Source organism: Gobio gobio (genome assembly GCF_949357685.1).
Source record: "Gobio gobio genome assembly, chromosome: 24".
NCBI classification, from domain to species: domain Eukaryota; kingdom Metazoa; phylum Chordata; class Actinopteri; order Cypriniformes; family Gobionidae; genus Gobio; species Gobio gobio.
The window spans coordinates 17,176,458-17,320,636 of NC_137120.1; the positions used below are offsets into that span (position 1 = coordinate 17,176,458).

Consider the following 144,179-nt stretch of genomic DNA (forward strand, 5'->3'; position numbering starts at 1 on the left):
CCCTAACCCCGTAGTCAGTACATGTAGTTAAATCATATTACTCAGTAGTTAAATCATATTACTCAGTACTTAAATGACACCTTAAAATAAAGTGTAACCAAATTTGATCAAATTGCAAAACATTGCAGCCCACATAATTGTACATACATTAAAGCTGCTTATTACAGAACACTGATATTTTGGGTTTTCAGGTGAATATATTCAATATGTAAAACTTGATTTGTTATAAAGGGAATTAAAGCTTATCTTATTATCCATGTCCACTTGTCCATGAGCCGTATTAAACAAATATAATATACATTTATTTTTTATCTGTATCTCTAATAATCTCTAATAAATAGTCAACAATCTTAAAATGCAATTTTACATTTTAACCACCATTGTTTTTTGTCTTAAAGTCATGCATGCAAATTACAGGATGTAATGAAGTTATGCTTTTTAAAATAGAACCGCATGTATTCCCAAACGTATTCGTTAACTACCCACTTAACTTTACACTTATGCACAATCACATCAGCTGACAAGCCTACAATACAACAACCTTTTTAATTAAAAACAAACTTGCATCAATAAAAGCACTGAATCTCATGTTCAACATATATATTTTATTGTAATGACTGAATTCTGTCATGTAAAACATCCCCTCAAATGGCCATGATCGGTCAAGTGGAGGAAACAACATAAAAAAAAGGAAAAGAAGTGGGTATTTCGAGTGGGGGACTGCACATGGAGCAGTGCATTCTGGGAACACGCTGAAATCATAACACCACCTGCAAGAAAGAGCAGAGATCAGTGTATTACCAGCACTGAGGTATAACCATTTCTTAGAGCATTTAAAGAGATTTTTTTTTTTTTTCAAAATGGAATCTCTTTATTAAAAGTCCTATTAGAATTAGTATTTTAGAATCTTCACATGGACAATAAAGATTCTAAAAACGTCAAGTAAGTGTTTCTGAAGATTTGCACAGTGTGAAGCAGGCGAGCTTTTCTCATTGCTTACATTCCTCAGGAAGTGAAGGCTTTGAACCGCTTGCGGAGAATAAAAGCCTCTAAAATGTACAAATGGCATACCATCTAAGGCCAAAGAAATCTGGGAATAATGGCCATGGAGCATGAGGGACAGTAGTATACAAGTGTGTGGGTAAAACTATCCCAAGTGTAGGGCTGCACGATTATGACAAAAATCATAATTGTCGATTATTCCCTTGAAATTGTAATAGCGATTATCACAATTAACATTGAATGTTTTGAATAGCTTTAAACAATTGTTTGAAGCAACTAGATAGAACTGTTATCCAAAGAAAGTACACAGCATATGAAAAAGTAATAGCGTTTGCCGTGTGGTTGATGTCCAATGTGACTAGCTGAGCAGAAAATACGTTTCGCTTGCTCCCCTCAAAGTTGTGTTGGATTTTCTCTTTAACAAAGTTTGAGAGGGCCATGTATTACTGTTACAGTAAATATACACTCACCTAAAGGATTATTAGGAACACCTATTAAATTTCTCATTAAAGCTACACTATGTAACTTTTCCGTCCACTAGAGGTCGCCTGTTCAAAACAAAGGCGTAGTTTGATGACGCCACGCTTGAGCGCAGAATCTCGGGACATGTGGTCTTCAGCTCACAGCCGGTGGAAAACAGTCAGGATAGGACTCGGGCAGAAATCATGTTCATGGATGCGATTATTAACATTACTGTAATATGAAGCAGAGCAGCGAGTGTTGTGGAGCTGAGCAAGGCCGCAGGAGCGATTGAAGAGCGGGACTGTTATTATGACACGGTTGCCGGCGGCACTTCCTCTTCTCCAGTGCTGAGTGTGAGGTAACGCAGCTCTGTTTATCGTATTAGATATATCTGAGTGTGTTGAAAAGGAAGTTATGACGTTCGCTCGGCGGCTGCTATGACACTTGTTCACACTGCAGTGAGAGTAAAGTGTTTCACTGAATAAAACCGGAGACCGAGGGTGACGCAGATATGACGCAATCGACAGGCGACTCCCTCACACGCATAGCTCACACGTCCCGGTTCCTTGGTTAAAATAGCAATTTTCTCACGATTTACAAATAGTTGAAAACATTTGGGATATTCTAAGTACTCAACTGAACAAAATATATAACACTGGCCTAGTGGTTTCTGGATGTTTTACTGCAAAAATCCTACATAGTTCACCTTTAATGCAATTATCTAATCAACCAATCACATGGCAGTTGCTTCAATGCATTTAGGGGTGTGGTCCTGGTCAAGACAATCTCCTGAACTCCACACTGAATGTCAGAATGGGAAAGAAAGGTGATTTAAGCAATTTTGAGCGTGGCATGGTTGTTGGTGCCAGACGGGCCGGTCTGAGTATTTCACAATCTGCTCAGTTACTGGGATTTTCACCCACAACCATTTCTAGGGTTTACAAAGAATGGTGTGAAAAGGAAAAAACACACAGTATGCGGCAGTCCTGTGGGCGAAAATGCCTTGTTGATGCTAGAGGTCAGAGGAGAATGGGCCGACTGATTCAAGCTGATAGAAGAGCAACTTTGACTGAAATAAACACTCGTTACAACCGAGGTATGCAGCAAAGCATTTGTGAAGCCACAACACGCACAACCTTGAGGCGGATGGGCTACAACAGCAGAAGACCCCACCGGGTACCACTCATCTCCACTACAAATAGGAAAAAGAGGCTACAATTTGCACGAGCTCACCAAAATTGGACAGTTGAAGACTGGAAAAACCACTGTGCAGGCTGGTGGTGGTGGTGTAATGTTGTGGGGGATGTTTTCTTGACACACTTTAGGCCCCTTAGTGCCAATTGGGCATCGTTTAAATGCCACGGCCTACCTCAGCATTGTTTCTGACCATGTCCATCCCTTTATGACCACCATGTACCCATCCTCTGATGGCTACTTCCAGCAGGATAATGCACAATGTCACAAAGCTCGAATCATTTCAAATTGGTTTCTTGAACATGACAATGAGTTCACTGTACTAAAATGGCCCCCACAGTCACCAGATCTCAACCCAATAGAGCATCTTTGGGATGTGGTGGAACGGGAGCTTCGTGCCCTGGATGTGCATCCCACAAATCTCCATCAACTGCAAGATGCTATCCTATCAATATGGGCCAACATTTCTAAAGAATGCTTTCAGCACCTTGTTGAATCAATGTCACGTAGAATTAAGGCAGTTCTGAAGGCTAAAGGGGGTCAAACACAGTATTAGTATGGTGTTCCTAATTATCCTTTAGGTGAGTGTATATGCTGTGTACACAGCTTTTTAAAACTGGCGGGTGCTGTTTTTTTGCACGCGCTCACTGGTAGGTCCCTACTCTGAAGTAGTCGTGATTCGCCTCTCACAGCGTAACATGCTCCAAACAAACCTCTTAAAAACGTAGAATAATGTAACCACAAGTAATGTAACATTTTTTGTAATCATGGCTTTGAACAATTATGTAATAGTGCCATCCATAATTGTAATCGCAATTAGAAATGTAATTAATTGTGCAGCCCTACCTAAATGTGTTAAACATCTAGGAGGAAGTACCTTTAGGGTGATGTTTCTCACTCATCGATGTACTCAAAGGGTTCTGGGGCCTCGGGCTCTTGTTCTTCCTCCTCAATCTTGGGGCCGTGAGCGGACACAGGCTCCACGAGCTCCTCCTCTTCCTCACTGGTGTCTTTCAAGATGATGATGCCACCTGTGTGTAACTGGGGGGGCGACAATGAGGACGAAGGGGGTTACTAAATTGTGCGACAGCCCAACTATATAACCTGCGGGCAAAAGTAGTTGTCTAGACGTCTCATTTAGTGTAAAATACAGAATGACTTCCTGCTAAAGCACAGATTTGCATTTTTGAAGTCTCTGCAAATCGGCAGTGCTTATTTGGCCATTGTGTTCCCTCTGAAGAGTCTCTCATTTGGCAGCTTGAGGGGTTTTACAGAAACGTAAAGTTTTAAGCATTGACAGCAGGCCCAAATGAAGAGTTAGACTCACAGGTTTGAAGGGCTGGTATCTGCAGTCAGGCATGGTGAGGACCTTGAGCTGGGCGGGCATGGCACGGGCTGGGTTCTCCAACATCTGGAAGTTTGGCTCTGGCTCTTTTTTCTTTTCTTTTTCTTTCTCTTTCTCCTTCTCTTTTTCCTTCTCTTTCTCCTTTTCTTTCTCTTTCTCCTTTTCCTTCTCTTTCTCCTTTTCCTTCTCCTTCTCTTTCTCCTCATCTTTCTTCTCCTTTTCAGCCTCAGCCTGTGTTTCCTGCATTGGAGATAAAGTGGTACATGTCATACTAAAGGTTTCGGGAAGGGCTTTGCAAAGCTCTGGATCTGCTGTCGGACATGCATACATACCACTTCCATCTTTTCCTCCTCCTTCTCTTTCTTCTCCTTTTCCTTCTCCTTCTTCTTGGCTTTAGCCGTGATGGACAGAACAGCGGTGGAAACCTGACAAAAGAACAGCAGGACAAAAGCCATTAAATCTGGAACTGTTTGTTTTTAGTATCAGGTTGAGATTTGTCAAGTCAAGTGTGTGAGTTGATGGTACATCACAGGTAAAACAGACCTTCTCTTTTTCCTTCTCCTTTGGCACTTCCAAGGGTGGAGGGTAGGCAAAGGTGGAGGGTTTGCAGTTGGATCGATACTGCACCTTCGGCATCTGTTAATGGGACAGAACATATTCAATCAAACTCTACTAATATAAATTGCGATCCATGTCTCCTAAGTGCTTTTGTTTGAGAACCAGAAGTTGCTGCCGCTGTACAGGGTCATTTGTGAGGTTCAATGACATTTAGGACACCGTCTATGTAGGCAGCAGCATGAAAGTCCACTAGGGTTTGAACAAAGCTTTATTTCAGAGTTGGTGGGATCAACTTTTCCTACTTTTGACAATGTGCTAACCCAAGGTTGTCCAAACCTCTTCTGGAGGGCCACTAAGTTGCCTTGATCTTCTAGTAATCCTTGATCTTCTAGCTGGTTCAAGTGTTTAATTGGCGTTGGAGCTAAACTTTGTTTGTGGCACTCCAGGAACAGAATTGGACAGCCCTAACCACAAAACCAATGCTCCAACTTCTTCTTGCATTGATTAATGCAGAACTTCAAATCCCCATTTATCCAACTGAGGAGCCAAACCATTAGTGACAAGAGATAAACATACCCTACTACAAGTGTTTCTGTGAGAAATGAGCGAAGTCACCCAAGGATGACGTCACATTTTGCAGTATAGGCTAGGTTACCTTCAGGTCCTTGTTGAGGCCAATGATGGCTGTGGGTATGAAGGCCAGCGACAGGAAGTGAGAGAGCGGGAACCAGAACCAGAACTGTGTGAAGACCAGCAGACCCACCACAGACGGCATGTGTGTGTGGCCTGTGCGAGACTGCAGGGAGATCGTCACGTTACGACCACCTGAGAAGAATCAGAAAGATGGAGTGTCATGCTCTTCAGGAACTCCAGCCTCTTCTCATACAAAGGTGCAGTCACATTAATGACATTTCAGCAAAAAAGTACATTGCTGCTTCATGCATTACGACACCGCTGACACTCACAACTCACTTTCAAACCAAACAACCTTCTGTTGGTCAATGCGGTGAACTTGCCAGACCAATCTGAACATGAGTGAAATTTAAGTGGGGAAATCTTTTGCCCTCACACAAAACTCTTGATCGCGCAATTACCTATTGAAATGACTGGATTTCACCCATTAAATTTCTTCAAGCATGTTAAATGTGACCACTCCTTAAGTGGCGGTTCTGGCCTTGAATAAGTGACATTGTGGAGCAGACTTTATACTGATATTTAAATTAAAAGTGCCCCTATTGTGCCATTTTAAAGTTTCCTACTTTTGTTTTGGAGTCTCCAACAACAGGATTACATGCATCAAAAACACTTTCATTTTCTCATAATATACATTGCACATCACCACAATGTTAAATGATTCTCAAACGGCTCGATGGATGAATCCGCTCTGATTGGCCATACGACCCAGTCTGTTGTGATTGGTCTACCGCGTACAGCGCACGTCGGAAACAAACACCCATTACCATAACTGAACTTCAGCTCCGGAGGCTTCCTCAATCCTTCCTCAGATTGTACACACCGTGAAGACAGTAACGATTTTACCATATCAAACCGAGTGCGAGTCTGATGATGAAACTTTTTCAAGAACGAGTTATTCAACCCAAACCTCTATTGCAAGGACTTGAGCAGGACATTTCTCAGTGATAAGCAACTCCTTTTGAGGTTCATTATGAGATGTTGCAGCTGTAATTCGTCAATATCAGCATTTACAAGTGTGTGTCCATCAACAAACCCATGTGTATATTTCGGATGTATTGCGGTGCATGGGCGGGAACTGTATCAATAACAGTGCTTTGTTGAGCCTTATCTTAAAAAACCCAAGACTGGACCAATATGATTTAAACAATTATCGGCCAATTTCAAAACTTCCTGCCTTGTCTAAGGTACTTGAACATTTTTTTGTTGAAACAGCTATCCACCTTCTTAATAAAAAAACATTTTAGATAAATTCCAGTCGGGTTTTAGGTGGACACAGTACAGAATCAGCCCTTAAAAGGCCATTTTAAGGGTTGTTTATGATCATCTTTTGAATACGGATGCAGATAAATATGCAGCATTAATCTGATTAGATTTGTCAGCAGCCTTTGACACCTTTGATTATCTGATCCTTCTGACTCGTCTAACACAATCCGGGTATGGCCTTAAAATTGTTGCTTCTTATTTGGAAAGTAGATCTTTTTCAGTGAAGATTGGTAACTTTATCTGCTTCAGCACCTATCACCTGTGGGGTACCACAAGGCTCCATTCTGGGTCCAGTCCTGTTCTCCCTGTACATGCTCCCCTTTGGGGGTGATTTTTAAGTAGTATGGTATTATCTCCTTAAGTGTCTGGAGGAAGTGAAGTTGTGGATGGCTGGAAATCTTGTTCAATTGAATAAATAAAACTGAGGTTATTATTTTTGGTCGCTCAGCTTGCAGTCAGATGGTAAACGATAACTTAGGCGCATGGGAGGTGCACTTGCATGATCAAGTAAAGAACTTGGGGGTCATTTTAGACCCATTCCTCATATTTGATCGACAGATAAAGACGGTGGTTCGCAATTGCTTTTTTTTTTTTATCTAAGGACAATTGCCAAACTGAAACCAATTCTTCCAGCCAGGGACCTGTAAAAATTTTTCCATGCCTATGTTTTTTCCTTTCTAGACTATTGTAGTGCTCTTTATGTTGGGACTTGCCATAAACATGTTGCTCGCTTGCAGCTTGTACAAAATGCTGCTGCACGGTTGTTAAAGAATGCAAAAAAATCAGATCATGTTACTCCCCTACTGTCTCTTTTGGTTGGCTACCAGTACAATTTAGGATACAGTACAAGATTCTGATATATGGTTTTTAAAGCACTTCACAGAATGGCGCCTGAATACCTAGCTGAGCTTAAGCCCCACAGTCCAAGCGTGACACTAAGATCTTTGAATAGGTTTCTTTTAACCCTCCCTCATGCATGTCTCAAATTGAAGGGAGATCGTGCTTTTGGAATAATCTACCACTGGATGTTAGATCTTCCTTGACTTTAAATGTCTTTAAGGGTCGCTTAAGATCGTATTTGTTCTCTCTGGCATTTTAATCCTTGTTGCCACTATATGGATGTTTTATGTTTTGTTGTTTCTTTTAATTCTCCATTGTATTGTACAGCACCTTGGAATTACTGTGTAGCCTGTAAGGTGCAATATAAATAAATAAATGAAACAAACGCATACGTTAGCCCAGCACTAACGTGAATGACTGATGTAACATTAAAGTTTGTAAAACAAATCTTGCTCCATCCTTTCGCTTTCCTCAAAGTAGTAAGAATGACAGAAGATCTGCATTAACAGACACCATTTTAGGTAATAGTGGCACACAGCTGATTAGCATAAGTATTTCAGTAAGACAGTAATAACGTCAGTTAGCCGGAAACTTACACAATATAAAACTCAAAACTACACATTTTGGACACCCAGTAGAAAATATATACATCAATAATTATTCATATCTACAGGTTGCGATTCTGAGGAGCTGGACCAAATAAACTGAGTACTGTCAAGAGCAATTGTTTTTCGAGTCCCGCGTTGAACTTAGAAGCAGTCATCAGTAAAATAACGTGTTTGAGGGCGGGACAAGTTCTTTGTGGGCGGACAACGTACAACATAGGCCGGCATTATGCAAAAGTCTTGTGACGTAGAACCATAACGCAGTGGGATTCGAATTACAGACGAATCGTATAGGCGGTTCAGAGTCTATTATTTCTTTTGCGAGACAGTAACTATTTATCGTGCACTTTCGACTTTACAGCTTTGCAGAACGTTTACATTCACAACCAGCTTTATTATACACTGCATGAAAGGGAATATTCGAAAAAACATAATAGGGGCACTTAAAAGGTCCAGCTAAACAGGACTATACTCTTGGAGTCTTGATTTGTATTACACTATATTTAAACTTTGCAAAGGTCACAAATGTGAGGCTAAAAGGAGAAGGGCATAGGTGTGCACTGGTGATATCTTTATTAACAACAGGCGTTTCAAATGTCCTTTCCTGTTGAGGTGTACGGCACAGAGTTGATACAGAATCGGGCTGTTAATACGAGATGTCGTAAAGGTCAAGGTCAAAGACGACTCCACCCTCAAACTGTCTGATGAGCAGACAATAACGGGAGTGAAGGATGAGTGCCAGGACGGAAAGAGGTGTGGACACGTCCATAACAATGCACTTTTAAAGAAGATAAATGGGGAGAGGAGGGGTAAAGGATCGATTTGGCTTAGAATGAAAGGCATCGCAGACAATAGCATACTTTAGACACAGCCCGTTAATTTATTAGACTGCAAGCTTCCTGTTGGCATCTACTGTAATTGCGTAGAGAAATTATGGCCTGTATTGTTTATTTTGACTGCAGTGACTTACATAATTTGCGACAACTAAAAATCCAAGTGTTCAAACTCCTGGCAGAGCCAGGCCATGAATCAAGCCAGACTAAGAAAGACTTAAAAATGCAATGTCTGTTGAAATTATGACCCCCGATGACAATTTTCAATTAGCTTTAAGAGCTCTCGGTAGTCTGTAGCGGTTACACTCATGGAATTTGTTCTAAAACCTAGTGAGCTGCCTATATAGGAAGCCTTTTAAGGCATCACAGGCATGTCCTTGGCACGAAGACTGTTCCAAAAATCAAGCTAGAATATCAACAAAAATGTTATATTCTATTATGCAATAGTTGTTTATGCTCTCTATTTTTATGCTTATTATAATTTTATTATTATACTGTGGCATTAGATAAGCAACATGCTAATGTCAAATTTCAATATTTGTGTGCTTTGTTAGCTTGTTAAGCAAGTGTGAAGGTGCGTAGGTGGTGAGTGGACGGTAGTGCGCGTTGAATGCACGAGTACATTTCGCTTGGCGTTGTGCAGGGCATTTTTTTTACTTTCCACATGGCTCCGCATCGACGTCTCATCTAAATAGGTTGCTTATATTTACAGAATGAGCCAACAATAGCTTAAGCCGTTTGAACAAAAAGGTCCATGTTTAATGAAAAAAAGTTCACGAAACTAAATGAAAAGGTTTAGTGAAATTAGCAAAACTTTAATAGAGCATTGATTTAGTTGTATACATGTTCTCATATCCATATATTTTGTTCTAATGACAAGTAGTGATCTCAAGGTTTTCTGGGTTTTACACAAATCTTTCGTAGTCTGGTTTTGGTAAAGTTTGTACCTTACTTCTCACCACTGTTTCCTGATGGTTTATAGAACAATTACTCCGAGTCGCCCTCTGTCGTTTCAAAGAATAGTACAACGGCGAGCGCGTCAAGTATAAACGCCTCGTCCGTTTGGGTAGGAGCGCACACGCAGTTAGCGTAGGCTTGCGCTGCGGATCCAGGCGAAGGTATAAACAAGGCTTAATGCCACAATATTTCAATGAGCATAACATACACTAATCAAAGTGTATTGAAATCCAACAAGTTGGTTCTGGGTGCTTTCCATGATGACCACTATTTAGTAGCACATGGAGTTGCTGCTAGGCCTGTCATGATAACTACATTGTTTTGGGATATATCGTCCCAGAAATAATTGCGATAAACGATATTATTGTCGTTTAATCGCAACCCTATTATTGTCGTTTATCCTAACCCTAACCCTTATTGTTAAGACTATTTTATGCCACTGAATGTATAATCCTAATATAACAGCATAATAATGCAAGTAGACCTACACGCTTTCAAATGACCTTTTAATTCTTTAGATCATGGAAATTAAGTGTAAAAAATATATTATCCTAAATAAAATTTAATAAATAGTAAATAAACATTTTCCCTTGTGAAACAGCTTTCTGCATAGACATTTATATGTGCACCATAACAGGGGATTGCAGCTTTGAAATCGAATCCATTTGGGCTTATTCTTCCAAACTGTCAGTAGTTGTCAGGAAAACACTATAACGCCTCAAATGGCGCCTTTTTTCACCTGTCGTATAACCACTCTGTATATGAAGGAACAGCCCGAGAACCACTTTCGCCTCCGTCACGGAAAACATACAAGATGACAGCACAATCACATAAAATGTTGGTGACATTCATTATCATGTAAACATTATGGGTGGTACAGTGCATCACAAAAAATTATTGAGATCATGTAGATATATGTAGAATGTAGAATGTTCCAATTCAGTCACTTACGAGGTCCTATTCAAGTTAGGATAATGCCTAAGAAGGCAGCTGCCAATGTATGTTTAGACAGGAAGGCAGCTCACTAGATTTACTTTTTGTTAGACAGTGTTTTTAAAACAAGCTATTTAATAAGTTGTAGGAAAGCTCAGGCTGTATGTTGTGGTATGGCTCATGTATTTAAATGAAGTGTTTGGGGCATGGACCCCTGACTGAATCCCTAAATCCCCAATTTATTCGCTGCAGTCCCAACTGTGACAGATCATTAGGATGCAACAGCATCCCAGCATGTCCTAATTCACTTACCGTGGGCAAAAACAACACTCCATGTGAAATATTCTCCGGAATCTGTGCTAATCTGAATTGGGGTTGGTATACAAGCTGATATTTGGGAAGCTAGGGGCAAGAGCATCTTGAAGGTCAATATATCCTTTCAATATTAATAGGCAAGCACCCTTGGGATTGAGTGAATGATTGCTTGTAGTGGCATGAAGACGTGGTGCTATCTGGTTTTTAATGCCACATTCTTGTCACGATCCTATCAGTACTTTATCTCGCAGCCTTAAAGGGACTTACCTGCCTTGACATGCATGCAAAGGTGTGTTTTCACCCTGGCATTTTGCACCAACCATCGAGTTATTTTGAGACTTTATAAAGCACATTAACCCAGAAAGTAAAAATGAAGAATTGACAAATCTCTACATAATTTTGACACTGACCTGCATCCAGGATGCCCTGAGCCAGAATGGCCCCAAATTTGGCCATCACATCATCATGCTTGTCATTGATCACCTTTGAGTAGAGCTGCCGAAACTGGTTCACCTATGGAAACAAAGAGGCGATGTAGAGCCTTTTCGCTGATATATACAACTTCTGTAGATGGACTACAATCTTTGAGAAATTAAAACTGACCATATTTAATTTCTGGCTCTGGTCTTATGTTACATTCATGACTTGTTATCATTAATTAAAAGATGGTATCTCAAGGATGCGATAAGCTTCTATTGCAATGCTCAATATCAACATGGATTCAAGTGCGAAATTACTTTTACGTCGTAAAATATTGAAGACAGAGGCATACACACAGTTAACTGAAGTCTGTTGTAATTCATAATCTGCGTTCTTTCCCCAAATTTTAAGGCCATGCACATAAAACGTGGCTAGCGTGAATCAAAGTGCGCCCGTAAGGGATATTTAACAAACGATTGCCATTAATACAACTCCAGCTCTTTATTACACCATAAAACAGGGATTTCAAATCAATTTTACTTTCATGTGGCCATAAAATTTGCAGCCCAGTAATAACCATGTGGTAAAATTTAAAGAAAATCACCCCAAGAAACAAGCAAATGTACCGTGACTACACAACCACACTGTAGAAATGATTAGACGAAGTCTGATATTATAAAAGGCCAATATTTATGGCTTTAGGTGCATACTAGAATCTATAATAAACAGTAAAATGACAGACTATAGTTCATTTTCATTGTGTGTAGTCTCCGAATCCCTCCCGATAATTTTGTAGCTTTGTCACATTTTGCTCATTTATATAGATTACATTTACTAATCCCACGAGCCAAATAATTAACCCCAGCAACCCAAAAATCTCACACTCCCCTTACCTTTGGACAGGTGACCTCCGACTGTTGGATCATGATCAGAGCAGAGGCGATCAGAGCACCCTGTCTGACGTAATTCACCGGGTCATTGGTCATGGGCTCCAGGAGATTGATTGCTTCCTGTTGAAGGAAATCATGGAAAGCATATTAAATATGCTTATGGAAAAACAGCAGCATATCCTGACACAGCATGCTGAATGGTTAAACCTAAGCCACAAATTCATCAGATTCCCAAGTATCTAATCATCTTTGAGAATTTGTGGTATCATAATATGGTAACCTGAAAATATAGAAGTGAAGTAGGCATATTCAGATACACAAATCACAGAGAAAGAAAGGCCCAGCATGCACTTTCCATCCCTTTATCTCAGAATGGTTCAGTTGGGTTTGTTTAAGAGGGGTATTTAGTGTCACATTTGATCTTCAGGCCGAAAGTCAAACCATGTTACAGCAAGCACTTTTTGAATTACGACTGCATTCGAAAATAGCAAATTTGGCTCATAGATAACTAAAAGCTAAAGTAACATTACACCACATACAGTATCCCATCGTTATACATATTTGTGCAATTGCATCAGAAGTTGTTTGGAACGATTCACCCAAAATAAAGCACTCATTACCTGCAGCCCAAGGCAGACGGAGCCGAAAAAGGATTGAAACAACTCCACTGGGCATTTTGTGTCGGCAGAAATTATAAATTATATCGCAGTAAAAAGAACCAGGTGTATAAATTACAGACTCGAAGCAGAATTTGTGACCCATTTAAAAGGTCTGACAGATTTGAAAGCGTGGGAGAACTTGGCTCATAGGCCAGCCCGATTTCCTAGCATCACCACAAAATCGCCAATGACTGTATTTGGGCACCTGAGAGGGATTTAGATTAGAGTTATTAGCCTATAAGGTTAAGTGGTCAAGAACAATCTTCAGATTCCATTTTCCAGCTCACCCAACGAGGGATGCGAGTGGTAAAAGGCAAGAACATTATCCAAGGTATACGTTTGAATCTTCTCTCCACTCAAGTGGTAAATGTGCCATCTGTGACTCTTCCACTGGTAATGCAATTAGTCGCAGAACCAACCTGAGCGTATACGAGACCCAATAACATCACCCAGGATTGTTGTAAGATAGTTCAAACATCTCTCTTGGGTCCCAGCTGGCTCACAGACTTAAGAACTTTTTTTTAGCTGTCTAACCTTTAAGTCACATCAGACCTCCAGACTGTGAATAAAATGGTCACAAATGCAACAACAACAAAAATTGTGATGGCTTAAAAAGTTTGTATGCATCTTTAGGATTATGTACAGTGGCTCAGTAGTGCACAACACAACAAAACTTAAAAACAATGAATTGGCTATTTCGTTGTGTCCCGGCTTGCTTCCATTGTGTCGTGGCTTGTTTCCATTGTGTTGTTTAAATTCCGTTGTGTCGTGGCTCGATTCTCGTGTTGTGGCTTGCTTCTGTTGTGTCGTGCTGATTTCGCCATGTTGTGGCTTGTTTCTATTGTGTTGTTTAAATTTTGTTGTGTTATGGCTAGTTTCCGTTGGGTCATGGCTTGCTTCAGCAGGGTCGTGGCTTGTTTCCATTGTGATGTGCCGATTTCGCCGTGTTGTGGCTCGTGACCATTGTGTTTAAATGTAATGTTGTTGTGGCGATTCCGTAGTGTTGTGACGATTTTGTCGCGCTGTGGCCAAATTTTGTTTCATTGTGGTGCGTAGGGCTGTAATCTCCCAGTCGATTAGTCGATTATTGGTCGATACGTTCTGGCTCGACCAAAATTTTGATTGGTCGATTTTTTTCAGCGTTCATTTCATTAGTTTTTGCCGCGTTCATTTCATCAGTTTTGCTGCGCCGCGTTCATTTAATCAGGTGGAAAGCACTAATTGCTAATGGGGGTGTTTTCAGAGCAGCCCTGTTTCACAGGTATCAGTCTGCCTTCAGAACACCCCCATTGTTTCCACTTCTTTTGGATTGGCCCAACCAACTGACGAAGAGAAGTCTCTCGCCGGTCCTTTGTTTTTCATTCCCGCTGGCTCAAACGCACACCCATAGCGGTAAACTTGAGGAACGCCCATCAACATACACATGAGGGGAAGCGTCACAACACCACGCTTCAGTCGTGCCGCAAAAGTGGATCTGTACTGTCCGTTTTGCCGCGTTCATTTAATCAGTTTTGCCGCGCCGCGTTCATTTCAACAGGTGGAAAGCACTAATTGCTAATGGGGGTGTTTTCAGAGCAGCCCTGTTTCACAGGTAACCGTCTGCCTTCAGAACACCCCCATTGTTTTCACTTTTGGATTAGCCCAACCCACTGGAGAAGAGAGACAGATTGAAGAAGGCTAGTTTTCTGTAACTTATATTATTTATTTAATTGTGAGAGCGTTTTTTCTGCTCTTGATCTGGCTTGTTTAATAAATATTCATTTTTTATTAAAGTGGACGTGCCTTTTGTGTTTAAGAGTAAAAGCTTTAAGTTAATAGTCTATTCGTGTCTCAGCCGCGAAGCTGAGCTCAGCTGAGCTCCTAACGTTCGAGCTGCACAGAGCGGCTGAAATTATACTGTCTGTCAGTTATTATAATACATATGACAAAAACAATTGTCTAAATTATGTTGCATATTCCTCAAAAGTTCTTGTGATGATATCTAGTTGACAATAGTACTATATTTTGGGAAGTCATGGGCTATGATATTGCGCAGGTGCACTTGATGCGACGCTGTCAGAGCCACAGACTCGTGTGTCAGACTCATTTCAGTGCAAAATAATCAGCTCAAAAACTATTTAATATACTGCAAATAGCCTACTAGTTTTTTATGTTTATTTATAATTAATTTATGCAGACAACAAGGCTACCAAGTACTGCGCACAGTCCGCAGCTAATTAATTTAACTTTTTTTTTTCTAACGTCATTTTTAGTCGATTTTTAGTCGAAAATTTCAGGACTTCAGTCGACCAAGATTTTCTTTGGTTGATTACAGCCCTAGTGGTGCGTTACCATTGTGTTTCAATTGTCAAATTTGTGGCTTGATTTCGTTGTGTTGTGGCGTGATTTCATCTTGTTGTGGCTTGTTACCATTTTGATTACATTTCGTCATGTTGTGGTGATTGAGTTGTGTTGTGGCTTGTTACCATTGTGTTTAAAATTTCATCAGGTTGTGATTTCGTCGTGTTGTGGCTTGTTTCCGTCGTGGTGTGGCAACATTCCACCGTGTTGTGGCTTGATTTCATCATGTCATGGCTAGTTACCATTGTGTTTAAAGTTCGTTGTTTTGTGGCGATTTCGTCGTGTTGTGGCGATTTCGTCGTGTTGTGGCTTGATTCCGTCGTGTTGTGGCTTGATTTCACCATGTTGTGGCAAGATTTCGTCATGATGTGGCTTGTGACCATTGTGTTTAAATGTAATGTTGTTGTGGCGATTCCGTAGCGTTGTGGCGATTTCGTCGCGTTGTGGCCCAATTTCGTTGCATTGTGGTGCGTTATCATTGTTTCAATTGTCAAATTTGTGACGATTTCGTCGTGTTGTGGCTTGATTTCGTTGTGTTGTGGCATGATTTCATCATGTTGTGGCATGTTACCATTGTGTTTAAATTTCGTTGTTTTGTGGCGCTTTCGTCGTGTTGTGGCGATTTCGTCGTGTTGTGGCTTGATTTCATTATGTTGTGGCTTGATTCCGTCGTGTTGTGGCTTGATTTCATCATGTTGTGGCTTGATTCCGTCGTGTTGTGGCTTGATTTCACCATGTTGTGGCACGATTTCGTCATGTTGTGGCTTGTTACCATTATGTTTAAATTTCGTTGTGTTGTAGCATAATTTCATCATGTTGTGGCACGATTTCGTCATGTTGTGACTTGTTTCCTTCGTGTTGTGGCGCAATTTCATCATGTGGCACAATTTCATCGTGTTGTGGCTTGTTACCATTGTGTTTAAATTCCGTCATGTTGTGGTGATTTTGTTGTGGCCTCATTAAGCTACTTCAACGAAACCGACTGTAAGAGTACAGAGACAGTACCTTGTTACCAGTGCCAGCACAGCAGATGCCCAGAGCCATTGCAGCGCCGCAGCGGACGTGGGGATTGTAGCTCTCAGACAGCAGGGAAACCACACTGGGACATTGTTCTGGAGTCCTGTAGACACAAATATAATAAAAAACACTTGAATGAAAGACCATCAATTTTTCAAACCGGTTTATTTTCTCTGACAGTAATACTTCGGGATCGGGTGCAGGAATGCAAGGCTTTAGTTCTTTGTTCAAAGTTTATGCAAAGGAACTATTAAACTGGTGCACAGGCTGTGTCAAATTGTCGTCCGCTACACAAACGAAGCTAACTCAATAAAACAGTGCAGGGCGGTTATTTCGGTTTCCATTAAATCAAGTATATTTGAAGAATACATGTGTGGTTACAATGAAAAAGACAAAATTGACTTTCCTGTTTTTGTACAAACCTTGGAGCTTCCATTGGTTAAACTACAGTCAAGCTACACTTAGCTATACAACAAGGTAAAAATAACCAATCATGTGATTTTCACAATTCTGCAGTCCGATACAGTCTCATGCTGCATGACAAAAATCACACTATTTGCCTACACATGTCATTTTAGAGAAAATAAATGCCATATTTCCCCCACCCTCCAGTTTTATTTATGTTTTTGTCCTTGAAACATTTCCTGCTTGAGTATGTAAAGCTCCTGTTTAAGTCTTCACTGATGGTATATAGCCTGAAGCCCTAAATGTCAATTTCGGAATAAAATAATCAAATAATAGCTTCTTTTTCCTCATTAAATCCTCAGAGACTCCATTATGACAACACTCACATAACAAAGTCAGTGAAAGAGGAAACTTGTATTAAAGACAATTAGCTGTGCTCATTTACACAAACTATTTTAATTTACAAAAAAACAAATACAATTATAATTTAAGCAATCATCTTAGGGGGGCACCGATAGAAATTCTTTGTGCCAATAACTGAATTGCCAATATTATAAATGTATACTGCTATATACTTGAATGGCCAATATTATAAATGTATACTGCTATATACTTGTATAACTTGAGTGAAATCAAGCATCATAAAACAGCACAAATGAAAGAGGAGTAGCTTTATTTTCTATCATCTTGGCTGACACTAGTATGCTAACAGATATATTATGCAATATTGGGTTAGTTTAAGGTATATTGACAATTAAAGGTCAGTTAAGTTAAGAAAAATCTCATCTGTAATCAATCTGCAAAACCCTTTCCGTGGGAAGCTAATCCACAGTTAAAGACTTGCATATGAATGTCAACTAGCAATAAAAAAGGATTTGGCTTAATCTTTCATCAGGCTGGAATTAACGTGTTGTGCTAGATATCAAGGGTTCTGCCAAACTTGGCAGGCTGGGAAATACAGTTTCAATGTTGATGAAGTTGGGAACCTTCTGTACAAATACAAATCTTAGCCATGGTCTTATGCCTATTCACGAACATTTAGTTCATCTAATCCTGACTAGTCATTTGGGCTTGGAAGCTTCAGTCTCAGATTCAGACGGAAGCTTTATTTGTTTACAAAAGGTTTTCGCTCAGAGATCTAGATTTGCCTTCAATATGTTGTGGTATTTATTAATAACCACTTGCCAATTCGATTTTTTTTTTAAAGTGGCACCATCAAGTGGGTTTGAAGAGGAATCGGCATCAAGAGGAAAAGAAGCTCAAATGTGCATGTGACGTGCGAGAGCCAATGAGGTCTGTTTAAGCACATCACATGCATGTTTAAACTTCTGTGTTCCGCATATTTGTCGCGCATGTTTGTAACAAATCACTCAAAAAAGTCAAAGTTGCGTCTCACTTCAGACTTGACTGACAGACTGGCATTCTGACACCACGAACTTCATGCTTTCTAACTTTAAATCCACTTTTTGCTGCAATTACTCTGCTTAAATTAATATCAGTAGTCCCGTAACTTTATTAGTTAGGCTAGTAGTTTTTGCTGTGGCATTAAAGCAGTGTTGGGTGTAAGAAATTAAATGACTCTACTTTTTCAAGAGAAAAGTCATTAAATTAAAGTAAGGGATAATTTTCTGTAATTTAATCAGTTACTTCGGATGTAATTGCATTTAATACTTTATAGAATATAGAACTATTATATATAAAACAATAGTGGATTTAACATTAAAATTTTACCTGTAATGTTAAAATTTATGTTTTAAATGTTTATATATAATGTATTATACAGAGTACCAGTCAAAAGTTTGGAAACATTATTTTTAATGTTTTTGAAAAGTCTCTTCTACTCATCAACCCTGCATTTATTTGATCAAAAATACAGAAAACAATATTGTGAAATATTAGAATTCAAAATTATGGTTTTCGATTTTAATATACTTTAAAAAATAATTTATTTGTGTGATCAAAGCTAGATTTCCAGCATTACTCCAGTCTTCAAAGTCGCATGATCCTTCAGATATAATTTTAATATGATGATTTATAATCAATTTTGGAAACGGTTTGCTGTTTGATATTTTTGTTTAGCCTGTGATACTATTTTCAAGATTCTTTGATGAATAAAAGTTAAAAATAACAGCATTTATTTAAAATAGTAAAGATTTATATTGTTAGAAAAGATTCCTATCACTTTTTATCTATTTAACACATCCCTGCTGAATCAAAGTATTAAATTAATTATTTAAAAGTATCAAAAAAGAAAAACATGACTGAACCCAAACTTGTGTTTTGTATACTTTGTATCTTGTTACAAAAGATTTCTATTTTAAATAAATGCTGTTTATTTTTTTAAGTTTAATTCAAAGAATCCTGAAAAAAGTATCACAGATTATGAAAAAAAATATTAAGCAGCAACCTGTTCCAACATTGATAATAAATCATCATATTAAAATGATTTCTGAAGGATTATGTGACACTGAAGTCTGGAGTAATGATGCTGAAAACTCACCTTTGATCACAGGAATAAATTACACTTTAAAACTATATTAAAACATTATTTTACATTGTAATAATATTTTACAATATTACATCTGCATTTGTGATCAAATAAATGCAGGCTTGATGAGCATAACATCAAAAACATTAAAAATTGACTGGTACTGTATATATAAAATTCCTTCATAAAGAACTGCTTTGTCTTACTTGGCAAACACAATCAGCCTTAACAGACTATTAAATCTTCAGCTAAAAGCTCCCTCCTCAATTTGTTTTGTCTGATTTAAGTTTTTTCTTGTTAACTTTTATAAACAAAAGCCAAAGCATGACACACTCCAGAAGTCGGAGGCGTACATGGTTCAAGAGTTTCTCTTTGCCAGACGTGATCCAACGCACCAGCAAAATGAACAAACAAAAGGGAGTTCCGCTGAAAAAAATAAAGTAGTTCTTGACTAGTTTATCATCAAAGCATAAAATTCAGGTTTTATGAGCTGTTATTCTTTTGCCTTTAAACAAGCAATTAAAGACATTTTTTGCATTAACTTTACACACACACACAAAATACAAAGATCTTAACTTTTTGATCTAATGGCTTAAACCATTCAGATGTCTTCAAAAATCAATTTTGAGCATCAATGCGGATGCATGAATTTCAAAAGAAATATATTGTTTTTGAAGTGGGCAAAATGGAGCTGAAAATGAACACAAAGCAGCCAACAAGTGTTAATGCACACATACAAAGTAATGGCAACATATGTTTTCCCATTAACTCAAAAGTAATTAACCAATTTCAGCTTAATTTTTTTATTACACAAGTTTAACTCCATTTTAAGTCAGTTTAATAAAATATAAAGAGCTGAACAAATTTTGAAAGTCTAAGTTGAAGTAGTTGGAATTTCTCTACCATGCAGAAACTCATTTAATGGTTTAAATAAAAGAATCCCAGGATGCACGTTATTTAAACAGTTTTATGGTCACTACATAATTCTCATACTTACATTTAAGCCATTTTCAAAATGATGACTTTACTTTTAGTCATAAGCAGTAGGTGTGTTTGATTGGTAGTGTGTGCAACATACACACATACTTAGGACGTTTTCTGTTGTTGCTTTCAATAACCAGTTTCAACCTCCAACTTCCTCCAAGGTGAGAAAGGTCATTTAATGCAGAAGTCCTCAATCGCTCTTAAAATACGACAGATCACCCATTGAACCAACTCCTTAGTATTCACAAGGTGTTAAGGACAATCCCGCCCAATATGGACAGAGACCTGAAGAATATTAGCTTGGGCGTTTCAAGGTTCAAGTATGGAGGTCAATACTCAATGGGCTTTAGATTTTTTTTCTTCTAAAAAATGCAACGCAATTTTTGACAAATTATGAAAAGCAAGCAGCTGGGATGTGCAAAACCACTTTTTAAAATGGTCTAGTTGACTACACAGGGATAAAATAATAAGCTAGTCACACTGCGGTATAAGACTATGAATGACAAATATAAATAACAGCTCCGCTGCATTGAAGAAAATGACCCCCCAGGATCACCGGACCCACCCCGGAGTTGACACATTCATCTGTTTCTCCAGGTTTAACTCGTGAGAGAGGGAGAGAGAGAGAGGGAGGGAGAAGCAGAGCAATTCAGTAAACAGAGACACAATGAGAGAGGAAGGGTTAGAGGACGTATGGAAGTTTTAGACCGGGGATCACGATAGGTGATGCGGAGAAGATCTGGGGATTCGTCCAGCTCCTCAAGAACGAGGAAATTCCTCAGCATGAAACCGAAAACCGAGATGATATCTGGATCTTTTCCCACAAAGAATTTGGACAACCTAATGTTTTGTTTGTACTTTTTTTGGGTGTGCATATAAAAAGGCAATAAGTCACAATCTGAGGGACGTTTTGTGCACTTGCTTCACTTGCTTAAAAGATAAATACAACAATGAATAATACGGAATTAAGATAGTGAATAGAGGAAACCCAGTGTTGAGTTCAAGGTAAGTAGCAGAAATCATATTCACAATTTTTCTTCTCCATAATGGGAAAAATGTAATCTATTTAAAAAAGTGTTAAATTTAGAATATAGTTAAGTATTGTAAATGTTTATGGGTGAATTCTGAAAAAAAGTAAATTTCAAACAGTGAATAGAGTTTGAAAGGGAAAATATAAGAGTCTACTTTCACACAACTTCTAAAATCAAATCTAACTTTAAGGTACATGTTCTACAAGTTTATATTTTATTTGTATAACTTAATATATAACAGAAAACAGATTGTAATATACAAGATAAATAACATTACACAACATTTGTTTGTCTGCATTTCATAATACACATTACATAATGTTATGCCAGAAGGAACCATTTCTAAATTATAATGCAATTATGAAACCCTAATTATTCTGAAAACATGAGCATTGTTTATGAAGTCATCTGCCTCGACTGATTGAGCTAGATAGGAAAACAAATGACTCCATATGGTCAACATTCACAGATCATTACTGATAGCTACTTCCTTGCTTAATTACAAACATGGTCTGGAACACGTACTGCTAACCACATGACAAGAATATTGTATTTATTATGTGTCGGTTCGAGACAGATAATGTGTTTTTTTTTTTTACTGTTTAAATGTTTATATTTCCAGGAGTGTAAAAGCACAGAGACCGAACAAAGATGGGCAATACCTCGTCTACCATGTGACTCTGGTTCCATCTGGAGATAATAATTTGGAGGGGAATACTTTGGAAACTTAATAAATTGGATTTTTGCAAGAAAACAGAAGTGCATCAATTGAATTGAACACCACCACCCTCTGATCGGAGGGAGTCTGTGACAATGCTGGACGAGCCCACGGAAAAAACAAAAGCTCAATTTTACGAAGCAGAATGGATAACCAAACAGGGAACGAGGAACCCCTCCGTTGGGCTGCACTGCTCATTCTTCTGGTCATCTTTCCCACCATTGGTGGAAACATCCTGGTCATTCTGGCAGTGTCACTGGAGAGAAAACTCCAGAATGCGACTAACTTCTTCCTGATGTCTCTGGCTGTGGCCGATCTACTGGTGGGATTGCTAGTGATGCCCATTGCTCTAGTGACTGTGCTTTTCCGTAAGTAATCTTAACTTTGATTGTAGAACTTAATGGCAAATTCTTGGCGGTTCCATAAGGGTTGTATGACAGTGCAAGTTCAAACCCAGACTTTTTTTGTATATCCTGCAGTGAAACTAGTTTCTCAGTGTAACACTAAAACCATATTAAACAGAATGATAAAGACCATGTTTCATTTCCTGACAGTCATAAAAACATGTCTCGCAACTTTCAAACTATACAACATCTGCCAAGCTTCTACTACTGTCATTCTTATGCCAGCTTGTCTTTCAGTTCCAATGCCAGAACACTCCAGTCGGTCCATTATTCTTCATTAAATGGATTTGATGACATTTATTACTTCATTTGCCGCACCTGGTCTTCACACATTAAAGCTTAAGGTGAACCAGAACTTTGCTGGCTTGATCGCAATTCGGGATAGTTTGCCCAAAAATTCTTGTCAACAAATCTGAATGACTTGTGTCTATGAGACAAAAGAATTTAACGTTTTTTGTCCATAGAAAGAAAGTCAAAGTGGTCCAAATTTTAGAACGATATACAGTCAAACCAAAATTTATTCAGACACCTTCAAAATTCTCACATCACAGTTTGTTCGCTATAGTTTAGAAAATGGTAATAAAATATGACGGAATCAGAGTTTAACTGTCAGAACAAATTTATCTTGATAATGTAATTTACCTTTGATAGAAAGGGATGTAATGGATTACAATCAACCAATCAGCTGATAAATTTAAGTACACAATTAGATAATACAAATTTAGGTCAACCAATGACCAAGCAATGCTTCATTTTGTTCAGTCTGTGCTGTGAAATTCACATTAGCAATTAAAGAAAAAACACTGAAGCAAAACATGGTCAGGTCAAAGTGTCTGAATAATTTGTCTCCCAAATTGATAACAAATTCCACTGTATGAAGAATTTTTGGGTATAATATGTCAGTATACTTTATTTTGCTATCCTCACTTACATAAATTAACTATAGTGTCCAGCACCCACTTATGGGTGTTTGAATCATATTTGGCTTGACTATAGGTCAAAAAATATGGCAGAAATTTCATTTTTTGCATGAACTATCCCTTTAACTCCAGTCATCTGTCAGTCAAACACTTTGTATGAGAGGTTGGGGAGGAAACAGAACCCAAAACATAAAGATAAAGAGGCTTTCATTTGATGAAACATGTTCCTTTGAGGTTTCAGTAGTTGAGTTAAACCAAAGCTTGAAGACATGACAAAATTGAGGAGTCCCCAAGGACCATAAGGATAGGAAAAGGAGCAATAGGACAATTTCTAAAGGTGTTTCACACAAAGAGAACCATGTGTGAATGCAGAAGTAAAGAAAAAGACCAAGCCAAACAGCTGAAGCTTACCAGAAGTCATGCACACTGACAGGCAATTAAGTTGAATTACCTTAGGGTACAATAATACATTGTGTTTGAGTGCAACAACTTATTGACCAAGACAGCAGAAAAAGACAGCGGTAACTCTAGACGTTAATTCTCAAGATAATAACTTGCGATTAAATGTAATCATACAAATAAAAGTAACCTTTACCAATTGGAGTAACTTAAAGGTTTCAGTCCTGAGGAGATGTGCTCGCTCAAACAGTAAAACCAATGTTCTACCAAAAGGCACCACATTCACATCTGTGGACCAGGTGAAGACAGGAACTGAAGTTAAAGCCATTAAAAAAGCAACGACTGAACACTGTGAAAATCTACACAGCGCTTGATAAAGGGCTAAAAAACAAGAGCCTATCCTTGAGAGCACACCACAAATGTATTCCTTTGAAAAAGAGAGAAATATTTACACGAGGAAGTTGAGACTTGGCAGTGCAAACCTAAAGTGTGGTAGAGCAGAGCGTCTCTTTATTTAGCTTTCAAGAAGAGAGGACACACTTACCTGACAGTCTATATGGGAACTAGGGCCGGACGATGTAGAGAATAATATGTCCAAGTAGATTTTGTAGGGAACATAACATTTTTTGAATATTGTGAATATTGCAATAATTTTATGCATTATTAATTTAAGTTTCCTAAAGACTAGGGCTGCCCCCAACTAAACAGTTTACTAGTTGACTAGTAGTCATTTCACTTAAGCTAATAGTCAACTAAATTGCACTATTATAATATTTCATTCATTACTTAACTGTATACTGTGGTGTGGGTGTAATATATATATATGTAATATATATATATATATATATATATATATATATATATATATATATATATATATATATATATATATATATATATATATATATATATATATATATATTTTATGTAAGGAGTAATTGACGACGGGCCATTCAATTATTAGAATGATAATAGACTCCGCTTCGCGTCGTGACCGCATCACCACCTCGGGTGTGCATTATCATTCTAATAATTGAACGGCCCGAAGTCAATTATTCCGCTTATACTACGGTTACCACACCTCAAGACATCGATCCGATTATATATTTAATGGGATTCGTCCGGTTTTTGTACTTAAATCGCTATTGTGAGTAGGACTATTTCTTCCGCGTCTCATCCAACAGCTCTTTTGCTAGTTCCGAAACGTCATTTTAAAGCTGTTAACGAAGGCTTGAGCCGTTGATAGCATTCTACTGCAGTTATTAATAAAGTTATTAGAAAGAGAATGAGAGCGAGAGAGAGCGAGATAGAGCGAGAGAAAAAGAGCGAGAGAAAAAGAGCGCTTGTGTGAATTAGGCTATCTCTGTGCGTCTCTAAACAGCGCTGTTATTACCTCGCTAGTGAAAAAATGTCACGTGTAGCCTTTAAGTTGCTCCACTATATAGGCTAACTGATCAAATCGTCAGGGCAGCGCTGACACCTTTTTGTGCAAACTGTAGTGCGTGTGCGAGCATGTGTGATTTCAGTAATGAGACAGAAAAGCTTCCCTTTGTTGTTTTTCATCTGGACTGTCTAATACTGCTGCCGCCCAGTTTTTGAACGTGTTATATTCACTGTAAAAATTAAGATTTACTTTAGGAAAATCGTCTGTCATATTGTTGTTTTTTAGTCCTGTAATTTCCGTTATTACAGTTAACTATGCAAAGTGATATGGAACTGTAATGCGGTCAAGAGAGCTGCCTGGAACTACGTTCTCTGTGCATCTCCCAGAAAATAATTGCACACCTCAGAACGTTCATCAGCCAATCAGATTCAAGCATTCAACGGCCCCGTAGTATAAATATATGTAATGTGTAACGTAATATATGTAACATTGCTAGCTTGTTCTGCATTACAGCGCATGCATTTCCACTTATAGACAGAAATAATTTGAGAGTATTTGTGTTTGAATTGGAATTGGTTCATTTAAAAGTAGACATTTTAAGCTTTTTATAGACACAGAATATGCCTGAGAGGCAAGTCTATGCTTGTATGAGTATGTTTCGGTTCATTTTTGTGATTGAGATGTAGAAAGCTCATTGTTTGTTTTCTTTATTTAAAATACATTTATTTAAGTTATTTTCACTGTTGTCAGGAACAAATGCAAGTGATCTCCGCATGAACGTTTGGATACGTGTCAAATAATAGCACACATTTCTCTGTTAACGTTAGAGCGAGCGGCCATGTAAAGAGGCTAAATGTTACGCTACCACTCGCATGTTTCAAATGATAAGCCATATTTGAGGTCAGTGAATGATAGACAAACATTTGGATTTCCTGCCCGACACATGTACCAGCCGTTAACCATCTGTCTGTGACGGACTGCGTGATTTGCCACTTCCTGTGGAGTTTTTTTCTGCAACTAACCGACTGAAATATGGTTGAATAACCCTCTTCTAGTTGACTAATGTTTAGTCGACTATTAGGGGGCAGCCCTGCTAATGATAGTATCAAGATTCGACAAAACTGATTCAATGGTTTGCTAGAGCCATCCCCCAGTTTACAGGAGTTTTTATGTGGTAGTGTTTTACATATTAAAGTGTTTTGGAGCATAGAACTCTGGTAAAATGTTTAATTTATTGTTATTTTAGCACATAATTTAACATGTAATTGTTTTTATTAATGTAGTTATTAGGGTGTTGTCACAATAGCTACATTTTTAATGTTGATTGTCGATAAATGTAGTCATGTATGAAGCATAGCTCAAACAGAAGCCACTATCAAACATTATCATGTCATGAAAATTCACCTTTTTTAAGTACGTAATAGATTGTTTATCACACGATTTTTCGTCCACGAAACTTCATACCACATGGTAGAACTCCTCATTCTAAGCAACTTTGCCTCTAGGACCGCCGCTGTCAATCGAATCGTTCGGAGATTGGAAAAAAATCAACTTGTGCGAAATAGTGCTAGGTTTTTGGCTCATCCATAAACTTTAAAAACCATATATTTCCTATAGTGAAATTTCCTGTATTGGCTGTAAATTGTGTTTTCCATCTATGATCGCGATCGTTACAGGCTTGCCAATTAAAACATAATACCTTTTTACAAATGTGCTTAAAAGGCCTTAAAGTGCTTGAACCCTGATAATTGCTGCTCACAGCTATATTTAGATTTGAATCCTTTGCGCAACAATAGCCATTTGGTTAAAAGAGGTTTATGCCGAAAAATACAGAATAGTAATGCATGTTATACATTTGTTTTCAATTCAGATCCAAAGCAACTGGGAAAACATGCTAGATTCAGAAAGCTGCCCAGCTGGCAATAATGTACCCTCAAAGGAGCTTCTACGAAGGTCTGTTTAATAAAGAGGGGTGATCTAGTCTAATGCCAGTTTTCAACATCTGGTTAAGGGCTATCCAAACCGTGGAGGTCTGCTAATAAACCACAAGTTTGGAGATACACTGTAGTTTAGGTCCATCCAAGCAAAAAAATGTTTGAAAATGTATACCCAAAAGAGCTTTTGCGAAATGCAGCGTTGTTCAACTCATCCAGGTTTATTAGTAGTTTTATAGTTAACTTTAAGAATGTTACTAAATTTAGCAGCTCTTTATCACTTCTTGTCACGAGGGTAATATGGCATGAGTTTATTTAAAGACAAACTGAAAAACTGGCAACATGAAAACAATCGTATTTAAAGGCTTTAGACAATATCATCTGTAAGTGCAATGGGATGAAGATCAACTCAATTATCCACCATTTCATGTCTGTCAGTGAGGAAAATAAACAGCATCACTGAAGAGCTTGATAATAGGCCAAAAGCCCCCGAGAGTTTAATCCCATGAACTGTTTTTTGTTAAACTCAAGCTTGTATCAATTTATTTAATAATGTTAAGATCCACTAAATGCAAGATGAGATGCAAAGGCTGTGATACATTTAAAATAATGCATTTCTAATGTTCATGTCCAAACATTTTAAACAAATGAAAACCAGTCTGTGTCATCCATAAACAACGGTCATCTAAAAGTATTGGCAAAAACATTTTGTATTGTCATAATAACAAAAAAACTATTCAAATGACTAGTAGCACTACATCTGTGATGTAAAATAATCATAATAATATTAGGCTTATTCTGCATGGGTGACTGAAGAGAAAAAAGCAGTCAATACTACTTTTGAAACTTTGAGAGAGCAGGTTAGGGCTGGATGTCTCCAGAAACACAACATAGCTTTTGTCAAGTTATGCATGAAATGGTGTTGAGATGAGAAGTGTTTGTGTTATATAGTCAAGTCAAGTCAACTTTATGTCTATAGCGCTTTTCACAACACGGATTGCTTCAAAGCAGCTTAACAGTGATGATAGGAAATTCTTTTTGTTTTATATGAAAAGCTAAAGTAAGTTTTTTAATTATTAATTTCTGTTGTAAAAACTGATTTCAAAATGTAAAAACACATGTAAAAATATATTGCACAAAATGAAAACAATAATTTAAATATTATTATTATTATTATTATTATTATTATTATAAGTGTGAATCAAAAAAAAAATGCATTAAAAAAGAAAACACGAGTTCATCTCTTAAATGTCTTAGTGTGTGTTTTGGGCATAATTTAGACTTTTTTTCTCTCATAATTAGGACTTTTAAATCATAATTTAGATTTCTAAGTCATCATTTTTAAAGTCCTAATTTCAACTGTTCATCTCACTGATTTAGCATGGCATATTTTTTACTTTTAATCTAATAATGAGGACTTTTAAAATCATATCTTCAACATGTTATCTCTTAATTATGACTATGATAATTGAAATTAACTGATCAGTTATATAGTTGAATATTTAGTGTCCCCAATATAACAAAAGTGCTTTATATTCTCTTCATATTTCAGACTCCAGATGGCCCCTTGCAGACTTCCTGTGCCCTATCTGGCTGTTTCTGGATGTCTTGTTCTCAACTGCATCCATCATGCACCTGTGCGCCATCTCCCTCGACCGCTACATAGCGATCAAGAAACCAATCCAGCACAGCCAGTTCAAGTCCAGAGCTAAAGCGTTGGCTAAAATCGCACTTGTCTGGCTAATCTCTATAGGTATGTCAAAATGCAAGCTGAAAAGACACCGACTTACATATTACATGGAATCCAGATCAGTTTTTTGTTTTACAACATGTATGAATGCATCATTTATGAACAATTACAAATACTTCTTTAAATACCTATTCATATCTACTTTAAAACAAAAGAAAATGTAGGGAATTGCATTAATGCAATTGCCACAACTTTCTCTCAGAAGAAGAGGCGGCTTATGCGGTTTCAAATGGGAACAAGCTCAAATCTAGAGTTTCATTACCTACATTTAATAAAATGTAAAACTATAGCTTTATACAAACTGTGGCGAAACCCAGTCCTTATTCTTCACACGATCAATGATCTCAACACTCGTTGTCTCTGGAAAAATCGCATATGCATAAATTTCCTTTATCGCATGTCACTGGCAGACCAGCAAACTTCCATTTATACAAGCAATATTGGCTTGTGGGGGTGAAATGAAAGTAAACACCTCGAAATTTCTGCTTGTTAACATCAGTACAGACGATTATTTGGATGTGTTGTTTGAACAAGCTCAACGCATGGTTCTGGAATCATGAAGCTGTCTCACCACCATGAAAGGCAGGCCATGTGCTTTGTCACTTCAACACTGACCATGAACAACATCCCTGTGTACTCCTGGGAACAATTTCACAAATCTCACATTTGACAAAGCAGTCTTACTGAGAAAAAACAGGAGCTCATGGTTATGGATACTTCATGTAAAAGTCCAAGATTATTATTATTATTACAAGCTATTATTAGTAATAACTGGCAATTTTATAATTTTTTACACAATATCAAGAGAGGCATCTCATGCTGTTTCTGATTGTACTGCCCTATGAGTTTTGCATTTAAAAGGGGACCTATTATGCCCCTTTTTATGTAAAATAAGTCTCAGGTGTCTCCAGAATGTGCCTAAACGTTCAGCTCAAAATACCACACAGATCATTTATTATACCATGTTGTAAATGCCTATTTTTGAGTGGAAGGAAAAACATGCTGTTTTTGAGCATGTCTCTTTAAATGCAAATGAGCTGCTGATCCGCCCCTGCTTATGATTTATGGGGATTAAAAAAGAGGAGTAGGTGGATTTTTACCATTATAGACCACACTGGCGACACAAATTTATGTTCAAACATGTAAAAGAGAATTTTGCATAATAGGTCCCCTTTAAAAAAGAGGGTTGTTCTGAGACCAGTGTTCTGCTTCATAAGTCACATTAGTTGTTTTTAGAGCACAGTCTATGTGAACATCTCTTAAGAAACTAATCAGATGAACACCACACAAGCTGAACCGTTCAAGGCTTCTGCAAAACCAGTTAATCAACTAGTTGTTCTGGCAAACCAATTAAACTTTTTTTTTAAACAAAAATGTATCTGCCAAAGCACAAAATTATTTGGTGAGAAGGAGCTTACATAGGGAATGATTGACTATGCAATAACCAAGTCCAGGGGTGTCCAATCTTGCTCAACCTTGCCAGTGTTGTAGTCGAGACCAGCTCATTCAGGTCTGAGCCCAGGCCGAAACCAGAGTGGGTTGAATCATGTCATGACAGAGACCAAAAGAGTCGAGTGCAAGTCAAGACAGAGACTTGAAGAGGGTCTGAACATTTCAGACAATGTAAATATGCTTTTCTTGAGCTGAATGAAGTGAATTCAACCTCCTCCAACACACCTGCCTAGAAGTTTCAAGTAATCCCAAAGGCCATGATTAGGTGTTTATTTCAACTGGCTTGATCATTTTAATGTTTTATTTAAACCTATTCTCTCAAATTAACAATTATTCTTTCTTCATCAGGTATTGCAATACCTATTCCAATCAAAGGGCTACAAGTCTTCGATCATCCAAACAACGTCACCTTCAACAGCAACCACACCTGTTTGTTATCACCAGAGGGCTTTGGGGACTTCAAGGTGTATGGGTCTTTGACGGCTTTCTTTATACCCCTTACAATTATGATGATCATCTACTTGCTGACAATCCAAGTACTGCGCAAGAAGGCCGATCTTTTGAGATCGGGAGCTACAAGGCCCACCATTTCCACTGTCTTCCAGCAGGAATTTCCAGCTCTCTCTTCACCTGAGAAAGTGGCCATTGCAAATGGAATAAAAAGGGAGCGAACACAGAACTCAGTGGATGAGTTTCCTCTACGTAGGATGTCCACCATAGGGAGGAGGTCCATGCAGAACTTAACCAATGAACAAAGGGCATCAAAGGTTCTGGGAATTGTATTCATGTTGTTTGTTGTGATGTGGTGTCCTTTCTTCATTACTAACGTGACCTCTGTACTCTGTCAAGGGTGCAACAGTAATCTAGTGGAGCAATTGTTGGATATCTTTCAATGGGTGGGATATGTTTCATCGGGGATCAACCCTCTGGTTTATACGCTGTTCAATAGGACGTTCAGGCAGGCCTTTAGGCGCTACATCACCTGTAACTACAGACCAGTGAGGACTCCAAAACTGCAACGGAGAAGCAGAATTTCTTTTCGTTCATCAGTGACTGAAAACTCAAAACGGTTTATGAAACATGGTATGAAAAACGGCATCAGCCCTGTAAGCTATCAAAGTCCTCTCCGGCGTCGACCCACGCATCTGCAGACCTCTGCAAACATCACGCTAGACGCGTTGCTCCTGCCAGAGAATGAAGACTGCAAACCTGACGAACTCGTAAGCCACGTGTAGTATATCTGACACACTTCAGACAAGACTAGAGACGTGCCATTGTGTTTCAGTGGCATAAAAAAAAAGACAAGTCCTCATGGGAACCAATAAGATATGGTCAAAAAGAAGTTCAACAAGGCCATTTAAAGTTGTCATGGGTTTGTTCTGCATTGCAGCCAATACAATACTCCATCTTAAAGCCTTGGCTTGGGGGATATATTGGCACATAAGATGAATGTTTAAGAACGACAACACAGCTTTTGCGTGTGAAAATAATGGGCAGCTTAATAATTGGTGGTACTGTGAAAATAAACAGTACTTGGGGACAAGAGAGGAACATCCCAAATTTGGTTGACAGGGTCTACAATGTGAAGCCAAAAATAAGACACCTTCTTGAGAAATATAAGCACAAGTAGTTCGTTTAAGTCACACCTCCACTTACCTTCTGTATACAAGGAAAAATAAACGCCTTACCGAATTTTGGCAGGGCTTCTTTATTTCTGTAGACTGTTCTTGAATCAAAAATAAGTGCTTTTGTAAATGTATGAAAGAATTATCTGTAGATACTGACATTTTTCATGATTCTTGGAAGTATTGCCAAATAAACCTTTTCTCCAGACAAATAGCAGACATTATGGTTTCATTGTGAATTATAAAAATAATTTTTCTTGCATACTGAATATGCAAAACTAAGAAAGACAGAGTTGAGCTAATGTAGCAGTCCAGTCATTTACGCCTTCATCACCCGGGTGTTGATAGTGCGTGAGCCAGCCCATTCCTGAACAGCACACATTGCTATTACAAAGATAACGGTGTGTGTTTGTGTGCGTGTGTGCAAATATAGAGTTCTTGAATGGACAAATTCACACAAAAAATATGTCAACATGCCCGTCTTGACGAGTAATCCTAGGACACATTGTAGGATATGTCTTAAGTAAAACGTAAACAGTGGAGAAAGACTTGTGTTCATGTGTAACAGTGTGTACTGAATCCATGCATTATTTCTTAAAGGGAAAGAAGCCTTTTGTTTTGTCTGTGTTTTTAAACAACAAATGACAAAGAAATATCTCACAGATCTTCACGGAATAGATTTTGTAACTTCAATAATGATTAATCTTTATTTAATTTATACAGTGAAGATTATAATATGCAATGTTATTTTATATTTGATTACTTTATTATATTTCTGTACCTAAAAACTACTGTTATACCTGAAAACCAGGTTTGCATCTTTGCTCTATTGTATGCATTTGCGCTGTTGCTTGAGTTCGAACCATACTGAAACAGTGACCCTAAAACTGTGATAAAAACCGAACCTTGAGTTTACCTAATGTTTACCGTTTATAATTGCACACACACACACAAAAAAACATCCATCTATGATGAAAGGGGTAAAAAAGGTGACAAGTTTGCACCCCTGATGATGCCACTAAAAACATTCAACATGTTCCACGGTTATATTCTCATAGTGAGAATATTCTACTTGCATTTGTAGCAAGAGATCCATCAACACCCACAAAACTGTTTAGCGTGATTTGGATGTGCAAGAGTTTGCAGGATAGACGACAGAAATCTGTTGAATTGCTGCAGATCTAAACACAGGAAGGATTCACATAGTATTTTTTGTTTAACTGACAGTTGATCATGGGAATATCGCATGGCCTTTTTAGGGCTTAAAATAGTACACCAGTTCTACTTGGCCCAGAACCCTAGAGGCGTCTGAGGGGGAACTTACTGCCACCAATAAAAAAGACGATGCAAAATAAAAAAAAAATAGATGTATATGGGATCTACCATATGTCTAAAGGTGTAACATGATCAAAATATGTGCTTGAGAAAAAAAATAGTTGGGATCTATGCTAATTAAAAAGGTATTTTTGTCTTGAAAGTACTGATACATTTAGATCGATCAATGATCAATGCTGCCTAGCTGACTATTTCAAGAATTCAGAATTCATCGACGTTCAGATGTTTTGAATGGAAGAACGTGTATTAGTGTGTAGTGGACATGACCCCCAAACTAATTAAACAGAGCTTTTAAGATTGACTACCTGACTTTGAAAACATGCATTTCAAACATGCATTTCTCTATTATAAATGAGGACCCATTTATGGTTGAATTACTGCTTAAGAATATGGCAGAATTCTGTTGATCTGAAGACAGACTCAATGCAGAAACACTAAGTAGGAGCAAAGGAGGACAGCAAAATGTGGGCACACTCTCACTGACAAATCAAGTGCCACAGGCCCCGATAGGAGGAAGTGATCGATCTCGTAATGGGATCACAATCAACTGCCGGCAGCAAGCACTTCAGCAGACACTCCAAACACATTTGGAAAGCGCAGCAGAGGAATGGGCGGAATCTCGTCTGTGTATACATTAAGGGCTGATACATCAGTTACTGGCAAGCATTCTGAGAGCGGCTCATCCCAACACTCGTCTGTTTATAATGGAGCGCAGGACGAGACGACAGGGAGCGCTGGTGACAGAAAAGACAGGTGAGGATAGACAGCACCATACCTGAACATGATGAATCCGATGGACTCGACAGCAGCCCTCCGAACATCATCGTTCACGTCACTCACCTGGCAGGAAGAGGGGTGAGACATCAAACAAGTGCATTCGGACAAAATATTAAACTCACTAATCTTAAAGAGAAAGAAAAAAAAAAAAGAAAAAAAAAATCGATGTCATAATTAACTAAACACATTAATTTGGTTTGATAGGATATTGCCAAATTTAATGATTAATTATCAGGTTCTCACATTTCAAAATTCCAACCTGTTAGTCTTTTTGTCCTCATGCAAGCAAACGCTCAATCCCTTACTGAGCAACGGCTAAATTTAGCTCTGTTTGGCATGCAGGTTATTTTCTTGCCATTGTATAAACAATCAAGTGATAAAGTTGAAGGGCCTGAGCTTTACCAGAGCCTAAATCTAAAAGAAATACTTAAATTACAACACTAGCATATTCATTAGAGGTGGGCGATATACCGGTAGACACGATTAACCGGTAGAGGTTTTGGACTGCCGTCTCTACCGCGGTTACGTTCATGCAATGTTTCTGTGCTGTGCAGACACGAAAGCTTATCGTTTACGTGCGTTTTTAAGCATTGCAGTTTAAAAACAAGTTATTTTAAAGCGTTGAAGCAAAATTAGTTAACTAATTTCAGTACATGCGCGCTCTCTCTCTGCTCATAAAGTGCATGAGAACTGAACGGAGTGCTTTTTGCCACTTAATTGAGCTTGAACAGTTAAATACCCATACAAAGACTAGGGGTGGGAATCACAAGGTACCTCACGATACGATACACGGCTCACAATACCGGTAATATTGCGACACAGCAATTCTGCGATAATCAATATATTGCTAGACAACTCTATGATGATACATCACAATATCTGTCTATGAAAACAAAATCCCAGTGAAAAGGTTAAGTGCAGGTTTTCCAGACTTAAAGGAACACGCCGACTTTTTGGGACTTTAGCTTATTCACCGTATCCCCCAGAGTTAGTCCATACATACCATTCTTAAGAGTATTAAAAACATTCAGACACTACAATCAAAAAAAAGAACATGACTGCTCAATAGAGTGTGAACCGAACGAAAGCCGTAACACAAACGCAGCAGGAGTCAGATTCCATTCATCACGAGAGCTGACAAACAAGATGATTGCAGAAGATTTGGTTTCAAAGCGAAATGTTGCCCCCGATACAACGATATATTGTCCTGTCTATATTTTGCCCCACCACTAGTAAAGACTGCATTGTTTTTTATACATTTGATTAATTTATACATTTTATGTAGCATTTCTAGTGCTTGAGGTTTTTCAGGTAGGCTATATGTCTTTGAACTAAAAAGAAAAACTACAATAGAACAGTTTACTTGTCTTCAGTAAGCTTGAGAGTTTTTAGGCTAGTATTAGTTTTTTGAATGATATTGAAAAATGGTGACAAGAATTATGAAATGTTAATGGTATCAAAAATTGATATCAAACTTAAAGCAAAAATTACTCATATCGTGATTTAAGATTTTGGTCATATTGCCCAGCCCTAATTTTCATGTTTTAAAGTTACAGAGAACAGGAAACGGAAACACTACAAGCTCTTTTGATGCAAGTACAACAGTGTATGGAAATGTCGCCACCTGCAGGAAATGCAGGAGAGACATCTTAAGTTTTACTTTAATTACTTGAAATCTTTAAACCATATGAAACATGTCCTAAATAAATATCATATACCTAAATATGTTTTTTTTTATGAAAACAAATTCTCAAAATACTGACTTGTTTGGTAATATCTAATTAAGATATTCTCAGATCACACATTTCAGAATAAGTTTACTGATTTTCAAAAGGTTTTGGTTGTCTAATAATACTTATTCTTTGTAATATTTGCTAGTGTAGACTCACAGCCACGTGTAGCAGTCGTCGGATGGCTTTGTTGTTCCCAGAGCCGCAGTATGCCATGGCCACTGTGTACATTCCCGAACGGCGCAGGATGGGGTCCTGTCAGGACAGTGAGATAAAACAGAAGCTCAATGTGCTGCCTGCACGCAAGACCAGAACCCTTAGACATCAGCGAGCTGCACAGTTAACATATTCACAGAATAAACATAGCTTTCTGGAAACAGTTAAGTCTACAAAGAATGCATTCTGCCTGGGAGAGACGGAATTAGCATGGAAGGACATCAAAAAATAATCTAGAAAATGGTGTTATGAACCATTACATTTGTATGAAAAATGAAGGTACTGCCCTTAAGTTCTTGATTTTATTATAGTTTTTAGAAAACCTCCCAGCAAAAATCAAGCATCAAAAAAGTTACAATAAATTTAAAACAGTGCTCACCTTATCTCTGCATAGACTTTCAATTAGAGCATCGGCCTCTTCCATTCTTCCGTACATCACCATGGCGATGCCAACAGCCAATCCGCGCAAGATCTTCTCATGCTGGGTCTCCTGAGCGTAACCCACCATGTCCTCTATTGCCTGGGCCGACTTTGAGCCCAACATCACCAGCCCCAGAGCAAGACCAGCCGCCTCTCCTGTGACAACACCAGTTAACAACATGACAGTGAGCTTAACCTTGAAATATACACCGATCAGGCATAACATTATGAAGTGAATAACACTGATTATCTCTTCATCACGGCACCTGTTAGTGGGTGGGATAAATTAGGCAGCAAGTGGAAATTTTGTCCTCAAGAAACAGGAAAAATGGGCAAGCGTAAGAATTTGAGCGAGTTTGACAAGGGCCAAATTGTGATGGCTAGACGACTGGGTCAGAGCATCACCAAAGCTGCAGCTCTTGTGGGGTGTTCCCGGTCTGCAGTGGTCAGTATCTATCAGAAGTGGTACAAGGAAGGAACAGTGGTGAACCGGCGACAGGGTCATGGGTGGCCAAGGCTCATTGATGCACGTGGGGAGCAAAGGCTGGCCCGTGTGGTCCGATCAAACAGATGAGCTACTGTAGCGCAAATTGCTCAAGAAGTTAATGCTGGTTCTTATAGAAAGGTGTCAGAATACACAGTGCATCTCAGATTGTTGTGTATGGGGCTGCATAGCCGCAGACCAGTCAGGGTGCACATGCTGACCCGTCCACCGCCGAAAGCGCCAACAGTGGTTACATGAGCATCAGAACTGGACCACAGAGCAATGGAAGAAAGTGGCCTGGACTGATGAATCACATTTTCTTTTACATCACGTGGATGGCTGGGTGCATATCTAATAATATTTTAAGCTGGGTTGTATAAGATTTTAGAATATTTTACATGCCTGTTACTGCATCATCTTGATAAAGGTTTGATTTGAGCAGATCGTAGACGTCTTGACGAGCAGTGCCCAGGGCAGCTAACCCCAGCCCCAGAGCGCCACCATGACGGACAATCTGCAAAGAATAAATATGGAGAATTAGTCCTGCTTTTTGGAGTCGAAGTGCTGCAAAACTTTATTTGAATGTGATTATGCACTTACATCATTACTGGCACTCTTGAGCTGGCTCAGAAGGTAGTCGATGATATCCCCTCCGTGATTAGCATGGATCAGCCCAAGGGCATACAGCCCTCCCCCTTCCTGATAGGCTGATCCAGGTGAGGTGTCTTTGGGCAGGTAAGTTGCCATTAACTGTAGTGCTTCCTTTTCATGACCCTGGACACAAAAGCAAGTACATTTAACAATGAAAATAAAAAAGATATCATTCAATCAATCAAAGATATGATTTTAACAATAAGAAAAAAATATTTCAGGCAGTTTCCACAAATAGTACTAGACACCCACTTCCTGCTATGCTGGAATGACCCTTGTTTTGTAATGGCAGAGAGTGCATGTGAAATGTGAAACGCAGTACAACATTGTAATTCAAATAGCAGTAGTACAAGCTCTTGACTGGTGGAAAGCAAATGAAAAGTGCTTATTCCTGGGACGTCAGTGCTATTTGAGAGGGTGTTTTCTGCCGCGAGTCTAATGTGGCGTTCACACCGGATGCGATTTGTGCGAAGGTGGACGCGTGTACATTTTGAGTTTACTCGCGTGAATCGCGCGTGACATTCACTGCACAACAGACGCGAATTCGCGTCATGGGCGGGGTTTCCGCCAGCGGCTCGTCTCGTTGAGAAATGGCTGACATGGGCTGTGTTTACATGTCTTTTTTTTGTTAAAATCTACTGTTAATGTGTGACAAAACGTAGTTTTAAGACTTTTTCAGTCGATAATGTAGTTGTTTAAAGCTCAAATCTGTGGTTTATTTATATAAAGAGTGCCTATTTGAACATTTTATCTGTGAGCTCCAGCAGACAGCGGCGGTCAGCGCTCGTCAAAGCCGGCGAGGGCAACCTTTCCTCGGCCAGTCCTTCTGCCGTCTGCCGCTGGCTCTGATGTCTCTGTGGTGTGTCTCGAGCTATAATTCGTCTTGTAACGGCCGATCTTTGGTCTCATGGATCTATAATTTGTTCCCTGGCAAATCGTTTAGGCTGAAGGCAAAGATAAGTTTCATTACTTTATATTTTTAGGCTATAACTGTACGTTGCAGTTGTAACGTTAGCCTACTAGCACTGACTTTGAATGTTTGGCTGCATTGTTTGCTTTATTTCATGTATAGCTTGTTATACATTACTTATACTTTTGTATTATTGATCATACATAAACTTGCATTTAACAAAAAGAGACTGGGTTGTGTTTGATGTCATTTAATGTTATCACAGTGATAATCATATTGTCTGAACCGCTACTAGAGCAAGCTCCTGATTGGTTAACGCGGCGCGAAATATCCGGCAAAGTTCAGATTTTTCAACTTGAGCGATTCCCGCGAATCGCGCGTTCAAAAGGCTCAATTCGCGTCCTTCGCGCCGCCTCAATCGCGCGTATCGCGCCGCAGAATGCCATTTCGTGTCTCTGCATTGACTTAACACGCGTCCGGTGTGAACGCACCATAACTGTCAACAGGCTGCACACTCCAGACTAACCCCATATCACGCAGACATGTTACTTGTTACACTGTGGGGATTGAGGTAGGCCTGCTATTTTTATTTGACGAAAAAAACGTATGTCGCGTCCCAATTCGCATACTATCCGTCCTAAATAGTATTCGAGAACAGAATTAGTATGTCCCATATCGTAGTATGTTGAAAAGAGTATTCCAAAGATACCCGGATGGTCTACTATTTCCAGTCAGAATTCAAAGTGCAGATCGACGCACACTCTAACGGCTGATATTGCCCACAACCCATTGCGATTTGGACGCAGATTCGATTAGAACTACAAACGCGGATAAAAAGTGTTAAAAAAACATGACGGATGTGCGAGTCCGACGGTTAAGTACAAAGGTTTAGATACAGGGGTTTGAGTGATCAATTATGAGTATTTAACCTGACGAAAAGATATTTATTAAAAGTTATCCATATTACATTTCACCTGCAGCAGCATTCGTGACGACTGTAAACAATAACACAGAACTGGATGCGTCGCTGACTTTGTGGTCCTTTTTAGCAGCTGTTGTGCAGTTAAACGCTGTATTGTATAATACTGCTGCTGCCTACATGCGCAAGAGGCAACTGTTTACACTTGTACGCGCATGCCCAGTGTGCATGAACGGTCATGTGACATGCGTTTTCGGTCATGCCGTTTAGTTTCTGAAACGCAATGGAAATGGCAGTGTAGACAAGGATCAAAACGCACCAGCATAAACGGCGCCTGAAACAAATCTAAAACAAACAAACAGAAATCCAAAACAGCAGAAATCTGAAACGGACAGAAATCTAAAGCAAACAAACAGAACAAAAATATACAACAAACTAATACGAAACAGACAGAAATCTAAAGCAAACAACAATAAACCGAACAAAAATATATATCAAACAAACAAATCTAAAACAGACTAATTGATAACTAAACTGTTGCCTATTTGTGGAAAGTGCCTGGATCTTATGGTAATGTTCACCTTGTGAATGACGCCAAGACTTGCTGTTGCTGTGAATTTGGCCCAATTAGTTGCTCTCGCCAGCCACTCCAAATTCTCTCTGTAAAATAAAAAGGTGACAATTCTCATCTCGGTCTTCTTGTTATCTACATAAAGAGGCCATGCTTCCGATTGGTGAGCCTGTGAATGTGCTTTACCGTAGAAACTGGTCACTTGTTGTTCCCGTGTGCATGAATGAGTTTGCTATGACCGTCGCCGTGTGACACACCGAATTTCGCACCGCATCCTGAAATGAATCAGGAATAAAACTGTTTAGCTTAGAAGTATACCAACATCTGGGATTTGATTCATGCTAAAAATGATACCAGCTGACGTCAAAGATCATTAGAGTCTTAAATACGTTCAAGAAGTTCCTCACCTTTGTGTTTTTGAGTATCATCAGGTCTGTGTTGTTGTTTCGTATGAGGAACTGAAGGTGCAGCTCAATGGCCATTTCACCACTTAGTATTTTGATCATTTTTGAGTTCTGGTCTTTTGGCTCGTCCTTCTATTTTAAACACATAAAATTTTTTTTAAAAAACATACACTTTTTATACAAGCGTAATATCTGATGAGTTAATAGACTTGAAGTGAAGACTCACCACATCCGCAGCCTTTCCAGCAGGAGAGCTTCCAGCTTTGTCTTCCGTCTCCATTGCATCACTGAAATAAGCACATATTCATTATATGTTCTATGTCAACTTTACTGTGGAAAATACAGCACATTTCAGACTTTCTAATTAAATATCCTGAGACTGAACCCATAATCAAAAAAAAGTAGGGATGCATGATATTGGACTTCTGCCGATATCTGATATGCCGATATTTTTCAACTAATTTTGGCCGATGCACGTTTATTTTTTCCCTTTGTTTGGAAACAAAACAATTTTGAGCAAAAACTTTTTTTTTTCTCATTCTGGTTTCAAATTTCTGAGGTATCCTTACTAAATGTATACTTGTTAAAGATAAATAAATGTTAAAAAAGTTATTTTTATAATAAGAGTATATTAAAAACTCTGAAAATAATAATAATGTCAGTAATTTTTCACCCCTGACAGATGCAGTTGTAACCTAAATATCTTTTTTTTGTGATTTAACGTTTGTGCACATGAAGTGGGGGTGACATGACATCAGTTGATGCTGTCTTTAGCTTCAAACTAAAATTCTACATTATTTTAGAGTACAATAGTATTTAATATGTTGGTTGCAGTTGTGAGTTAATAAACATGTAACTGGTTGAGTAAAATAGGCACATAATATTATAATATAGAAATACTGATTGACAGGGTATCTGCAGGTTTCACCAAGTCAAATTTAAGACTTTTTAAGACCATTATGAATTAAATTTAAGACCTATATAACGCAAGAAAAAAAAAATCACAAAATGACTTGCAAAGCAAAGTATTAGTAAACTTGCACTTCCTCATAGCTCAATCCCATCAGGATTAATATACAAACACACTAGCGGTCAAAAGTTTGACAACGGTAAGACTTTTTAATGTTTTTACAGAAGTCTCTTCTGCTCACCAATGCTGCATTTATGTTATTAAAAATACAAAAAATCTGTAATATTGTGACAGTTCTGTTGTGACTTTTCTCTATGTGAATATATAGTAAAGTGTAATTTATTCATGTGATCAAAGCTGAATTTATCATCATTACTCCAGTCTTCAGTGTCACATGCCCCTTCACTAATCATTCTCATATGAGGATTTGATGATCAACAAACATTTTTGATTATTATCAGTGTTGAAAGTGTAAAACATTTTTTTTAGGATTCTTTGATGAATAGAAAGTTCTAAAGAACAGCATTTATCTGAAATAGAAAGTAAAAAAAAAGGTTTTTGAATGATTATGTGACTCTAAAGTCTGGAGTAATGATGCTGAAAATTCAGCTTTGAATCACAGAAATAAACTGCATATTCAAATATAAAAAAAGTTAATAAATGCAGCCTTGGTAAGCAGAAGAGACTTCTTTAAATACCATTCTCAAACTTTTGACCGGTAGAGTGAGAGTGTGAGTGTGTGTGTCTGCATGTATGTGTATTTATATATATATATATATATATATATATATATATATATAACAAATTTTCTGAAATGTTCATGTTTTTTGTGTTTATTTTTCATAATTAGGATGCCACATTTACCATATCATTATGTCAGATGCACTATAGTCACACATGGCAATAAAACAAACAAAATGCATGAATCTTGTTTGACAATAGGACAAATAAGTACAACTTAAATATACAGATACAAACAGTCCTTTTAGTTTAGGTAGGCTACTGTTTGTTTTTCCCCGTTGTTGTTGTTTGATTAATATTAACGACTCGGCCAGGAGCGGGTATAGGCTAGGCTATATTGGGTTGCTTTCACTTTAAGACCTACAGTAATGAACACATTCGGTAGTACACTCGCGCGAGCGCTGACAGGCGGCAAACGCGTGCACAGAATCCGCAGCCAGTCTGACATCGGTCCGTGTGGCAGTAGCGAATCAGTTCGGGGTTTACATCGCTTTTTTAGTGCTATCGGGAATATCATACTTTTATTTGGTCATTATGCGAGATGGCAGGTAAGAAAGATTCGCCTTCGCTTTCACGATCGCGTGAACTGGAAGAACTGGAGAACTGAAGCTGAAGAATAAAATCTGTTTGATGTGTCTGTGGTACAATCCAAAAGAGACTCGTGCCAATAACATGAAAGCTGATTGGCTGCTATATAAGATGCATGCTGGTCTCATTTGTAGTTGTAAAATTGCAAACTATAGTTGGACTAGCGAAAGAACGAACTACAACACACACACACACTAAAGCGCTGCCGGAGCATTTCAATGAGCAAGAGGTAGCGTTACATGGACGTAGGAAAATTAAGACCCGTTTAAAATTATTTAAGACCTTGAACTCAATACTTCAGCGAATTTAAGACTTTTTAAGGCCTAAAATTTTGATTTAGAAATTTAAAGACATTTAAGACTTTTTAAGATCCCGCGGGTACCCTGATTGATATATCCCTCAATTAAATCGTATCGCAGAACTTTTTGAGGTAAATATTTTATCACTGGCTATGAGAATCGATATCGTATCGGATTGTGATGAACCGTCCGATTTACACCCCTAGCATTTTACCTTTAAAGCACAATAATAAATCAGTGGTGCGAGTGCTTTTGGTATGAGCGCGAAAACTGCAGGAATTAGTCAAATTGTGTGCAATACAAGCACTATTCAACCGGAGCGAGTGAGTGAGAACGCACAGCTGGTATCGGTGTATCGATACTGCAGAAAAGTAATATAGGAACCGTAAATATCTGTATATTTGGCAACACTTTTTCGCACATCTATCATTTTGCTTCAGAATTCATTATTCAAACAGAACAGGTAACCTCAATCTCCCACCTGTCTTTATCTTGGGTGGGCACAGTGCCCGTGTTGGTGGAGCCGGGCACAGCGGGGATGGGTGTGCCTACGGTCCGCAAGTTCTGAATGACCGAGGACAGGAACTGCTGGCTGGCGCTCTCATACAGGTCAAAGCAGATCTGATAGGCCATCAGGAGGTTGTCCTCCTTCACCAGCTTCTCCAAAATATCACTCACAGCTTGAGGGTCGTCCAGGAAAATCAGACACTATGATGAAAAAGAAAGATGTTAGAGAGGAATCTCTGAAGGCACAATGAAGCTGAAGTGCGCTCAAGACAGGTCACCTGGCAGACGTTAATGAAGTCAGGCTTCTCCAGGTTCATGTACAGCTTGACGAGAACTCGGAGAACTTCGTTACGAAACTTCTTGTTCTGCATGAGGGACATGCAGATCTTCAGGCTGTAGGCCAGCAAACCACCAATGTCATTCTGTAGGAAAAACAAAACATGAAAAACTACTGTCATTGAGGTTGACATCACATCCACAAGCTCATTAAAATATGACTAACATCTATCCACAACATTTTAAAATACATTGCGGAAAAAAAAAAAAGTCATACATTGTCCACAAATGTGGTGCAACAAACATACAGGTAAAACATTATAAAAAAATTTATTTCTATATTAATAAAGCATGACATTTGGGGGAGAGTTTTACCTTTTATATGCCCGAATATCTTTAAATCTTGGAAATAATAATTTAGATGTGTACACTAGGTTGGCAAGATATTATAAAAAACAACATTCATTGCAATATTTTGTTTTTTCTGTGATATAAATTGAAAAAATACAGGATTTTCACCAGATGACTTGGAACAGCTATACTTGGAAAGAATGAATCATTTTGTAAAAAGAATAATATTATCAAAAATTTGAAAAAATACTTTTTACTCTGAAGACTTGCCTAAAAGGCTAAATTATGTTAGGGCTAAACGATTTAGGGAAAGCTTCACTTTAATATATACATATAATTATTTTTATTTTATTTTTTTGTAGTCTTTCAACTTCAATATTTCACCTTTAATTCAATTTGATATTTGATATTTTTTGTAAATATTCAAACTTTTTCTAGCAATTTATAAGTAAAAATCTAAATCATTTCTAGCATTTTTTATTTAATTCCACTTGAGCTTTCATAGGCCACATTGCCACTGTTTTTGACCAATTCAATATGAGTAAAATTTTTTACAATGAATTTACTGTGATTATGAACTAAAAAGATTAAATAAATTAAGAAATATATTGCAATATTATTGTACTTAATACAAAATTATGCAACTTAAACGATATTCTTAACATCTTAACAATAAAAATAAAAAAAATGTACAAATTAAAAATAGTAAAAGGTAACCTTTTATATTGATTTAAACTTTTATTTTGACGGGTTGCACTGCTGGTTTCAGCGTGAAGCTTGGCACTGTGTTAATTTACATGCACGCAGCTCATGATATCAAGTGTGTAAAACGCCACGCTTCACTCTGAAACCAGCAGTGCATATATTTATCTGATTAAATTGCATCCTGTGCAATTTGACAATACCAAGCCAAATTGTAATATCGATTTTATTTCTATACATCACAAACTCTGCACACTTCACTATGAAACGATGAGCTCAACGACACAATGAACCAGCAATATTAATATCAAGATTCTGCAGATAAATCACATACAGACTCCAGGATGGTTTTCTCAAAGATGTCCAGGCGTCTGGTCTCCAGCGCGATGCCAATGGCTTGTTTGTACTTATGATCCCCAAGGCAGCGCTGGAACATCTTATTGACAATTCCCTCCAGACGAGGATCGATGCTTTTCTTCTCCTCATCCTCCGGCAGCTCGGCATTCTCAACACGGAGTTTGGTGTAATGATCGATACACTTGGCTGATGGGGGAAAGAACATATACTCACTTTTTGATCAAAAGAACAGTAATATTGTGAATTACAACTCTTTGAATATATTAGTGTCATAATCTTCAGTGTCACATGATCCTTCAGAAATCATTCTAGTATGCTGATTTAATGCTCAAGAAACATTTAATATGATGAGTATTATCAATGTTGAAAACAGTTCAAAACAACAGCGTTGATCAATTTAATGCACCCTCGCTGAATAAAAGCATTCATTCCTTTTAAAACATCTGGTCACTTACCAATAATGGTCTCCACATACTCAGAATCGTCAGTGACGTTGAAGAGATCTCCAGCACCCAGCGCGTAGTTTAAAGACTCGTCAAACGCACCGAGGTGGTAAAAGACTTTAGACGCCACCAGTGCAGCAAACTCTCTGCTCCGAAACGTCTCATCCTCATACAGGACCTCGCTGAAAGAGACCAAACACATTTCATTAGCATCAAAAACACTCAATAATATCTTCATTTACAGCCATTTCATTACAAACCTGCATGATCTTTTTTTCCAATCAACACAAAAGAAGAAAACTGAACTATAAAATAATATGATTTCATACTAAGGACAATAGCAGCTCGGCCATTGTTCATCATTTATCCGTACGCGTTCCATAAAAGAAAAAACCTCAAACTAAGGGTTTCTATTCAATATGGAAAAAAAACATAGAATAAGAATTATCATTATTATCCATATTTTATAATATATATTAGTGGTGGTTAAAGAGATTCCCCCTTCCATATATAAAGTGCTTTGAGTGCAGAGAAAAGTGCTATGTAAATAATAAATTTAATAAAATAATAATAATAATAATAATAATAATAATAATAATAATAATAATAGTAATAGTATATTATTTTACACAACAAAAGTAAAATTACAATAATATATTTATGCATTCACATGGGACATACTTTTCAGATTCAAATTATTTAAAAGAAAAAACAATACTATTGCAATAATACTATTGTTATGTAATAAATATTGTTAGCATTGTAATTATTTTATTTTATTATTTAAATGACTTAAAATCAATAAAGAAATATTACTATTGCAATAGGTCCTATTTCACTGAAAAATAAACCTTCCATTGAATTAATATAATAATTATATTTAAAATCAAAAATACTATCGTAGTGTAAAATACAAAATGAGTATTTAATTAGTAGTATAATAATAATATAAAAACAAGTATTATTGTTGATATTATTTTACACAACATTAAAATTACATTAATTTTTTTTCTCTCCTGAAATCTGACATTTTTCCATATTTATAATGCCTTCAAAAATGAGCAACGGTCAGCGCTACTTACATTTTGTCGACTGATTCTGAAATCTCAGCCCAAAAGTCATTGACGATTGAGTTTAGTTTGTGTAGAGCGAACTCCTTAAAAAGAAGAATAATATTGTTAATAACATGTAGGTCCATGTAATAAGCATGTATGTATTTGTTTGAGCACATGTACCTTGAGCTGTGGCTCATCTTCATCCAGGAGGGAAATGATACCAGCTACAAAACCGAAAAGTGTCCATTAGTACAGATTAAACAGATTCCCTGTCTGTCAATCATCTCCCTTTCTATCATCTATCGGTGTTATACGGCTAACGTTTAGTGACAGTGACATGACAGACCTGATAAATAACCTCAGACATACGTTAATCACACAACTAACACACATGGCTTCTTGATCATAACTATACAGTCAAAACAACTCAGTCATAAGTCTGAGATAAAAAGAGAAATTAATTATGATGTAGTCAGTCATTATTATGAGATGAGACAAAATGATGATGTAGTGTCATAATGAGATAAGTCAAAATATGATGTACTCGGTCATAATTAGATAAATTTGAAATTGAAATACTAAGTCATAATTATGAGAAGTCGAAATACGATGTACTCAATCATAATCAGGGCTTGACATAACGCTTCTCTGCTTGTCTGGGACAAGTGGATTTTTTTGAAGGGGCAAGTGAAAGAATTTTAATTGCACGACCGGACAAGTATCCGGAATTAAACATCAATAACAAAAAAAATAACTGGAATCATCAAACCGTGAGAATTATTCAGATTTTATTGCATAGTGTAAGTGGTGATTGATAGTGAATAATAATATATAATATATAAATGCACTGACGGTAACAAGGTTGTGCTGTTGAGGCTCTCGTAGCCTCTCGAGGAGAAATGGAAACATATGAGCGCAGCTCAAAGAAACTCAGTAACATACTTCGGTTTTTATATTTATAACATACGATACAGTTAAGCAACATCACACGACCAAGAGTGCTGAATACCATCACGAGTCACGACTGAAAAATGATGATTTCATATGACAGTTCAATAAACAAGTAATTCATATTAAGTTACTGCAATATTTACAAGACTGTTTTTGTTCTGTTTCAGCAGAAAATATCGTTCCAAACAAAGATCACAGCAGTCATGTTTCATTACTGAATAATTCAGCGTTTTGAACAAATCAGTTGAGTCCAAAGATTCAATGACCAATTCATAAACGACTCTTTCCTGAACGAATGAGCCGTCTGAGCAAATCGACTCAATGACTCACTCATTAGGACGGTCACCTGCCGCCGCCTACTGGCGGTTTAGTTTCGTGTTTAAAAGTATTATTCAATATTTCTTATCTGTATATTCAAAAAATATTTATAAACAATCTCATAATATTATTTAATGCAGTTGTAATTTTTCAGTGGAAATTATTTAATTTGATTGGTAACAGCCCTATAGTGTCTTATTCTAATTGAATGTATTGATCAAATTTAAGAATATAAAATGACAGCTGAAGCACAGCCTATATTTATTAAGATTAGGGGGAAAATGGCCTTTATAAAAGGTAAAAGTATCGCAAATTTGCAGATTTAAATATGTCAAAGCTAATTGAACACTGGTGAGAATATTGCTTCAGAATAAATTATATTTACAACAAACGCCGCACAAGCAAATGTTTTACTTGGACAAGTGAATAACAGATTTACTTGTCCGAAGGACAATCACGTGGACAGGCTTAGAGGGATAGTTCACCCAAAAATGAAAATTAGCCCATCATTTACTCACCCCGAAGTCATCCTAGGTGTATATGACATTCTTCTTTCAGACGAATAAAATCGGAGTTATATTACAAAAGTCCAGGCCAATCCAAGCATTAGAATTAGAAGACCGACCGCCTTCCATGGAAGTGTTGAAAGTGAAACTCAAGATGCGTACGTGACGTCATGACCAGCGTACCTGGTCGCGTTAAGGCCTATACACACCGGGACGAATATCGCACGCGCTTATCGCCAGCGTTTTTCGTGACGTTTTTCGACGCGTCTTGAGTGTTCACACCCAAGCGATTTCCACTGGCGATGCGCCGAGTGAACGTGCACATTCAGTAGATGCGCTCCCGGTACACAAGGTGGTGCTGCGGCACTTTACGCTTCTGACACTCGCTTCTCACACAGAAAAAGAAGAGGAGAGACAGTATTTACGTGCTTGCCAAAACCACAGATATATTATGTCTATGGCAAAACCATTCACACACTTTTTGCTAACTGGCAAGCAGCATTAGCAGACCATCTTCTTCTTTGTCTACTTACTACTTCTTCTTCGTATCAATGTGTGCTCGGCAAGACCGATTTTGTGCTTGAGCGCCACCCAGTCGTGTTGTACTGTCACTTCAGCAGCTCCAGGCACGTGAACAAAAGCGCTGATCTCATTGGTCGGCCAGTTTTTAATGCGCCGCGTCAAAATACAAAAACGAACCCGAGGCGTTTTTTTAAAAATGACGCTTTTACGCCTGGCATTTTACGCGTCAGTGTGAACACTCACATTGGCGCCCATTGTTTAGTCACGAGGCGTTAATCGTCGGCGATAAACGCGCGCGAAAATCGTCCCGGTGTGAACAGGCCTTTAGTCTTTCGATCGGCAGGGGAACTTTCGACAATTTTTCCATAAATTGAACAGGGGAGGCGGTCGGTCGAAAGTTTACTTGATAAAGTTTTAAATATGGATATTTTTCTTACACAAACGCAACAATTCGCTTCAGAAGGCCTTTATTAACACCCCAGAGCAGCGTGGAGCACGTTATTTGATGGGTGGATGCACTTTTGGACTTCAAAAAAAGAGCAACTATGAATCCAATTCTAATGCTTGGATTACCTTGGACTTTTGTAATATAACTCAGATTTTATTTGTCTGATAGAAGAATGTCATATACACCTAGGATGACTTGAGGGTGAGTATATTATGGGCTAATTTTCATTTTTGGGTGAATTATCCCTTTAATGTCGAGCCCTGATAATGATGAGATAAAGTCAAAATACGATGTACTCAGCCATAATTATGAGACAAACATCGAAATATGATGTATTCAGTCATAATTACGGGATAAAAGGGCGAAATATGATGTACTCAGCCATAATTATAAGATAAAAACTCGAAAAATGTTGTATTCAGCCATAATTACAGGATAAAAAGTCGAAATATGATGTTTTCAGTCATAATTACGGGATAAAATGGTGAAAATTATGTATTAGGTCATAATTATGAGATAAAAAGTCGAAATATGATGTACTCAATATAAATTAAAAAAATCTGTTATACGGCTAACGTTTAGCAACAGTGACATGACAGATCTGCTAACTTACATAACCTCAGACACACGTTATAATAACAACTAACACACACACGGCTTATTGATCATAACAATACAGTCAAAACAATGTTGAGGCACATACGTTATAACTGATCAACCTTTCAAAAACCACACTATTTTATCGATGTAAACAAACCACAGCAGTGAAAATGGCACGAGGAATGACATTAATACACACGTAAACTATCATCAAAGCATTTAAGCGTTAAAGTAGTGCATAAAGCACACATATAAGCGCAGATATATTAGCATTCGACAAAAATAGAGTTATAAAGCTCGCTGCGCGTCTGCGGTGTGTTAGCCGTTAGCTGTGTGACTCAGCTAAATCAAACGCGCTGTTTCTCGTTCAGTCGCATTCACTCACCGGCTGAAGTGATCATGTCTGTCTGCGACTGTCACCGGATCTCCTCCAGCACAATGATTTAATCACACAAACAGTAATAAGAAGAATAAAGTCTATCGGACTCTCAATGAAACAGTGTGAGCGATCAACTGCTATTACAGCACAAACTCATCCGACAATGAGCGGCTCTGCCGGACACACCGAGAACTGTGCCTGAGAATATATATAATTTAGTTAAAAAATCACACGCTGAAGAATACATAAAAGTGGCAATAAGAAAATATTATACAACTGTTCTTTTATGGGTAGTATCAATTATTTTCAAATAAATATATTAGATGTGTAGGGAATGTAGTAAGTCAATGTTTCCAGACAGGCTTTGCAGCAGTCACCCCGGCAGTGGCTCTTCTTCTCTGATGTTCAGTGAGGGGATGTGAAGCTGTGGCTCGTCATGCCACTCCGTGGTCCAAGATGGATATATAAATATGACTGTCATAATTTAGATATATCAAAATATCATAATTATGATTAACAAAAGCATGTTTTGTTGTGAAATGTGGTGAAAATGGGCCCCAATTTGTAACAATTAAAAAAATGCCATATTATTATAAATAGTATTGTTTTAACCAATTTGTGCCCAAATTTTTCTGAATGGTTTCATGCATATAGTCATGTTAATAGTGTCCTATGTGAACATGTTCTGCATTTATTTTCCCCAGGTTTTAGTTTTTTTTTCTTGAAAATTGTATTTGAATGTGTGGCAACTATAGTTGCCGGTGGGCAAATATGTTGTATGCTGCCCTTTCAATGTCAAATTTGACTAGGAGGTGAACATTTGGCATCTAACTCAAAATAACTGTTTTCAACAGATCAATCTTTATTCATAAACACATTTATTGTGTATAAAAGTCGAAGAACATTCGATGTAAGCTGCATCTATCTTATAATCTGTTGAATATTAAAATACAACAAACAACAAATACATTTGTCTTTGCTCCTCCATGAACTGCCACCTTAATGTGGTGGAGGGGTTTGAGTACCCGAATGACCCTAGGAGCTACGTTGTCTGGGGCTATATGCCCCTGGTAGGGTCTCCCAAGGCAAACAGGTCCTAGGTGACGGGTCAGACTAAGAACAGTTCAAAAACCCCTTATGAAGAAAACAAAAACAAGGACCGTGACGTCGCCCGGTACGGCGCAGCCGGGGCCCCACCCTGGAGCCAGGCCTGGGGTTGGGGCTCGTATGCGAGCGCCTGGTGGCCGGGCCTTCCCCCACGGGGTCCGGCCGGGCTCAGCCCAAAGGAGCGACGTGGGGACACCTTCCCGTGGGCTCACCACTCACGGGAGGGACCGTAAGGGGCCGGTGCAAAGCGAATCGGGCAACAGTCGAAGGCGGGGGCCTAGACGACCCGATCCCTGGACACGGAAACTGGCTCTTGGGACATGGAATGTCACCTCGCTGGCGGGGAAAGAGCCTGAGATTGTGCGTGAGGTTGAGAGGTTCCGACTAGAGATAGTCGGAATCACCTCCACGCACGGCTTGGGCTCTGGAACCACACTCCTCGAGAGGGGATGGACTCTTCACCACTCTGGAGTTGCCCATGGTGAGAGGCGGCGGGCTGGTGTGGGTTTGCTTATAGCCCCCCAGCTCTGCCGCCATGTGTTGGAGTTTACCCCGGTGAACGAGAGGGTCGTTTCCCTGCGGCTTCGGCTCGGGGATAGGTCTCTCAATGTTGTGTGTGCCTACGGGCCAAACAGCAGTGCAGAGTACCCGGCCTTCTTGGTGTCCCTGGGAGGGGTGCTGGAGAGTGCTCCGACTGGGGACTCCGTCGTTCTACTGGGGGACTTCAACGCCCACGTGGGCAATGACAGTGAAACCTGGAGGGGCGTGATTGGGAGGAACGGCCCCCCTGATCTGAACCAGAGTGGTGTTCAGTTATTGGACTTCTGTACTAGTTACAGTTTGTCCATAACGAACACCATGTTCAAGCATAAGGGTGTCCATCAGTGCACATGGCACCAGGACACCCTAGGTCGTAGGTCAATGATCGACTTTGTGGTCGTTTCATCTGACCTGCGGCCGTATGTCTTGGACACTCGGGTGAAGAGAGGGGCGGAGCTGTCAACTGATCACCACCTGGTGGTGAGTTGGATCTGATGGCGGGGAGGAAGCTGGATAGACTCGGTAGACCCAAACATACTGTGAGGATCTGCTGGGAACGTTTGGCCGAAGTAAGGGATGCCGTCAAGCTGAAGAAGGAGTCCTATCGGGCCTGGCTGGCTTGTGGGACTCCTGAGGCAGCTGACAGGTACCGGCAGGCTAAACGGACTGCAGCCCGGGTGGTTGTGGAGGCAAAAACTCGGGCCTGGGAGGAGTTCGGTGAGGCCATGGAAAAGGACTATCGGCTGGCCTCGAAGAGATTCTGGCAAACCGTCCGGCGCCTCAGGAGGGGGAAGCAGTGCCCTACCAACGCTGTTTACAGTGGCGATGGGCGGCTGTTGACCTCGACTGGGGATGTTGTCGGACGGTGGAAGGAATACTTCGAGGATCTCCTCAATCCCGCCGTCACGTCTTCCATTGAGGAAGCAGAGGGTGGAGGCTCAGAGGAGGACTCGTCCATCACCCAAGCTGAAGTCACCGAGGTGGTCAAGAAACTCCTCGGTGGCAAGGCACCGTGGGTGGATGAGATCCGCCCTGAGTACCTCAAGTCTCTGGATGTTGTGGGGCTGTCTTGGCTGACACGCCTCTGCAGCATCGCGTGGCGGTCGGGGACAGTGCCTCTGGGATGGCAAACCGGGGTGGTGGTCCCTCTTTTTAAGAAGGGGGACCGGAGGGTGTGTTCCAACTATAGGGGGATCACACTTCTCAGCCTCCCCGGGAAAGTCTATGCCAGGGTACTGGAGAGGAGAATTCGGCCGATAGTAGAACCTCGGATTCAGGAGGAACAGTGTGGTTTTCGTCCTGGTCGTGGAACACTGGACCAGCTCCATACCCTCTACAGGGTGCTGGAGGGTTCATGGGAGTTTGCCCAACCAGTCCACATTTGTTTTGTGGATTTGGAGAAGGCATTCGACTGTGTCCCTCGCGGTGTCCTGTGGAGGGTGCTGGGGGAATATGGGGTCCGGGGTCCTTTGCTGAGGGCTGTCCGGTCCCTGTATGACCGAAGCAGGAGTTTGGTCCGCATTGCCGGCAGTAAGTCAGACTTGTTCCCAGTGCATGTTGGACTCCGGCAGGGCTGCCCTTTGTCGCCGGCTCTGTTCATAATTTTTATGGACAGAATTTCTAGGCGCAGCCAAGGGCCGGAGGGTGTCAGGTTTGGGGACCACACGGTTTCGTCTCTGCTCTTTGCGGATGACGTTGTCGTATTGGCCCCTTTTAACCCGGACCTTCAGCATGCACTGGGACGGTTTGCAGCAGAGTGTGAAGCGGCTGGGATGGGGATCAGCACCTCCAAATCCGAGGCCATGGTCCTCAGTCGGAAAAGGGTGGCTTGCCCACTTCAGGTTGGTGGAGAGTTCCTGCCCCAAGTGGAGGAGTTCAAGTATCTAGGGGTCTTGTTCACGAGTGAGGGGAGGATGGAACGGGAGATTGACAGACGGATCGGTGCAGCTTCTGCAGTAATGCGGTCGATGTACCGGTCTGTCGTGGTGAAGAAAGAGCTAAGCCGTAAGGCGAAGCTCTCGATTTACCGGTCAATCTACGTTCCTACTCTCACCTATGGTCATGAGCTTTGGGTCATGACTGAAAGGACAAGATCCCGGATACAGGCGGCCGAAATGAGCTTTCTCCGCAGGGTGGCTGGGCGCTCCCTTAGAGATAGGGTGAGAAGCTCAGTCACTCGGGAGGAACTCGGAGTAGAGCCGCTGCTCCTCCACATCGAGAGGGGACAGCTGAGGTGGCTCGGGCATCTGTTCCGGATGCCTCCTGAACGCCTTCCCGGGAAGGTGTTTCGGGCATCTCCAACCGGGAGGAGGCCCCGGGGAAGACCAAGGACACGCTGGAGGGACTATGTCTCCCGGCTGGCCTTGGAACGCCTCGGTGTCCCCCCGGAAGAGCTAGAGGAAGTGTCTAGGGAGAGGGAAGTCTTGGCATCTCTGCTTAGACTGCTGCCCCCGCGACCCGGCCCCGGATAAGCGGAAGAAGATGGATGGATACATGGACATTTGTCTTAAAGTGGTGGAACATAGTGCAGAACAAAGTGCAGCCATTAAGTTGCCCTAACAGGGCATTGTGTATCAAAAAGTTAAATGAAAATAAATTAATATAATGACGAAAAAATTACATCTATATAACAAAAATAAATAAATAAACAAATAGTCCCATAGTATTCAATGGCGGACTGTAGTAGGTGATTTCATATAATAATGTAAATGTAAAGTCATTACTTGTCTGAATTTCCACATTATAATGGAATCGTAAGCTACTAGTCATAAAAAGAATTAGGGTCCTTGACCGATTACAATGAAACGTATCCATTCCAAACTGGATGAAGCGTCCTCAATATTTTGGCCCTTACAAGACATAATATCATAAAATATGATATTTTTCCCTATCGAATTAAGGTCTACTGTACTGTAGAGATGTCAGTTAAAGTTAAGTTATGTTTTAGGTGGGATATTATGAAAGCAAAAAGCACTAAAGACCAAAAATCTTGATTTATTAACCTGTTAACACAGTATACCCCATTTCCCCATTATACTTACAAGGCATTTGCCCACTGGCAACTATAGTTGCCGCTTGGACTTTTGACTAAGTGTACAAAAAACAATAGATCTGTTGTAAGAATTATTTTGTTTGGATGATTCTAGAGACCTTCATGATTATGTAGATATATTTTTGTCAACAAAAAATACTTATTAATAACATGAAAATAACCTTTGTTTTGGAGGGTTTGCCTTCATTATGCTTCCTGGAAGTAGGGGTAGGAAGTTGGCAGTCTCATGTGACAGGAAGGAAGTTAATACCTTTTTTTTCTCTCTTGAAATCCTTTATTTGGTTCTTTTCTTGCATGTCATTAAAAAACATGGATACTATCTAGAAAAATACTTACAAAAGGAAAATTAAAACTATACACTGCGGCAACTATAGTTGCCGGTGGGCTAAAATGGGTTAACTCGAAAGAGTCTATGTTAGCCCATTTCCACCACATTAGAAAAAAGTAATGTGTGGGGAAATCTTAATTATGACATACAAAGTCATACAAAGTTGAAATTTAATGTACTAAGTCATCATAGTTATGAGATAAAAGTTGATATTATGAGATTAAAAATTATGAGATGAATTTGAAATTGAGATATTTAGTCATAATTATGAGATAAAAATAAATAATGTATTGTCAAAATTAATTCAATTCAATTCAATTCAAATTTATTTGTATAGCGCTTTTCACAATACACATTGTTTCAAAGCAGCTTTACAGAAAGTGCATTTCATAGATGTACAGTAAAAATGTTAGAAAGACAATGTTAAAGAATAATGTTCGAAAAAGTTAATCAATCGTGTATTAATTTAGGCCATAACAACGCTGGCGTTGAGTCGTCTCTTCACAGGCGTGGAGTCGTCTCATCACAGGTGTCGGGGCATCCGAAGTCTCCATGAGAGGCTGGATACAAACTGGAGCTGATGAACTATTTACCTCGGGACTAGTGTCCCGAGATAACAACAGAAAAGCAGATGGGAAATGATTAGCGTAGCTGCTGTTCAGAATATTATATTAATGCTTTTGATCCGATTTAACTGTAGTATAAAAAGATAATTATAATGTGAATGCTTGGCTAAAGAGATGCGTCTTTAATCTAGTTTTAAACTGGGACAGCGAGTCTGAACCTCGAACAATATCAGGAAGACTATTCCAGAGTTTAGGAGCTAAATGTGAAAAAGCCCTCCCTCCTTTAGTGGACTTAGATATCCTAGGAATGACCAGAAGCCTAGAGTTTAGTGATCTTAAAGAGCGCGATGGATTGTAGGGCGATAGAAGATCCGTTAGATACACTGGAGCTAAACCATTTAGGGCTTTATAGGTTAGTAGCAATAGTTTGTAATTGATACGGAACTTCACAGGTAACCAGTGTAGAGATGATAAAATTGGTGTTATATGATCATATTTTCTTGACCTAGTAAGAACTCTAGCAGCCGCGTTTTGGACTAACTGTAGTTTGTTTATTGAGGATGCAGGACAACCAGCTAATAAAGCATTACAGTAATCTAATCTCGAGGTCATGAATGCATGAACTAACTTTTCTGCATCAGAAATAGATAGCATGTTACGTAGCTTAGCAATGTTTCTAAGATGGAAAAATGCCGTTCTTGTAACATATGAAATATGATTTTCGAATGTCAGGTTGCGGTCTAATATAACACCCAGGTCTTTTACTGTAGTGGATACAGTGACAGGACACAGAGCCGGCTCTCCCTATAAGCGAACTAAGCGGCTGCTTAGGGCCCCGCCGCCACTAGGGGGCCCCCTAACTACAGATTGCACTCGCCAGCGTCGCCGCAGTTTATCACGCAAGACGTTCAATTCGCGTCATTCGCACCGCGCGAAAAGCGCCTTCCGCGCCGCGGGACCTCTAGACGCGCGTCAACGCGCCTTTCCATTGACTTAACATTGAAATCAAATCACTCGCGCCAGACACTCTATTTGCGTTTGGTGTGAACGCAGCATAACGTTAGCTGTCCGTCAGTTATGCTGAATCAACATTGCTTGCGCTATGGTCCAGCCGTCGCCCCCAGCTCTGGGCTACAGAACGCGGAGAGACAGACCCACCTCCTTTGAATGTATTTTCTTTTTAACAGTTAACGTTACATGACCTACACTAGTTCTGGGAAAGAAAAAAACGAAAAATCTTTGTCTCAATAGACGCTTATTACAATAAAAAATAGTTTAAGAACATTCGAGAGAAAGAAAGTAATAGGAAGAGAAAGAGCAATCATTTGACAGTCAAAATCAAAATGAAGTTTAAAATAAAGCGGTTAAATACAAGCTTTTTCTTATGGTCTTAATTGAATAGGCAATTAAAGATTATTAATAAATATTAATCTATATAGCCTACTATTATGAAATATTTTATATATTGTTAAGCTAAATCGCCCAGACCATTTAAACCTAAAGAAAACACAGTGTCCTCTCTGAAACATTTTTGAATGATGATCGATACAAGACACCTAAAAGCAAAATGGATTTGTGGTAAATTTTCGTAAAGAACACTGTAAAAAAAATCAGGTCCCCAATTGAAAATTTTCTAGTGAGCAATCACATCTAAATTTTTCAGTTGGCCAAATTGAATTAATGTGAATTGATGCATTTTAATTCAATTAAAATTCAAGAAATTAAATTTGGCCAACTGAAAATTTTAGATGTGATCGCTCACTAGAAAATTTTCAATTGGGCACTTGATTTTTTTTTACAGTGAATGTATTACTGTATGTAATCATAAAAGGTAAAAAAAGATCTCACTCCATGCTGTGAAGGTTTAAAATATGAACAGTAGCCTATGTAAGAGTTAATCAACCAATAATTAAATAATATAATTTAACATTGGATTTCTTTTAATTTACCCTTAACATAATTGTAAAAAACTAAATGTCACTTTCTCAGGAGGAGCCATTCTTAAATATTTTGGTGGTCGTGGAGAAAAATTTCATGAGGCTGACACAAGTAAATATTTCCCACTGCCTTTCTTTTGAATAGTTTTGTGCTCAACTTCAACATAGCTGATTTTCCTCTTGCCAATAAAAAATTTAGTTTTATAATCATAATTCACTGTTGTCTAATTGTACTTTAATATTAATTTAAAATTAATGTGTTTTATCTACTCTGCATACTGTATTTATTATTAATTATATTATAATCTCAACAGCTGGAGGAGGTGACTCTACTGCTGCTTCAGTAGAGCATAGCGAGCCGCATACCACTATGGCTAATGTTGTAAGTTAGCTATATATTGTTAATGCTAAATTATTAATATTTATTTGTTTACAACAAATTGACCTTAAATTTGCAAATCTATAATCTTTACTTTTACTGTTTCAGTGAGTGTACTTTAATAAGCAGTAAAATAATTGTAGGCAATCATGTTAAAAGATATACAGATGAAATATGTAAGTGTTAGATTGTATACAGTTGCTGGTTTGCAGTGCAATACTCCATTATTCACTGCAAGGCAGGGCCCCAAAATTATCCTGCTTAGGGCCCCCAGATTTACAGAGCCGGCCCTGACAGGACATCCTTCCAAGGTAAAATTGTAGAATAAATGTAAAATGTAGAATGTAAAATTAAGATAAAAAGGTTAAAATTATGATGTATTCAGTCATAATTATGAGGTAAAAAGATGAAATTATGAGATAAACTTGATATTAAGATACTTAAATTAAGTCATAACTAACCCTCTATGGGATGAATTATGTTCTAACCATGAAATATGTTTTCAAATAAGTTTTTATTACATGAAATAGCTTCAATAATACAAACCAAAAAAGGAAAAATTATCAAAAGACTATAGTTTTTAGAGAAAATTATGATTTTTCTTTTCTATTTAAATGTACATTTCTTTTAGAAATTGATAGATTTATATAATTGGGACTCATGGAAACCAGAAATAAGTATATCCCTATCATTGAATCCCTATTGTTCCCTATAATTTGGCTAACTCATCCTCACTCTCAGCACTCTGCACTCTTCCTATTCCTATTGCACTTCCCTTAAAATATTGCTGTATTCATTTTCTGAAAATACTAAATAATTGTGTTAGTTATTCATAAATAAAACTATACTACAATAAACACTTTAAATAAGTAAATAACTGCAATCATATTATTGATGCTACTATCTCTATAAAACTAATCCCAATGGGGAAATACATTACTGTGGTACAGCGTTGCCATATGGAAACATTGATATTTTCTCAATTTACAGTAAACTGTTAGACAAAGTTGATTTGTGCATAAAAATATCTAATTTACATACAAAGATGCAGCAAAAAGATCCCCCTTGAGAAGAGATGTTCAGAAATGAGGTTAATAGTGTGATTTCTGGAGCACTGGAACAGGCATTCAAACGTCATTTGACTTAAAAACTGCACATCATTGGCTACCTTAAGGCCTGCCCTTTAATTCCCAATAGTTCAATTTAATGGGTTTTTTTTCGTTCTGAATAACAAGGAAATGAGTAGAAATTAATTGTTGCCATATGGCAACGCTGTTCCAGAGATATAAAGAGATTAAGAGATAAAAAGATGAAATTATGAGATAAATTTGAAATTAAGATACTAAGTCATAATTATGAGATAAAAAGATCTAATTATGAGATACATTTGAAATTAAGATACCAAGTCATAGTTATGAGATAAAAAGATGAAATTATGAGATAACTTTGAAATTAAGATACTAATTCATAATCATGAGATAAAAAGACTAAATTATAAGATACATTTGAAATTAAGATACTAAAGGCCTGTACACACCGGGACGAATATCGCGCGCGCTTATCGCCAGTGTTTTTCGTGACGTTTTTTCGGCGCGTCTTGAGTGTTCACACCCAAGCGATTTTCACTGGCGATGCGCAGAGTGAACGTGTACATTCAGTAGATGCGCTCCCGGTACACAAGGTGGTGCTGCGGCACTTTACGCTTCTGACAATCGCTTGTCACACAGAAGAAGAAGAGAGACAGCATTTACGTGCTTGCCAAAACCACAGATATATTATGTCTATGGCCAAAACCATTCACACACTTTTTGCTAACTGGCAGGCAGCATTGGCAGCTCATCTTCTTCTTTGTCTACTTACTAGGCGTTTTTTTTTTTAAATGACGCTTTTACGCCTGACGTTTTGCGCATCGGTGTGCACACTCACATTGGCGCCCTTTGTTTAGTCACAAGGCATTAAATGTCGGCGATAAACGCGCGCGAAAATCGTCCCGGTGTGAACAGGCCTTCAAGCCGCGTTTCCACCGAAGGAACTAGAAACTTTGGGGTGGTACTCGGTGTGTTTCGACCGCAGGAACCAGGGTCTAAATTAAGTTCCGGGTAAATATTTACCCCTCCAAACGGCCCTGCTCCCGAGGTAGTACTTTTTCAAAGTTCGGGAACTTTCGGGGGTGGGACTTGGGCGCTGAACATGCTGATTGGTTGAACTCACGTAGCATTTTATTTCAACCGGCATTTTTAAAAGTCTTTTGCGAAGTTCGTTCTGCGTTCAGTAAATATCAGTCTTGCTCTTTCTGTCCGTTGGCACACGTTTGTCTCAGCAATCGCACGGTCAATGTACGTAATAGCTGATAATAACATACGTTGTCTTATTTTAAATCTAGCTTTACGAGCTTTCAGAATACGCTTCAGTATCAGTGCTCGTCTCTTTTCCGCAGTTTTGTTAATTACCTCTTTAGTAAACCAATACATAACCAGCAAAAGCAGCGCTGCTTGCATATCCTCCATACTTGGTTGCAGACAGTGTCGCGCAAAAATGATTACTGTCCATCGCTGACTGGGATTAGCAGTCGATCGCAGTCCTACATCACCGGACTAATTTGCCTAATCTTCACGGTACTTCAGACCGGAGTGGAAATGCAGACAGTAGCAGGTCTGGGGGAAAAAAAGTTCCTGTAAAAAAAGTTCCTGGTACAAATTGTTCCTGGTAATTTCGGTGGAAACGGGGCTTAAGTCATAATCATGAGATAAAAAGACTAAATGAGATAAATTTGAAATTAAGATACTAAGTCATAATCATGAGATAAAAAGACTAAATTATGAGATACATTTGAAATTAAGATACTAATTCATAATCATGAGATAAAAAATACTAAATTATGAGATAAATTTGAAATTTAAGATACTAAGTCATAATTATGAGATAAAAAGATGAAATTATGAGATACATTTGAAATTAAGATACTAAATCATAATTATGAGATGAATTTGAAATTAAGATACGAAGTCATAATTATGAGATAAAATGATGAAATTATGAGATGAATTTGAAATTAAGATACGAATTCATAACCAGGAGATAAAAAATACTAAATTATGAGATAAATTAGAAATTTAAGATACTAAGTCATAATTATGAGATAAAAAGATGAAATTATGAGATACATTTGAAATTAAGATACTAAGTCATGATTATGAGATAAAAAGATGAAATTATGAGATGAATTTGAAATTAAGATACAAAGTCATAATTATGAGATAAAATGATGAAATTATGAGATGAATTTGAAATTAAGATACAAATTCATAATCAGGAGATAAAAAATACTAAATTATGAGATAAATTAGAAATTTAAGATACTAAGTCATAATTATGAGATAAAAAGATGAAATTATGAGATACATTTGAAATTAAGATACTAAGTCATAATTATGAGATAAAAAGATGAAATTATGAGATGAATTTGAAATTAAGATACAAAGTCATAATTATGAGATAAAAAGATGAAATTATGAGATGAATTTGAAATTAAGATACAAAGTCATAATTATGAGATAAAATGATGAAATTATGAGATCAATTTTAAATTAAGATACTAAGTCATAATCATGAGATAAAAAGATGAAATTATGAGATACATTTTAAATTGAGATACTTAGTCATAATTATGAGATAAAAAGATGCAATAATGAGATAAATTTGAAATTAAGATATCAAGTCACAATTATGAGAAACAGTCGGAATTGTGACTTTCTATGTCATAATTGACTTTTTGTCATTTACAAAATGATGATAAAAAAAAATTGGCATTAAAGTGAAGTTGTGCTGGTCTTTTCTTCTCTATTGTGCCATATATCTGAGTGAAGCGCTTCTCAAACAAGAACAAATGTAGGGCGGGGCTTGATTTTGTCTGTGGGGAATTGATTGGATGGTTGTGGTTTGCTATTGGGTTTGCTATTATCTCATGTGAGTGACAGGTTGCCCCGCTCCACATCAATAAACTAGAGAAGAGGAAGGGGAAGTCATTTCGATTAAAGAAATTGAAGAAACAAACAAGAATTGTCCATTTTGATTTCATGGTGACTTTTATTTTTCATATATTCAACATTATGGCTTATGTACTGGAATAGTTATGAACAGCTACAATTAATGTCCTTAGTTCAGAATCACATGAGGGAATAGTGCAAAACTTACTGACAATGCAATAAAGTGTTTCTTTTATTTAAACTAAAAGCAATTAATACATGACAGTCATTCACAGTGTTCAGCTTTGGATTATTTATTACTAATAAACTCTATCTGCTACTGTGACAGTAGTGAGATTTCCTTCATCATGAGTAATGCTGTAGCAGCCGTTTGTTGCCTTCATCTCTCGACTGGGAAGTTATAGTGCAAGAATATATGACCTGAGTGGAACACAGACAAGTAGTTCGAGGCTTGAGTTTCAACCGCCTCAATCTGTGTGCATACCCCGTCCGGCGTCATTTTGCAGTGTGCTGCGTCTGCAGGGGAATTCCTTCTTCACTTGTATTTGGATTGGCTGCGAGAGCAAAGATTGCACAATTAATCAATAGTGAAAAAACTGGTTTGAAACCAAATGCAAGTGAATGTCATACCTTGCTGCAAACCGTTGGTGTTGAAGTCAGCTGGTCCTCTGTGTCGCTTCCTGAAGATTCCTGGTAAACATTTCAGGGGCCCGAACAAACTGCTTTTACTGCCGGCGCTGCTTTCTGCAACATAAAGAGCCATTGAGAGAGGACTCATTAAAAGCTTTCTTTCTTTCTTTGGTTCTTCTTGGGGCCTCCATTCATTATAATTCCCCAAACCATGTGACTCGTGAACCGAGGAGTTGTGACCTACATTGGCGGTACAAAAAAACAAACATTTTTGCTAATTATGGATATTATGGAAATTCTAGATGTGCAGCACACTAAGAGTTTGAGACTATGATGCCACAAAATACAGTCTAGATAGACGGCTCACTGTATTTTTAGCCTATTATGCTGCCAAAAATGCTGTCTAGTTAGGAAGCTTCAGTCAGATTTGAGTTTGTTTTAGAGATCCTTTAATTATGGTAAATGGACTGCATTTATATATCGCTTTCAACAGACCCATGGCCATCCAAAGCGATTTACATATTGCCTCGCATTCACCCATTCATACACTGACGGCGGTGTCGGGAGCAGCTGGGGTTAGGTGTCTTGCTCATGGACACCTCGACACTTAGTCAGGTGGAACCAGGGATTGAACCACCAACCTTCCGGTTTGTAGAACACCTACATGAACCACTGAGCCACTGCCGCCCCTTAAAGGGGTCATGAATTGAGAAATCAACTTTTCATTCAGCCTTTGATATATAAAAATTAATCGTGATATAAGAATATCCTGTAAGTTTTGGAGATGAAAACTTCCTTGAGCGTCCAAACGCTCGACCGCAGAATATGCCAACCCTTGACGTCATCGTGTGGTGAAACGCAGCCTCAACCGCGCCCACCAACTCGTGGAGCTAAACGGATCGCGTTACCGAGCAATAAACATGCCGAAGATAGCAAGATATTGCGCTGTGCCTGGTTGTGGAAGAACACAGTCGGTGCATAAGCTTCCTTTCGGATTCTAATAATGTGTGGTTGAACTTTATTTTTAATGAAGTTCCAGCTCACGTGCGTAAGCCATTGCGCGTTTGTTCGCTTCATTTCACCGCGGAATCGTTTGTAAACGAGAAACAGGTTGAGACTGGATTTGCAGACATATTGAGATTAAAACACAATGCTGTGCCTTCTACACTCACCTAAAGGATTATTAGGAACACCATACTAATACTGTGTTTGACCCCCTTTCGCCTTCAGAACTGCCTTAATTCTATGTGGCATTGATTCAACAAGGTGCTGAAAGCATTCTTTAGAAATGTTGGCCCATATTGATAGGATAGCATCTTGCAGTTGATGGAGATTTGTGGGATGCACATCCAGGGCACGAAGCTCCCGTTCCACCACATCCCAAAGATGCTCTATTGGGTTGAGATCTGGTGACTGTGGGGGCCATTTTAGTACAGTGAACTCATTGTCATGTTCAAGAAACCAATTTGAAATGATTCGAGCTTTGTGACGTGTTGCATTATCCTGCTGGAAGTAGCCATCAGAGGATGGGTACATGGTGGTCATAAAGGGATGGACATGGTCAGAAACAATGCTCAGGTAGGCCGTGGCATTTAAATGATGCCCAATTGGCACTAAGGGGCCTAAAGTGTGCCAAGAAAACAACCCCCACACCATTACACCACCACCACCAGCCTGCACAGTGGTAACAAGGCATGATGTATCCATGTTCTCATTCTGTTTACGCCAAATTCTGACACTACCATCTGAATGTCTCAACAGAAATTGAGACTCATCAGACCAGGCAACATTTTTCCAGTCTTCAACTGACCAATTTGGGTGAGCTTGTGCAAATTGTAGCCTCTTTTTCCTATTTGTAGTGGAGATGAGTGGTACCCGGTGGGGTCTTCTGCTGTTGTAGCCCATCCGCCTCAAGGTTGTGCGTGTTGTGGCTTCACAAATGCTTTGCTGCATACCTCGGTTGTAACGAGTGGTTATTTCAGTCAAAGTTGCTCTTCTATCAGCTTGAATCAGTCGGCCCATTCTCCTCTGACCTCTAGCATCAACAAGGCATTTTCGCCCACATGACTGCCGCATACTGGATGTTCTTCCCTTTTCACACCATTCTTTGTAAACCCTAGAAATGGTTGTGCGTGAAAATCCCAGTAACTGAGCAGATTGTGAAATACTCAGACCGGCCCGTCTGGCACCAACAACCATGCCACGCTCAAAATTGCTTAAATCACCTTTCTTTCCCATTCTGACATTCAGTTTGGAGTTCAGGGGGCGTATTACAGAAACATCTTAACTTTAGAATCCTATCTTATCTGTTTGGTAACCATGGCAATTTCAATTAGGACCTCATTTAGGACAAAAGCTATTACAGAATTACTTTTCTTAAGTGCATAATCTTATTTTAACTATGGATAGGAAACGGGTATTACAGAAGCATCCTAACTCAACAAAAAGTCCTAAAAGCTGTCTTAACTTTAGGACAACCCCACTGGTGTCCTAACTTCAAACCTTTTTGAAATCCAACGGTAAAAATCACAGTACAAAAATCCTTTTTCGAGAGAGCATTACATTTATTAAATATATAAGATGAAGAGCAGCGATGTTTGATGGTGGAGATACTTTTGGAGGACCCAGAGGATGTGCTGCGCTTTGATAAAATGCTGGTAAATAAATACAGACTCCCACGACACACGATTTCGCAGTTAGTTGAATTGCAACCAACATTACTGAGGCCAACTGGCCGTCACGGAGCATTACCGGTCGTTCTTAACTGGCATAAGTTGGTTTGACACTGGACGACGTTCAATATTCGCAAATTTAAGGACCGTCTCTAAAGTTACATATGACATTGATCCCTACACATTTCTAACTTCAATAGCATTTGAACGGAATATGTAAAATATGTACATCATACCTGACACCTAGGTGAACACTTTACAGTTGATACTGTAAGTCCTTCCTTTCAAATGCTATTGAAGTTAGAAATGTATATACTAATGTCTTATGTAACTTTAGAGACGGTCCCTAAATTGGCGCATATCGAACGTAATAACGTCAAACCAACTTTATGCCAGACAGTTCATTCAAGTTAGTTCAAGTGACTAATGCCTTATAAGTTTATTTTTGTTTTTTTGCAAAAGGCGAGCTTATCAAAATGTAAATCTCTGTCGCACTGAAATTAAAAAAACGTCGTTGTTTCTCTGTTTTAATTTTAGGTTTACCTCAGAAGCAGTTTGCGTGTTGTTGGTTGCTTGGTAACAGAACTGACAGTTGATTACCGAACTCGATGGAGCGGTTTAAGATTTCCTAACTACAGATAAGATGAGATTTTGTAAGATAGGATAAGAATCCTAAATCAAGTTAATATTTTCTTCTGTAATACGAAATTGTGAAAAATCTAAAATTAATTGATCATATCTTAAGTTAAGACCCAAGATAGAACGTTTCTGTAATACGCCCCCAGGAGATTGTCTTGACCAGGACCACACCCCTAAATGCATTGAAGCAACTGCCATGTGATTGGTTGATTAGATAATTGCATTAATGAGAAATTGAACAGGTGTTCCTAATAATCCTTTAGGTGAGTGTATATTGGATCCGACAGGAATGGTGCTAAATCAATGGTTCCACATTTTTCTTATTTTGTTTGAATATAATTTTATATAGTATATTATATTCCCCCACCTCTCTTAATGCATCGTTTTTCCTTGCATCAGTGAACGTTTGAACCTTCTTTAATAGTTGTGTTTGAGTCCCTCAATGTGAAAAGATGGATCTCAAAATCATACAGTCCCTGCTGGAAAGGGTTCAAATATGCAAAAGATGCTGGAAAACTGAAGAATTTGCAGGAGCTGAAGGATTTTTCTGAAGAACATTGGGCAGTTTAACTGCTCAGGACAAACAAAAGACTCAAGAACAACCATCACAAAAAAAACAAACAAAAAAAACAGCCGTGGATCATCGAGGGAACGACACTCAGTATTGAGAATTAATGGTTCATAATTCACAAATAATTTTGTCTTGTGGACTATATGTAAATATTTTTTATGTAAAATATCTTATTCAGGACAGTACTAAATAAAAAAATAACATGCATTTTGTATGATCTCTCTTATTTTGTTAAAATTATTCACATTTTCACAGATTCTGCAAGTGGTTCACATGCTTTTTCTTGCAACTGTATAGAGATAACTGAAGTGAGTGAGCTGAGTGAAGCTATCAAGAACGCTGCTGTTCCATTAGCAGAGTACTGTACTGGACTTGTGCCCTCCCATCCTTCGTTCTCCTGAGTCGAACTTGCCAAGTTTAAACTACCAAGGATGCAAGTCACAAGTTCGCGTACTTGGTATTGAGAAACGGCCTCTGTCTTAGTCATTGAATCATTGATTCAATTGATTTGTTCAAAAAGCTGATTCATTCAGTAAGGAAACACCTCAGTGTGTTGCTCAGAGACGCAATTACAGTCCTTAGGCTTTGAACTATTTGAACTCTAAAATTTAAGTCACTTAATATTAAATTCTTGTTTAGAAAACATTTATAAAATCAATATCACATGAGAAAAACTGCACTCTTTGTGTAACAATATTAAATTATATAAATATAGAGTAAATCATGTAGTGAAAGTGCGCACTGTAAATGCGCACCCGCACTAGTCTAATCTACAAGACTTCATCACGTAGTGTATGCATGCACTCTCTATTATCGCAGTTGATACATATCGCACACCCCTACCTGGGGGCAATCAAAACATTTTGGCTTCACTTTTCAGGACTTGTGCGGCACACTTAGTCCTAGACTTCTGGGGGCAAAACTTTGTCTAAAACCTGTCAGTGCGTTCATAAAAAGTACAAAATGACCCTCAACACCTTAATCTGTTCTTTCAGAGCAGTTTCACTGTCAACAAACAACAGTGAGTTGAAATGTTCAGTAAAAAAAAAAAATTAAATACAAAAAAAATGATGGGACAAATACAACAGAAAAAAAAGATATGAACGAAATAAGCAATTTAGCCTACTACTAATACCAATAGCTTACTATGCAGAATTTAAGTAATCAAAAGTTAAAAAAAAAACTACTATTATTATTATCCCTCTTCCTCATGCTCCAACCTCTTTGTCATTTATGATTAAATTATTATTATTACTATCATCACTTATTATTATCAAAAATATTAGTTTTTTACTTTTGTTATGTCTGTTTTGCATCTCTAGATGTTCCTTTGTTTATATGCTTCCACTCCCACACACACACACAAATCATGTTGGCTGTAAATAGTATCTTTGTTTGAATAATAAAAATGACAATAAAATCAAAAACTGCAGTCTTCACTGTATGAATAAAATATACACTCATTTGCTCTAATTTTGTTGTTGTTGTTTAACATTAAATGACAGAGAGAGCAGGAGGTTAATTAGGCTGCTGTCAACCCAAAGTATACTTAGTTTTTTTACGTGTACATGAGCGTACGCACAGCACAGCCTTGCAAAGTATACTTTTTTGACTCGTACACATGCATAGTTTTGAGCAATCTCTCACCATGAGTTACAACCAAACATGCCACACAAGTCCTGAAAAGTGAAGCCAAAGAGTCTTGATCGCCTCCAGATGGCTGGTCCCAGTATAGCCCAGAACCAATAAACACTGACGTGATGTACAGGAGCATCGCAAGCTTTGACGCCTCTTGCGGATAGGGCTGAGCAACAAACTCAAACCCCTCTTCTCTAATATCGAAATCCTCCGCCATTTCTCTTTACAAATTTCCGTTTTAGACCAATTCATGACCGGGGTTTTGTTTTGTTTTGCTCCATCCTCTGCGCTTCTGCGTTCATAAATACGCATGCGTCAAGGGTTACTCTTTTAGCGCAAGTCGACTTGCGTACTGCTGACCGCCGGAAGCTTGTTACTTTAGTCTATAAAGTTTTAAATATGGATATTTATACACAAATGCACCACTTCACTTCAGAAGGCCTTTATTAACCCCCCGGAGCCATGTGGAACAGTTATATGATGGATAGATGCACTTTTATGGACTTCAAAAATGACCCAACAAGTCACTGCCATCATAAAGCTTGGAAGAGCCAGGACTTTTTAAAGACGAATTTCAGACGAATAAAAATTATATTAAAGGGTTAGTTCACCCAAAAATGAAAATTCTGTCATTAATTACTCACCCTCATGTCGTTCGACACCCGTAAGACCTCCGTTCATATTCGGAACACAAATGAAGATATTTTTGTTGAAAGCTGATGGCTGAGAAAGGCTTCAGATAGGCCTCCATTGGCATTCAGTACATTTACACTCCCAAGACGCATAAAAGGCACTTAAAACGTCGTTACAAAGTCCATCTCACCACAGTGACTCTACAATAATTTTTCGATGCGACGACAATAGTTTTTGTGCGCAAAAAAAAAAAAAAATCTAAATAACACCTTTATCCAACTTATTATTGTCTTCCGTGTATGCCTCCACGGCGCATGCGCGAGAATATGACGCAGATCCGGCGTTCGGACACATGACCCAGAAGCGATTTGTTTACAAGCAGAGGAAGACGCGCGTGTCTGAGCTGTTGAATTCTACATTGATCGTGCTTTAGGTCTCGGCGTAGTTCTCAAAATGGGGCTTAAGTGTGCATTTCATGGATTCCCGAACGCTGGCGCTACGTCATATTCTCGCGCATGCGCCGTGGAGGCACACACGGAAGACAATAACAAAAAAATACGTTTAATTACAGGTTAACTCACTTCATATAATCAGTCGAGCTGATGGTGCTTCTTATCACAGAATGTCAATCAGCACTGAATACTTTATTATTATGAAAATACCCGTGAAGGCTTGAAGAACTCAAATACAAATACACCATCTCGCGATTACGATTACAAAAATGATGACTTCTCTGAGGAAAATGTGGAGTTTCTGCTCGAGGGCGCCGTCTAGCTTCCAGTAAGAATTCAACTTTTGTGAAGAAAATAAGAAAAATAATACTTCTAAATAAATGTATCTGACGATCCTTTAATGTACAAGAGTTATAATCCCCACAGTGGATACATAAGAGTGGGTGCTCATATTTCATATTAAAGACATCGACTTTAAGAAATTGATATCACAGATGAAAAGCACAGATTTTTATAATAATTTTTTTACAATAAATTCTTAGTGCTTTATAATGATTTTTAGTCATAAGCTGTCTGCATATTAACAGGTAACCCATAATTTTTGGTAAAAATAAGTTTTCTGTAAAATATAAATATTAATATTATTATTATTATTATACTGTTATATTTATTCTTAAATACTATTAAAATTGTAATAATGAAAATGTTTTTGTAATAGTAATATTTCTTATTTTTATTTAGCAATAATAATCATAATTATTATTAATCATAATATATATATATATAAACACTAAATGTTATATACACACACACACTTTTCATTTGTAAAAAAAATAATAATAATAAATCACAATCGCAATTTTAACCAGAATAATCGCAAATAGATATTTTACCCAAATCATGCAGCCCTAATTATAATATACTTTATTATTATGAAAATACCCGAGAAGGCTTGAAGAACTCAAATACACCATATATTGTCGCAGTCTTCATGTTTAATCAAAGTGTTTCTATCTTCTTTTTATTCAGCTACAGTGTTAGCTTCACATTAGGGACTTCCTGAAAACGTCATTATGTCACTTCTCTCCGAGGCTTAGAAACTCAACCGTTATAGCATAGATTTGTCTACCTTTAAAGTAACTACAAACCACAGCTTCATAATTAATAGAGACGGTATGACTAATTTACAATCACTCTCATTAATGCATTCAATGTAGGCCTACTGTGCTAATTTAGCTGCATCTGATGTACAACAAACAGAAATCTGTAAGAAATGTTAAGACTCATAGACAATAACTGCTGAAAGTGAGTTTCCTTCAAGTATTTTAAAATCACAAAGAAATGCACTCTCATTGGAAAACATATTTACAGTACAAACCTTATCAGTGAACTATGAGGGCAAAAAAAAAAAAGAAGACGGAAAAAAAAGAGCAAAATAATCGTCCATTAATCGTAATCGAGGAAATTTTTTTAATTAATCAAGATTTTGATTTTAGGTCAAATCGTTCCAGCCCTAATTTTTAGTCATAATAGTCTTTAAAATATATATTTTATTATTTTGTTACATTTATTCTTAATACTCTTTTTTTTTTACTTTTAATACTGAAAATATTATTGTAATAGTAACATTTCTTACTTTGTTAAATATTAACAATATTAAATATTTTGTTATTATATATATATATATATATATATATATATATATATATATATATATATATATATATATAACAAAATATTTAATATTGTGATTAATCTTTTGACAGCCCTAATATATATATATATATTAGGGCTGTCAAAAGATTAATCGCGATTAATCACATCCAAAATAAAAGTTTGTGTTTACATAATATATTTGTGTGTACTCTGTATAATTATTATGTATATATAAATACAAACACATTCATGTATATATTTAAGAAATATTTGCATGTATATACATTTATATAATATATACATGTTTTATATATAAATATAATACATTTTTCTTAAATATATACATGCTTGTGTGTGTTTTTATATATAAATAATAATTATACACAGTACACACACATATATTATGTAAACACAAACTTTTATTTTGGATGAGATTAATCGCGATTAATCTTTTGACAGCCCTTATATATATATATATATATATATATATATATATATATATATATATATATATATATATATATATATATATATATATATATATATATATATATATATATATATATATATATATATATATATATATATATATATCTCAATTCAACCATATTAATCGCAATTAGATATTTTCCCCAAATCGTGCAGCCCTAATCCTGCTCTTTGCGGCCGAACGAAGTTTCTCTGCGGAACTCAAAACATTTGCAAGACTATTTTTTTTCTCCCCCACCACATCCCTTTAGGGCTCCGTATGAAACTGAACAGAGTGAATGTCTAACCTGCCGACATTGAGGACTTCACAGCCCGGGAGGTGTTCCACCCGATCTCCTGCAACACATCCGGGGACTGAGTGACGTACCGGCCGGTCCATATGGCCTGCGGGGGGTGATTAATAAACACTGATCGCAGTGATCGATCCAATAAGTCCACTGACCGGTTCTCTTGCTGATCGCAGTCACCGTGGACGAGCCCAACCAGAGCCGGACGGAGCGCGTTCCTCTTTAAACGCGCTCTCACGTCCTTCAGGATCTCCCTCAAACACACTCCGTTCTCTTTATCACACACATACTCGTGTCTGAAGATGAATATGATCACGGAGCCTGTGATGGCTCTCTGTTTGCAGCTGATGTCTCTGCTCGAACTCACGGTTTTATTCAGGAGTGGATCCGGTTTCTCGCTCTTTGTGCATGAACTCTGTTCGGATCGCTCGGGACTGCAGACTTTTGTTTGGATCTTGATTTCGCCATTACAAGCGGGGATGATTTCCTCACGCTCCCCGTTATTAAACACATCAGCGATGAAGTCCTGTAAAACACCGGTGTCTCCTTCAGGTCCATTAACTGCGCTGATTAAATGAATGTTGCTTTTTCCACCGATTTGATGCAGAATTCGCTGGAATGGATCATCACATTCGCTTTCAGAAGCCATTGGCAATGTAACTCGTGTATGTTTGTAGCATAAGACAAGAAAAACTTAATTAAAAAACTTATTCAACAACATTTTCCATGAAGAACTCGCAGAAATCACTGCGAAGGTGGACGCCTCCGCCTCATGTGTCGGTGGGTTGACAGCTCGCCGTCAAGGTGGAAGCCGCTTCTTCTGATTGGCTTAGCAAATATATAGGCGGGGTTTGTTTACACTTGATTGACAAGCTCGCCGTGAAGGAGGAAGGGGTGCTTTTTTTTTTCTAATTATTATACTTTAATACACTTTATTACAATAGTAATTTACATTCAAACAGGAACTATAAATCCCAGAATAAGAGGGCTATCAAAATCATATTTATATATATATATATATATATATATATATATATATATATATATATATATATATATATATATATATATATATATATATATATATATATATATATATATATATATATATAAGCATTCAACTTACTTACTTACTTTACTTTACTTTGTTTAGTTTTACAGGGACAATGCACGATTGATAGTAATTGCACCAGAGTTAGCTAGCAGCTAGTTTACTCATAATACTTATGTTTAAGTATTTAATATGTTTTAATGTCTAAGTTAATACTTGTTTAAAACAATCACTTTAGCAAAGTTGGCAATATTTTCTGTTTATTTTGGTAAATAATTTTTTTTTTCAATAAATATAGGCTACTGTCATTAAAATATGTCAATATATTTGAATATTTGAATACAATTATTTAAAAAAGTAAAGATTATGAAAACATTGAAGGAGTTCCCATAATAATTTAATATAGATTTTCAGTACACTCTAAAAAAAAAAAAAGGTTCTATATTGCACCAAAAATGGTTCTTGGCTCGTAATCATAGGTGAACCTTTTTTAGTGCTATATAGCACCAATTTTGGTGCTTCAGTGGTTCTTCAGCGGTTCTTCAGAGGTTCTTCACCGGTTCTTTGACTAAGGTGCTATATAGCACCTCTGAAGAACCGCTGAAGTACCACTGAAGCACCAAAATTGGTGCTATATAGCACTAAAAAAGGTTCCCCTATGATTACGAGCCTTTTTTTTTAGAGTGTAGTAACAATAAATTATATTTTATTATATATGATTGAAATCGTTTTTAATTTTTCTTTTAAATATGATGGTTTCATGTGATTATCTCTAAGGTGGACACCCAACTTAATATATTATATTTACCATCTGAATCTAACCATGTCATGTTGACAAATGGAAAAGTCTGCCAGATATTTATGATCATGTTAATTATTGTGTCTTTCACCCCAACAGCATACTTTTACATATTCTTCCGTTTTTGAAAAACTCTTGCTTTAATTACCTTTGAACAAAACTGAAAATCATTAACAAGACCTTTGTCCCAAAATGTGTTCATTCATTTTATTGATTTTCATGTGCTACTTAAATCTACAACATAAAAAAACAACCATCAAATAATAGATCAAATTTGTGAAGAATCAACACGGTCACGGCCAGTGTTGGGGGTAACGCATTACAAGTAACTTGAGTTACGTAATAATTTATACTTTTCCCAAGTAACTAGTAAAGTAACGCATTACTTTTCAAATTGACAACTAAATATCTGAGTTACTTTTTCACATTAATTTGACTGACAGCTCTCCTGCCCCCATGTTGAGAAAAATAAGTGCAGAGGCGTTGTGTGTAAACATGATGGTTATTATAGTTCCAGACTAAATGTGAGCATTTATTTATCTCACTTGCACAATAAAGATTCTGTCCTCCTCAAAATGAATAAAATCAGTCAAATGCAAAATCAGAGTACTATGCAAACCTCCAAGAATTAAATGTTAAATAAAACAAATATTTGTATGCATAATCTACCTTTATATTTAATTTACCAATGTCTTGCTGCTGACCTTTGATGATGAAAATTACTAGATTTTTTGTTTTTATTGGTAAAACTTTTTTCTCCTGCATCCTATTCTACCATTATCCAGAATGACAGCAGAGCTGCGCCCTCTACTGTTCATGCGTGAATTAGCATTTTTACCTCAGCCTGGGGCTTATTATTTCAATTTTGGTATGAAGAGGTCTTTACCGTTGCACAAAAATAAAACTTTTTTGTTATAAACAAAAACAAAAACAAGCCCAGCCCAGGTGAGAAAAAGTAACGCAAAAGTAACTTAACGCATTACTTTTCTTAAAAAGTAACTAAGTAACTCAATTAGTTACTTTTTAAGGGAGTAACGCAATATTGTAATGCATTACTTTTCAAAGTAACTTTCCCCAACACTGATCACGTCACGGATCAGACAAATTTCCACATGCATCTTGAAAAGTGCTTTGGCAAGTTTTTGTGCCATCTAGTGGTTTAGAGGAGAATAAAGTAAAATGCGCCTTTTACCCCAGTGCCCTATATTATTTTTCATTATTCAGTTGATTTTTTTTCATTCATTAAAAACATATAAAATGTCAAAGTTAGCTATCAAGACCCCCATTAAAAAGGATTCCTATTTGAACAGTTCCCCTCAGATTATTTTTCAATAAATAACTAGCTTTGTAATTAATGATAAACTGAAGTCTTGGGTAAACAGGCCTCCCGACCTTTAACCAGCCAGGACTATTTGCAGTCTACCTCATTGCAAAGGATGATAACATTACTGAAATCAGTCTATGTGCTTGATCATTGTACATTTTCTGCCATTTAATCTGACATGTAACATCATGCTTACTGCACTATCGATGTCTAATGCATTAAAACATATACTAAATCTCTTGGTGATTTTAATAAAAGTATTTATTCACTATTTAACTGCTCAATAAAGCTGCTGTAAGGAGTTATAATAATAAATTATATAGTATTAACGGGAGTTCTAATCAGCCATATGGCATTTATGGCTCAGGGAATTAACTCTGAAAAAAAAACACAGTTCAATTCAAAGAATACATTTTATTTGCTATAATGTTTGTAAATTTTATTAAATATTCAATCTAAAAATACAGAAAATGTTAATACATACATTTAAGTGTAGTTTCACTGATCATCTTGCCCTCTACATGTTTGATGTGTGATTAGAGAGCTTTGAGGGTTTTCAGTAAATAAAAAAGTATTGTATTACTTCCAACATTTCACAGGTTCCCTCACAAAAGAATGATCAATTTATTGCTAGAAATTTGTATTTTTCATCACAAAAGTGTGTTCGCAAAGTATTTTGTTTGTTATTTTCTTTTCTGTAGAAGAAAATATGCAACAAGCTATAAATGAATAAACGCTTTGGCTGGAAAGCAATGACTTGATGCAGAACTTTTTGGTTTACAGTTTGGTTTGTAGTTTTCAACTTTGTGACTAATCAATAAACCATAACATCAAATAATTTTATTATTAAAAACTTTCGCATTAAACAATGTTCGAAAATCAACACCAATGACACTTTTAAATGCATTACATGGGAAAAAATAAATATCAAATATCATAATCATACTCATAAAATATTTTCAATAATATAGCTGGAAATATTTTTTTTTTCCATATTTGACTGTGAATTGTGGCAGTTGTGTTTTTGAAACTCGATCCACTAGTTTTTATAAGTCAGACCAGATTTGCATGGCTAAAATATGTTGTAAATCAGGAAGATTAACTTACTAACTTACCTCAGATTTTCAGTATGAGATAACATCATGTAAGGCCCATCAATCATTTTTGGTATAACTGACACGTTGTTTGGTTATTTAAGATGAGATGAAAAGTTTCATGCATTATAATAGATAGGCGTTCTGTTTTCATCCCCAATCTTTCTTGATAATCTTAAAATAGAAAAGATCTGGGCTGTGTTTCCCAAAAGCATCATATGCCTAAGTGGATCGTATTGCCACCAATGGTAAAATCAACTCAGCTCACAACTAGTTTGAGAAACACAGCCCTGGGCGAAGCATTTGGCATAAAGAGAACAATTCTTTGCCAACTCTTTGAGTCCATTCTAAGACAAAGATGATGTTTAAACCAGCTTAAAGTTATTTTAAGTTTATTTGAGATTAGCGATTTAAAGCAGACTCAAACTCCAGTCCAAACTGATTTATTTCAATCGTTTTTGAACAAGTAAAGGTGAGGAAAACTGATAACTGATACTTCTTATCTGATCTTCTCATAACAGCTTCTTGAACTTTCCTCATTACTGATTCTGGTTAATCAACTTGACATGTGGCAAGTAGTTTCACAAGCATTTAAACAATGAGAAGCATTAACTTGATAGGTTCAGATTGTTATCAAGTGTGACTTCTCGACATAAACTAACTTCCTCCTAACAGATAAATGTAAATGCCCACATCTGGGGTACGTTTTAGGGTTGAGATTAGATTTAAAATAATATTAGGTAACAACAATGTGTTGGTCAGAGTATATAATCACCAGATAAATTGTTTTTCATACATTTATAATTTATTTAAAATATATCACATAACTTATAAATAAGCTTCAGATTTTCCAATTGCATATTAAAAAGTAAGATTAGGATCAAATGAATAATGCAGAATGACAGTATTGGAGGCACTAATAGAAACTGAATGGGGAAAAATGCAACAAAATGGCAGCTGGAGAAAAGGTTTTATTGACATTTCACATATGTTTTAGAAACATATAGGAGCCTTATGAAATGTATGTAGCAAGATTATGCTTGGTCAGTGCTTCAATGCACCATATTACTACGAAAAGGCAGGCAGTTTTTTTAAATTCACTTTAGCAACAGAAAATAAATCAACATTTACAAGATTGCACATCTTTGAGATGTTGCATAGAGTTTAATTAACCACACTCAAGGGAGCCAAAGTTAAATTATTTCCACACAACATTAAATATTATGCAACACAGCTCAAATTATTTTTTGAGTTCAGAATGAAAAGTGCAAGACAAAAAAAAGACAAGAATTCCTTGTAATTACAGTTAAATGGTTCAGTTGGTTACACACTGAAAATATGTCTATAAAAAGTAAATACAATTTTTTGAACAACAAAAACCTGTTTGATCTGTACAGTGCCGACTTCATTTTATGTAGACAAAAGTTTTCCCATGTCAGATCCTTAGGCCAACAATTTTCTTGGTTTCTTCAAAGTAATCCTGATGGTTCCATTAATATTTGCTTGAAAGTGCTTGGCCAACTGAAATGAAAATGGACAATTTTATATGCATGTGGGGAACAGCACATTCCAGGCCCCAGTTTTATGGCAGGGCCCCTGTCTTACTGCATCAGTGGAGAAACCTTTGCTACATTTCGATTGGATCTTGGTGGCAGTGGCGAAGCTACGATGGGCCTCACAACTCCATTTGAGCTTGATTTTGGTCAAATGTTAATACTATGGTGAAAAATGTAAGTTTCTGACCATATAACGTTAGATTCATACATTCATGTAGGTTATTTGTCTACAATTTGTGTGGCCGAGTCTGTAGCCATTTTCAAAAAACACCTAAAGACACATCTCTTCCAGCAGCACCTGACCAATCAAGAATAGCACTTATCATTCTATTCATTTTCTGTCTGTCTAATTTATTTATAAAAAATAAAATAAAAACTGTCCTGTGTGTGAGACTTGTTACAGCACTTGCATTCTGTTGCCCTTGACTGTTCTAGTTGCTTCTTTTGCTCTCATTTGTAAGTCGCTTTGGATCAAAGCGTCTGCTAAATTACTAAATGTAAATGTTATTTCTTATTTGCACTTTTGTAACTTTGAACTTGAAACTGTGCTGCGTTTATTTCTGATAATTTGGCATGTTGTTTTCATACTCAATATGATTTGCCACCCTGTTTTATGAAGGCCCACAATGTTTTATGAAGGCCCACCCGTTTGAACATTTCTGGCCTCGCCCCTGCTTGGTGGCGTCACAGTGGCTGCTATAAATGAGCGCACGACGAAGAAGATTTCAGAATCACAGTCTTTAATAAATCCACGCAGGGGCAACAGGAGAAAAGGCAAGCACATCCATTAACACCAATGACACCAGACAAACAACAGAACCAAACCGGGAGTCTAAGGCCCTGTCTACACGGAGACGCGTTTAGCTGTATACGTAAAAATTTGGTATCGTATTAACGTTTCGTCCACACGGATCCGGTGTTTTGGGAGCCTGAAACCGATATTTTTCGGTTAATAAGTAAAACTGACACCCTTGCATTTTCGTGTGTACAGTCAATCCGTATATTTTGTGAAACGGTGATGTCATCACATCACGTCCTGCATGGGTAAAGACTAGAAGGGATACAACTACAGGCACTGGGCATGCGCACATCAATATTGCGTAATTTCATTACTGTATTTGCGTTATTGTAAGAGTATGTTTAGTGTTGGGGTAGGTGTAGACGTTAATAAAACACAATCTGGTGAGTAGCAAATTTATTTATTGTTATTTTATCGTGAGATTTTGCCTCACTTCCTACCATTGCTGTACCCCTTCTAGCCACAACTCTTCATCTCCGTTTTTAGTGTATGACCATGCATGTATACTACATCGTTTTTAGTCGGTTTCAGTGGTTCCGAGTGTACGCGGATATTTCTTGAGACGAGGGGAAAAAAAAGATTGGATAGGGAAAGCTCTGGATTTGTGTGGATGTGGAACTAATGGGATAATTAATGGGCAACAGGTGAACAGAATACATCAAAGGAACAAACTGAAACACACTCAGAAACTGGAACAGAAGAGGGAGATTGGGAAAAACAATCCGGGGCAAACAGTCCATGGGGGAGTGGAGGGAGAAACCAGGAGCAGATGGGGCTAGATGGTGACCCAGGCCACAGCCAGTGCAATGTCTAAGGAGAGTCTTATGAAATGTCTGGCTGAGATGGAGCCGAGGAGACTGCAGGTCTGGAGGGCCAAGGCAGGGATTCGGAAGACCGCAGTGGAGCAAGTGCGACGAGGACAACTGTGGAGCCGGAGGGAAGGTGCCTGATGAAGCTGAAGGGGTGGAGGGCAGAGGTGCAACCGGCAGCCAGGAATCCCATGGTGGAACCAGGACAACGTCTAACCAAGGCGAAGACGGGTGGACGAGGGAGCCTGCTGGAATGACGGGCCACGGTGGAGCTGAGGGAGCTTTGAGCTAAGGTGTACCCGATGGGTCTGAGGACCAAGGTGGAGTCCAGGGCTCTGTGGCTGGAGGAAGAGACGGGGGATCCTCATGCTGAGGCAAAGGATTTGGCTGTCTCTGGGAGAGGAGGCGGGAGAGGAAGGCTGGGAGGGAGCACAGATGACATGGGGCTGGGCGGAACCAGCGAGGATACTAGAGATTTAGGGCTGGGAGGAACCAGCGGGGAAACTGGAGATCCAGGGCTGGGAGGAACCAGTGGTGAAACTGGAGATTCAGGGCTGAGAGGAACCAGTGGGGAAACTGGAGATTAAGGGCTGGGAGGAACCAGAGGGGAAACTGGAGATTCAAGGCTGGGCGGAACCAGTGGGCAAGGGAGATTCATGGGTATCACATCCTCAACTAAATCCATAAAACCTCTAGTGTCCAGTCTTAGCTCATTCATGGTAGCCGGAAAGTGGGCAGGGCATTCATGAGAGTCCTCAAGCTCCACTAATACTCCCACGGGGACAGGCGTTGTTGGCGACTCACGCACCTGGTCAGACGTGTCGATGGGCACAGGCTGCAGGGTGGTATTCGGCTCGGTTTGGGTCACTGACACTTCTCCGTGGCAGGCTCAGGCTCCACATCTGCGATGGATTTCAGCTTCAGCTGTCTGGTTGGGCGATGGCTGACCGCAAACATTAACACTTTAGGTCTGGTGTTCTGTCACGTGTGGCTGCTATAAATGAGCGCACGGCAAAGGAGAATTCAGAATCACAATCTTAAAAATATATTCACGCAGGGGAAACCATGGACAAAAGGCAAACACATCCACTAAAGCTGGGCATACACTGTGCGATTTCTGTGCGATTTGAGCAAGGTTACCTACTCACACTGTACGAGTAGATCGCATGCGATGTAAAGCCAAAGCTCACGATTTATGTGCTCACACTGTGCGGTCCGATCGTCGAGCGCGACTTGTCTGCTCACACTGTACGAGTGAAATATGCGCGAAAAAAACTATAATAGAGAGATAGCCTATCAAATGCATCAGCTATCGATATCAAGAGCATTTAGCATTTACAATTAATATATATAAATGAACATTATTATTAGGGTAGGCCTACTTTTATTATTAAATTGATATTACATTTAATTTGCCCCTGCGCTAATTTTATAACGCATCAATGCATAACCGATACTCTGCATAATAAAAGAATAGATAGATTAGCTTACTCCTCATTATTTAAATACATTTTGCTCAATTAAACAAGGAATTATAGGCCTATAATTAAAATGATTATCAGTCTATAATATGTCAGAACACTGCAATAATATCAGTATTATCAGAAATTAGGAGCAGCTTTATTTTAAAAACAACTTGTTTAACACGAAATGGGACTATACTTATCTTCTAATTTGTTTCACAATATGGGAGAAATATTAAGAATATAAATTAAGACAGTTATAGGCTACGTTATCAGCATATGTTAAAGAAGATGTATCTTGTCTCTGTGAGAATATGCGGCGAAAGCTCGTCAGATTTTACTTTCACTTCCACCGACTTTCGCGCACATTGCGTTTTTGCGTGATAATCACTGACTCGCCTTCATGATTTAAAACCAAAAGAAAAAAAATCTATATTGCACCGTGACATTCTTTTCTTTTGTCAAATGATGGACAATGGTTCACATTTTTCCCATGATAATAAAATTAAGTAAATATTAAATAATAGTAAATAAAATGATTTGTGAAAGTAAAAGAAGTAAATTAATGTTCAATGTTTAATCTATAAAAGAGGCACTGATAGGCTAAACACGGTGGTTTGAACGTCTTAGATTATCCATTTTACAACATGAACTGGAGGCAAGCAACAGTTTGCTAAATTGCTGCTATTTGAAAACTGCCTACATAACTTAAAGATCTCCATCTTTTCGTTTTCTTTCTTGCTGCATTAAAGATGAAATGGTTCAACTTCTGCTTTCGCGCAGGCGCAGTGATGAGAAATAGAGCAATTAGTTCAAAGCTCTGCTTCAGCTGTGCAATAACCTCACGAGGAGCGACTGACATGATTTCTGACATGCCAGAAATTCATTCGACCATCCGATTGCTGATAGGGAGAGGTTTATTGCGTCTCGTTTCCCCCTGTACACTGCACAAACAGCTCACGACAAACGACGCACGATAAAGCTGAAAATCGTCCCGACCCAAAAAAGAGTCAGAATTCGGCTCGAAATCGGACGAAAATCACACAGTGTATGCCCAGCTTAACAGTGATGACACCAGAAAAAGAACAGAACAAAATAGGGAGTCTAAATACACAGAGGAACTAATGAGACAATTATTGGGCAACAGATGAACGAAATACATCAATCAAAGGAACCAACTGAGGCCCTGTCCACACAAACAGCTTTTCTATGCGGTTTGGCCATTCGTCCACAAGCAAACTTAGTATCCGGTCACTGAAACCAAACTTTTTTGAAAACTCCTGCCAGGGTGAAGATTTTTAGAAACTCTGAAGATTTTTAGAAACTAAACAACAGTGAAACTGTTGGCCAACATGGCTTTACGGTTAGGGATATATTGCCACCTGTTGGTTTGGCGTGCTCTTGACCAGGGCCGTGCAGAGAGTTCTTCAGGGGCAGGGGCTCAAATGTAAAAAAGGGGCAATATGATATAATATATATATATATATATATATATATATATATATATATATATATATATATATATATATATATATATATATATATATATATATATATATATATATATATATATATATATATATATATATATATTGTATATGCTCATCAAGCCTGCATTTCTTTTAATCAAAAATACAGAAAAAACAATATTGTGAAATATTATTACATTATGTTCTTTTTAACTTTTTTTTAATCAAAGAATCTTGAAAAGAGTATCACAGTTTCCATCATTGACCTTAAATCCTTATATTAGAATGATTTTTGAATGATCATGTGACACTGAAGAGTGGAGTAATGATGCTGAAAATCCAGCTGTGATCACAGGAATAAATTATATTTAAAATTATTTTAAAATAGAAAACCATTATTTTAATATTTCACAATATTGCTGTTTTTTATCTAATAAATGCAGGCTTGATGAACATAAGTGACTTCTTTCATAATGCTTTGTAATATTCAAATAAATGGTAATATAATAGTCCTTTCACGTAACCATTTCGCCAGCCTACACTTCACATAATAGGCCTGTAGGTGCCGGTGGCACTTGAGTTTTGTTTACTTTGATAGTTTCATGAAATGGTAAACGGTGTATCAATATACATAAATACAAGTGAATTTAACACTACTTACCATTAATGCGACTTTTGCTGCTGCATGGTTTTGTGCAGATTTGTTTGTTGTCAGTTAAAATCCATTTTGTCAGTGATGCAATTTATAAAATGAGACAAACCGCAGGAAATCGTTCCACAAACGTTAGTTCGTCTGTCCATGTAATTTTCAACCGATTTATGAATAAGAACAGAAAATTACCGCTCCACTTCACATCGCCCAATGGAATTTGAACTTGCTTAGCCAGATCACGATTGGTTGGTGTATATACATGACAAACGGGCATTGGTGAATTGTGTAATACTTTAAAATATGCTCGAGCACTCAAAGCCCCCCCCCCCTTGCACGTGCCTGCTCTTGACAGCATGTCATAGCATGTTTTTGTGTTTTCATGTGGATGCGATTGTTTTTTTAAACTGAGGAGGAAAAATTCAGTTTATAAAAACACCCGTGTACGTGTGGACTAGGCCTGAAACACACTAGGAAACTGGGTCAACATGACAAAACTGAAGATAAACCTGACAGGTTGACTAGTACAAACAAATGTCCAACACCATCAGATAAGAATGCTAGGACAACTGACAGACACTTGAAGAGCGGGAAGGAAAGGACTTTGGTTCTCATTGATTCACAGGCAGTTTCTGCCCTGCACCCAACTTGAGACTAATCCCTAAGGTTTAAGCAAACCGCCATTCTTTAAGACTTTTTTGAAGCAAGAGCAGTGGCTAAATCAAAGGGAGGTCATATGATCCATCCAATCAATTCACAACTATGTTTGGAAACCTTAAAACTGATGTAAACTACACACCATTTCATACTAGTTCTGAGAAATAAGTATTCTCAGTGACAGCTATTTGTAAGTGCAAAATTTTACACACATTCAGCTGTTAATGTACAAATTAATGCATGCATGATAGTTTGCTCTATTCACATCTTGTTTGGACTCTTTTTGTTTAAAACATTGCCAAAGGTATTCTAGTCGTGGTTTGGAAAATAAGTAATGCATTGATTGAACTTTAAAGACACTGTTCTACCTGTGTGCTTTAGATCACTGTTTCCCAACCCTGTTCCTGGAGGCACACCAGCACTACACATTTCCCAAGTCTTCCTAATCAAACACACTTGATTCAACTCATAAGGTTGGTAGTTGAGTCTCTAATCCCAGAAATAGAAAGACATCAAAAACAGCTGAATTTGTGTAAGATGTTGCACTACAAATAGCTGTCACTGAGAATACTTATTTCTCTGAATAAGTATGAAATGGATGTGTCACGGTTCATGGATTCACTGACTCTTTCTGTGTGTTGTGTGGGTGTGGCCGCTGATTAACACTGATCATATTGTCAACGCCAGCTGCAACTGATCAGTCTTGTCTATTTATACTCATGTCTTTCGTCTTGTGGTTGTCAGATCGTTGTTTGGATTACTCGACGTTGTGTCTTGTCTACTGACTTCTGAGTTGCCATGTCGCTGTGTCACCTTGTCCTCGTGTTGGATTGGGCTTGGGGTTTTTTTTTCCACAGAAAAGACCTCATCCTCCACTTTCCTCCCAGTAAGACTACAATGGGCAACCCGGTCTCACAACTGTCAAGCCTTACTGGACTCAAGAACAGATGGTAACTTCATGGACTTAACCTTCGCTCATAAGTTTCAGATTCCCATTACATCACTCACTCAAAAGATTTCTTTCCACACTCTCAATGGCAAAGAACTTCCTAACATCTGTTGTTTCTACTTATGGACTCTCCACTGGCACCCATAGTCCTCGGTCATTCCCGGCTGGGGCAACATAATCCCAGGGTTGACTGGGGCCACAGTTCTGTTTTGGCCTGGAGCAATCAGTGTTATACCTCTTGTCTTGTGTCTGCATGTTCGTCTGTGTCTGGTTCTGTGTTACAGGATGAGTCTGTGAATTTGTCCAACGTGCCCGTAGAGTACCTTGACCTCAAGGAAGTGTTTGGTAAGTCCAGTGCTGCTTCTCTTGTTCTGCATCGTCCCTTTGACTGTGCTATAGATCCCCTACCAGGTAAGTCTCCGCCCAAGGGCAAGTTATACTCTGTAATAAACAGCACATTCCAGGGCCCAGTTTATGGCCGGGCCACTCTCTGTCCATAACAGTGGACAAAGGTTTGCTACATTTTGATTTGATCTTGGTAGACTGACACAAACAAACTGTTCAACGCCATCAGATAAAGATACTAGGACAACAGCCAGACACCTCTTAGAGGGCAATAAGAAGAACTCTTGTACCAAGCGCAGGAAGGACAAGACATCTCATTGGTCCACATAAAGTTTCTGCCCTTCGCCCAAATCCCAAGTGTCCTGGTCTATGACTGCCATAAAAATTCCACAGGACCTTAGCAGTAGTGGGTGAAACAAAGACCACAATGATCCATCTAAATCCATTCATAACAATGTTTGGAAACCTTAAGACTGATGCAAAACTACACACATCCATTTTATACTTATTCAGAGAAATAAGTATTCTCAGTGACAGCTATTTGTAATGCAATATCTTACACAGAATCAGCTGTTAATGAACAAATGAATCAACAGTTCAATCTTTTCCCATCAGGATTGGTTTCTATTTGTTTAGAATATTGCCAAGGGTATTCTGATGGTGGTTTGGAAAGTGAGAAATGCATTGGTAAACTTTAAAGACACTTTAAAGACTTCTAACTGTACAGCATGCAAATGAGTTCCAAAGGAGAAAGGAGGGTGGGCCACACGGTGTGCCCCCTCTGATGCCAGCAGCCAATCACAACACTGGAATGGAGAAGCGCCAAATTGCAATCTCCTATTTGGAAAAGGATAAAGGTACCCTTTTAACAGACACACCTTGTTCTGAGTTTCTCCTTGAGAGAGACAAACAGTTCACCAAGTTCTGAGTCTCCCCAGCAAGGATGAGATTATAACAGTTCAACAAATTCTGAGTCTCCCCAGCAAGGATGAGATAATAACAGTTCAACAAGTTCTGAGTCTGTCCGGCGAGGATGAGACTGTGACAGAGCAACCAAGTTCTGAGCCTCTGGTTAATCTAGAGAGACAACAAAAGAACCAAGGATCTGAGTCTACAGCTTGTGAGGCAGCAACAGATACGACCACGTTCTGAGCCTCCAGCCTGTGAGGAAAGAGACATTAACAACCACTACGTTCAGAGTTTTAGTCCAGCGAGACGACTCCAGCACGTCCCGAGTCTCCATGCTAGAGAGACCAAAGCGGATTGACCAAGTCCTGAGTGTCTGACCCACAGAGTCAGAAAACAAACAGAGACATTTGCAACAAGGTTAAGCTCAGGAGAGCAAACCTTCACTTCGAGGTTCCTTCGTCTGCGTGTTCCAGATTAAGGACCTTCTGCACCTACTTCAGGGCCTCATCTGCGTGTTCCAGATTTTAGGACCCTTTGGTGCTCCAGGAGATCAGCATCCCACAGATCTTCGTGTTCAAGACTGTTGAAATGGATTCCAGCTCCTTTCCCACTGCATTGTCACCCAGCACAACCAGTGGAAGAAGTCACCTCCATCTTACTCAACCAAGTGGAACGTAAATATCACTTAACCAAACCTCTTTCCAGAAACCTTGGCATTGTTGTATATTATCAGTACATGATTTTCTAATTTACATTAGAGGTAATTTAACTGATGCTAGTTAATAACAAATAATCTTTCGTTATTTGTTTGATGCATAATAAGGTTCTTCACCTTAGTTTCAGAGAAACAACAGTTTATCTTTCCATAAGATAACACAACTCTTCCTTAGCCACACTCAACTTAATCACATGTATTTTATGTATCTTATGCACTTTATTCCTTTATCATTCATTGTATTCACTTAGTAGTTGTGTTAGTTATTCTTGTTTATCTTTTGTTAATAAAATCTATTTTATTACAATTGTGTCTTACGTGTGCTGATAATACAGAAGAGGCTCTACAAGATAGAAATCTCACCAATCGTTCAGATAAATCAGCTGACCAACTCTCCCCGCTTTACATTCAATCTAAAATGATTGAACCGCCTCCTGTTTGGAGTGTTCTCATAGGGCCAAGGTAAAAGACCTTGACTAGTGTCCCAAAATAAGAGAGGGGGAAGGTGGTCATCTGATGTACTCATAGCCACACTTTAAGTGACGTGTGATCCAAAATCACAACGTCAGCGGTGACGTGAGTACCAATCACTACCTTACTTAACGTCCTTGGATGGACGAAGGTAAAATCACTACATAATTGGCATCCCTGGGTGGGCCCAAAAGTGAAATGATTACAACTCCCTTTCTGCTCCAGAAAGGGAGGTCATGGAGAAATGCATTTTTGAGTCTCTAGCAACTGGATTCATCCACCCTTCCTCTTCTCCAGCGGGGAGGGGTTCTTTTTTGTGGGGAAGAAGGCTGGTTCTCTGCGACCATGTATTGATTACAGAGGGTTGAACAACATCACAGTAAATAATACATACCCTTTGCCGTTGATGTATTCAGCCTTCGAGCAGTTGCAGGGAGCATCTGTCTTCACAAAATTGGATTGACGCAATGCTTATCATTTGGTTCGCATAAGGGAGGGAGATAAGTGGAAGACAGCGTTGAACACCCCCAGGGGTCATTTTGAATATTTGGTCATGCCCTTCAGTCTGTCCAACTCCCTGGCGGTTTTCCAGGCACTCGTCAATGACATGCTAAGAGATGTGGTAGACCAGTTCATACACGTCTACCTGGATGACATATTGATTTTTTTTCCTCTTCTCCCCAGGAACACGCTCAGCACGTCAGACTAGTGCTTCAGAGGTTGCTAGAGAATGGGCTTTTTGTCAAGGCGGAGAAATGTGCTTTTCATGCACAGTCTGTTCCTTTCCTAGGTTACATCATCTCGTCTGAGGGAGTGTGCATGGATACTGACAAGGTTAAAGCTGTGATGGATTGGAACTCATTGTTTCCACTCTTTGTTTCCACACTCACACGGGAGATTGAATCGAAAGTCAAAATGTCCTTAGAAGGGGTAACGCCTCCGCCCGGTTGCCCACCGAATCGGTTGTTTGTGCCAGAGGAATTATGGTCAGATGTTATTCGACGGGGTCATTGTTTCAACGTAGCATGTCATCCAGGAGTAAACCGTACCAATTTTTTGGTAAATCAATGATTCTGGTGGAAATTAATGGCTCGCAACATTTGCAGTTTTGTTTTGGCTTGCTCGGTTTGTGCCACTGGTAAGACTTCCAATCGACCCCCAGATGGGTTACTCCAACCTCTGTCCCTTAGAGACCCCGGTCCCATATAACACTAGATTTTATCACCGCCCTCCCAAGGCAAGACGGTTGTTTTCACTGTATTGGACCGGTTTTCGAAGGCAGCACATTTTATGCCCTTGCCTAAATTACCATCCGCCATGGAGACAGCAGTGACTGTCGTAGATCACGTCTTTCGCTTACATGGCCTCCCGATGGATGTGGTTTCCGACAGGGGGACCCAATTTGTGTCCAAATTTTGCCAAGAATTTTGTAGATTACTGGGAGCGACGGTCAGTCTGTCTTCTGGGTTCTATCCCCAAAGCAATGGCCAAACCGAGAGAGTCAACTAAGATTTGGAAAGAGTATTGCAATGTTTGGTATCCAAGAATCCTTCCTCCCGGAGTCAGCAACTCTCAATGGTTGAGTACGCACATAACGTGTTACCAGTGTCATCCACGGTCCTCTCTCTGTTTGAGTGTAGCTTAGGTTACCAGCCACCAATTTTTCCAAGTCTGGAATCTGAAGTCGCGGTCCCCTCCGTCCACGCTTTCGTCCAGAGGTGCCGTCACACCTGGAACAGAGCCTGTTAGCCTGTTAGACAAAAAGTGTGGCTTTCTACCATGAATATTCCGCTTCGATTCGTTTGTAATAAGTTAGCTCCCAAATTTATCGACCCGTTCACTGACCCCAAAGTTCTTAGTTCGGTGGCAGTCTGACTAAAACTTCCTGCTACGTACAGGAGAATTCACCGTCTTTCACGTTTCTAAATTTAAATCTGTGTTTCATTCACAAATGAATCCGCCGGCCCCGTTTCCCCCCCGCCGCAACTCGTAGACGGGGAACCTACGTATTCGGTCAATCATATTCTGGACTCAAGACGTGGATTTCAGTACCTGGTGGACTGGGAAAGTTATGGTCCAGAGGAGAGAAGTTGGGTACCTGCTAGAGACTTTCTGGATCATTCTCTTATTGACGATTACAATCAACAGGTAAGTTCTTCTCGGAGTGCCAGGAGGCACGGTTCATGGATTCACTGACTCTCTGTGTGTGTGTGTGTGTGTGTGTGTGTGTGCGTGTGTGTTGTGTAGGTGTGGCCGCTGATTACCACTGATCAGATTGTCAACGCCAGCTGAAACTGATCAGCCTTGTCTATTTATACTCATGTCTTTTGTCTTGTGGTTGACAGATCGTTTTTTCGATAACCCGACATTGTGTCTTGTCTACTGACTTCTGAGTTGCCATATCCTCGTGTTGGATTGGAAGTTCCTGCTTCTTCTGCATTTTTTTTGCCTTGGATATTATTTGTCTGGAGATCTGTGGTTCGCGCCTGGGTTAGTGTGGATTCTGTTCTCTGCTACTTCCACCCATTGAACGTTCCCTGTGCAACCCAGATTGACTGCCTGCACTATACTTTTGGACCTGCTTATCTCACTTTGTGGTTAATAAACCTATTTGGTACTCGCAATTGTATCCTCTGCTTATTTGTTAGTGACAGGATGTGTGTAGTTTACATCAGTTTTAAAGGGGTGGTAAACCACGATTTCACTATTCTAACTTTAGCTAGCGTGTAATGTTGCTGCTTGAGCATAAACAACATCTGCAAAGTTACAACGTTCAAAGTTTAAAGCAAAGGGAGATATTTGCTTTTAAAGAAATCAGTTTCTAAGAACTACAGCAAACGGCCAGTAGGCGACTACACACATTCCTCCAGGGCTTGCTGACATCACCAGGCTCAATATTTACATAAACCCCTCCTCCGAGAATATTAAATAAGGGGGGGGGGGGGTGAGGCCATTTTGTATCGCGGCGCTGTTGTGGTATAGTTAGGCTGGAGTGTTGTTGCCGCGATGCCGAGGAAACGCTGTTATTTTCATCCGGATTGCAGGTCTGGGGTACTTGCTCTGTTCAGCCTTCATAGGGACGGGGGTGCGTTGCAGAGCGTTTAACATACAGCATGTTATATGCACGTGTGTTTGAGTCAGCGGGGAATCAGGCGCGCGCAGGGCTCCCTGCAGAGGAGATCTAACATCTAAGCACATCTAACAGAGGAGAACATCCACCGTCTTCGCGATTTCAATGCCAGATTTGCACAACGTCAGCTGCGTGAAAAAAACACTGCCGGTGCGTGGATGCAGGACGCGCGCGCTGCACATTTCACGGAGGACAACACAAACTTCCACAAACTTCGCGAGTTCAATACAGGATATGCACAGCGGCTTGTCCTGAAAGCTGGATTTACAAACAGAAGCTGTTCACGGGCCACAACCTGTAAGTCTGATTTATTTTTCATCGATGTGTTTTCCTGTAATAGGTTAATTGTACGTTGTAGCAAGGAAGTAAACAGATGACAGCGCTGTTCTGCAAACCAGTCTGTTAAATGCTTATTCATACTTAACGATATCCGACGAACATCTAACGTTACAAACACTAACGTTAAAATCTCAACAGCGAACCTGGCATTAGTGTAAATGATTCTTTGATTAGAGCTTTTATGTATTGTTTATCTTCAGGCATGCTAAACATGGTTCTGTGTGTGATTTGGCTAACTTACTAAAGTCAGTGCTTAGTGTTCGTTTTGGGTTAACGTTAGTTCTTGCGACAGATATTTGGCTATAATCGTTCTAAAAATACAAAAGTTAAAGTGCCATTCAGTAGCGATCACTATAGATCCGCAGTCTTTACTCTTGAGGACTGAACAGGTTCTGCTCGATCATCTTCACTCAAATGTTCTGGGTCTGATTCGAGCTCATATGGTTTTATTGACGCCGTTGTTTCTAATACTGAACAGCCTCCGGTAAGGGGCGTGACGTTTCCGACGTGCACTGCGGTTAGCGAATCAGAACACACTGGGCCAGCTAACCAATCAGAGCCCACTGCGTATTTTTGAGGGACTGGCTTCATACAACCCGGAAAGCATCAGACCGTTTTACAAAGAGGGACAGAGCAGTGTAGAATAAAGGTCAAATATATGACAAATAAGGCAATTTTTTTTAAAACGAAGCATGAACACATGTTACAGTGCACCCCACAAACACAGCCAAGCCTTCAAAAGAATGTGTTTTACCACCCCTTTAAGGCTTATCTGATGGTGTCCAATGTTGGAGCTTGATATCAAACAAACATTGGGTTTAGATGTCAACTCGATTTTAATTTTCAACCAAAATTTCCAACTTCTTCCTGATGTTACATTGACATCCAGTGCCCGCTGGGGTAATGTCAATGTGTTATTCAATGAAAGGGGATTAAGTCAGAATTGTCTCACATAGCCAAATCTATAGCCTCAAATATACACTAAATTGCCAAAAGTTTTGGGACGCCTGCCTTTGCATGCACATGAACGTATCACATCCCAATTCTTTGTCTGAATCTGAATGTGTTTAATATTGAGTTGGCCCACCCTTTGCAGCTATAACAGCTTCAACTCAAGGCTTTCCACAAGGAGTAGGAGTGAGTTAATGGGAACTTTCGACCATTCTTCTAGAAGCGCATTTGTGAGGTCAGGCACTAATGTTGGACAAAAAGGCCTGGCTCATAGTCTCCGCTCTAATTCATCCCAAAGGTGTTCTATCAGGTGGAGGTCAGGACTCTGTGCAGGCCAGTCAAGTTCCTCCACACCAAACTCACTCATTCATGTCTTTATGGACCTTGCTTCGTTCACTGGCACACAGTCATCCCCAAACTGTTCCCACAGTTGGGAACATGAAATTGTCCAAAATGTCTTGGTATGCTGAAGCATTAAGAGTTTCTTTCACTGGAACTAAGGTGCCAAGCCCAACCCCTGAAAAACAGCCCCAAACCATAATCCCCCCTCCACCAAACTTTACACTTGGCACAATGCAGTCAGGCAAGTACCATTCTCCTGGCAACCGCCAAATCCAAGACTCGTCCATTGGATTGTCAGACAGAGAAGAGTGATTGGTCACTCCAGAGAACACGTCTCCACTGCTCTAGAGTCCAGTGGCGGCTTGCTTTACACCACTGCATCCCATGCTTTGCATTGCACTGGTGATGGAAGGCTTGGATGCAGCTGCTCGGCCATGGAAACCCATTCCACGAAGCTCTCTATGCACTGTTATTGAGCTAATCTAAAGGTCACACAAAGTTTGGAGATCTGTAGCTATTGACTCTGCAGAAAGTTGGAGACTTCTGTGCACTATGTGCCTCAGCATGCGCTGACCCCGCTCTGATTTTACGTGGCCTACCACTTCGTGGATGAGTTGCTGTTGTTCCCAATTGCTTCCACTTTGCTTTAATACCACTAATAGTTGACCGTGGAATATTTAGTAGTGAGGAATTTTCATGAATGGACTTATTGCACAGGTAGCAACCTATCACGGTACCAAACTTGAATTCACTGAGCTCCTGAGAGCGACCCATTCTTTCACAAATGTTTGTAGAAGCGTCTGCATGCCTAGGTGCTTGATTTTATACACCTTTGGCTATGGAAGTGATTGGAATACCTGAATTCAATGATTTGGAGGTGTGTCCCAATACTTTGTACTTTATACTTTGTACAAGTTTGTACTTTATAATCAAACTATCTTAACAATGTAATTTTACCTCACGTTCGAAATGCCAGTGAATTGCAGAACTGGTGTAAACATATCCACATCTTTATGATCAGATGCTTTCTTATCTGCTCTCTCACCCCTCTCATTTTTCGATGTGTTTATTTTGTTATTGAGAGGAAAGCTTGCAGCACATATTACACGTTTCTAAACGTCGCTCTCAGCAGCGTGTATGGTGTCTGGATGTTTGTTAACAGTATATCACTACAAAGGTATTTCCAACTTCTTTTTACTTCTAACCAAAAACGAAAAAGACTGTGACTATATTGGGGCATTGAATCACGTTCAGTCTCTTGTAAATTACGTGTGCAGGAGTGCGAGCATGAACAATAAGTTGCTGGCTGTAAAAGCCACTGGTGTCGCTAATAACAAGGGTTACCTATTTAGGCAGTATTTGGTAGCCATGATTATTACTCAGACTGAATAATTAATCCAGCTAAGATTGGTCTATACACTAGAAAGCATCTATTCAGAGTAGTTTCTCTTGTTCGCAGAAATCCAGCAAATGTTGATTGTCAATATTTAAGCATATAATCTTTTTACTGTCTTGGAATTTAAAGAAAAGTAACAAACAAACACATTTTAGACTAGTAGCTTCAGGTTATTCTACTCTAAGCCAACTCTTTCTCAAACGTGAATAGTTCTGTTTTTAACTCAACAGTTCAACAGTAAGTTCATTCTTAAAATTAGATTAAAAAAAAGAGTTAAAAGACCAAATATTAGCTTACCTTTTCAATATATGTAATGATCTCATCATTGCTCAGCTCAACAAAGGATCTCATTTTTAAAGTTGCATAAGCAAATGCTGTAATATCTATAAAATTCAAATTCACATTAGATTCATATCAGCATAGGTAAATAACATTTTAATAAGAAATAGGGTAGTGGGTAATGAGTAAAAATTGCATGAACAGATCAAATGAAGTTAGCTTACTTCGGGGGGGAACATCTGGAGATAAAGATGTAGTCTGACTTGCTGGTTGAAGCGTTTCAGTTGTAGTTTCAGATGTAGTTGGTTCAGAAGTGGATGCTGACGTGGTTGATTTCTCCTTTAGCGTTGTAGTTGGTTCAGAGGTAGCTGCAAACGAAGTTGATATCTCTGTTAGCGTTGTAGTTGTAGTTTCAGTTGTAGTTCGTTCCGATGTAGATGCTGACATAGTTGATGTTTCTGGTTCATTTGTAGTTGTAGTTTTAGGTGTAGTTGGTTCAGATGTAGATGCTGACGTAGTTGATGTTTCTGGTTCATTTGTAGTTGTAGTTTTAGTTGTAGTTGGATCAGATGTAGATGCTGACGTTGTTGATGTTTCTGGTTCAATTGTAGTTGTAGTTTCAATTGTAGTTGGTACCGATGGAGATGCTGACGTAGTTGATGTTTCTGATTCATTTGTAGTTGTAGTTTTAGTTTTAGTTGTAGTTGGTTCAGATCTAGATGCTGGTGTAGTTAATGTGTCCGTTAGCATTGTAGTTGTAGTTTCAGTTGTAGTTGGTTCAGATGTAGATGCTGACGTAGTTGATGTTTCTGGTTCAATTGTAGTTGTAGTTTCAGCTGTAGTTGGTTCAGATGTACATGCTGACGTAGTTAATGTTTCTAGTTCATTTGTAGTTGTAGTTTCAGTTGTAGTTGGTTCCGATGTAGATGCTGACGTAGTTGATGTTTCTGGTTCATTTGTAGTTTTAGTTTCAGTTGTAGTAAGTTCAGATGTCGATGCTGTCTTAGTTAATGTTTCTGGTTCATTTGTAGTTTCAGTTGTAGTTGGTTCAGATGTAGATGCTGACGTAGTTGATGTTTCTGGTTCATTTGTAGTTGTAGTTTCAGTTGTAATTGGTTCAGACGTAGATGCTGACGTAGTTAATGTTTCTGGTTCATTTGTAGCTGTAGTTTCAGTTGTACTTGGTTCAGATGTAGATTCTGACGTAGTTGATGTCTCTGTTAGCATTGTAGTTTCAGTTGTAGTTGGTTCAGATGTAGATGCTGATGTAGTTAATGTTTCTGGTTCATTTTTATTTGTAGTTTGTTCAGATGTAGATTCTGACGTAGTTGATGTCTCCGTTAGCATTGTAGTTTCGGTTGTTGTTGGTTCTGATGTAGAGGCTGACATACTTAATATTTCTGGTTCATTTGTAGTTGTAGTTTCAGTTGTAGTTGGTTCAGATGTAGATGCTGACGTAGTTAATGTTTCTGGTTCATTTGTAGTTGTAGTTTCAGCTGTAGTTGGTTCAGATGTAGATGCTGATGTAGTTAATGTTTCTGGTTCATTTTTATTTGTAGTTTGTTCAGATGTAGATTCTGACGTAGTTGATGTCTCCGTTAGCATTGTAGTTTCGGTTGTTGTTGGTTCTGATGTAGAGGCTGACATACTTAATATTTCTGGTTCATTTGTAGTTGTAGTTTCAGTTGTAGTTGGTTCAGATGTAGATGCTGACGTAGGTAATGTTTCTGGTTCATTTGTAGTTGTAGTTTCAGTTGTAGTTGGTTCAGATGTAGATGCTGACGTAGTTGATGTGTCCGTTAGCGATGTAGTTTCAGTTGTAGTTTGTTCAGATGTAGATGCTGACGTACTTAATGTTTCTGGTTCATTTGTAGTTGTAATTTCAGTTGTAGTTTGTTCAGATGTAGATGCTGACGTAGTTGATGTCTCCGTTAGCGTTGTAGTTTCAGTTGTTGTTGGTTCAGATGTAGATGCTGACGTACTTAATGTTTCTGGTTCATTTGTAGTTGTAGTTTCAGTTGTAGTTGGTTCAGAAGTAGATGCTGACGTAGTTGATGTTTCCTGAAGCGTTGTAGTTATAGTTTCAGTTGTAGTTGGTTCAGATGTAGATGCTGACGGAGTTGATGTTTCTGGTTCATTTGTAGTTGTAGTTTCAGTTGTTGTTGGTTCAGATGTAGATGTGGACGTACTTAATGTTTCTGGTTCATTTGTAGTTTCAGTTGCAGTTTGTTCAGATGTAGATGCTGACATAGCTGTTGTTTCGGTTAGTGTTGTAGTTTCAGTTATAGTTGGTTCAGAGGTAGATGCTAACGTAGTTGATATCTCTGTTAGCATTGTAGTTGTAGTTTCAGTTGTAGTTGGTTCAGATGTAGATGCTGACGTAGTTAATGTTTCTGTTTCATTTGTAGTTGTAGTTTCAGTTAAGGTTGATTCAGATGTAGATGCTGACGTAGTTGTTGTTTCGGTTAGCGTTGTAGTTTCAGTTGTAGTTTGTTCAGATGTAGATGCTGACAAAGTTGTCGTTTCGGTTAGCGTTGTAGTTTCAGTTGTTGTTTGTTCAGATGTAGATGCTGATGTAGTAAATGTTTCTGGTTCATTTGTAGTTGTAGTTTCAGTTGTAGTTGGTTCAGATGTAGATGCTGACGTAGTTGTTTCCATAAGCGTTGTAGTTTCAGTTTTAGTTGGTTCAGATGTGGATGCTGACATAGTTGATGTCTCCGTTTGCATTGTAGTTGTAGTTCCAGTTGTAGTTGGTTCAGATGTAGATGCTGAGGTAGTTACTGTTTCTGGTTCAGTTGTAGATGTGGTTTCAGTTGTAGTTTGTTCAGATGTAGATGCTGACATAGTTGTTGTTTCGGTTAGCGTTGTAGTTTCAGTTGTAGTTGGTTCAGATGTAGATTCTGACGTAGTTGATGTTTCTGGTTCATTTGTAGTTGTAGTTTCAGTTGTAGTTGTTTCAGATGTAGATGCTGACGTAGTGTATGTTTCTGGTTCATTTGTAGTTGGTTCAGATGTAGATGATGACGTAGTTAATGTCTCCGGTTCAGTTGTGGTTGTAGTTTCAGGTGTAGTTTGTTCAGATATAGATGCTGACGTAGTTGATGTTTCTGGTTCATTTGTAGTTGTAGTTGGTTCAGATGTAGATGCTGACGTAGTTAATGTCTCTGTTAGCGTTGTAGTTTCAGTTGTAGTTGGTTCAGATGTAGATGCTGACGTAGTTGATGTCTCCGTTAGCGTTGTAGTTTCAGTAGTTGTTGGCTCAGATGTAGATGCTGCCGTACTTAATGTTTCTGGTTCATTTGTGGTTGTAGTTTCAGTTGTAGTTGGTTCAGATGTAGATGCTGACGTAGTTGATGTTTCTGGTTCATTTGTAGTTGGTTCATATGTAAATGCTGACGTAGTTAATGTTTCCGGTTCAGTTGTGGTTGTAGTTTCAGTTGTAGTTGGTTCAGATGTAGATGCTGACGTAGTTGATGTTTCTGGTTCATTTGTAGTTGGTTCAGATGTAGATGCTGACGTAGTTAATGTTTCCGGTTCAATTGTAGTTGTAGTTTCAGTTGTAGTTTGTTCAGATGTAGATGCTGAAGCAGTTGATGTTTCTGGTTCATTTGTAGTTGTAGTTGGTTCAGATGTAGATTCTGACGTAGTTGATGTTTCTGGTTCATTTGAAGAGTTTCGTTGCAAAACGAGATATATCCATTTTGAGAAATGTTGGTTATTTGACATTATTATTTAAGACATCAACAGTCAAGTTCATTCACAATTTTTTGTACATTAAACTATTACTTGAGCTCAGTGAAGGCCGGGACACAATATTCTTCAAATCCAGGATATTTTTTATTTAATTTTATGTCCATAAATAAGTCAAAAACCATGCCAAAATGCAACATATTTATCTTAACATTGTCAAACATCTTAAATTGGTTAAAAAAACAATACATCATAAATATATGGAATAGTATATACAAAGATTGATTAATAATAATAAGATTCCGAGTTAGTTTTGGTCAGAACATACACAACATAACGTTTTTTTTTTTTTTTTTTTTTGCAAAACGCTATATATCCACCTTATAATCTACTACGTAATACCATTAAGAAAAGCTAGTGAATCAATGTTTTGTGTGTGTGTGTGTGTGTGTGTGTGTGTGTGTGTGTGTGTGTGTGTGTGTGTGTGTGTGTGTGTGTGTGTGTGTGTGTGTGTGTGTGTGTGTGTGTGTGTGTCGGCATGACAGACCAACATTACTCGCAGTCGCACGATGACAACAATTAATCTTTGGATGTTTTCCCTCCCCTGAATGCCTTGCCCGTTTGTCTTCTCCCTTTGATGATTTTCTTAAGATGCCTTCCTCTTTCTCCCAACAGCAGCTGGAATGACCGGCTCCAATCCGTCATCGAAATCCATAACGTTAGCTTGACTCTGAAGCTTTGATTCTCTGACTGACAGACAGCTGTTGATCAGTGACTTAGCCTACGTGACTGACAGCTCGCCTACAGTATAAACTGGTAAACGTTTTTTAGTTAGCCTATTGAATCCTCTTTTTAAAAATATGTTTTTTGTTTTGATATTATCGTTAAATCACTGAGCAAACTCGGAGCACTTCACCGGCGGTGACTCTCTCCTCGCGTGACATCCTGAGCTCGTGCAGCGTCCTAAACGTTCTATATCGCACTTTGTAAAGAAACTGGGCTGGCGGATATCGCGTTTTGTGAAAAAATACATTTTGTAGTTGGCTTAAAATGTACATTTTCAAATCTTATTAATGGCAGCAATTCACACATAGATTAAGGTACATCTAAACAGTGATTTCCAATAATAAAATCCAAATGTCAAAAAATGGCGTTTATCGCGTTTTGCAACCAAACTCTTCATTTGTAGTTGTAGTTTCAGTTGTAGTTGGTTCAGATGTAGATGCTGAAGCAGTTGATGTTTCTGGTTCATTTGTAGTTGTAGTTGGTTCAGATGTAGATTCTGACGTAGTTGAGGTTTCTGGTTCATTTGTAGTTGTAGTTTCAGTTGTTGTTGGCTCAGATGTAGATGCTGCCGTACTTAATGTTTCTGGTTCATTTGTAGTTGTAGTTGTAGTTTCAGTAGTAGTTGGTTTAGATGTAGATGCTGACGTAGTTGATGTTTCTGGTTCATTTGTAGTTGGTTCAGATGTAGATGCTGACATAGTTGATGTTTCTGGTTCATTTGTAGTTGGTTCAGATGTAGATGCTGACGTAGTTAATGTTTCCGGTTCAGTTGTAGTTGTAGTTTCAGTTATAGTTTGTTCAGATGTAGATGCTGACGTAGTTGATGTTTCTGGTTCATTTGTAGTTGTAGTTGGTTCAGAGGTAGATGCTAAAGTAGTATATATCTCTGTTAGCATTGTAGTTGTAGTTTCAGTTGTAGTTGGTTCAGATGTAGTTGCTGACGTAGTTGATGTTTCTGGTTCATTTGTAGTTGTAGTTTCAGTTGTAGTTGGTTCAGATGTAGATGCTGACGTAGTTAATGTTTCTCTTTCATTTGTAGTTGTAGTTTCAGTTAAGGTTGGTTCAGATGTAGATGCTGACGTAGTTGTTGTTTCGGTTAGCGTTGTGGTTTCAGTTGTAGTTTGTTCAGATGTAGATGCTGACGTAGTTAATATTTCTGGTTCATTTGAAGTTGTAGTTTCAGTTGTAGTTGGTTCAGATGTAGATGCTGACATAGTTGATGTTTCCATAAGCGTTGTAGTTTCAGTTTCAGTTGTTGTTGGTTCAGATGTAGATGCTGATGTAGTTGATGTCTCTGTTAGCGTTGTAGTTCTAGTTTCAGTTGTAGTTGGTTCAGATGTAGATTCTGACGTAGTTGAAATTTCCGTTAGCATTGTAGTTGTAGTTTCAGTTGTAATTGTTTCAGCTGTAGATGCTGACATAGTTGTTGTTTCGGTTAGCGTTGTAGTTTCAGTTGTAGTTGGTTCAGATGTAGATTCTGACGTAGTTGATGTTTCTGGTTCATTTGTAGTTGTAGTTTCAGTTGTAGTTGGTTCAGATGTAGATGCGGACGTAGTTGATGTTTCTGGTTCATTTGTAGTTGTAGTTTCAGTTGTAGTTGTAGTTGGTTCAGATGTAGATCCTGACGTAGTTGATGTTTCTGGTTCAGTTGTAGTTGTAGTTTCAGTTGTTGTTGGTTCAGATGTAGATGCTGACGTAGTTGATGTTTCTGGTTCATTTGTAGTTGTAGTTGGTTCAGATGTAGATGCTGACGTAGTTGATGTTTCTGGTTCATTTGTAGTTGTAGTTGGTTCAGATGTAGATGCTGACGTAGTTAATGTTTCTGGTTCAGTTGTAGTTTCAGTTGTAGTTTGTTCAGATGTAGATGCTGACGTAGTTGATGTCTCCGTTAGCGTTGTAGTTTCAGTTGTAGTTGGTTCAGATGTAGATGCTGACGTAGTTAATGTTTCTGGTTCATTTGTAGTTGTAGTTTCAGTTGTAGTTGATTCAGATGTAGATGCTGACGTAGCTGATGTCTCCGTTAGCGGTGTAGTTTCAGTTGTAGTTTGTTCAGATGTAGATGCTGACGAAGTTAATATTTCTGGTTCATTTGTAGTTGTGACTTCAGTTGGTGTAGGTTCTGCCATTGTTGTTGGAGCAGATTCGGTTGCTGATGTAGTTTCATTAGTTGTTGTTTGTACAGCTGGTGATGTAAAATAAATAAACAACAACAACAAAGCTTTAGAAGATAAAATAAAATAAAAGCATTTTGGACAGCAGACAATAGTGACTTATAGTGGGAAAATAGCAGAAATGGAAATTATATTTATATGACCTATAATTGAATTGTTGAACTCTGTTTAAACATGGTTTTAAATTAATTAAATGCATTGGTGATCATTCTAACCAACCCCTCACAAGTATAATTTTCGGTGTAATTAGGGACCAAGCACCAATGGTGCAAGGACCTTCTTGGAATTGCTCTGTTTATTCTTCTTCTTATTTTTCTTCTCCAAAATGAGTGGGATTTTTGAGGGCCTAAAAAAGCTTGATAAATCACAAAACATGCAATTTATTGTACATCTATTTTTTTTTATTTATTTATTTTTTTACATCAAATTTACATCTGATATGGGTTTCAGAATCAGGTTTGGCAAAATGGCTCTATAGAGCCACCTACAAAATTTCAACGAAGTGCCCCTCCCGCTATGTTTCACATACGTGTATGAAATTTGGTAATTCATGTAATATCCCATTACCTACAAAAAAGTATCTTGGAGCGAAGTCCTAAACGTCCTTTGCCATTTTCAGGCGTCATAATTTAACAAACACCTACAGTTTTAATCAGGATCATCTTCAAATTTGGTGAGTGTAATCGTAAGGCCTTTGCGATGCTAAATTGCTAAGATCTTGAGTTTTCGTCAAAGGGCATGTCCATGGCGGCCTGACAAAGTTAGATGATGAAACAGGAAGTTGCTGTAACTAGGCAAACAATGTCCAATCTGTCCCAAACTTCACATGTTTGATAAGAGTTCTGTCCTGAACACATGTCCATGCCCATATTCAGTTATAGTCTTAGCACCACCTGCTGCGAACAGGAAGTGACATGTTTAACGGATGTTAAATGTTATGGACTCCTAGCAACATATTAAAATGTGTCAGCAAGTGTTAAATAGGCTAGCAACATGCTAGAAACATGTTAAAACATGCTAGCAACACTTAGCTAAGTGCTAAAGCAAGTTATTAATTAATTGAAACAGGAAGTTGCTGTAACTCAGGCATGCAATGTCCAATCTGCCCCAAACTCATGTAACATGATAGAAACCTGCTAAAACACGCAAGCAACACTTAGCTAAGTGCTAAAACATGCTATTAATGCCATGGAACAGGAAGTTGTTGTAACTCAAACATGCAATATCCAATCCAAAACTTCACATGTTTGATAAGAGTCCTGGCCTAAACACATCTACATGCCAAAATTGTGTTAAAGTCATAGCGCCACCAGCTGGCATTAGGAAGTGTGGCAAATACAAATGACTTTAACATAGCCCTCCTATATTTACCTTTAAATTAATTTTGCCTACCGTGCTCTGTTTTCCTGAAGCCACTGAATGGTGGCAACACCGGTGAAAGGGCCCTTTCATCACTGCTTGCAGCTTTAATATTCAGTTGTGACTGAAGGATAGTGCCACTTAAAAATCAGGCATGAGCGCCTCCTTAACGTCACTTGCCTTGAGCAGTTAATGAAATTATATATATATATATATATATATATATATATATATATATATATATATTAGTCAGTGAACGGAGAGAGGACCCAAATGCAAAGGTGCTGAACAGAAATGTTTATTCAGTCACAAAAGGAACTTAGGCAGACTGCCGATCACAGGAAAGGGTGATGCAGATCTGGAGCATAACACAGGCAACAAACAATGACAGTCCTTGGAAACAGGCCGGTCACAGAGCTCGCAACGGGAAGGCAGTGGCGAGCGAATCAGCCCCAGTCAAAGCACTCAGCACCACAGACAGCGTCCAGATGGTTACTCACGTACAGCAGGAAACTGGACAGGAACACAGGTGAGACCAACACGACAACACAGGTCGATTCGAAAAGATAGACAGGGCAAACGAGAGACGTGAACTAGAGCGAAAAGCATACAATAATAATCCGGCAAAGAAGCCACAAACAGAAGGCACTAAATAGCCAGAAAGATCAATGAAAAGAGGAACAGGTGCGTCTCAATCAGAGAGCGCGCTGATTGCGATAGCAAACAGGAGGGAAGGAGAAGAGAGCCAAACCCAACTCATGACATTATATATATTATGTATGACATCATAAAGGGCAGGATTGCTTGTATGGGCACTTCTCCTGGATGAGCGCACAAACACACACACACATCAACCAGAACGAGAGCAAGAGCGTGCCCATCAACGAGCTTTGTTCGGGTTACGGGAGTCGTCGGCAGCGCTGGCATTTTGTTTTATATATATAAAAAATGCCATGATGTGTGTGTGTGTGTGTGTGTGTGTGTGTGTATGTGCGCGCTCTTGTCTTTTTTGCTCCATCCATTCCAGAAACAGGACCCAGATAGCATGTAATCATTGAAACAATGTTGAGTCGAATTGCATTGAAATAATGTTACAAAGAGATGTTGCTTTAGTATCACTCTTGCACCCAATGTTGAGATTTCAACCCCAAATCATAATATAATTTAATCAACCTAATGGAGTGATGTTGGTTCAGTATCACGTTTGCACCCGCATTTAATGTTGAATCTATGGTGAACAAATAAATAAATGGTGATGCTATTGAATCAACATTACACTATGATTGATACTACATTACTGCTGTTGAATCAATATTGAAATGAACAAAAATAATCAATGGTAATGTTGTTTAATCAACGTTATATTATGATGGATTCTGCATCATTGCTGTTGAATCAACACTGAAATTAACAAAAATAAACTTGGTAATATTGTTTGATCAATGTTACAATGTGATGTTGATTCTAAGTCACTATTGTTGGAACTGAAAATACAACTGAAATGGAATGACAACATAAAACAATGTTGCCATCGGATATATAATGTTAATGTTGAAAAAACCTTAATATTTCAACTACACTTCAATTGAGCGTCAACAAAATTCCTGATTATTTCAAAGTTTGGGGGAAACCTTTTCAAATATAAATGACACCTTCCCAGCAGTTGAGTCAATTTATTTGATTTAAAACTGCTTGAAAATCATGCAAATCCCTGTCTCCACCTATGTGTGCTGTCGACTTTCATCAAAATTTTAATGCTGATCCAACATACTTTAAAACTTGAAATTTCTATCTCAACCAAAATGATGGTTTGGATCAAAACTCAACATTGCATCACTAGCCGCGTTTCCATTACCCTTCAAAATGCGCAAATTGAAATTGCTCATTGAAAATATGCCCAATGGAAACTTGCTAATTTCGCAAAACCTCCCATATATCACAAAAAAGTTTTTACGCTCGCATGAGGTGGTTTTTCAGGCAATTTGAAAAAGGAAATTTTTGCAAAACTGCAATTCAAATAGTTATTTCGCATTTACAGGTCACCTGGCATATGTAAAAGTAGATCATGCGGTATGTTTGGACGAAAGACGAGACGATTAAACTCATAAACAACAATAGAATTAGAGAAATACTGGATTCTAAACAAAAATGAAATGCCATAAATGATCATGAAGACCTTGAAGCAGATATGAGGGAGAAACACCCAGAAACACGTCATGCGTGCCGCTCCCAAAGGGGCTTGGATAACACGCCTACGTCTCCTTCCATTAATAATAATGGCCAGTGCTGTGGCTGGGATATACTGTACATAAACCCTAGACTGGGTAAACCCAGCCTGATCTTCCGGCGATTTGATTTCGCCCTGCAGCTCAGTCAGGAAACCTGTACATTAATTTCTACTACTTCGGTTACACTTTTGCGGGAACCAATCACAGACTGGCGTATCCACCTGGCGCACTATTGGTTGAAGGACTATCCAATTGCATACAGAGTCATTTGAATTATGCTCGTTGATCACGCCTCTTGATGTCTGATTGGTTGAAGGACTATCCAATTGCGTACAGAGTCATTTAATTTATGCTTGTTTATCACGCCTCTTGTGCAGTAGAAAATACATAGCAGACTCCCCAGACCAATGTTCAATCTTAAATCGAGCTTGGTCTGGTGATAGCCAGACAACATAAGACAAATATACGTGGCATACTTTTTGGAATTACTTATCGGGAGAAGAAAAAAATAAGTTTTTGTTGCATGACATCGGTTAATGGAAATGCTGTCATTTCGCAATCGTTTTTTTATCGGCATTTAGAAAATATTGCAAACGTTTTGCACAGATCTGTAATGGAAACGCGGCTAATATCACCATGAGGGGACCATAATGGGAGGCACTCATAGAAACCGAATGGGAAAAAACATTCAAAATGGCACCTGGTGAAAAAGGTAAAAAAATTGCTAATCATCTTCAAATTGATAACATTGTTGTCAGATTATTCAGAGATTTCACATATTTTATTGAAACACATGGAAGGAGCGTTATGCAATTTATGTAGATTTATGCATTTTCAAAAGTGCATTTGATTAGGCTTGGTCAGTGCTCCAACAAAAAAATCTTAAATCAACATTTAGTAGATTATCTAGCTAGTTTAAAATGAAAGTGACTCAATCTGACCTTCCAGAGCTGTTTTTAAATAATCACATTGAAGTGAGCAGAAGTTAAAAAACCACACAATATTTACATATTACACAAACTCGCTCATCCATGTCTTTAAATTGCTTTGTGCACTGGTGTGCAGTCATGTTGAAACCGAAAGGTGCCAAACTGTTCCCACAAAGTTGGGAGCATGAAATTGTCACAAAGGAATGGTATGCTGAAGCATTAAGAGTTCCTTTCACTGGAACTAACAAGCCCACACATAATCCCCCCTCCACCAAACTTTACACTCGGCACAATGCAGTCAGGCAAGTACCGTTCTCCTGGCAACTGCCAAGCCCAGACTCATCCATCGGATTGCCAGACAGAGAAGCGTGATTCGTCACTCCAGAGAACACGTCTCCAGTGCTCTAGAGTCCAGTGGCGGCTTGCTTTACACCACTGCATCCCACACTTTGCATTGCACTTGGTGATGTAAGGCTTGGATGCAGCTGCTCGGCCAAAGAAACCCATTCCATGAAGTTCTCTATGCACTGTTATTGAGCTAATCTGAAGGCCACACAAAGTTTGGAAGTCTGTAGCTGTTGACTCTGCAGAAAGTTGGCGACTTCTGTGCACTGTTCGCCTCAGCATGCGCTGACCCTGCTCTGTGATTTTATGTGGCCTACCACTTCGTGGCTGAGTTGCTGTTGTTCCCAATTGCTTCCACTTTGTTATAATACCACTAACAGTTGAGCGTGGAATATTTAGTAGTGAGGAAATTTCCCTAATGGACTTTATTGCACAGGTGGCAACCTATCACGGTACCACGCTTGAATTCACTGAGCTCCTGAGAGCGCTTATGTCATTGCAATTCAGGCTAAATCACCCCTCTGCAAATCATTTGAGACTTGTGGTCGGCCGGCACTTCTATGCCCTGGATTTGGATTTGGCTATCCAGCATACCAATAAGGGTCGCCACCAATGAGCCACTCTGACAAAAGCCCTGTTGTTAGTGATGGAGCTGTTCCGTTTAGGGTCGAGTCTACCTTTACAGCTGACACTCTGAAATGTGAACGTCACCTCATCGTAGTCATTCGCGACATTCTTGCTGCTAGTCTTTTAATTGATGGCGAGAGGCAGGAAACATTGCAGGATGGGTATTGTACACCTATATATCCATCAAGATGATTGACAAGTTCGCTCCATGAGCTTATTGTGGCTTTATTTGTAACCGTTGAGACACAGCCGTCACTCCTGCTGTTAAATTATATACTACATTCGTATTAAATGCAGCAAATTCAAACACGCTCCCTCTCTGGATCTCCCAGCGCTGTCTAGAGGTTAACTGCTTCAATTACGCAATTGCGCAACATTTTAAGATGAAGAGGGACTCTTTTGGTTTTCAACCGTTGACTAATGTTGATAACTAATGTGCTCACTCACAGAAAGAAGACACTATTGCTATTATAGCACATTTCCTGTTATGAATTATAATACCACTTGGTCTGTTGGGTCGGATTGCTTTCACACATCAAGCGAACCATCCCAGAGTTTGTTTGCAATTGGACTGAGACCACCTCGTTCATGCGGTCTCGGAGCGATTGTTTTGGTGCGGATCAGAGTGCGATTGCTGTGTTCACATATGCCTAAACGAACTGAAAGGGAGAAAACGCACCAAGTTCCTAAACAAACGCTCAGGTGTGAAATCACCCTTATAGTAGCAGATAATCTAATACCATTGGTCAAAATGGATGATGATGGACGGAAATAAACAATTTTGATACATAAATCTTATCTGTCACGAATGGGTATAAGCCATCTGAGGAGCTTTGTAAGGTGTTGTGTGCGAGCTTCTGCCTAGGATGGCTGATAGGAAGTGAAGTGCAGGTATTTCTCAAGGTCCTGATTTACTGTTCTGTTGGAAACCCGAAGAAAGACTAACAGAAAAGCCTATTAGAGAGCAGAACCTTTCAATAATGAGACATGAACTGGGGACCCCGATCAGAAACAATGTCAACTGGAAATCTATGGATTCTAACTACAATTTGGAGAACAATGTCAGATGTTTCTTTGACAGAAGGAAGTTTAAGTAAAGCAATGAAGTGTGTAGCTTTAGAAAAACGGTCTACCACCCCCAGGATAAACGTGTTACCTCCAGACAATGGCAAGCCACTTATGAAGTCCATGGAGATATGGGACCAGGGACATTGTGGGATGGGCAGGGGTGTAGGAGACCAAGCTCTGGGCACAAACTCGCACAAATGATCAGACATCTCTTGTAGTCTTTGGCTACCAAAACCGTCTTTGAATAAAGTCTGAGGTTTTTTTCACCCCCAACATTGTCCAGCAATGTTGGAGGCATGACCCTATTGAAGGACCACAGATCTTGCTTCCTAGGGAACAAGAAAGCATCCGGTTTGGATAGGTGTGCCCTTTATGGCCTCAAGGATAGTATCTTCAATGGATCGGCAAATGGGTGCCAAAATGCAGTCTCTCTCAATCACTGTGTATTAAACTTTTATTAGTCATATATTGCATGATTTACATTCATAATTTATTTAAAAAGGCTTTTTTAAATTCCGTTTTACCGCACCTGTTACTGATATGTGCTATATTAAATCTCGGATATAAATATTATGTCATAAAATATCTTAATACTAATTTTAGATATTTTTAGGTATTTCTTTTTACCAAAGACTGTAAGGAATTGTGCAGTCTTTATAGCCTTTAGGAATATTGTTATTTGAACAATTATTCATGCAATTTCTACCAAAGTCAAATTCCAAAATTCTTTTTTGTTTTTGTTTTACTTTATTACACGCTAAACTTCAATACTATAGAGTATTATTTTGTTGTCAGCGTTGTTTGCAACAACAAAGAAAAAAAAGCAGGATCTAATTGCAGCAGTTTTAGATTTTATTAAACACAAACTCAAAACAAAACACTCAGGATAATAGAATGACCAGGAACAGAACAACCAACTTAATCCGACGAGAACAGACCATGAACTGGGAGAAACATGGAGTTTAAATACACAACCAAACCAATTCACGAAATGAACAAGTGCAACTGATAATCAAATCAATGAAAAAATAAAAAACAGAGATCAAAACTCACCCAAAACAGAAACAAACACAGATCACCCGTAACAATAAATACAAGAATAAGATTGTTTTAGAAATGGCTTGTGTTATTCTTTGATGTGCATAGTTTACTTTACATTTACAGAAAAAGTATGACTCAACATAATATGATTTATTGACTAAACACAGCATTTTATTACATTTCACTCTTCAGATAAATAAGTACAAATATATATGCAAATCTACAGAATTCAGATTGTTCTCAGAATTTTTATTCCGTTATAACTGATGAACTAATGGTGATTGTATTATTTTTTTGTACGCTTGACCAAACAATACATTTATTATTCATAAATGACAAATATATATACGTATATACTTTTATTATTAAATAATAATACAATTAATAATAATAATAAATGTTAGGTTGTCAGTACAAATAGACCTCTTACCTGTTGGTATTGATCTATCAATCAGTAAAGCCAATCCAGCATATAAAATAAATCGATACATCCTTCAAAATATTGCTACTAAACCTAACGCAAGAAAAATAACCTCCGAGAAACAACCTAACATGAATAACGCTTACTTAATGACTGGTCATCTTAAATGGAAACTTTGTGAGGACTGATATGTTTTGACATCAGACTAATCCTGTCCTTAAACTCCACCTATTATTTTATACTAATATAACAGGTTCTCAGTGTGGGTTACCAGAGATCAATACGATTTTATTTTTAATTAAACTAATAATTTATATCAACAGAAATTTCAAATATTAGATAGATTCACCCAATTAAATTACTGTCTTAAAAATAGCAAATAACTGATGTACTGTTGTAATTGCACTGATACTTTCACATTGTAAATTTTTTTTTTTCTTGTATGATAGCCTACACTCTTAAAAATAAAGTTTGTTTATTGGCATTCCATGAAGAACCTTTAACATCCATTCCACAAAAGAGGTTCTTTTAGGAACCCAAAATTGTTCTATGGCATCGTTGCAAAACTTTATTTTTTATAAGTGTATCTTTATCAGGTTCAATAAAAGAAATGTATGCAATTATTATTAAGGAAAGCCTCATTAGTCAGGCCAGATTCATAATGATTTTACTAGACCTTTTAAAGTTAGCAAATTAAATTAAATAGGCCTACATTTTTTTTAAATTAATGTGTCATAAATGAATGAAAACTTTAATAGTTCATGATAGTTATTGCATTAACCAATGTTAACAAATTGAACTTTATTTTAAAGTGTTCATAAACTGTTCAGATTCTAGTTGAAGTGAAGAAACCTGTATTTCTACTGTTTAATATCGCCATTGTTTTGTTTAAATAACAAATATGAATTCTATAAATAGAATTCTGGGTCCTTGAATTCCAGAAGCAGAGGCGACCTTTGCATAGACCTACGTACATAGGACAGCATAATGACCAGGCCATGAGTGCAAAGAAATGAAAATGATAGAACAGGGGTTAGATAAGTGATTTAATACATTATGAATATAGGCTACATCAAGAGAAAATGTTTTACACTTTGGCTACTCCGATTTTGACGTTTAGAAAGTGCTGCAAAAGCTCTGACAAGTTTATCGTTGTTTACGTTGTGTTCAGTTGATATCTAGGCAAGTGCAGAAGTTATCCTGAATGCATAAAAATGTTCAATGGCTCATACAATGTCAGCAGTGCCATGCTGTCAGCCTGTCGTTATCTGTAGGTGTAGAATGTGTTTGATTATAAACAAGCTCTTCGTGGTTACTAGCAAGTATAGCATTGTTCTTAGAAGATAGAAGATTGTTTCCAGTGACTAAATGCTCCTGACTAACACCTAAACATCAAAACAAAGAATGCAAAAGAATGCTACACGGGGTGTGGATTCCTTATTTTGGTGCTCTTTGGATATCAGGGATAGTACAACTCAAAAAATTTAAGAATTTCTAAGGCACTCGGGTAATGTAGAAAGAATTAAAAAGCCTTTCATATATAATGGCAGTATTCATTTAAAAACAGGTGACAAATACACCTACGCGTTACGACGTCAAGCCTTTATCAGGGTGTGAGTATCAAACACAAACACAAGCTCATTAAGAGCAGTAGTTAATTAGTATTAACCACTAAACATTGTACTACTCCTAAAATATATGGATTTTTTATGGGACCCAGAATTTTTTTATTTTATTTAGTATTTTAAATTCAATCATAAGAAACAAATGAAAAACAAAAACATTTTTGAAAAATTATATTTTATTCGTGTTATGATATGTCCTCTGCAGTTGACACCAGGACTCAGTTGGTTAAAAAATAAAATTACATGAAATTGCATGTATAGGCAAAAACAATGGGATTTATTTTTAACTCACCAATACATTTGTAGGTTTATTTCATTTTTATTTTTTTTAAACAAACTTTGTTTAAAGATGATTCTGAACTATGTTATGAAAGTGTTACATAATGCATTGACATCCAATTTTACTTTAAGAATATATGTGGGTAAAATGGCCATACTTGGATTTTCCCATTCAATACAATGTATCAATACACTGCATCTAATTTGCATAATGTGTTCTTGGTGTAACAAGTAATGAAAATAGAAGTGTAATAATGGGAGTAATAATTGGCAACATTTTCATAATAATATCCAATATTTCATAGGAATATTGATATGTTATTTCTTTCCCTATTCACTTGTTGTGTCTCCAAAATGCCTGATAAACATGATTTAAGTCCTGGCGTCCACTACAGTGGACATTTATGAAATCAATGCCAGAAAGTCATATTTTGATTCGAAACCCCATTACATTTTCGTGAGATGTTGATTTATAACAAGCATTTTGAAAATTCATCTAATTTAAATTATAATAATTACAAAATATGATCATATTTCCATAAGAGTGTTTAACATTAATGTCAGCCGTTTTAAAGACCAAGAAGAAGTTGTTGTCCTGGTGAAACCTCCAAACATTTGGTATCTCTGCAAAGCCCCGAATGTGCTCTTTACAGGACATCCAGACATTGAAAAACACAATTAAAACTGTGACATGCATGATGTCAAAGAAATTCACTATAATATAATGTTCACTACAGTGCACAACAGTCTATTCCTGGGTCCCAGGAGGATATAACTCCCAATTTTATAAATCTGAAATATTTCATTATAATATCCTTTAAAAATGTACTGAAATAAGAATAAGATGGAGTTGTAGTTATAGTTGCTCTGTCTGCTGCCTTGGATATCACAGCTCAAAATAGTAGTAAAAGATCATGGGAGCTTATTTACAATTAATTTTATCGTCATAAGAGTTCCTAGCCACGAGTTTTAGCTCAAATACTATTTACAAAACTCTTAAGAGCAAATTTACTAAGGAACTCTTAATAGTAGAGTAAGGTGTAGCCGATCTCATTGCTATCGATGATGTCACGTTTTATGAGAGATTTCTCTTTTAAATCGCACACAGTGATTGGTAGAGAAGTGTAGCAGTCAGAAAGAGAAATATATGTGCCAAGGATTGCGCAATCACGTCGTAAAGGTCACGGTAGCCCTTCGAATCGTTTTGAAACTGCTAGGGCTGCAACAACTAATCGATAAAATCGATGATGAAAATCATCGATAACGATTCTCATTATCGATTAGTCGGGTCTGCTCTCTGTACGCAAAGCTTCCACCAGTCGCGCCAAATTACAGAACGAATAACACACTTTTTATGGACAAAATGTCATCTAGAAATGTGGAGTGGAAACGGTACGTGATCCAAGTGCCCAAAACATGAGAATTGTTTATTTTAAGCTTCAAGCGAAGCGTTTACCATACATGCTATTTGACAGATGTGTGTGCGTCTGCGTCCTCAGCGCAAAACGTTCATTTTACAGGTTTTATCCACTGATCTATATAGAGAACAGCAGTTATATCCTCATCTGTAAATGTTACTAATTCACACGACTCAGAAACATGCAATTCCCAGCTGCAGGACAAAGACTGATCGAAGGTTAAAACAAACATAGATCTTATATACAGGCCAGGCACAGCTGATCTCACTGAACTAACAATGAATGAACAGGGAGTCAAGAGGAGTTGAGTATTGCGTTCCCTGCTTCCCTCTGCTGGACAAGGTGTGGTGTGACAGGCAAAAAAGGTTTCCTGATGAAACAGGACAGATGGGCTGCATCTGAAATAGCATATTTCCCTACTATATAGTAGGCGAAAAACTGTTTGTGACGAGTTGTATGTCTGAATTCACAGTAGTACCTTTTTTTTTTTTTTTAACCCAGCATTTTTTTGAGTGTACCATATAGTGTATGTCGTCAGTTAAGTATGTGTATGAAAAAGTATTTTTATATGTTTTTAAATATGTTTTTATATGTTTTTGACTGAATTAAATGCTAAAATAAATCACAAACAAACACATTTAGACAAACAACAAACCGTGGCCAAGGCTCATCGATGCACAAGGTCAGCGAAGGCTATCCCGTTTGGTCCGAACCAACAGAAGGTCTACTGTCACACAAAATTTTAGTGATGGTTATCGGAGGAATTTGTCACAAAATGCAGTGGATCACAGTCTGCGAATATGGCTGTGTAGCCACATACTAATCAGACTTGATGACCCCTGTCCACTGGCGAAAGTGCCTACAATGGGCAGAACTGTCAGAACTGGACCTTGGAGCAGGGGAAGAAGGTTGCCTTGTCCAATGAGTCCTGTTTTCTTTTACATCACTTGGAGGGCTGTCACTTGGGTCCTGCATGGGCAACCCAAATGGGTCCCAGAGAAATGTATCCATTGGCTCTACATGGGCCCCATGTATTTTAGCTCAGGGGCACTTGATGGGTCCATAGTGGACTCTAAGTGGGGCCCATTAAGATGTTCATTATGGGCTCACTTGGGTCCTATATGAGTGCCAAGGTGAACTACACATAAAAACCTTAAGGGGTCCACATGAGTGATACCACTGGACCCACAAATGGCCCCTATATGTTTTTTTGTGTGTGTGTGTGTTTTTATACAATTATGGTAGTTACCCTTAATTGTATAAACCAAATCAGCTGCAATAAAAAAAGAGTAATTATAGACAATAGCCCAAATGTGGCCCATATGGGACCCTATAATAAACAATAATGGGCAACCTAACCAGGACCCACAACTTTAACCAAGCTGGGGCCCACATTCAGCTCATTAAAGTTCCCACTCAGAAACCATGCCCAGATGACACCCATAACACCCAGATATAACCCATGTGGGCCCCACATGAACATGTTGGCTGGGCCATTTACCTGGGGAAATGATGGCACCAGCATGCACTATGGGACAATGACAAGTCGGTGGAGGGAGTATGATGCTCTGGACAATGTTCTGCTGGGAAACCCTGGGTCCCACCATTCATGTGGATGTAAATCTGATTTGTGCCACCTACATTAACATTGTTGCCGACCAGGTACACCCCTTCATTAAATGGTGATCCCTGGTGAAAGTGGCCTTTTTCAGCAGGATAATGCACCCTAAATGCACCATTAATAAAGAACTGTTCTTTGCCGACTGCCTTTGTCAGTCCCATGGCCTGTGCAGCGACATACACTGATGAGGTGGAGGATTGCAGCAGGTTTATACTTCAGTGCTCTCAGATGCAACCCCGGCGTGTATCTCCAGCGATTATCACCAGCAATCATTCTCCAGCATCTTCCTCTCCCCTGTGTCTCCTGTTTACTCGTGCAAATAACCAAACCCTCTTACTTACCATCCCAGAAGAGGTGTGTGCATCCAACCTGCCATCCGTCACCCCTCCGTGATCTCCTGTTTCTGTAAGATAAGGAAAGTCGTCATTACTAAGCCATTCTCATTTTACTAAGTATCTTTGAAATGCCTACTTACCTTATCACCGATCTGCTCAGTTGCTGTCATTAAAGCTACACTGTGTGATATTTTCCCCCATCTAGTGGTGAAAAGGTATATGACCATCCAGTGAATTTTAGTTTCTGTTCCTCTCAATTCCGATTTCGTTTTAACTCCTACGGTGGGCGATTTAGTCCAAGATTAACTTGGCTTCCAGTTCGACCTTGTCCACATTCGACATGGTGCCATCGAGTGTTAAAACGCGAAAGGCGAAGCTTGAATTCACGGGTATGTCCCTCTTTGGCTAATGTACTTTCAAGATGGAGGGGCAACATGGCGACCCGCATTCAAACACCTTACCCGTATGTATTTTCAATGGCATATTATAAACTTACGAGAATACTTTATTACTTGAAAGAAGTAAATATACATTAATGAGCACATATTTTTGAAAGAACTAAGTGTTTTTAGCTAAGAATATACTAAAAAAGTTACACAGTGTAGCTTTAAAGCTCTTCATTGACTGTTTATATCTGTCTACATTCCATGACAAATACTAATATTTTGAAATGTTTGTGTGTATTTGACCATTTTGTCCCACACAGAAAACTACCTGTCAATGTGTGAATACTAAATATGAGTTCTCTTTTGCGGCATATTGCACTTTTAATAACTCTTTTTTTAACATCAAGCACGTCCAACGCTTTATTACTCATTCGTTCATGTTTCTTAATCGCTCTAATGTGTCAATGACTCTTGACCACTAAAAGCTGCACATATATGCATATGTGCTATATAAACGATATAGAAAAAAGTTAAATCAATAGAGCTCCAGAGGTCACGTGACCCATTCTGTTTACGACGCCATTTTGGCAGGCAGGAACATCCGGCGCCAGCATGAGTTTCTTTGATTCAAAAGACATAGACTTGTACATAGCAAAACTTAATAGATTAAACATTACAGATCCTTATAATGCCCCCCGGGGTGCTTTTCACGTGTATCGATAAAAGAACAGATAACTTGTTATATTTTCCTGTCAGGACACCTGTTGCACCAGCTGTACAATAGTGCAAGTGACAACTAGCCTAGTTTTGACATAAATGGGCACTAAATTACAACTTATACACTACAAAATATTTTTGCGTTACACCATTAAACTTATTTGAAGCTTAAATCTACGTATAAACTAAATATTTACGGAAGCCTCCGATCAGGAGTAACATTAAAGGGATAGTTTGATAGAACATTTTATGTTTATCTGCTTACCCCCAGGACATCCAAGATATGGGTGACTTTGTTTCTTCAGTAGAACACAAATGAAGATTTTTAACTCCAACCGTTGCTGTGTGAGAGGTGTATAATGCATGTGAATGGGGGGAACCGATCGTTTCGTGTCTTAAGACATCAATGTGTCGTCATTAGCCGCAGGGTTTAATTTGAAGTTGTCTGGATGTTTTTTTTACTCTCATAGTATTTGACCCCATTCACATGCATTGTATGAATGAGAGACTGCAACGGTTGGAGTTAAAAATCTTCATTTGTGTTCTACTGTAGAAACGAAGACACCTATATCTTGGATGCCCTGGGGGTAAGCAGATAAATGTCAAATTTTCGTTTTTGGTTGAGCTATCCCTTTAACAGATATAATAGCAGGCAGACTGAACTGCATCAATACGCTCTTGTTTTACATGACATACTTCAATTCTTTACACGTATATGATAATGCTGACATATAGGCCTACATGCGCTGACATTTTCAGAGAGAAAACGTTATATGTAAGCGGATAACACAAACCCTTCCAAAACAGTGCGCCGCTGTGCGCATCTGTTCCATAGGTCCGTGTTGTGTCAAATAAAATCAATAAATGTCATTTCTTATTTTTTTGTTTCAGTATTTATTTATTGATCCTTAACTTAGTTTCAAATAGCCTACAGTTTCTGAATGTTATTTATTTATAAAAGCACTTATGTTATTCATGATTAAGTATCGTATTTAATGGGAACTTATTTTTATCATGTGAGGCAAAAGTAGTTAAGAATGAAGAATAAACTGAAATTCGCGGCCTTTTAACAATTTACTACGATAAAATTATTTCCCCATTGCTTTCCCCCGCCTGTTCTGGCATCCTGGCGCACATCAGCTGTCCATCATGTTGAAATAGTACGGTTTAAACAGTCTGGTTTTAAATAATTTTATAGATACCAATGCTACAGCCGCTCTAGCGCTCCCTGATTGCCTGCCAAAATGGCGGAATTTAGGCTCCGTGACGTTAACATCCAGAGCTCTATTCCATGATATATATCATATCACTTAGCAGTAATGCTAAACACATTTGACTAGCTAGTTGATAAAACCAACAACCAATTAACTAACTGGCTCATGCTCACACTTTCCATATATGGTGCGTGTCTCACTGTATCATTACGTCATCATTTTGTATCCTTTACGTAAAGTTTTAGCCTGGTCGCAATTCACTGCCATGGAGGAGCGCATGTAGGAGTTTTTTTTATTTTATATCTGCTTTTGAGGTCCGAAAAAGATAGAAGGACATAGGGCATTGGAAAAACAGCAGGGTGAGTAAAATATGGTTTTATTTTAATTTCAGGGTGAACTATCCCTCTGAGATAATTGTAAACAGATTTCTGTAGTTCAAACCAAGGGGTTAATCCTACACCCGGAAAGCATACCTTCCATAGGGGCGGCCATTGCTAACCAAGCCATCACCTGCTGTTAGCATCCCATTGACTCCCATTCATTTTGGCATCACTTTGACAGCGAATAACTTTACATCTGAGGCGTTTAAAGACTCCATTAGACCATTGTTTATTTCTTAAGAAACACTACAATGTATAAAAGGCTCCATTACCTTGTATCTTACACTATTGCTCCGTAGAAGCCGTTTTTGTCAAAATAGGCTAACGATTGTGTCATAACCACGCGACAACCGGCACAAAGAACCGTATAGACAGGAGGAGAAGCTTGCAGGCAATCTTTTACTGTCTATGCGGGGACGTGGAGGCATAAAGTCTGATAAAGTCAAGGGAGAAGCATGTGGAGAAGCCCATAGAGAGCCAAAAGCAACAGGACAAAATATTTCAACAACGTGATTCAGATTTGACTTTGCACAACTACTAGAGGACTTGCCACTGTCAGAAAGGTTGCTCACATCAGATCTAAGTCATCAAGCTCAGTCTGAGGCTACGCAGTACGCTCAGCCATCAGGAAGTGAGTGTTTCCACGTGACTTAATTTTTTCTCCGTGAAGTCTATGGGGTCGCTGTGTCCAATTCTTTTACTGTCTATGGTTCAAACGACTCAGAATTGTAGTCGAGAATGTCAATTATAACGGCCCACATATTGAAAAATTGTCTGGTTTAAATCAGGCTCAAGCTCATAATTACAGTTAATGTGTCGGGTCGGGCCTTGCCGGGCTCGGGTAGGGTCGGGCTTGAAAAATATCAATATTTTAAACTTTATAGACTAAAATAGCTAACTTCCGGTGGTCAGCAGTATGCAAGTCGACTTGCGCTAAAAGAGTAACACCAGACGCTATATACGTTTTGTTTTGCTCTATCCTTTGTACTTCTGTGTTTGTCAATACGCATGTGTCTAGGGTTCAAGGGTCAAATCGATACGTACGGCAATTATTATTATTTTTGATTTTTTACCGTTTTTCTTCTAGACTTTTTCACGGATCCCCTGTCACTCTCTTGCGGCCCCCTGGGGGTCCCCGGACCCCGGTTTGAAAACCCCTGGTCTAACCCATTACAGTCAGATTTTATTCAGATATTTCACTTGTAAAATTCACATTAGGACAATGTAATGTTAAATCAACATTTACACTTTGAGTCACTTTAATCACTGAAAGGAGCAGAAGTTACATAACATCTGCACAATATTACATATTACACAACACAGCTCAAGTGATTCAGAATGAAAAAAGAGCAGGATTAAATGAACTAAAATAGCAAAATACTGCTGTTCACTTTTTAACTGTGACTACGAGAATTCCTTGTAATCAGTTAAATGGTTTGTTACACACTAAAAATATATCTATAAAAATAAATACATTCAAATGTGCAAGTGTGCAAGAAATTTATTTGAACTAACTAGACAAATCAGGTCACAATAGTGACCGTAAAGACGGCTCTAAAAATGTATTTGACTGCTGTTTTATTGCATTTCCAACACATATGGAGAGAATAAATGGTCTCAATTAAATTTGTGTTGTTTCACATGGTTAGTGCAAAATGTCAGTAATCAGTAGATGATGGCTGCATCAAAGCTCCAACACAAAAGGTAAGTAAAGTATGTTAACATAGTCATTACAAATTTTTGGTACACTTTATCTTTTAGGTGTCTACTATTAATATATGAGTTCACAACTATTCAGTTTTGTTGAGTGTGGTTATAGAATGAGTAAAGATGTTGATAGTGATTGGTGAGAAAATACAGATGGTTATATTTTTAATTTTTTTTTGTCTTTTATCTCAGTATTCCTGTAAGTGTTATATAAGAGGTTTTAGGTTTAATAGTAACCCTAAAATGACATGTTAAATATCTGGTCTGATATAGGCTATATATTTTCAGTATACACATTATCCCACCGGTCACAATTTTGACCGAACATAAAACACAATTTTAACACACTTTTCCATTAACAAAAAAATAAAATAATTATTTCAAGGGGCAACTAATGAAACCTCATTTGAATTTTTTCATGTCTGGGAAAAAAATGGGATTAAACGGGTTAATCTGTAAAGTGGCAACTTCATTCAGAGATTGCATGTGGACGGACAGGAGTTTTCCATGTCAGATCCTGCCAATAGATTTCTTGGTTCCTTCATAGTAATCCTGATGGTCCCGTTAGCTTGAAAGCGCTTGGCAAACTGCAATGAAAATGGATATCTTTATATATGCATTACAGTTAAATTTACCGTAACATTATGTTATTTACCCCCAAAATAAAACAAAAGCCTCTATTTCTAATTATTAATAATAGCTAAATATTTTCAGCCTTGTTAAGACACTGGAAATTTTGACAACACTAAAGTGCAGTCAGTCGGAGCATATCATGCTTAGCAAGATTCTCTTTACACTGTTGCTCTGCCATGACAGTTGTTTATCTAAAAAAGGACAGTAGAAGTATAAGCGATATCTGAGTTCATGTTTGTTTTTGTGACGTATAATCTTGCCTGTGTTTATTTTGTATTGTTTTGTATGTTAGTTCAGTTTCCATGATTTTTTTTTTTATTGATTTGATTATCAGTTGTACCTGTTCTCTATTTTGTTGATTGGTTTGCCCTGTGTATTTAAGCTGTATTTTCCTGAGTGCTAGTTTTTTGAGTGTTTTGAGGTTTATGTTAAAGGTCCCGTTCTTCGTGATCTCATTTTTCAAACTTTAGTTAGTGTGTAATGTTGCTGTTTGAGCATATATAATACCTGTAAAATTATAAAGCTCAAAGTTCAATGCCAAGCGAGATATTTTATTTAACAGAATTCCTTTCAAAGCCTACAGCGAACGGCCAGTTTGGACTACATCCCTGTACATCCTGCTTTAATGACGTCAGTAGAACAGTTTGTCGACTAACCTCCACCCTACAAGGATACGCGAAAAAGGGGGCGTGGTCTTGTTGCTCCCTCGTGGAGAAGAGGAAGTGTTGCGTTCGGTTCGGTTGCGTTTGTCGCCATGTCGTTCAGACGCTGTTATTTTCATCCCGGAGTCAAATCACCTTTGTTTGGCCTTCAGGGGCTGTAGTTTGAGCGCGTTCATCTCCCCGTTATGGTAAGAGGCGTGACCTTTCCGGGCAATGTGCGCTATGCTGCTGTCGAATCACAACACGGGAACCGCTGGCACAATCAGAACTCGTTACGTGTTTCTGAAGGAGGGACTTCATAGAATAAGGAAATCTTTGAGACGTTTTGAGGACAGTGAAAACAGTGGTATACAGATAAGTAAATTGTGTGAAATTGTGTTTTTTTACACATGAAACATGAACACATGTTATATTGCACACTGTAAACACAATCAAAGCTTCAAAAAAACACGAAAAACGGGACCTTTAAGGCTGCAGTCCGTAACTTTTTGCGCTCTCGTGGTTAATAAACAGAACTGCGTGCATCTAGCGGAAGAATATTGCAGCCGGAGCTACTTCTCTCAATTCATGTCTATGGCGAGTCACGCAGGGACTGTGCTCCTCCGCAGCGGTTCCTACCATATCTGAAATAGCCCCAATATAAACACTTATTATAAGTGTACCATAATGATTCAGGGTAAGACAAAAACACGGTTTGGAAAATGGATTCATGTTGTACATTCTCATTATATAATTTTTGTAAATCTTGAACACAAAAAAGTTACGGACATCAGCTTTAAATAAAAGCTACTGCCAGCAATTTGATCCAGCTCATTTATTTCTCCATTTTCAAGCATGCATGACGAGAAGATGACATGATTAATCAGTAACCTATTTAGGCAGTATCTGGTAGCCATGATTATTACTCTGTCTGAATAATTATGACTGGTCTATAGAAAGCACCCTATCTATGCAGAGTATAACACGACCCGGTTTTCAACTGAAAACGGTTCATTTACAAGACAACAGCAAAAGTGCAATCTTTTGAAAACGTCTCATGTAAACAACAAAAAAACGGGAATTTGTGAAAACGGTGACATAATGCGCATGCGTATTACATGTCTGCGCATGCTTATTACGTGTTCGCGGAGTATTTCTTGACAAAGTGACATCGCCATCTACTGGCATGCATAATACAGCCTGTTTAGTCATTTTCGCATATCCGTGTGAACAGGGATTGTTTTGGCTACGTTTTCGTCTGTTTTTAGTAAATCGCTGTCGTGTAAACATACCCTCAGGGTAGTTTTTGTTGTTAGCAGTATATCAGCAGCTGTTGATTGCTAGTATTTAAGCATATAGATTTGTAGTTGCAGGTTATTCTACTCTCAGCCAACTCTTTCTTAAATGTCAGATTCTAAACAGTCCTTAAGAGAGTTGTTGTTTTCTTCTTGCCATGGGTACATTTCCATTTTAATCATGTCATATCTCACATTTGGGATTTATGTTATTAATTTCCTGTTTGCTGTTTCTAGTTTTGTAGTCCTTTTGTAGTCTCTGGATTTACTTTTGTTATTCTTATTATTAAGTGTTTTATGTTGCACTTGGATCCATAGGAGATCCTACTCCATTTTTTTCTCTAATCAGCCCTTGTTACAGAACACTAGACCACTATATGTATCCAGCAACAACAGCTTCATCTCATCTTGCTCGCCTTCTCTGAGCTCTACAGTCTAGTGTCCTCAGTGCTCTTTATTTGTCCCAAGTCTGGTGGCTGTGGTGCTTTCTGTCACAGCCATGGAGGTCGTCCCTGAACTCTGCTCAACAGTTCGACAACAAGTTGATGCTTACAATTAGACACAAAATGTTAATGACAAAATATTAGCTTACCTTTTCAAAATATGTAATGATCTCAGCATTGCTCAGCGCAGCAAAGGATCTCATTTTGAAAGTTACATGAGCAAATGCTGTCATTTCTGCAACATTCAAATTTAAATTAGATTAATTTCAGTTCAGGGGAATAAAACTTTACTCTAATAACAAAATCTGGATAGTGACTAATGAGTAAAAAAATGCATGAACAGATCAAATAAATGTTGCTTACTTTGAGGCGTAACATTTGGAGATGAAGCTGTAGACTGACTTGCTGGTTGAAGTGTAGATGTAGGCCTACGAGTTAATTGTTGACATGTAGATGTTGGTGCAGTTGATATTTGAGCTGTAGATGTTAATACACTTCTTTTCGTTCGAATAGCACATGTTAATTCAGTTGCTGTTGGTGTTTGCGCAGTTGATGTCTTTGTTTCAGGTGTTTGTGCTGCTGGTGGTGTAAAAGAAAATACAACCGCAAAACTTTAATAGATGAAATAGAAGAGAAGATGTACTGTCCCAATCACCCAAAGGTTGTGTCCCAATCACCCAAATATTTCCAAAAAAATTTTTTTTGGCTCAGTTTAAATAAAAGTGTCTGTCACATCTCCTTTCATTATGATATAACTTTTTTTCCTCCTCAAATGGATAGGTAACATCTTCAGTATTACAGATATCTATTATGTGTTGGGCTGATGTTTTTAATTTATGGCAAGAAACCTTACAAAAGGCGGAGATTCAAAAACTGTCCCAATGACCCTTAATTCACCTATATAGTGAAGATTATAATATGCAATGTTATTTTATATTTGATTACTTTATTACATTTCTGTACCTACAAACTACTGTTAGATACCTGAAAACCCTGAAAAGTACTATTTATTTTATATGCATCTTTGCTCTATTTGTGCTGTTGCTTGTAGTTTGATTATTTGTTCTTATTTTGTTTATTTTTATTTGACAAATGTCCTAATTACCCTGAACATAGCACATAGCACATAACCATACCAAAACCGTGACCCTAAAAACCGAAGCGTGAATAATTTGAACTGTTGCATCCCTAATACCCACTGTCCATCCCGGAACTGAAGGCCATTTTCTTGTTTATGACTGTTAAGCCACTTTGAAACACTCAATATAGTATAATGCAACAAGAACTGATAAGAGACTGAACTAAATGGGCTTTAAATACACAGGACTAAATGAGTGAGTTAACAAGGGGCATGTGAACACAATAGGCTACTATGGTAACAAACAGGCACACAATAGGAAACCAAGTCAACTAACAGGGAAGACTGTAAATTAACACAGGAACCAGGAACACAGAGAACAGAACAAAGCTAAAATCATAATAAGAAAATCACAACAGAACATAAACCTGACATTACTCCCCCTACGGGAAGTCGCATCCTCCCTCTGTAAACATAAACTACACCTTTGTAGTGTAGGGAGGGCAAATCACAAAAAAAGTTTAAAGACGAATCCATGGGAGAGGAAACAAATGGAGGAGCCAAGTATGAGGCGATGAAGGGAGGAGCCTGCGAGTGACCCAGAGCAGTGCCAAGATGAAGGCCCACAGCAGAACTAATTGAGGGAGAAGCCAGGGTGGAGCAATGAGCCTGCCCAACTGAGGTGGAGCCAGGAGAGGAGATAGAGGAGGAGGGAGTGGGAGGCCGAGTGGGACCATAGCTGACGAAGGAGACTTGGAGCTGGCTGACGAAGGAGACTTGGGGCTGGGCAGATTCAGTGTTGGTGACAAGGCTTGAATGTTGTCAGGGAATCTCAGAGTTCACACAGGGAGAAATCAAATTCAGGTCTGGTAGGAAGAATGGAACTCTGCTCCATGATGTCCAACTCCACCAGCACTTCTTCAGGGATGAACATCAATAAAGGCTCACACACCTGGTCAGACTTGACAGGCTTCTGCTCTGGGTCTGCGGTGGGCTCTGGCTTGTGGTTCAAGCTTGTAGCGAGTGCAGGTTTGGGCTCAGGGAACAACAATGGCTCATGCTTAAAGGGACACTTCAGCGCTGGGAAGATTAATGTGTATTTAACTTGGTCATTTTTGTAGTAGAAATGTGAAATAATTTTTGAATTTGGTGCCTTCTAGACTGAGAAAAGACATTTATTTTTGTCTCATGTGGATGAAAGACAACAACTCCCAGAATGCACTTGCCCTACGAGGCCACTCCCTACACCGCCCCCAGTGTTGTTTTGATCTTCATAATAATACAATAATTTAGTTCTGAGAATAAACACTACAATTCAAAACTGAACATGTCTTTTCAAAAGTGTGAGTGAGCCGAACGAAAGTCACAGGACAAACGCAGCAGGAGCACGAGAGGGAAGTAAGCCCTGAGCAGAGCTGAGGAAAGCGCAGTTGTCATTCTCAGCGCGTGTCCAGTCTGGCGCGTTTTCTGATCGCATATGGAAGCTAAAATTTCATAGGAATTCATTGAAAAGTTGAAACACTCACTTTGCTCTGCACTGCTCCGTTATGAATGCCTGAGGCCGAGCAGAGCGCATTTACATTCTGTGCGTGAGATCTCTCCCCTGTGGGCGGGTTGAAAACATGCACAACAGCTGGCTGTAGTTTTTAGATTTCAAAAAATCCTCAGATGACGCAAAATGACGATATTTGCATCATCGGAGGATTTTTTCCAGAAATAAAATGCATAATTCTCTCGTCTCATGGGGATCTGAAGGGGGAAAGTACCATAATTCAAATATACTACAGGGTTTCTACTGGTACAAAGCTTAATGCTAAATCACTGAAGTTACCCAGGAAGGACCAGGGCTGGCTCTCACACTTGGACAGACTTGGCAGGCTCTGGGTCTGCGGTGGGCTCAGGCTTTAGGTCTTTGGCAGGCTTTGATGCTTGTTCTGTGTTCATAGCGAACATGTGGAGGAGTGGAAGGAGTTTAGAGGCATGTGGGGTCAATGAAATTATGCTTGATGAATTTATGGTGGTCGTGAGCTGGGAAGGTTGCAGCTGAGTTGCTTCTATTGATAGTGAATGGCAAACCACTCAGCCACAGAGCATAGTTCAGGTATTATGCCAGCATGCAGATGGTAGCTCCCATTGGCAGGAGAAAATATGGTCATCCAGCCTACTCCAGAGAATTAAAGTGCTTTCGCTCCAGGACACCAGGTGGCTGAGCTTGAGGAACTCCCCCACATAGTCTTCCAGGAGTTAGCCATGTTATGCAATTGAGAGGAGAATGTCTTCATAGGAGGGACTGGAGAAATACTCAGCTGGGTTCATTGCGGTAGATCAAAACAAATGATTTAATTATCACAACAAAAGCAAAAACAAAAGTGTTGTTTTGGTAGTTAATAGTTTGAAGTAAATTCATTGCCTGCTTTACGTTCACCTGCCACTGGCAGTCCTTTCACAAACTTGTCCATGCTTAGTGCAGAACCATACATAATTCTTTTATATTTTTTTCTCGGCTCCCTGCAATTAAATTATGTAATTAAATATGTCAATTTAATATTTGTCTTGTATCACCCTGAAGAGGTTTCTCTTGCATAACAATCTGCTGACTGTACACTATTCCTCAGTCTTGCTTGCCCCTTTTTATAACTCTGGGCACCGCAGATTCACAGTTTGTGAATCTTGACACAGTTTGTGAATCTGCTCTGGACTCTGGACGGGAGACAGGGTCCTCTCTGGACTCTGGTCGGAGATGGGGTCCTAGGGACGGATGTCCTCTCTGAAGTCGGGAAAGGGATGGAAGTCCGTTCAGGCATGGTGGCCATCGTGGCTGAAGACTCAGGCGTGGCGGCCTTCTTGGCTAAAGACTCAGGCGTGGCGGCCTTGTGGTGGCCATCTTGGCTGAAGACTCAGGCGTGGCGGCCTTCTTGGCTAAAGACTCAGGCGTGGCGGCCTTGTGGTGGCCATCTTGGCTGAAGACTCAGGCGTGGCAGTCTTCTTGGCTGAAGACTAAGGCGTGGTGGCCAACTTTCTCCACTCTCTCCACGATGGGCAAGAGGCAGGTGTGCTCTGGTCTCTGCGTTGAGACCTGCCTGGAAAAACACACAGAGGCTGGTGTCATCATAGTGAATGAAGGGATGAAGATCCAAATACCTCTGTGTGTGGGCCTCGAGGGACAGATCCCCCTGGGAGTGGATCCAAGCCCTCTCTGTGAAACCAGGCCTATATGATTCTTTTAAGCAACAAAGTGGTAGTTGCGTGGATTGTCAATAGAGGGACAGAAATCTCTCAGATTTAATTTAAAATATTGTTATGTGGCGTTCACACCGGACGCGATTGATGCGAATAAATCGCGCTATTTGCGCGAAGGTGGACGTTTGAACATTTTGAGTTTACTCGCTTCATTCGCGCTTGAAATTCGCTTCATTCGCGTGTGAATTTCGCTTCAATCGCGTGTGACATTCACTGCACAACAGATGCGAATTCGCGTCATGGGAGGGGCTTCTGCCAGCCGGCTCGTCTCGTTGAGAAATGGCTGACATGGGCTGTGTTTACACGTCTTTTTTTGTTAAAATCTGCTGTTAATGTGTGACAAAACGTAGTTTTAAGACTTTTTCAGACGATAATGTAGTTGTTTAAAGCTCAAATCTGTGGTTTATTTATAAAAAGAGTGCCTATTTGAAAATTTTATCTGCCGTTTTTGGAGTTGTGAGCAGGATTAGCGGCGCTCTGTGCTTGTTTACCCTGGGGAGAGTAACCTTTCGTCGGCCAGTCCTTCTGCCGTCTGCCGCTGGCTCTGATGTCTCTGTGGTGTCTCGAGCTATAATTCGTCTTGTGTAGATGTAACGGCCGATCTTTGCTCTCATGGATCTAAATAATCCATGGTTTTTATTTAACACCGTGGCTAGACTAACAAATAAACAAGCATCGCCTGAGCAAAATATTCCGTTACAGTTTAGTAGTAATGGTTTTATGAATTTCTTCACTGAGAAAATAGAAAGCATCAGAAACAAAATTGTAAATGTACAATCTTTAATGATGTCTTATGATTCAACCTCAATATCGCCCCTCAAGAACTACTACACCGCTTTACAACTATAGGATAGGAAGATGTTCTACTGAAGAAACAAAGACACCTACACCTTGGATGGCCTGGGGGTAAGCAGATAAATGTCAAATTTTCATTTTTGGGTGAACTATCCCTTTAATGAACAAAAAACCCCACCAGATTCCCATTTCTGTTTATAGTCCTTTGGGGACTTTCTTTGAATGTGTTAAGCTGGTGCTGGAAACAAGTGGCTCTTCTTTCACCATGGGGGAGGTGGAGGAGTTCTTTGACTGGCACTCACACCACCACAGAGCCAGAGCCCACAGCCGCCACAGAGCCAGAGCTCACACCAGCCATGGACCTCAAAATGAAGCCATTGACCACACGTTAAGTTAGTCTCAGAGCCAGAGGCCTCTGTATTTTCTGTCTGGCACAGAGTTTGAGCCAACCACCATGTTCATTCTGGACGGAGCACTTATTGAGCTTGACAATCTAGAATTAATTTCCACTTTTGAGCCCACCCCACAAGGCCTTCTTCATCCTTCGCAAAGCTCGTCTGGTCTCCTAGACTCTTAGGTCCTGACCAGTTCCCTGGTCTTTCCCCCTTCATTGGTTCTGTCCAGCACCCTGGCTCTGTTGGTTCCGCCCAGCTTCCAAGCCCACCTTCTCCACCGGTTCCACCTTGCTTAATGGCTCCACCCCCTCACCTGGCTACATCTGGCTCTGCCCCCACTGCTGGCTTCATCCGATTCTCTGGCTTCACCCCCTCTACTGACTTCATCCTCCTATGTTATTGACTCTCTTAGGCTTTCTGGCTTAACCACGGTCATTGGACCAGTTCATCCAACCATGTTCGAGGAACACAGGGACATCGAAAATTTTGATTAATTTCTGTTGTAAAAATCATTAGTTATTAGCCGCTTTCACATTATAATATCACATGAGCGCATGTGAATAGAAATTAAAGAGACCAATCAATATTTCTCCAGAACACAACTGTACAGCACAAATGGTTTGCCATCAAATCCTGCAGTATCCACATTTTTCCAGTGTTGAGAAAGAGGAAGTATTATGTCCCCCTGGTGACCAGCATTTGAACTGCCTCCTCTCAACCTGCTCTACATTTTGAATTCACAATGAGCTCACATTTTACTCACATTGTAAGTATTACAGTATGAGAATGGTATGATGTCATGTGTTGACTGGCAACATAGCCTAATCAGAAAAAACTTTATTTTTAACAGTAATACACCACCATATAATGTTTTAAAATTAACTGCATTCCATTTAGTAACACACGTCATCCAGCTTTTATGAATATGATATTGTAATATCGATTTAGTTTTCTGCAGTGTGCAAAAAAAGTCTAATACCAGCGGCTGAGTGAACATAACATAACTTTCAGTAATTAAGCACTTGCAGCTGTTTTATTAGAAGTAAATAAGAATTTAAGTAATCAAACATGACTGTAAGAAAGTTCAAGTAAGGAGGAGGATCCTAAAATATGCATAAACAACAGAACGAAAGGAGTGGCAGCGGCCGACTGTGGCATATACAGTAAGCATAACAAAAACAGCAAAGTAAAATGCCCCAGGCTCTCTGCCCCGCCCTGCTTCCTACCACAGTAATGTTAATACAATTTTACTACATTAGCTCATCCATGAACATGATTTCTGTCTGCTTTCCATCGGCTATGGACTCTCATTTAAGGCTTCATCAAGCTACGCCTTTGTCATTGTTTTGAATAAGTGAACTTACAAACTGTGCCTTTAAGGCATTTACTTAATTGTAAAGTAAAAACTGAGTTATAAGTACAGATAAACTTACATAACACAGTGAAAGTTTCAGTACAGTATCTCTTTTACAAGCAAAATTGCTAAAATAAAGACAGGTTACCAGAAAACTAGCCCCTATCTTCCTATGTTCAGGTAAACAGATTGTGATTGGTTGAGCCAGTATTGCTATGTCAGAAAATGCACAACAAATGGAGCGAAGTTTTAATAGAACCACATGTGTCACATGTCTCTGTTTGTTTGGTCTTTCAGTTGTGTTTTGATTTCTGTCACATGTTCCTTTGTCTTAGTTTTCCCGCCAATTGTCTGTTACCATGGTTAACCTTTATTAGTTCCTTTTGGCCTATCTGTGTTTCGTTAATTATCTCGTTTCTGTCTGCTATTTAAGTTCCTCTTGCTCACTTTCAGTCTTTGTCCGGTCACCGTTATGATATGTTGTGTCTGTCTGCCTTGTATTTTGAAATTAAACTTGGAGTATTTTGATCTAGTCTTCCGTCTTCGTCTTCCCGCCACAACACAACATACCTAAATTGAGAACAGATGAATGTTCGCTTCACTCATATTAACCCTGCTAATCGCCTAATCACCTGTTTTCAAGATGGCCCCTTGATCAAGGACTATGTCAAGGAGTTCCTCAAGCTTTACCACCTGTTTACCTGGAACAACGAAACCCTTAAGACGTTTTTTTGGTGTGCGCTAGATAAACCTCTTCACCAGCAAGTTCCAGTGACCACGACAACATGTTCTCTGGTTCAATATATAGAATATGTTTTGTGGTTGAGTGGTTCTTTCCTCACCGTTGGCGAGGATGATGAAGACACCACCACCACTCAGCTAGAGTCACTTTAATCCTCTCCAGCCGTCATAACCGTTGCGCCTGAGTCTCCTGTCTTCCCTCGAACCAGAAAAGCAGTTTTTCACAGCATGGACCTAATGGCAAGAGTAGAGGATCCTGCCCTCTTTTCTGTTCGGACGGCGTTAACCCCCTGGACATGGTGAACGTGCCGGAGCGTTTCGGAGTGGATTTTTCCTCATGACACCGTAAAACAACTTAAAATACTCCATAATTTTTGGCCTCACAGACATGAATGTCTTTACAGAGCTTGAAGCGTCTAGTTTTATTTGTGTACACTCACAATAAACTTAATGTTGTGCTTTTCGCTAAAAAAAGAAAACAAACAGGATGCACGTTCTCCTGTCTGTCTCTCAGTGAAGTCCACTCTGAAATACGTCTGAAAATGAACTGTAACTAGGCAAATACTTGCCACACAGACTTGACAGATAAGTCTTTATAAAGCTTAAAATGTCTACTTTTACATGACATTATATCTAAAACAATTATTCTCTGTTTATGTAATCCATATGAAAGCAACAAGCTTTCATTACATTTGCAGCTGTAGAAATGTTTTGCTATTTTTGTTACCCAAGACTAAGAAATTCTGCAATCTTTATATTCCTTAACATTACTGTGGTTTGAACAATCATTCATACTTTTTCTATGAAGTCAAATTCTATTCTAAAATGTGTTTTTGTTTTTATTTTGCTTTATTATGTGCCAATAGTAAATAGTATAGTGTATCATTTAGTATAATATGTAGTAATATAATAATCATAATACATAAGAATAACATATATAAACATATATTTTGTGATATAATTCACTAGATATAATTAACTTATATGCGTAATTAATATATATATATATATATATATATATATATATATATATATATATAAATGAGTAATGTATACACATATATATTTAATGCTTTTTAGCATCAAAGTCTTAAGTCATGATAATATACATCACATATACTCACATAATTTAGATTTAAATAGACCTCTCACCTGTTGGTATTGATCTATCAATCAGTAAAGCCAATCCAGCATATAAAATAAATCGATACATCTTTCAAGAGTTTGCTAACAAACCTAACACAAGAAAAATAACCTCTGAGAAACAACCTAACATGTAATGACTAATCATCTTCTGATCGATTTATATGGAAACTGACTGAGGAATGATATGTTTTGACATCAGACTCCTATTGTCCTAACGCTCCACCCATCCATTATTTAATACTAATATAACAAGCTCTCAAATATACCGATAAATATAGCAAATAACTACTTTAACGGTTATAATTAAACTGATACAATTGAACACTTTCACTTTATGACTCCATTGTTGTGTGAATATAAATACCATCCTTCCCATTAGTAGACAATAATATGAATCACGCCACAAAAAGTCCCCTCGTAACCGAGACATGATGTTAAATGTTTGGAGATGCACAGTGTAAAACATAAAAACTTTTTTTTCTTGTCTTGTATGATATCTGATAAGGCTCAATAATAATAAAAAAATACTAATAAGGAAACCCTTGTGTTTGTTAACAAACTGAGCCTTATTGTAAATTGTTAATAAACTCTGGTTGTCTAGTTGAAGTGGGGTGGAGTAACTTGTATTTCTCCTGTTTTTATTTCCTGGTTTTGTGTGAATAACATGCATAAATTCTTTTGATAGGTGTTTCAATGAAATGTTTCTGGGACACGGGTGTTTCCTTGCAGTTAACCTGAAAGCATAAAGAGTTACAATGACTCAAGCATACTGTTCTACATATCAGGCTATTTTTATGTTAGTTAATGTATTTGATTATAAAGAAATTCTCCTGGTAATTAGCATTGTGCTTAGATGGAATTTGCGTATTATGAACTACCCTAAACACTCGGCCCGTTCACACAAAGAACAATAACAATAAAGATAACAATAAGGATAACTATATATACTGTATATATTAGTATACACAAACCAATGTATGGTAATGGGCCCCACTTTATATTAGGTGGCCTTAACTACTGTGTACTTACATCAAAAAATAAGTACAATGTACTTAGTGTGATCATATTGTATTGCAAAACACTTTTGCTGATATTGAGGTGGGATACGGGTAAAGTTAGGGACAGGTGTGGTCGTATGGGTAAGTTTAAGGGTAGGGTTAGGTGTAAGGGCAGGGTCAGCAGTGTAATTACAAATGTAACTACAGAAATTAATTACAGATGAAATCACATGCAGGTATTTAAAGGGGTGGTAAACCACGATTTCACTATTCTAACTTTAGCTAGCGTGTAATGTTGCTGCTTGAGCATAAACAACATCTGCAAAGTTACAACGTTCAAAGTTTAAAGCAAAGGGAGATATTTGCTTTTAAAGAAATCAGTTTCTAAGGACTACAGCAAACGGCCGCTAGGGACTACTACACATTCACCCGGGTTTTGCTGACATCACCAGGCCCAATATTTACATAAACCCCTCCTCCGGGGAATATGAAATAAGGGGGGGTGAGGCCATTTTGTATCGCGGCGCTGTTGTGGTATAGTAGGCTGGAGTGTTGTTGCCGCGATGCCAAGGAAACGCTGTTATTTTCATCCGGATTGCAGGTCTGGGGTACTTGCTCTGTTCAGCCTTCATTGGGACAGGGGTGCGTTGCAGAGCGTTTAACACACAGCATGTTATATGCACGTGTGTTTGAGTCAGCGGGGAATCAGGCGCGCGCAGGGCTCCCTGCAGAGGAGATCTAACATCTAAGCACATCCACGGAGGAGAACATCCACCGTCTTCGCGATTTCAATGCCAGATTTGCACAACGTCAGCTGCGTGAAAAAAACACTGCCGGTGCGTGGATGCATGACGCGCGCGCTGCACATTTCACGGAGGACAACACAAACTTCCACAAACTTCGCGAGTTCAATACAGGATATGCACAACGGCTTGTCCTGAAAGCTGGATTTACAAACAGAAGCTGTTCACGGGCCACAACCTGTAAGTCTGATTTATTTTTCATCGATGTGTTTTCCTGTAATAGGTTGTAGCAAGGAAGTAAACAGATGACAACACTGTTCTACAAACCAGTCTGTTAAATGCTTATTCATACTTAACGTTATCCGACGAACACCTATCGGTACAAACACTAACGTTAAAATCTCAACAGCGAACCTGGCATTAGTGTAAATGATTCTTTGATTAGAGCTTTTATGTATTGTTTATCTACAGGCATGCTAAACATGGTTCTGTGTGTGATTTGGCTAACTTACTAGTTAAAGCCAGTGCTTACTGTTTGTTTTGGGTTAGTTCTTGTGACAGATATTTGGCTATAATCGTTCTAAAAATACAAAAGTAACAATGCCATTCAGTAGCGATCATTATAGACCCGCAGTCTTTACTCTTGAGGACTGAACAGGTTCTGCTCGATCATCTTCACTCAAATGTTCTGGGTCTGATTCGGGCTCAGATTGGTATGGTTTTATTGACGCCGTTGTTTCTAACACTGACCAAAGCACAGCCTCCGATAAAGGTAAGGGGCGTGACGTTTCCGACATACGTGCACTAGGCGGTTAGCGAATCATAACACACTGGGCCAGCTAACCAATCAGAGCCCACTGCGTATTTTTGAGGGACTGGCTTCATACAACCCGGAAAGCATCAGACCGTTTTACAAGGAGGGACAGAGCAGTGTAGAATAAAGGTCAAATATATGAAAAATAAGGCAATTTTTTTTAAAACGAAGCATGAACACATGTTACAGTGCACCCCACAAACACAGTCAAGCCTTCAAAAGAATGTGTTTTACCACCCCTTTAAAAAAAATTAAGTACAATGTAAAAACATGTATGTACACAATAAGTGCATTGAATCAAATGATTTAAATTAATTAAAATGTTAGTACATAGTAGTTAAGGACACCCAATATAAAGTGGGTTCTGGTAAGGTTCTGTTTATTATAAGTGTGCGCTGCATTTACTGAATGTCGTCTACTGCTTTAAGTGCCCGATCTCTTTAAAGCAGGAAGTATTGTGATGAATATCATTCCCATGATATTGTTTCTTTGTGTTGGTATTATTATGGTTGTGTTGTGGACTCTATAGTCTTTTAAATTTAGAACGAGTTTTAAAACTAAATCTTTATCTTATCCTTATAGTCATCATCCCTGGAGAGAACGGAACACCACATTCTACTACCCCTAAAATATCTTTACATCACAAAAATATAAATCACAAATATTTAATTATTTTAATATTTAATTATAATTTCCTTTCAAAAATGTATTGAAATGAGATTGAGATATGAGTTATAGTTGCTCTGCCTGATACCTTTAATGTCACATGACCTTAGTCAGATAGATGAGTCAGACTGCATGCCATATTGAATTTAACAGATGAAAATGGGGGATAGATGTACAGTCTTACAATGATATGCACTGTATGAAGGTCCTAGATGATGTAATTTTCACAACTCACAACTTTTAAAACTGTTTTATGGAGTTTTTGTCTACTGAAATTTTTTGTTTCTCAGCAAGACGCTTCGTCAACCAAATATATGTAGTTAAACAACAGTACACTCCATTTAACTCACTGTACTTCTACAGCCTCTTCTAATTAAAAAAAAAATGTATTCATTCATATTCATTCTACAGCAATCTTCAGAATTCAGAGCATTTTGGGACCATTTACGGGGTGGGTCTGTGTACGTGTTCATTCGTTTTTTGATTTCTTATTGAAAGTAGAAAATGAGAAAACTCACTTATTAGTTTTTTAAAAAAAAAATGAAAAAGCGACAATTCGGCTTGATTTTATATTTTTTAGCCTGATGTTGTCATACTCAGATTCTAGTCAGAATATGAGTCTGATACTGCTCCATTGGGCTGTGATTATGAGGCATGTTCTAACCAAACCAGGAAAGAAAATGCCTCTTCACTCAATTGGATAGACCTACAACCAATCAGAGCAACAGAGTAAGTGACGTGTTGAGCGACGCATCGTTGTCAACAGAATTCAACTGCATGCATGCTGGAAGAAGTAGAATAAGATGAGTGTAAATGATCTTTGCCAGTGTTACAAAAATAATTTAAGGATACACAGAGTACTTACCAACACGATCATCATTTTTGCAGAAATAGTAAAGGTGAATGCATATACAAACAAGTCCTCCGTTTAGGATTAGAATTCGACAAGACCCAAGCGCTCTTTGGTGTTGTGGATGATTATGTTACTGTTGGTCATCTGTCCATCATTGTATAAAGCCCGCCCTGACAATTTGATTGGTCCAAACAGCTCTGGTTCGGGCATAGTTGCTCGAATGGATCAAGATCCAGACCGAAATTCCCAACCTCAAATGTTGTGGGCGGGGCTAAGTTTGGCTGGCATCCAGGCTATATATTTTTAGCTTCAGGGGTAGAAAATGGACATTCCTGTTGGTGAAACTGCACATTTTTTAAATAAACAAATGTTTTTGTATAGTCTCCCATCCCAAGAATGTCCCTTGCTCAGAGCCCAACAATGTTGTCAATCATTAAGTTGTAAATAAAATGTAAGTTCTTAAACAGAAAGATCCTTCCACTTCATAAGACCTCAGTGTATCAGCTAAAGTTGCGAGGATTATTTTGGTGTTGCACGTATCTTCTTTTTGAACCTTCTTTCCTTAATGACTTCCACTGCTTGACTTTTCAACGAAAACTAAATTTCTCCTATTGTGTTCTGCTGAAGAAAGCAAGTCACCAACACCTTGAATAGCCTGGGATGAGTCATTTATCAGCAAATAAATAAACCCTAACCTTAACCCTAACTTGCAAAAGAAACTGAGACAGAAATATATTACATCTATAAAATACATTCATATATTAATCCATGATGTAATAATAATAACAACAAAATCGTCAATAATATGTATTATTATTTTTAAACACAATTTTGGCAATAAACTAAGTTAAACATTTTTACTTTAGTATGGAGAACTGTGTAAAATGACTTGTATTTGCACTGATTAGTGCAATTTTAATATTGGGACAACACTACTTTATTATGCTACAATATACAAAAACTATAGGCCTACAATATCTACAAAATAATAATAATAGGAAATATGATGTGAATACAGATTCACATGAATACAGAATACATGTTGGCAATCTGCTGAAAAAAGTGAACACATTTACTAAGCTAATGGCAGGTTTTAATTTCAATCACTGGTTGTTAAATTATTAACACAAAAATAATTTACATACCTACATAATTTCCTCTGGGAATATTTGTCTTCTTTCTCTTTGGCCCTCCCTTCTTTCTCAATTACGACCTCATCCACATCTTGTTGTAGGCCCTCATTCGCAATCACATCATCCACATCTTCTTTACCTTCCTTGGCCTCCATCCACCGCAGAAGCCATATAAAAAAATTGAACACAAAGCTTAAAACACTAAAAATTAAAACAAAGCTTGAGCATTTGAACATTTATTTGACACAAAATGTATTTTTTACTCAAGCATTTCAGAATGAACCAATTTTTTTTCGTAGTGCATAATGCACATTACACAATTCTACACTGGAATGCATGATTCAAGCAGACAATCAAACCTCAAAACAAAACACAAAAATGATTTAATACATAAATGTGATCTATATATGGTTAACATTTGCCCTTTACTTGTTTACCTGGCAGTTCAAGAAGCCAAGGTGGTTCAGGCAGTTCAGGGAGACCATGGAGGCGCCGGAAGCTCAGGAGGCCAGGGTGGCGCACACTGTCCAGGAGGCCGGGGCGGCGCAGACCCTTCAGTAACCACCAACACCCCGCCCCCCCCCCAAAATCTTCTTGGGAGGAACTACAGACTCTAGAGCGAGGACAGAAGAGACAGGAGAGAGATTAATCTCTGGATTGGGGACAGGAGGCGGAGCCCTCTCTGGACTGGGGACAGGAGGCGGAATCCTCTCAGGACAGGGGACAGGAAACAGAGTTCTCTCTGCACTTTGGACAGGAGGCGGAGTCCTCTCTGGACTGAAGCAGGAGACGGAGATGGAGTCCTCTCTGGACTGGGGACAGGAGACGTAGTCCTCTCTGGACTGGGGACAGGAGACGTAGTCCTCTCTGGACTGGGGACAGGAGACAGAGTCCTCTCTGGACTGGGGACAGGAGACAGAGTCCTCTCTGGACTCGGGACAGGAGTCGGAGCCCTCTCTGGACTCTGGACGTAAACAGGAGACGTTGCCGGACTCTGGACGTGCATGGGAGACGTAGCTGGACTCTGAACGTGGACAGGAGACTGACTAAGACGGGGACTGGACATGTCACAGGTGCCAACCAAAAGTCGATTAACCAGTTTTCCTCTGCTGGTTCTGGTGACGTTGCCGCTGGTATGGCGGCGGCCATCTTGGCTGGAGTGGAACAGGGCGACTGTGGCTGAGTGGTGGTGTCCTTATCAACCTCACCAACAGTAAGGGAAGAACCACTCAGCCACAGAACATAATCAAGATATTTGGTCAGGGAGCATGTGGTCTCTGCTGCTGGTACCTGGCGAAAGAGATGGTCATCCAGTCCAGTCCAAAAGATGCCCAGAGGCCCCATGGCACCAGGTGTGCTAGGTCAAGGAACTCCTCAACATACTCCTCGATGGACAGGCCATTTTGTGCCATTTCAGTAAGCAGATCGGTCCTGTCATATGGAGTGAGCAGAATGCCCATCTTGCTGCTGTCTTTCGGTCTTGGTCCGGTAATCTATCACAGTGTGTAGCAAAGGAACAAACTGAAGAATCAGAAGATCTCAATTGACCATAAACTTTAATGTGAACTCTCAGGAACAAAAATGATTGAACAGGGAAGAACTTAAATAGCAAACAGAAACAAGATAATTAACTGGACACAGCTAAACTAAACTAAATAACAAAGGTAACCAAGGAAACAGACAAGTGGTGGGAAACTGTGACAAATGAACATGACCAGGCACGTGCAGAGGGGGGGGCTTTGGGTGCTCGAGCCCCTGCCCTTTTTCAAAATGAATCAAAAGTGCCCCTCTCAGACAAATATCAATGATAACATCGTGGTCAATAAAACTAAATAAATGTGATTATTATAACATGACATTGATGACAATGTATACAATAGTAACGAACGGCTCAAAAGTCGGACAATTTCTGTTGAGGCGTTGCCATAACGCGTTGCTATGGGTTGCGTGCGTTTTGATTGATTGCTGATTTTCCTCTGTTCGGAAGCGGCTCTCGAGCCAAATATGGTCCTTTCAGAGAGTATGTGGCCTTACGGGAAAAATGTAAACCAATATTTTTTTTCATCCATAATCAGAGCTAATGTGTTGAATTACAAATCTATATATTATATATTTTAAAGTATTACACAATTCACCAATGCCCGTTTGTCATGTATATACACCAACCAATCTGGCAAAGCAAGTTCAAATTCCATTGGGCATGTGAAGTGGAGCGGTAATTTTCTGTTCTTATTCATAAATCGGTTGAAAACTACATGGACAGACGAACTAACGTTTCGGGCTTTCGGTAGGGTGCGCGCGTGTACCGAACGGTTATGAATGTAATCTATAACAGTTAACAGTCGGCTTGTTTAAAGTGCGGAACACACTTCAATCCGAGTTCCCACACGAACATATTAAGTATTCAGTCCATTTTATCACGAAATTCAAACGATAAATGCCGTTTTAACGCTCTATTATGTGAAGTGACAGATAGACGCGTATCAGTTCAACTTCAAGCGGAAGCGCGCGGCGCGCGAGTGAACACGATCATCTCTTCCTAAAGAAATGAATATCTAAAGGTATGTTGAGGATCCATTACAACTTACTGAAACGTATCATATGTTGTGTAATCGCTCCATCGGTGTTTCAACCGCGGAAAGACAATAAAACAGCTTGTAAACAAACAATGTCATGTAGAATCACATTTACCTCATAAGTCATTCAGTGTCCACAGCTGTGAGTTCACTAGAGAGATTAACTCTTTCACTGAATACATGCACTATATTAGCCTATATATTCGTTATATTAGCCTATATATATTCATTATATACCACTTAGCCTGTTAGTGATGTCTTGTTTATTTAATGTATGTTTAAATAAACCTGTCATGAAAATTACAGCCACTTAATGATTATATTTCAACAAATAAATCAAAAAATAATAATAATTAGATTTACGTATTAATGCAAAAACTGCTTTATGTGAAGCTTATGAGTGTTGATTATTATATCTAAAAATAAATAGCAAATTAATTTAGGCTAATAGTTTGGGCTCTGTTGTTAATCTTTAATAGCAATATGTAAGGGCTCCCTATATAGTTTACAGCATTATCTTTAAGAAACTTTTAGTTATAATTGAATTCATTTAAGGACAGACACATTTTTTTTTATTAAACCACTGTTGAATAAAAATTAATAAAACGCAATTTTGTAAAACTGCTGTACCGAATCCGTACCGAACCGTGACTTCAAAACCGAGATACGTACCGAACCGTCAGTTTTGTGTACCGTTACACCCCTAATATATATATATATATTTACATATTGCCCCTTTTTTACATTTGAGCCCCTGCCTCTGAAGAACTCTCTGCACGGCCCTGAACATGACAGAAATCAAAACACAACTGAAAGACCAAACAAACAGACAGACATGTGACAATTAACACTTAATAACATTTTAATGACAAATTAAATTTGTACCACTGTAGTGTAGGTCAAGAAAAATATTCACGACACTGTTATAATGGCCTCATGACAGCCAATGTCAAAACCAACCACATGAGAGTTTAATGTAATGTTAACCAGTAAAGCTAAGTCGTTTCTTAAAGCTACACTGTGTAACTTTTTTAGTCTTTTGTTAGCTAAAAACACTTAGTTCTTTCAAAAATATATGTGCTCATTAATGTATATTTACTTCTTTCAAGTAATAAAGTATTCTCGTAAGTTTATAATATGCCATTGAAAATACATAAGGTAATGGGATCTAACGGTGGTCGCCATGTTGCCCCTCCATTTTGAAAGTACATTAGCCAAAGAGGGACATACCCGTAAATTCAAGCTTCGCTTTTCGCGTTTTAACCGGTTTTAATACTCGATGACACTGTACAAAATTCTCTGCCTCGCGCATGTGCGCGTCAACTTGTTCAGACTTGTCTGGTGCATGTGCAGAGAGTTTTCATCTCAGCAGCGTCCAGTAACAGAGTTATACAGAGTTTTCCTGGCTTGTTTATTCCTCAAAAGTCTGTTTTTCCTTGTGTGGTATTTCTGTGCGTTAATAACTCCGTAAGTAATAATAGTTATTGTCATTGTAGACGTGTTTCAGAGTGTGTCATCGCGAAATTCCAACCAGAAGTATTTTTGTGTCAACATACAATAGCGTAATGCTCACCTATTTGAATAATCATTCAGTTATTTTGTTATCAACAATGTTTATTCGTTTATAGAAAATATTTACTTGTAATGTATGTTGATGGAAATATGTATCAGGTCTGATCGGCATATTATACAGAGCGCACTGCAGTGCTAACGTTAAAGCGCCGCACACACTTTTGTAACCGGACACCGCTTGTTAGCAGCATCAGCAGCGGCAGCTCCGCTCCTTTTAATGCAGCTGCATTTAGCGCCTATATATGGTACAATAAGCTCTGGTTTACAGTTACATTATACAAATGTAACTTATAAGTATAGTTACACAGTTCTTAACTGTGTATGTATATTTACCATCCTTATTTGTTCTCTCACAGAAACCACATTTATGTACATATCCACGCAAACCTGTTTATGCCTTGCAATTGGATGACTGAATAAACATTACTATCATCAAAGTTCACTCTGGATTAGCTGCAGTTCTTTCTAGCCGAACAATTAGGCCAGTTGAGTTCCAACCATCCCACTGCGCACAGAATATCCCACAGCACCGTGTCGAATGTGGACGAGGTCGAACTGGAAGCCATGTTAATCTTGGACTAAATCGGCCACCGTAGGAGTTGAAACGAAATCGGAATTGAGAGGAACAGAAACTAAAATTCACTGGATGGTCATATACCTTTTCACCACTAGATGGGGGAAAATATCACACAGTGTAGCTTTAAGTTTGATAATTAATCTGCTGTGTCATGTTTATGACAGGTTATGTTGTCTTGGTAATGTCAAGTTGTCATGACAAAGACACTGACAGGTTATGATGTATTGGATTATGTCAAGTTGTCATTACAAAGACATCTTGAACAATGTAATCTTGGCATTAAAATGACATAATTGAGCGAAGAACACTTAATGACAGTTGTCATAAACATGCATAAAACCTCCTTCATATTCATGACATGTGTCATGCCATGATTATTAAGGTGGCATGTCAGTCTTATACACACCCCTTAAGCGAAAATATGTGTGTGTGTGTGTGTGTGTGTGTGTGTGTGTGTGTGTGTGTGTGTGTGTGTGTGTATAATTAATCTAGATTAAAATGGCTCATTTGAATTCTGCCGAAGGCATTCAGAATATGTGTGCTTTTAAGTGATCGTTTGTCTTTTTGTAGTTTGAATAATAAATTCAAATTACTTTTTGTAATTTGTATAATAGTGAATTCGGACAGCCGTTGTGTGTTCATCGGCTATACACACGTTATTCCGGTGCACATACCGTAATAAAGCCGACATTAACACTAACAGCATAAATGGCATAAAGGTCTTAAAATGCTTGAACCCCATTGATTGCAGCTATATTTATTATTATTATTAGCTAATAATGTTTGTGCTGCATACTGACATGTGAAATGTGTAGTTTTTTATCAGGTTTTTTTTAAAACAGAAATGAGAAATAAAAATGCAAATGATTTGAAAATATTTCTAGAAATGTTTATTAGCATTATGAATTAATTTACTGTCTTTTGACCTTTCCTGCAATAGCAATACTTTATAATTGATACGAAACTTAACAGGTAACCAGTGGAGAGATGTTAGAATTGGTGTTATGTGATCATATTTTCTTGACCTAGTAAGAACTCTAGCAGCTGCATTTTGGACTTATTGTAGCTTGTTTATTGAGGAGGCAGGACAGCCAGCTAGTAGTGCATTACAGTAATCTAGTCTAGAGGTCATAAATGCATGAACTAACTTTTCTGCATCAGAGACAGATAGCATGTTTCGTAGCTTAGCGGTGGAAGAAGGCTGTTTTTGTTTGAAATATGATTTTCAAAAGACAAGTTGCTGTCTAATATAACACCCAGGTCTTTAACTGTAGCAGATGAAGTAACAGTACATCCTTCTAAATGTAAGTTATAATTTAAGAGATTCTGTGTACCAGTTTTTGGTCCAATAAGTAATACCTCAGTCTTATTTGAATTTAGTAGGAGAAAATTACAGGTCATCCAATATTTTATATCTTTAACACACTCTGATAGCTTGGATAATTTAGAGATTTCATCTGGTCGTGCTGAAATATATAACTGAGTATCATCGGCATAACAGTGGAAACTAATTTCATGTTTTCTTATAATATTACCAAGTGGCAGCATATATATTGAGAATAACAGAGGGCCTAACACAGATCCTTGCGGCACTCCATAATTTACCGACGTTATCTTAGATTGTTCCCTGTTTAAACAGACAAATTGAAATTTAAACAGACAATTAAGACACAGTGTAATAAAATGAATTAAATTTATTAACAATAGATATGCAAGAGTTAATGCTAGTAATGAATATGCACTTCTAAAGGATAGTAAACTTATAACCAAAAATAAAAGTAGAGTTGAGTTGCGATCCAATAGTCGTTGCCACGCTGGGCTGAAGGATGCGGAACTTTGGTTGCGCAAAGAGGGTCCTTAAAAAGTGGACCAGGCAGCTGGGTCAGTCGAATCTTCACAGGGTCCGTTGCAAGCTGGCTGCGTTACTGAAGAGCCGTGTGGGACAGGCAATGTCTGCCAATGCAGAGGTCCTTGGTGGACTGGGCTGTGCTGCTCGAGGAGTCGTAAGGGTCAGATAAGATCTCTCAGTGAGAGAGCCCTTCTTACAGCTAGAGTGCAGCCGAAAGCAATATAAAAGGTTTTGCTCGCAAAAGCTTAACCTCAACCGTCTTGTAGTCTCTTTCCTCGTCAAACTCAGGACGTGGTGTGTCTGTTAGTGTCTCCTTCCCCGTCAAGTTGGAAACGCAGAACAAGGCTGTGTCTACCCGTGGGACATATTTATCCCTTTCTGATGAGGAGGAGATTGAAATCTGGCGCTTTTCTGATCCTGGAGTGTGATTGGCCACTGGTGTCCGAAGTAGCCCTGATGTTGCCCACCCTAGTGTGGAACTCATTTGCATAGCATAAAGTGGCATGTCAAAACAATGTCTTTAATGTTTTACCCATGCATTATTTATTTACCAAACCTCTTTTAAAATATAAAAGGAATCATATGGAACAGATAGAGACCAAACATGATAAGAAACGGTTAAGTCATCGCCCACACATTTGTTTATCTGTTAATGGATGTGTCCCGTGGACTGTTGTGTTTACAGTCAATAACCATTAACATAAACTGTGCTTTGTATGAAGATGAAGTGGATGTGTTGCAGTTTATATAAATTTAAGGCCTCCAAACATGTGTATGAATGGATTTAGATAGATCTCTGTGGCCTCTCTTTTGCTGCTGCATCCAGGAGGTCCTGAAGACATTTTTATGGCAGCTCTTGAACCACCAAACTCATTCCTGAGGTTTAGGCAAGTCAACTTGTAGACCAATGAGAAGTTCTCTCCTTGGTGGTGGTGGGTGCAGAAGGTCCCCCTTCCTGCCCTGTAAGAGGTGTCTGGCAGTTGTCTTTGCATCTTATTTGATGTTGCTGAACATTTGTTTATGTTCATTCACCAAGGGTCCAATCACAGTGTGGCACATCTTCTTCCACACTGGTAGTTAGGGAGGGGCCTTGCCATAAATTGGTCTCTGGAATGCCATCCTAACTGTTGTTCACCACACTCTGCTGGTCCCTCAGCATCACACGATTCAGCGAAGATGTCAGAAGGCACATGGGCGTGATGGGCGTGGGGCCCATTGTCGATAGATGTTTAAAGCACGACTCCGTTGGTATAGCCACATCATCAGAAGCAGCCTATTATCTATCATCACCTGGACAGCGGCCGTGCAGTTGGCCGAAGAAGTAGTGACTTGAATGCCTGCCAGAGGACATGCGCGCAGTCAATTTCACAGCTGATGATGCCCTGGATCGATCCAAGTGGCGAAAGGCGTGCAAACAAGTGAACCCTGCGCCAACGCTCGACACGCGCTCGGACGAATCCTTCAGATTTTTGCATATTAAAAAGTATGATTATGATTAAAAACTGCAACATTTAAAATGGCAACTGGAGAAAAAAAAGAAGAAAAAAAAACTGCTCATCATCTTAATTTTTTCTATTAAGTTTGATACCATTGTTGTCAGTTACAGTTATGTTCCCTCCTGTCAGTTCATTGTGTTTTAGTTTCCCTGTGCCCGTTTGCCTGAGTTCTAGTTCTTTGTTTGTTTCTATGGTTTTTAATTAGTTCTACACCTGTTCTTTTTTTCGTTGATTCCTCCCTTGTGTATTTAAACCTTTAGTTCAGTCTGCTCCATGTTCTGTATTGTTTATGTGAATGTGTTATTGCTATCTCCTATTATTTTCTATTTGCTTAATAAATTAGTATTTTGATTCATATTTATGTGTCTAAACCATTACAGTCAGATTTTATTCAGATATTTCACGTTATAGAAACGTATAGTAGAAGACTTCACAATTTATGTAACTGTACGCATTTCAAAAACTTATTTGATTATGCTTGGTCAGTGCTTCAATGCACCATTACTGCAGTGATAGACAGACAGTTTTTAAAATTCACATTAACACAAACATTTTATGTTAAATCAACATTTACACTATTAGTCACTTTAATCACTGAAGGGACCAGAAGTTACATAACATCTACACAATATTACATATTATACAACACAGGTCATTTGGTCATTCAGAATGGAAAAGTGCAAGACTAAACCAAATTAAAATGAGCTAAAATAGCAAAATACTAAAATAGCTGTTAACTTTAAAACTGTGACTACAATAATTTCTTATAATCAGTTAAATGGTTCACAGTTTGTTACACACTGAAAATAAATCTATAAAAATAAAGAAAATAACATTCAAATGTGTATGTGTACAAGAAATTTATTTAAACTAGACAAATCTGGTTTAATCTCTAAAGTGGAAACTTCATTCAGAGTTTGTATGTAGAGGATTGCATGTGGACAAAGAGAGGTTTTCCATGTCAGATCCTTATGCCAATAGTTTTCTTGATTTCATCATAGTAATCCTGATGGTCCCATTAATGTTCGCTTGAAAGCGCTCGACAAACTGAAAAGAAAATGGATATCTTTATACATGCATTACAGTTAACTGTACCGTAACATTTATTATTTACCCCCAAAATTAAACAAAAGCCTCTATTTCCAATTATTAATATTAGCCAAATATTTTCAGCCTTGTTAAGACACTGGAAATTATTATAACTCTTAAGTGCAGTCAGTCGGAGCATATCGTGCTTAGCAAGATTCTCTTTAAACTGTTTCTCTGCCATGACAGTTGTTTGTTTTGTATTATTTTATGTGTTCTATTTCAGTTTCCTGTGTTTCAGTTAGTTTCCATCGTTTTTTTATTGATTTGAATGTCAGTTGCACCAGTTTCGTTGATTATTTTGTCCTGTGTATTTAAGCTCTGTGTTTTGTTTAGTTCATAGTTCATGTAGTTTTATATTAAATAAAAGCTACTGCCAGCAATGTAATTCAGCTAATTTATTTCTCTGTTTTCAATCATGCATGATGAGAAGATGACATGATTCATCAGTAACCTT

General features: G+C 38.5%; 3 protein-coding genes across 3 annotated transcripts; 1 reads left to right on the forward strand and 2 right to left on the reverse strand.

Annotated features, from left to right (window-relative positions):
- Positions 1–590: 590 nt before the first annotated feature.
- On the reverse strand, positions 591–50,593 carry psmd1 (proteasome 26S subunit, non-ATPase 1). The gene is made up of 25 exons (XM_079808321.1): positions 50,200–50,593; positions 46,650–46,693; positions 46,497–46,570; positions 45,427–45,596; positions 44,949–45,157; positions 43,564–43,707; positions 43,260–43,486; positions 40,467–40,527; positions 40,244–40,372; positions 40,023–40,111; positions 39,847–39,925; positions 37,386–37,559; positions 37,188–37,299; positions 36,261–36,457; positions 35,825–35,920; positions 33,934–33,998; positions 16,318–16,432; positions 12,317–12,433; positions 11,414–11,516; positions 5,217–5,386; positions 4,547–4,639; positions 4,336–4,428; positions 3,986–4,243; positions 3,536–3,699; positions 591–770 (listed from the first exon to the last, which is right to left on the reverse strand). Exons 1-24 carry the CDS (start codon positions 50,213–50,215, stop codon positions 3,553–3,555), a joined length of 2,982 nt encoding a protein of 993 aa, XP_079664447.1. The 5' UTR covers positions 50,216–50,593; the 3' UTR covers positions 591–770; positions 3,536–3,552.
- htr2b (5-hydroxytryptamine (serotonin) receptor 2B, G protein-coupled) lies at positions 20,680–32,737 on the forward strand. The gene is made up of 4 exons (XM_079808322.1): positions 20,680–21,211; positions 21,860–22,323; positions 28,549–28,749; positions 30,547–32,737. The coding sequence occupies exons 2-4, from the start codon at positions 22,101–22,103 to the stop codon at positions 31,431–31,433; spliced, it is 1,311 nt and encodes a 436-aa protein (XP_079664448.1). The 5' UTR covers positions 20,680–21,211; positions 21,860–22,100; the 3' UTR covers positions 31,434–32,737.
- An 11,570-nt stretch (positions 50,594–62,163) lies between the features above and the next one.
- On the reverse strand, positions 62,164–72,568 carry LOC307120589 (uncharacterized protein). The gene is made up of 3 exons (XM_079807693.1): positions 71,756–72,568; positions 62,719–62,832; positions 62,164–62,642 (listed from the first exon to the last, which is right to left on the reverse strand). The coding sequence occupies exons 1-3, from the start codon at positions 72,402–72,404 to the stop codon at positions 62,584–62,586; spliced, it is 822 nt and encodes a 273-aa protein (XP_079663819.1). The 5' UTR covers positions 72,405–72,568; the 3' UTR covers positions 62,164–62,583.
- Between the last annotated feature and the right edge of the window lie 71,611 nt (positions 72,569–144,179).

What these genes read in the sequence shown, in the direction of transcription:
- htr2b (XM_079808322.1), top strand. Translation starts at nt 22,101, where the DNA reads ATGGATAACCAAACAGGGAACGAGGAACCCCTCCGTTGGGCTGCACTG. An exon ending in TCTAGTGACTGTGCTTTTCC is followed by an intron (nt 22,324 to 28,548) that starts GTAAGTAATCTT and finishes TTCATATTTCAG; the next exon opens with ACTCCAGATGGCCCCTTGCA. An exon ending in TGTCTGGCTAATCTCTATAG is followed by an intron (nt 28,750 to 30,546) that starts GTATGTCAAAAT and finishes TTTCTTCATCAG; the next exon opens with GTATTGCAATACCTATTCCA.
- LOC307120589 (XM_079807693.1), bottom strand. Translation starts at nt 72,404, where the DNA reads ATGGCTTCTGAAAGCGAATGTGATGATCCATTCCAGCGAATTCTGCAT. An exon ending in GAAGTCCTCAATGTCGGCAG is followed by an intron (nt 62,833 to 71,755) that starts GTTAGACATTCA and finishes TTTATGTTGCAG; the next exon opens with AAAGCAGCGCCGGCAGTAAA. An exon ending in CACCAACGGTTTGCAGCAAG is followed by an intron (nt 62,643 to 62,718) that starts GTATGACATTCA and finishes TTGCTCTCGCAG; the next exon opens with CCAATCCAAATACAAGTGAA.
- psmd1 (XM_079808321.1), bottom strand. An exon ending in AAGATGAGCCACAGCTCAAG is followed by an intron (nt 46,571 to 46,649) that starts GTACATGTGCTC and finishes CTTCTTTTTAAG; the next exon opens with GAGTTCGCTCTACACAAACT. An exon ending in TCAAGATGATGCAGTAACAG is followed by an intron (nt 36,458 to 37,187) that starts GCATGTAAAATA and finishes GTGTTGTCACAG; the next exon opens with GAGAGGCGGCTGGTCTTGCT.